Raw genomic sequence first — 122687 nt, forward strand, 5'->3', positions numbered from 1 at the left:
GAAAATAACAACTCACAGAAACAATGAGCAAAGAAATTTTATTGAGAAAGTGGCCAGGGATTTGAACCTCATCTGACAACATTATGAGATGTTAATTTACCCAGAAGTTTAAGTACAGAGCTGTATAGCATGAAGTGTCTGCTTCAAATGACAACATAATATGCTTGGTAATTGACTATCAAACATAGCTCTCTTGGGGAGAAAAGTCATCTTTTAGCTAATGGAAAGCTTTGAATTTGTTCTACTCACCAAAACCAATATTTTGTAGCCTTGTGTGAATTTAATATAAGATGTAAAGATAATGGACAGCAATTGCAAAACCCACTAGCTTTCCACTAGAGTTTTTAGATCAGAAATCCAGAAGTAGATTCCTTCAAAAGCATTTGCTATGCACTCAAAATATGGCCTCCACATGTAGAAAACCACAAATCAAGTATAATTGCTTATTCAATTAACACAAGGTGATAATAAAAGAACAGCAATGCATAACCATCCAAATAGACTGAAATGGACAAACAACTGCAACCTCCTTTGGGAGACAGTATTTCATGTATAGATTTATTGCTTCTGTTTTTGGGGATACAGTGAAATAACAAGGCAGGGGGAAGTATCAGTTATAGCTAAGCCCACCTGCTTGACTACTAAATCCCAACAGGACAATGACTCAACCTTGGACTGCTAAGATGACCAGAAAGCCAATCAAGACCACAGATGAAAAATAAAGAGCTCCCAATGCAATGCAAAGGTAGAAGGTCCCCACAAAGAACAGGACTGATCTGCAACATTCATGGCTTCCAAAGAATGGTAGTCTCAGCAATCATGGAAGTGACAACATAGGGATCCATGTTTGATGCTGGCCTCCGATCCTCAAAATAACCTGAAAACAAGAAAATACTCGCTACTGTGATCCTGTTAAGGTAGTCAATGATATAATGAAGTTGCAGAGCAAGAATGGACGTAGTAAGAATGGTAAATGTAGAAGAATGGGACCTTTGCCATTCTTCTCGGTCTCACGGCCTACTCGGATGGATGCACCACGGTTTGCAACTCCCTGTCAACCATGGAACACAAGTAAAACAAACATGTTCTTTTGAAATTTATTCCCCCACGAACATTATTATGATCGATAGAACTGCACATACCCATACGAAGGTGTTGATATCAGCAGTCTCATGCCGTCCGGTGAGGCGGCGCTCATTTCCTTCTCCATAAGCAGCAATGTGCTCCTTGTGCCTCTTGCCGAGCTTTTCAATGGCCTTCTTTATGACTTCATAGCCTCCATCACTTCTCATGGATTTGGTACTGAAAGCAAAATAAAGAGAAGAAAATTGAAGAATACATTTTAAAAAAAAAAACTTGAAATGCTGAAAAGGTGATTTATAGGATTGGTTTTACTTAAAAGATAAACAAAGCAATTCAATCTGTGAATCATGGCTCAAGGTGAACTGGAATACCTGTAGTTTGTGTGAGCACCAGCACCATTCCAATCCCCCTAATGGCACCAAACATTCAGAAACAATATCACACCAAACATCATGATTATCATTATACATTTTAAGAAACAAATTACAGAATGCCAGAGAACTAAGCGCAGCGAGAGAAAGAAGACGAGAACTAATCCTACCTTGATCGGCTTAGGGTCAAAGGAGAGAACCACACCTGCAATTTCAGTGATCCTCTGCAGACAGCAAAAAGCAAATAGAAATTAGCCAGGAACAAACAGCGAACTTAATCAAATTTATTTCAAAAAGTGGGAGTTATTTATATCATATCCATTTGGTTTTTTGCAACTTACCTCCAGTATGTAGCGAGCAACCCATAATTCATCACCAGCAGATATGCCAACAGCAGGGCCAACTTGGAATTCCCACTGTATAACATTAGCAATGCTAAATGATGTCATATAAGGAAGAAATGTAGCCTTTCCAACAAAGGGGCAAAAATAGAGAATGTCGATGTTACTTGGCCTGGCATAACTTCGCCATTGATACCACTGATGTTGATCCCTGCGTATAGACAAGCTCTGTAGTGGGAATTAACTATGTCCCTCCCAAAAGCTTTGTCTGTGCCTGCAGCACAATAATAGGGACCCTGGTACATAATGCACATTCATTAGATGCGAATGAAAGGTTCAAACATGGCACGATACGAGAAAAAAACATTCTTATTCAGAATCAGCAAAGAATAGCATCAACAAGATCAGCACTGCAGATGAGAAGAAGAAATTCGTCGTCGAGAACTTTTAAAAAAGAAATGCTTGAAAGAATAAAAATCAGGTAGCAGTTGGCACTTTCTAAGCAAATCAATATTGGCATTGTATGATATATAGTGTGCTCTGGAGTAAAGAAAGTCCAAAAGATTGCGAAGAGAACGTATAAATAACAAAAGCTTCAGAGTTTCAGAAAATCAGAAATCAGCACAACAACAGAAGTATGATCTTTTTCTTTTCCTCAAAATAAGCTTCATTGTGTTTTATTGCTACTTTCCTATGTTTCTCTATGATTTACAAAGCAACTCTAGAGGCTAGAGTCAGAATTTTCTTAAAATGAGAAAAAGGTTAGAGAACCATCAAAATGTATCTTCCAGAAAGGATTTTTGACACATTTGCAAGGCACAACTCAATAAAAATTAGAGAAAAAAAAGCCATATATGAACTGACCATGCATAAATCATGTAACAACAATATATAAAACAAGAGAGAAGAAAGAAATCTCCCATACAAACACCTGAAGCTATTTCATAGTTAATACCTGCGGACTGGGGTAGCCACCCACAGGCCACCCAAGTGGCCATTGGACATCCTTCTGCAGGAGAGTGTACTCCTGCTCTATTCCATACCTGTTTTTCATTTAAAAAGAGAGACCAAATCAAAATGAGCAGAAACACAATCATCCCAAATTAATAAAAATGTTGAAATTATCAAACAATACAAATAACAACATAAGCATTTATGGATATATACCAAGGTTCCTCAGAAACAACATGAGGATGGCTAAAAATCTTAGCAGCGTTGAATCTTTTATTTGTAGGGATCGGCTCGCCTGCTGGGGTATAACAGTCACACATGACCTAGATGTCCATTAAAAAGAATAGATATCATTACATAAGTTGAAATACAGTAAGGTGACAAGAAAATTTCAAATAACCTACACTAATCCAAATCAATGATAAGAATGACAGTGGGAATTTAAAATCTGATGAGTAAAATAATTTTTAGAAAATTGTAAAGTAAGAGCTTGGAACAAAGAGAATCATAAAAAGTAATTATAAACCCAAGACTAGAAAGGAAAATATTTCATTAATTTCTACTGAGAGAGAACACCATGATAAATTTCTATTTGCTGCTAAATTATGAGATGCATATTATGTAGCAACATGACAACCAACAGAAAGTAAATATTAACTGTATGCCGCTCCATTTTGCACACCTCAATTTACAAAGAACTAATTCCAGTGCTATTAGTTTTTACAGGAGCCAATAAAATGCACTCACTTAATGATCTTTCATGCATGTAAATTATCAGATATAATTTCTAAAGACTAAGTCTTAACTACAATTGAGAAAAAACAAAAAGCAGCAACCTCGGATTAATCAAAAACTCGTATTGGTAAGTTTAAATGAATTTATAAAAATTGGGCAACTTAAAGAAATTCCAATAAATTTAAACCAAACATCAAAAGACATCAGATGAAGAGTTATGAAGGTTATGGGAAGCAGACTAAGGAAAAAATATACTTACAAGAATATTGTTCCCCCTCCTAAAGGGATCCCTGAAAATGGCTTGAGGACTACACATCCACATCAAAACATTAAGTGCAAATACAAACATGGTATTATAGCTACAGGAATTAAAGACAACTTTGAAAAGACCATCAAATGATAAAAGGTATAGATGGATGGGGGTGCAAGACTTACTATAATATCACTTCACTGTCCTCACCAGGAGCTTGACCTGTGCTCGAACCATCATAATTCCACTTTGGGAGCTTGCTAGCGTCAGTAACAGGCCGGGGCAGAGTCTGTTTAATAAGGAAAGATGAGTGATTTGCCAAAAAGGATGTAATATAGCCCAACAAACTGAACTAATCAAAGCCTCACCTGAAGAGAACACAAGAAAAGTAATAGAGATTTGGATGTAAATGTCTTACCCTTGCCTTGCTTCGGATGTCCATACCAGATCCTCCAATCCTGTTGTACATGGAAAACAGATTATTAAAACAAAATTGAAAAAAAAAAAAAGCAATACAGAATTATTGAACGTTTGGAACAAATAGTGAAGGAAAAAATGTATGGTTTTTCCCACATGGCCAGATAGAAACACAACTAGAAACCAATTGATAATGAAAAGAAACGATCAAACAACCTAAACTAATAAGTGGGAAAAGACACATGAAATGCAATAAAGAAGAAGAAGAAGAAGAAGAAGAAGATACAAATTGCCAACAGAAATAGAAACATTTGTATTGAAGACCAAATGTAAGTTCTTCAACAGGGGAAAAAAACAGGAGAAACTTAAGATGAGGGAAGGATCCAACCAATATGGTAAACTACTACTACAAGAAATAGAGAGCATCAGAGCAGAGACTTACACAAGGAAGTCCAACCAAACTCCAGTACAGCCAAAACCAAAACTAACATGGAAAAGGATTAAAAAAAACAAAAACAGCCCATGCTCATGTCGTAAAAACTCAAAGTAGACCGCAAAGGAGCAATTTTTTCCAGCAATAAATGAATCAGAAAACAGCCACCAAACAACCAAACCGTAGGGAGATTTGACAAATACGAAGCCTCACAAAATCACCACCACAGCATAAACTAAACTAGCATAAAGGACATCAAACAAAAAGAACATTCATAATCATATCATGAAAACCCGAAACAAACAAAAAAGGTGAGATTTTTCCATCAAAACATCAACCAAAGGACAGTTTTTAAGGTAAAACTCGATAAAAAAAACCCAGAAAAGCTAACAAGAAAGCGGGAAAAGTCGAAAAAGATGAAGAGGTGAAGAACGAACCATATGTACTCGGCTATGATCTTCCCCGTGGTTTCAGAGAAGTTCAGGTTGATGAGATCTGTGAGCAGAGACATGGCTGCGAGCCTGCAACGAAGCGAAGAGAACCCAGAAATGGAGAGTGAGAGCACGAGAAAGAGCAAGGAAAAGAGGTGGCGATGGCAGAGCGTTTATATAAGCGGCGTTGGTGGTGAGATCATGGACTCTAGATCCTAGAAGGAAAATAATTAAGGACAAAATAAAAATATCAATTAAATATTTATTTATTATATACTTTTATATTTTTTTTGAAGGAATTATATATACTTCTATTCTTAAAAACCGTAAATTGGTGTTATAAAAGTTTTAGAGAAGAGGGAAGGAGAGAGAGAGAGAGTCATCGGTGACTTGCGAGTCGTCGGGGGGTAACTTGTGAGTCGTCGGGGGAACGGTCGGTGCCACCGGAATTCTTTTTTTTACATGGATTTATGGGAACAGTTTTATAATGAAATGGCCAAATTAGCCTTGACACAAACTATCGCTAATGTAACAAATTGATTGAAATATTTCAAACCGTGGAGGTTCTGATTAATTAACCTTTTAGTTTAATTTTTTTAACATAAATATGTTAGAATAATTTCAAAATATGGGCTTACACTGATTGCGTATTTTTGTTTTATAAAATGGGTTAGACGTATGGCTCAGAATGGTACTATGATTAAGCCCAATATGATGTGTGATCATTTTGTTTTATGGGCTTTGGTGCACCTTGGATGTATAGGATTGAGTCCTATTTATTGTGGTACTTTTGGTATGTAGGCCAGGAAACCCAATTAGGGTTTTGGAGCCTTTAATGGGAAGGCTCCTCTATGTTTCCTATATATAGGCTAGGTCCCCCTCTCCTCTCCATATGGTTGATAGCTTGCCCCATTGATGGCTATCTTTTGTGAGGAGCAAGGAAGGGAAGATCCAGCCGCTATTATTCCAGGTGATTGAGGAACGCATTCAATATGTTTTCCGCAGGTATATCTCTTAAACTTGAATACGGTATTATTTGTGATTCTAAATCTTAGCATGTTATATTATTTATGACTAACAATTGGTATCAGAGCCTCCATGCTAAGATTAGAGTCCTTCATACACAATTATGATTTCATCTAGACTTACGGATTAATTTTATGCATCGGTGAATGGATCTTCTACATAAATCTGCATACACAGATTTTTCATTGATAATCAAATATCAGGTTTGATTTTAATTTAAATCTGCCATTGTATATTATTTTCGGATTAAAAAAAAAAAAAACTCTGTTTTCCTTCTCCCGCATACATCCTTCATCTTCTTCCCGTTCTACAACTCCTCTCTTCATGGGCTAAAAGAAGAAGAAGATGAAGGATGGCAAGGGGCCTTCCTCGCCGCTGGCCGGCGCCTCTGTGCCGTGCGACGGCCGGCGGAAGGAGGCCGAGGCGGCTCGCCCGCCACCACCGCGGGCGGACGGCCGCCCCACGGTGCCACAGCAGGCGGACGCCGCCGCCGCTGCGGGCCGCGGGCGCGTCCCAAGCCACCCCACGGCCGGCCGCAGGCCGTGGGGGCCTCTCGGCGTCGGGGGCTTTCTTTCGGCCACCCCACGGCCGGCCGCAGGCCGTGGGGCCTCGCGGCTTCGGGGGCCTTCTCCCGGCTACCCCACAGCCGGCCGCGCAGCGGCCCGGGGAGCCTCGCCGGCCGCTCGCAGTGGCCGGCGTGGGTGGCAGCCATGGGTGGCAGCCGCGGGCTGCCACCATGGGGCAGCCATGGGTAGCAGCCACGGGCTGCTTCCCAAACAAGGGAACAGCGGCGGCCAGGAAGAAGATAGGCCAAAAAAAAAAAAAAAAAAAAAAAAGTTTTAGGGTTTTGCCCTTTGATTGGGCTTGGGCCTACTAAGCCCAACCTGAATGGGTCCATGGTTGCAGGTTGGGCTCTTTTATATAACCAACCCAATTTTATTTAATGGACCATAATGGGTTTTTAGACCTGGGGCTAAGAGTTAGTAACCTATTTAATTATTATTTAAATATTGAATAAGCTGAATCAAGGCCCTCATGCATATTAATTATTGAGGTGTTAAATTAATAAATTATTAAATTTTGGACATCTCTTGCTGCCATATATGTCTTTTGTAATTAACATTTTTTGTTTAATCAATCACATATGTTGTTTTTGATTATTTTTGTAGCATGTTTAATGGTTATGATTTTGTCACATAACTATCATTTTGTGATTGAAATTGTTGGGCATAAAGACTATCCTTATTTTCCTATTTGAGAATATTTTGAAATTGAAGTGGGTGGTAGCCGCCAAAGTGGCACACTCACTGATATTTATCTGATTTTCTCAAAAAAAAAAAAAAGGGTAGCATTGCATTTTGCCAGATCATTGAATGCAATATCTTGCCCGAAGGTGTTATTGTGTATAATGATTTGGAAAAATGACATGAAGTGATTAATGGGATTACATTAGCCTAGAATCATTCTTCTGCCCAAAGGTGATGGTGTTTTTGACAGCTGATGTGATTTTGTTAATTGGCTTCATGATATGTCTTAAGAGGACCTTATAGCGTGTTGTATTGTTAGCCCAAAGGTGACTTTACAATGATGCACCAAGGCTCTTACCGTAATTAGACTTATATGTTTTTCAAGTTTGATTACGGACTATCTAATTAATAGCCCAAGTTGATTAGATAGATATGTTATCATCCATTGATTGCATGCATCACTTTTAGATGATATTAAATAAAATATGTTGTTTCCGCTTTTTTTTTTGAATGCCTGTTCCCTATCAAGCCAAATGTCTGTCGTTGAAACCTTGACTGGAAATAATATGTGAGATGGAAACGAGGCATAGAAATAGCACTGAGTTTTCTTGGGTTTAGATTTTGCTTTAGAGGAGCAGCACCGAGCTACGACCTCTCTAATGCACTAGTAATTTCAGCACCTCTTCACTAATCTGCAGATCCTCTCAAGTCATGAGCTAGGCTTCGGTTCAATTTTGATAGTCAAGTAATGGTTTAAGTTTTATGTAGGCAAACAGATAGATCCCAAGCTCATCTACTAGGTTTTATTGGGGAATTAAGAATGTGTCGATAAGCATTAGGCTTTTCTAGGCAGAAGTTAATGAGGGTTTTCAAGATAAAAAAAAAAAAATAAATAAATAGCAATGGATGGAGTGATGTGAGCAACAGACCAACTTGCTAATCAAAAATCTGCACTTAGTAGTAGACTGGTCACGGTTAGTAGACAATTAAGAGCTGAGTATTGAGACAGCATGTTTGTAGACAATTAAGAGATTGATTTGAGCATCGGAAAGGGACTATAAGGGGCTGCTTTAAGAGCAGACCGAGCTAGTATAATCAAATCTGAGCTAAGTCGGACCAGAAACCCTTATTCAAGCTGGTGGCTACTTCTGATAGTTGAGGTTATATGCATGTAGAACTTGAAGCAGATTTAGGCTGGTTGGGTGCAGAAAAGGGAAAAGAATAGAAAATATTCTGAAGAAAGAAGACTTGCTCCAGACTCCCCATCTTGGTCAAGCCTTTTACTGAAACAATAAAGCCCCTAAGTTGGTTCAAACTTGAAATTAATTTTTAAGGAATCGAAACATTAGAGAAAGTAATATGTGACCTTTTCATAACCAATACAAAGGTCAACTCATCTCAACATTTTTGTCGAGATTCATCCAACATCTTTAATATGTCCTGAAATCATGGCAGACTCCATGAGGACTACTACAGCTAATTGATATGTCCTAAATATGTGGTAGACTCCACAAGTCCTACTACAGTTTATTGGCATGCCCTATCTCCTTTGGCAACCATGACATTCAATATGAACCTGCTAGCATGGTCGTTTTATGGTCCAATTTCATGATATAGTCACCTGCAATAAGGCATGTACTATACCTACTATTAAAGGCAAAATGCAATTTCCCCAATTGCTTGGAACAAAAGATTTGGTCATCGAGCCTCTGTTGGTTTTGATGCAACTGACATATTTTAAGCCATCAATAAACATCCATTTTCTGTGTTGTGGCATAAGCATTTATGCCACATTTCAAAGGAGCGAATGGAAAGATTGATGAAAGCTGACATTCTGCCCTCTCTGAATTTTTCAGATATTTACACTTACGTAGATTGTATTAGGAAAAAGCTGACTAAAACTATAAGGAAGAGATCCACTAGGAGCGATGGTTCTTTTGGATCTTATTCACATCGATATTAGTGGACCGTTACTTTCTACTATATGTGGGAACAAATATTTCATAACCTTCATTGATGATTTCCCGCATTATAGTTATGTTTACTTGAGTAATGATAAATCTCTCGCTCTTGAGAAATTCAAGATATTTAAAATGGAAGTTGAAAAACAATGTGGGAAAAGTATCAAAGTTGTGAGATCTGACCGTGGTGGTGAATACTATGGTAAGTATGACGAGTCTGGTCAGAACATGGGTGATTTTGCAAGATTTTTACAGCAAAGTGGGATAGTCCCTCAATACACAATGCCAGGAACACCTGAGCAAAATGGTGTTTCTGAAAGGCATGATCGGACTCTGAAGGATAAGGTTAGCAGTATGATTAGTAAAACAAATTTGTCAGAATTCTTATGGGGTGAAGCATTGAAATCTATCGTATACATTCTGAAAAATGTTCCTAGTAAAGATGTTGAGAAAACTTCTTTTGAATTGTAGACATGACGTGAACCCAATTTAGCCCATTTTAGAGTTTGGGGCTGCCCAGTTGAGGTTAAGATTTATAATCCTACTGAAAAGAAATTAGACCCCAAATCTACACCAGAATTTATAGATCAAAGGGCTATAAGTTCTATAGTCCTAATCATGGCACCAAAATTATTGAGTTCATTATGGAGAAATTTCTTTCTTGTACTTGGTACTAGTGGGAGTTCTGTATTAAAGAAAACTTTTACAGAACCGAGTCAAGTTGTGGTTTCAATTTTCGTTGTACAAGAAAGAGTTATTTTTCAGCTGATTGCCACAGTTCATGAAGAACGTAAGCATCAAGAAGAGCCTCACGTTCCTCCTCAAACAGTGGTTGAGTTAGTTTTTTGAACCACAGGTTAGGAGACCACAAAAAAGAAAGAATGTCTGCCCTGCCTAATGACTATATTTTCTATTTACTAGCGAGTGATTTTAATATTGGGCGTAACATTAATTCCGTCCCTTTTAAAGAAGCATTAACAAGACCTGACTCAAATAAATAGCTGAATGCCATAGAAGATGAAATATTTTCTATGAAGAGAAATAGAGTTTGGAAACTTGTTGGGCTTCTACCACATGTTAACACCATAGGTTGCAAATAGGTTTACAAATTCAAGTTAGACTTAAAAGGAAAATTTGGTGTGTAAGTTGAACAAATCTATATATGGGCTCAAGCAAACATTCCGACAATGATATTTGAAATTTGATGAAGTTGTGACTTCTCTTGGTTTTATTGAAAATACAGTGGACCAATGCATTTATCTCAAGATCAGTGGGAGAAAATTCATTTTTCTCGTTTTGTATGTGGATGATATTTTACTTGCTAGTAGTGACTTAGGGTTACTTCATGAGACAAGGAAAATATCATTGCTAATTTTGAAAAGAAAGATCTTGGGGAAGCTTCTTTTGTACTATAAATTGAGATACATCGTGATAGAGATCATGGCTTGTTGGGACTTTCGCAAAAGATATACATACGACGCATCCTAGAGAGGTTCAATATGCAAAACTGTGCACCTGGTGATGTACCTATAGTAAAAGGGGATAAGTTCAGCAAAGCCCAGTGTCCAAGAAATAAACTTGAAAGAGAATCTTTGAAGAACATACTCTATGCAAGAGCTGTAGGGAGCCTGATGTATGCTCAAGTTTGCACTAGAGCAGACATAGCCTATGCAGTGAGTGTCTTTTGTAGATTTTAATCGAATCCAGGACAAGAGCATTAGAAAGCAACTAAGAAATTTTTGAGATTATTGAAAACGACTGAAGGTTATATGCTTACCTTTCAGCGTACAGATCATCTTGAGGTGGTAGGCTACTCAGATTTTGATTTTGTAGGATGTCAAGATAATCTGAAGTCAACTTCAGGTTATATTTTTATAATGACTGGTGGTGCTATTTTTGGGAAAGGTATTAAGCAAACTCTAGTGGCTTCTTCTAACATGCAGGCTGAATTTGTGGCATGTTATGGAGCTACAGTCCAAGCCATTTGGTTGAGAAATTTTATTTCAGGACGAAAAGTTGTTGATTCCATCTCGAGACCAATTACCATCTATTGTGATAATAGTGTAGCGGTATTCTTTTCAAAGAATAACAAGAGTTCTGGTGGCTCTAAGCATATAGACATCAAGTACTTGGTGGTCAAAGATAAAGTTAAAGAAGGGCAGACAAAAATAGAGCATATAAATACAAAAGCAATGATTGCAGATCCATTAACTAAGGGACTCGCAACGAAAGTCTTTAAGACACATATTGCTAATATGGGCATTGTGGAAACCTTTGATGTTTTTGGTTAGTGGGAGTTATTTATGTAAGAGAACTATATTTTGGCTTGATCCTTTTTACAGGGTATGTAGGCAACCCATATGCTTCGGGTACAGCCTCTTCCAATTATAAAAAAAAAAAAAAAAAAATTTATCTTCCTATTTATAATTCTGTATTTTGTGCACAGAAATTATAATTATGTTTGAGCATGCATTGCACATATGTCTTTTATTATGATATCATTTTGATCTCGAGATATAATGCATAAAGACATGATGTGAGTCTCTTTTGAGACATGTGGCTTCTTTTGAAGCATTTATGAGGACTAATATGAATTAGCACACCTTTGATCACATTTTGGTGCTAAGTTCATACTACATACTACCACATTGGTTGGAGGATGGGGATCCATGTCGATAAGGATGTTAGCATTTGTAGCTGTGGAGTGGTCTTACATCGATTAAATGGTGTAACGACTTCCATGTTCAATGTTGATGTTCTTGTTGGACCGGATCATGTATCCAAGGTGATTATCATTTGAGCTATATGTGTGGCCACTTTTGTAGTCTAACCCGAGAGTCGTTTTCAAAACAAAGTTTTTAAATTAATATGACAATCCGTGTTCGCCCAAGTGGGAGAATGTTAGAATAATTTCAAAATATGGGCTTACACTGATTGCGTATTTTTGTTTTATAAAATGGGTTAGACGTATGGCTCAGAATGGTACTATGATTAAGCCCAATATGATGTGTGATCATTTTGTTTTATGGGCTTTGGTGCACCTTGGATGTATAGGATTGAGTCCTATTTATTGTGGTACTTTTGGTATGTAGGCCAGGAAACCCAATTAGGGTTTTGGAGCCTTTAATGGGAAGGCTCCTCTATGTTTCCTATATATAGGCTAGGTCCCCCTCTCCTCTCCATATGGTTGATAGCTTGCCCCATTGATGGCTATCTTTTGTGAGGAGCAAGGAAGGGAAGATCCAGCCGCTATTATTCCAGGTGATTGAGGAACGCATTCAATATGTTTTCCGCAGGTATATCTCTTAAACTTGAATACGGTATTATTTGTGATTCTAAATCTTAGCATGTTATTATTTATGACTAACAAAATATCCTCTTAAATATCAAATTTTGCATTAATATCCTTCCAAAATTGATATTTGTATATATATACCCTCGTAAAATACTTATTTTGCTATTCTACCTTTTTTTTTTTTTGCTATCATTGTTTTTACATACGCACCTGATGAAAGATAAAATGGATCGTCCTACTCCAGCATGGAGCCACCCAATTCCGGCTGAACATGCCAGCCTAGACAGCCCCTTTCTACGAACTATTACTTGCTGGCCACGCCATGACATGCTAACCAAGAATCATGCTTGCTGCCCCAGCCATGCTTGTGCCAAGAGTCATACCAGGGGCGGCTCAATACATTCTGGGGCCTAAGGCGAATCCAATGAAAGAGGCCTTTTTTTTAATAATTTTTTTAATAGATATAAAATACTTAAAAAATATATAAAAACAAGTACACTATTTTAACAAAGATACAAGACAAGAAGCCTTTTTAATTTAATATAATTCTTGAATGGAAACACATAAAAGTAATTATACTAAATGAAGGGCCATGAAACTGATTAAATAACTGAGATAATGCTTGGCAATACTGTTTACCATGTCAAGCAAGAGCCAAATAGGAAAAGGTCATCCCATGGCACTTCATGGTCAAGGTAAAGAAAAAAATTTGTGCATAAAGGAACCACCCTATAAGAGAAAGTAGGGTCATTATGGGAAATTCACCCCATCCCACCATCTCCCCTTCAAGTAAGTACCCAAGCGGCAACTGCAACATCACAGCACAGCAGCCATTCAACCCCCTCCCTCCTTTTCTCTCTCTACCACCCAAGAGGGGAGAAGAAACCGAGAGGAGAAAACTAAAAGAATCTCCACCCTCCAAGAAGTCCATCTCCAATCCCCTTATCTTTCTTCCGGATGGCCAGCTGGATCAGGAGTAATGTGAGGGAAGGAAAACCAAGACCAAAACCAAAAAAGAGAAGGGATGAAAGATAAGAGTGGCTTCAGGCGTCTATCAAGCCAACCAAATCCCTCCTCTCTCTCTCTCTCTCTCTCTCTCTCTCTCTGTCTCTGCAGGCCAGGAAACTCTCCACCTCCCTTCCATCAAAGGGGAAGACTCATAGCCAGCTCCAGATCGGGGCCTTTGCTTCCTTTTGGTCAGCCTCCCGGGGGCCTTCCATTGGCCCGGGGTCTTAGGCGACCGCCTCAGTCGCCTAGGGCTCGGGCCGGCCCTGAGTCATACCTGCCACTCTAGCCAACACCATGCCGTACACAAGGAATGCCCAAACCATGTGCCTCAAGGGAGCCCTAGCCTTGGCCACACGCCATCTGACCAAGATCATCTCCTTCCATGATGAGGATGGACTATACCTCAGCCATCTAGGCACCCTTGTGAGGACTATAAATAAGCCTTATCAAAAATACTCAGGGACCTTTTTTTCCAAAAATGCTAGATCAACTCTAAGTTAGCCATCGGAGGACCTTCGCCGAAATCCCTGACCAAGGCTTTGTACAGGTATCCCGGAGCGCAGGAGATGGCCCTCTTTCTCTGTCCCAGTTGGTGTCTTCTCGACTTCCTCCGGCATGGTCACTCTCAGGCCAAATTTCAACCCCAACAACACCCATGCCATCTAACCTCGTTAAAAAATTAATGATTTCAAATTAAAATGATTAAAATACTCTAAATAGGTAGATGTGTAAAAAAAAATTATAAGATGATCATGATAAAAAATAATAATTTCAAAATTTTATTTTATTTATAATTAAAATAAATATAATTTTTATTAACGGTGTTAGAAAAACTATTAAATTAGGGGCATTTGTGCAAAAACAATATTTTATGAGGATAGAAAAATAAATATAAATTTTAAAAAAATATTTACGTAAATTTGAATTTTTAGAAAAGTATTTATGCAAAAAAAATTAATACAACATATATTTTTTAGCAATACACCGCATTAGATGGAGCTAATATTAAAGCATCAATTATGAGCTTAATTGATCGACTAATGTAAAATACAACATTTGACATTGGCTATACCATTGTCATCCCAAAAAGCTATCCACTTGATAAGAAACAAGTTTTAACAATCATAAAATATTTTGATATACCTAAATTGATTATGCCATATTAAAAAACCGAACTTCTATTTTGCATCTCCTACTTGGTTATAATGGTATTATGTTTACTATAATAACTGCAAAGTATAACATTATCTAGTAAAATTATTACTTGTAAATAAAATGATTTTGTATATATATATATATAATCTTAGTATTTGGTGAATTGTTCATTACGACTGGTAGCTGAGTGTCAACCTATTATAATAATCCATAAGGATGGATATCATGCAATTTTCATTGGCCCATCCTACAAAATTACATTTGTAATAAATATTCTCTTGAAACCACTTCTATAGTATCTATTATTTTAAACCATGTTTTAAAGCACTAGTTGTTGGAGTTTTATCTTAAAAAAAAATTATTTTTTTGTCCTCTAATTTTTAGTTATTTAAAATATTTTAAAATAGTTTTTTTATGAGATGTCTCTTCCATACGAGTTGTGACTCTTTTGAAGAAAACGTTGGCTTCCGAAAAGATACGATGTTTCTGAAATATTATATATCTTTGGAACTATCTTGTCTCTTCGGTCTTTGAATAGAATACTCCTTCAGAATCAATCCTAATCAAATCTAATCTCTCTCTTTTTCTATTTTCTATTTTTTATCTTTTCTAGATATCTAAAGTAGTCGGTCGGGTCATGCCTTCCAGCGATCGTGCTCATTAAAGAAGGATCGGGCTGAATCCGCACATATGAGGCGAATCACATTCTTAAGGCAGTGTATATCACATACCTCAATGGAGGTATGCACTTTTTAATTTTCTAATTTTATTCTTATAAATTATTTCTTTATAATATTTTTATAAAATAAAAATATAGTAATTTATAGTTAAAAAAATATATTTCCGACACAAGCCGCTTCATCATCCATTGTGTCTACATGTCAACATCTCGTAGAAACCACACAAAAAAAATGAACAAAATACTAGGAGTTCTCGTCATCCATAATCCAAGGTGGTCTCATGTGCCCGACGCCTAGTAATTTTCGCTTTATATTTTCAACTAATGAGTTGACGAGAAGAAAGGCTTTCACCGGCTCAGCCGGTAAGGGTGAGCAGGATCCGTACGGCCCACGCTGACTGGGTCGTCGACCTGCGGTTTCGTCGAAACCGCCAGCTGTGGTTCCCACGATCCCATCGAAGATACCAATGAGGTGTGTGGGTCCCACAGCTGGACCTCGGAAGCACCAATGAGATGTCGTGGGGTCCGCAGGAAAACAAATGGGAAACCGATAGACTTTTTCACAAAAATTTTTAACTATCAAAACCATAAATATTTGAACTACTACTACTATTGTTGGTGTTGTTGTTATTGTTGTTATAATTATTATTATTATTATTGTTGTTATTATTATTGTTATTATTATTGTTATTATTATTGTTGTTGTTATTATTATTATATTTATTGTTGTTGTTGTTATTATTATTATTGTTAATAAATAAAAATTGTTTAAAAAAATTGCCAAATCTCTCTCACTTCTCATGTGGAGAGGTTAATGGTGATTTGGTATTTGATGAATGGCCCAAACCAACGTGAAGCGGACCTACTCTCTCATATTGCATCAACCCTCGCTATATTTGATTTAAAAAATTAATATTATGATTAGTAGTAGTATAAAATATTTTATGGAAATATTGTTTTATATGATTAATTTCGATATATGAATACAAGAGTTTTAGGACTTTGTTGCACTACATTCTAGCTAGACTTGGGAAAGATGACTTTGATGGACTTAAATTTGATTCATGATCGAGTTTGAGCACTAAAAACTAAGCCTAACTTATGCTATTAACTTTACCTGTTGAGAAATCAATAGGTGAATGAGATGATCAGGTATAGGGTCAAAAAAAAATTTCAGGCAGAGAAGTATTAGAAGAAACAAAAATCTTCTACTTGCTTGGTTGCTGGCCAACTGCCATCCAATTCTTGTCGCATAACTTGTCCAATTACTACTGCATTAAAATTTAAAAATGTTACTGCTATCAAGGGATAATTAATTGGTCACAGGCCTTGTATGTGCTGTCTCTTCTTTGCTTAGAACTCCAAAGCTATTGAATAATTAATTACCACAGAAAACAAAACTATCTCCAAACTTATAAAACGAATGGGCTTGGACAATGACAGAGACAATCTCATTGCTTGCTGCCCCCCAAATCGGCTCCCTGAGACTTAAATAAGTATTCCCTACCTTATTACTGGCACATTAATGAGTTGACCATATAATTCAAGTCTTGCAGCCGCTGCATTTAAAGAGAAACTGGTTGTTGGCCAGATAAAGGTGCTTGGATCTTCGAGGGCGGCAGAGTGCATCCGAGGTCAGCAACGGAGAGGGCTCTTCTACATATGAAGGAGATTATCCATGGCGCTCCGCCGTCATCCCTAGGGTTGGCTGGAAAAATCTAGAGTTCTCCTCTTACTCATATAGCACTTAGGACCATACAGGTCTCATAGAAGCTCCTACCTCCTGGTTTTCTTCAGGTAAACTTCGACGACAGTGTTGGCGAGGGGGGATGTACTGGTGGTGTGAGCTTTGTTATCAGGGACTACGATGTCCGTCTGATAGCGGCTGGGGGTCGGCTGATTTTCAATGCGTCTGTGCTCAGAGATGCATAGGAAGGAGTCATCTATGTGAAGCGGATGCTGGGTGCAGACCGCATCCTACTAGAGAGAGACTCGGCCTCAATAATTGCGTGGATCCGGAATCCGGAAGTCGATGCAAGGTCCGACCCATTGATCCAAGATGTTCGCAACTCTTGGATGAGGATAGTCTGTCGTGGGCCAGACTATCTATAGGAATACGAACAGTGCGGCTGATTGAGTAGCCTCATTCGCATCCTACCACTCTAGAGCTTTTACTTAGGGGACCACGTGTCGGTGCCTCACCCTCTATATTATCTTTTTTTTCTAATTTTGTTGGTTGCACCCATCTACGACGGGTGTGAACTGCCATTGTATCAAAAAGAAAAAAAAAATAGAAACCAGTTGTGGATTCTAAAAAGGTCTTACACCACATAATTCTAAACATTTGCTGGGCCTTCATCAGCTCCATACATCATCTTGATATAAATACATTTCATAAATTTAATACAAGGGGATTATAATTCTTTATGAACATTGTCTTCTCCATCATTATCAATCAAAACCCCAAGCTCCAACATCAAGCTATAAATTACCCTTCAAAATTCAACTATGAAAATTAGTACTTTGCGCACGTTAAACTAATCATTTCTCAACAGCCGTCGAACCATTTCGCTCTCTGTAGGCTTACTAATTGTACGATAGTGATGCTTATGTTAATTTACAACCAGTTTTTCTTTAAAATATTGATGTTTAAGAATAATCGTGGGAGAATCATGCTAATTATTTTAAGGAAATGATATGAGAATTATCCAAGTCAGATAGGGAGGGCAACCAACTTGCCAATTGGCTAGCTAGTTGGAGTGTCAAATAGACTCATATCTCCTGACATATTATCCCCCAATCTAATCTGCCATGTAATTGCTGATGCTTGTTGCCTTAGTAGAAAATTGAGGGATTAACTATCTCTTCATTAAAAAACATAAGAAATAAAAGTATTAAAAAGGCACTTGGGGAATTCTCTCATGCTTTAAACCTCAAATCTCTTTCAAATGAAGAAAGGTGGTATTACTGCTAGTTTATAATTTAGTTCCTCTCTCTTAGCCATACTTTGTTGCATGGAAAATATGTTCTCCTGCAACTTATCTCTCCATATGGGAATTATTTCTTGCTTCCAATAAATTCCTTGCATCCCCGCAATATATTTAGCTATCTATTATTCCTTTTACGATTTTTCCACCACCTCATATTTACTTCCCTACTTTGGGTAAGGGACCATTGGCTCTGATTTCCCAACTACCACTTGATTTCATGAAAACATACTTCTTTTCTTCAATTCTTTTTTTTTTAATTTATTCTAGATCTGCATCCGATAAATTTTATTTCATAAGTGTCCATATGTAATACCTAAATCATCCTTATAATCATATTGACCAATTTTCTATTTACTCTCTATGAGGACTCATGCAAGCGTGTGTTTAGTCCCACATCAATTATTTGTTAAGTAGATCTTGGGTACTTATACAGGAACAAGGAACCCAAATAATAATACTTTTCGGCTAGCCATGTTGGATGAGGTCCTAGATTGTTACAAATGGTATCGGAGCAGACTCGGTCCATAACCTATGTAGACTAGGGGACACAACAGCACAGATCTATTGAGGCTGACCATAGGTTGATCATAATGTTTGTGATTTGATTTGAATGGATTTGAACTATTAACCTGATGAGGGCATCGGGGCTTGAACGAGGGGAGTATGTGAGGACTCGTGCGAGCGTGTCTTTAGTCCCACATCGGTTATTCGCTGGGTAGATCTTAATACTTTTATAGGATTAAGGTACCCAGATAATACCTTCCAGCTAGTCATGTTGGGTGAGATCCTGGGTTGTTACACTCTCACTGCTCGAAAAATACTTCTCTTGTCTTCCATGCTTAAGCTTGCAATTATGCCACTCCTCCTACATAAATTTGAAATGCTCTTCATCTTGTAGAGCCACTTGCAAATACTTCTCCATTGAGTCTCAAGAATGTTGCCAACCATCCATTTGCCGGTGGCACCGGATCCGACGGGTTCTAGCATAGCCAAATATGGCTCCATCAACCATAATTCATTTGGCTCACAACTGGCCCAACTATATGAACAGTTCACATCAGAGCCAATCCCTCCAACCCTGGCCAGCCTAACATCCCAAATCCCCAATCATCCCTTTGCCAAGAATTTTTCCATAAGCTGAAAAGCTAGCCATAAGGACAGAAGGATTCTTGTTAAGACCAAGGGAAATGCAAGGAGGGCCACTTGTGTCTTGTTGGTCTCATCCTAGAGAACATATGCTTGGAGATTAGAATCCTATTCTCTGAGAGAAGTGTGAAGGCTGCAATTCTCCCTTCAAATATTCACTACATTCTATGGATAATGTGCCGGCCATATAATATGCACTGATTTTTAGGCATATTCCAATTTTTTTAATATTATAAAGATGAAGGTGGTGGCAGCGGCGGCAGTAATGATATGGAGACCATCATTTTGTAGGAAAATATTATGGCCGCCAATGGGCAGAGCCGGCCCAAAGAAGCGAACTTTGGAGAAAAGTTTCTAATTTGATTTAATAAATAAATAAATAAATAAATGCTGGTGAAAATTGCAGGGATCCAAGATGACGAAGAAATTGAAAACGAAGAAAAAGAGGAAATCAAACACATGAATTTTTCGTGATTCGACAATGTGCCTATGTCCACAGGAACCAAACATTTGTAATTTCACTATCTCCAAAAATAACAAGAGTTACAAGATATTTATACTTAAACCCTAGCTCCAGAGTCTCAATCTTTATTAGCATTCCTGATAAAATAAAATACTATATAATTGCTCGAAAAATAAGCAGATGCTGTCGATTCGCTCCGTCCTATTAGAATGCCAGTGTGCTACTCAAATAAGAAGATCAGTGTACCGTTCAATATGAGCCACTTACTCTAACGATGAATATAGGCAAATTAGGTAGAATTATGTAGGCGGGATAAGGCGGATATTTTTGGTACAAAAAATAGCAGATAGATTTTTTTTTTTTGTTTTTGTGATCCTGAAACTGTCATTTTTGTGGTAATCGTGGACCATGGCTGAATTAAAGAATGTCCGCCCGGTAGCATCAGAATCCTTACACGTTTGGACCTATGAATGACATCATTAGGCCCGTGAGTGCCCACATAAACGACAGAAGGACATGGAGAGCAACGAGTGCAATTAGGGATTCGGTATCCTCTTTGCTTTGGTTGGATTCTGAGTCACATGGCCTACTTCTTGCCTATTCCCATTACAGTGAAAGCGTGAATAAGTCATCGACAACGATGAGTGCCTAAAAAGTTACAGTGATGGGGTACTAGTGGCTTTAAGTTTTTTTTTCCATCAAAATATATCTAAAAAACTAAAAAGTAACAAATTATGGAGGTCATCACTTTGTCCGGCCTAAAGGAGTACTGCATTTCGGGACTACCACGCGGCATGCGTTCTATAAAAAGAAGAAAGACCGGAAGCGTTGCATGAGATTTCAGATAGAAATTGCTTCTCAGGAGGCCAAGAAGATAAGCTAATAGATCGGATTGAGTCAATCAACAAGCAGAATCGATATGAACTTTAACGTTGAAACAAGAGATTGGTGAAATGATTGCACAAACGCAGCTCATAGGTCTATTAATCTTTCTATAAATATGCTTAAGTTCTCATACACGTGAATCGCCAAAAATATGGTACATGTATTTAGGTAAGATTTATGAGCACGCTTTGAAGTGATGGAGTGTTGCTTTATGCCAAAGTAGCTCCTTCTACATTGTCTTTGTGACCACTTTGGTGATCGTTGGAGCCTATTAGTGAAAGTTCATGCTCTGATTGGGCTCTTCAGGGAGGAAAAAAAAATACTAGAGAGCAAGGTTATTAAAAAACTTATCAAAATGAACCACGGCCATCGCCCATGTGGGACTAAGGGATACTGCAATATAGTCCTTATAGTTAGCTCCGACTCACCGCTCATGTATGGAGATAATTTTTTACATAATAAGACCAAAAAGCCTAAATAATACTTAGACCAAACTTGTCATCTATACATGGAGATCTTGAGTACTTGTATAGTGCCACAAAACTAGTCTTTTTAAGTAAAATGCTCAATTTTTATAAATGGTATTAAGAGTGGATTGTGCCCATCGTCCATGCATGACTAGAGAAAACTGCAGTATGAGTTCTTTCGACCAAACCTGACTCATTATCTATATGTGGAGATCTTGAGTACCTATACAGGGCCAAAGAGCTAGTATTTTGGATGAGATCTTGAATTTTTACAAATGATATCATAGCAATCTGAACTCATCACTCATATGTGGTTAGGGGACACTGCAAAATAAATCCTTATGGTCAGACCCAGCTAGTCGCCTATGTATAGATATCTTGAGTACTTAAATAGGATCAAAAAATCCAAATAATACATCCGGATTAGCCTTTTGGATAAGATTTTAAGTTGTTACAATTCCAATGCCTATTTCCTTCTTCAGTCAATTCCTTTAATTGTCATTACACAAGCATATGGAGAAGCTAAACAAATTGTGGATAACCTCCCACAGCTACTAAGAGATGGTAATCAGTGATAGCATGATAACTGTGCACCAGGAATGTTCATGTAATGACCCAGCTCAGGCTTTTTGAGCCATTGGAACAAAAAATACAAAAAAAGAAAAGGGTTAAAATAAGTATGCTCTAACTAAATCAACACTTTTCTAATCCTTGGCCTGTCCAAATCCTATTTGAAGTTAGGCCTGGCAAGCACTTGGCCACTTTATCCAACTCCCATTTCAGATGGGTTGGGCTGCTGAATTGGGCTTGGCCCTGCATTTCCTATTCTCACTAATTAGTCAGACTGGACTCATTGACTTCCATGCTGTTCACAGCAAATACCATCTTTCCTGAATCCTTACTATGTTATTGACCTAAGATGCTTAAGGCATTTGGTCTCACTTCATTTTGTGTGGCTTTATCAAAGTGAGCCTATGTCTCCTGTTGTTGAGCCAACAACTATAATATCTGCATCAGATGCCAAGGAACATTTGGTTCTAATGAGCACACGATATATATTGCGAGAAAGTGGAAACAAATCCCTCCCAATTTGATCACATCTAACATGGTGTTAGATAATGGCATTTCTTAATTTATTTCTTTTAAAGATCAAAGATTGAGCAAGAGCTCAACACGATACACAAACGCTATACTGGTTTTCTAAAATGAAATAGAATCGAAATTGGGAGTAGAAGTGGAATTGGAGGGGGAGACTTGGAATCACAATTCCTATTCTATTGTTCGAGCAAAAAATAAAAATATATATATAGAAAAGTAGTAATAATTCAACTTAATCAATTTTATGTTAACATGCTAAAAATATCATTATTTAAGGAATAGAACTGATTTATATTGAAGGGTCCTTTGTTGTACTATATAGCTATGGGATGGACTTTTAAGTGGCAATCATTTTAATGTTATAATGGTTATTATTATATTATAATTATATATATATATATATATATATATATATATATTTTGTGATGTATCACTTATATATTTTTAGTATGAATATATTTAAAAAAAATAAAAAATAATAAGTTTCAGAGTGCTCTGATTCGAGTGATCGGCTGCAAAATAAATCATTTAATCTGTAGCTCCATTAGCCCCTATATAAATATGTTTGACTGTAAAAAAAAACCTACCTTTTAAGTAGGTGAGGAAGGCTATACTGTAAGCTGATAACGGTCTTTAGATCAACTCTGCCCCCCTCGCCGGCCATCCCCGAAAGGAACTCCAATGGCCCCTCTCGCCCCAAGGACCGGCGATGCGGTCTTCGCCAACGTTGAACGCGTCGTAGGAAAACCGACACCAAAACCCTAACCCTAGTCCTCTCAACCTCTCTATGTCCATCTCTTCGCCTCTAACTTCTGTTTCCTTTTGCGAGAATAGAATGCGGAGCTGTTCACCCTTACGTACGGCGCGATCGTGCGGCAGCTCCTCACGGATCTGGAGGAGGTGGAGGAGGTTAATAAGCAGCTCGATCAGATGTAATTTTTTCCTTCATTCCCCCCTCTTGATTCTCTTCAAGTCAATGTTTTTAGACCCAAATTTTGTCTTTTTTGAAATGATTTCGTGATTGAAGTTGGATAGATCGATTAGGTCTCCTATCCCATGAGTTCTAATTTTCAATGTTTAATTTGGAGTTAACGTTAGATTGTAGATGCTGTGAAGAAATACGAAACTGGTTTTGTTACTTTATGGACTCAATTCATAAAAGGATGAGTGTTTCTGTGGTTAATTATAGTTGGAAGGAGGAATTTGTAAGGGTTAGTTATTTTTGAAATTGGATTTTGGGTGTTCTTTGGCTTGCTTTTTGCTGTTATTGGATTTAATTTACAGTTATATTGAGTTTGAAAATAATATGGTGCTTGCGTTGTACTCAAGTGGAAATGATGTTATAAATGCAGAAGATATACAAATTAACCTCTAACACACTAGGCTGATAGAGAATGTAAAATGGATCTGACACCTTATAGAGGTGCGATGACACATTTCCCAACTTCTCTTTCATCCTTCATACTCATGCTACCAAAATTACTAGGATAAATAACTAAATTGTTACTATAACACGTAAGCATCCATCATCTTTCATTTGAGTCATTTGGGCACTACGTCATTCTTGAACTAAGATTGCATGCATTAGTTTGACTAATCAAGAAGTATATGGAGCATTGATTAAGAAAATACCTAGAATGGTATTGAACTAAATCTTCATGAAACTAAGCTTGTTAGATCGGTGTAGTACAAAGCGGTTACTGTTGAATTTTTGCATGTTCTGCAGGGGTTACAATATTGGAGTTAGATTGATTGATGAGTTTCTGGCCAAGTCCGGTGTATCCAGTTGTGTCGACTTCAGGGAGACAGCTGATGTGATTGCCAAGGTATTTTTCAGATTTACTGTCTTTATGTGTGCTCCAAGGTTTTCATGTATAAAGTTTATTTCTATTTGGTTTGGATGCATGTTCACTTTTCTGAAAGAAATTGAGTATGACTTAGTAACCATTTTGCTCATATCAGTGTTTATGTCTTTTACTGGACTGGTTTATTTCTCATATTATTTCTTCCTGTAAGACATACTTACATGTCTGAGGTTTGTGTACCTGGATCAGTCTTTCATTTACGTCTGTTTGTCAATGATAAGCGCTTGTGCTCCAACCATGTTAGGTGTAACTCTCATTCTATTTCTTTTCACAAAAGATGCAAGTTATAATGTTGACTATCAATTAGATCTTGGGCTGGACTTATTCCCAAATTCCTTCCTAGAAGTTATTCATGGTCTGAATCTTACAGTTTGCTCGTTTAAGCTTGCTGATCTTATTGGATCGGTCGAAATAGTTAGTATTGATGTTACTGCTTGTCTGTGCAAATCATGTTGACCTCATTAATACTTGTAACCTCCTTGGGATTTTTATTTGGCACAATGAGAGCTTTTTTTGCATTGATTTGTCTGATGATCATTTGGTAAGCAAACTTTAATAATTCAAACAATACCTGTTCCAGATGATAAATTGTGCTTTGAATGCATTTCAATTTATAATCTCATCATTTGGTTATTTCTATTATTCTGAGCTCATCCTAATATGATCTTCATTTGGGATGCTTTTTATGCTTGTTTAACTTATCACCTTGCATGTTTACGTTGAGGTAACGGAATGTGCAGATGACATTGATCTGATGCCACTTTTAACAATTCCCAGCTTACCTAGATCGGGTGTCCTTTCCTTGGGATTTATAAAAGTTTTTGACCTTGCACCTATTCAACCTGTTTTTTGTTCTTATTTTTTTCCCCTCTCTCCTGGGTGCGGACATCTTACAAGATTTTAGTGTATCCAATTAGGGTGTGTAGGCTTGCAAATTGTGAGACCATGCTAGAAAGGTTGAACATCATGCAATAGTTATTCATTCTCAAGTCTTGACGAATCTTTAAGCCATGAGTCCAGTATGTAATCGTTACCTCAGGTATACTTAAGTGCATGGAGAGTATTATGATTAATTTTAGAACAAGCCACTTTTCATGAGTGGGTAAAGGTTATTCTAATAAAGTCCTACTCCCTTCACCAGTTCTTCATTTGCCTTTTTCTTTACCATCATTGCATATAGTATTGATGTCTGGATGAAACAAACAATATTTTGTATTGCCAATAGCGATGATGAGGGCTTACTGATAGTAATTGTGTAGATGTGTAAGTGTGTACATCGTGCATATAGTTCTGTGTGCCAATATATCTGTCATATGTGAAGCTGTATTGTTCTAGTTAATGAAGCATCTAATTCAGTTCATACCTTTTTCATTAACCTACATGTATATTTTTAATTATTGACCATTAATTGCCTGTGTTGCATATGCTTGGCTAAAACATTTCAATTTCTTTGGAACTTTCAATGCATTTGAGTGAGTTGTCTGTAGTGTAACCAATAAGTAACCATTGCTTTAACAGTTCTATGTTAACAAGTATTCTATTCTACCATTTATTTTTTCATGTGGTTGCAGTCTAGGTAGTTGTAGAATTAATTTGAAGAATATGCATGCAATTCAACATACTCATCATTGTTTTTGTGAGGACCCGTGCAAGCATGTATTTAGTCCTACATCAGTTATTCGCCAAAAAGATCTTGGGTACTTATACAGGACTAAGAAGCCCCAAAAATATACTTTCTAGCTAGATATTTTGGGTGAGGTCCTAGATTGTTACAAATAGTATCAGAGCGAACTTGGCGCATAGCCTATGTAAACTAAGAGACACTGAAACATAGGTTCATGGAGGTTGACCATGAACCGATCGTGGTGCTTGTGATTAGATTTGAATAGATTTGAACCCTTAACCTGATGAGAACGTCACGGTTTGAACGGGAGGAGTATATGAGGACCCATGCGGGCATGTATTTAGTCCCACATTGATTATTCGCTGAAAAGATTTTGGGTACTTATATATGACTAAAGAGCCCAAAAAAAAATCTTCCAGCTAGCCATTTTGGGTGAGGTTCTGGGTTGTTACGGTTTTGTTATAAAAACATAATTACTAATTTAAAGTAGACAAAATAGTAATCAGTTGGCAATCAGCGCATTTTATAATGATAACTTCCTTGAAGACAAATAGCAATGATTTGGGTAGTTTTTGTATTTTATAACGATAATTGCCTTGAAGTTTTGTATATTCTTAATCACTTTTTACATATTAATCAAGTTTTAAATGAATACTTCCTATTTTTAACCATGAAAGGTATGTTGAAATTTGACCCATTTCAATCTGCAACCTTACTATCGCGTGGTAAGAAACACAGCATTGCAACCTTTTTGGATCAAGGTCGGGCAGAAACTTGCTCCTAAAACAAAATGTTAATCTTCTTAGATCCTTTTATCAACTATGTTATTCTGCTTGGTTTTACTTGATTAATGATTATGCCCTTGTTGGCACTGCTTGGATTCTATATAACACTGGTTATCTGTTCCTGTAATTGATCCTTAATTGCTCCCTTACTGTTTGAATGGCAAGAAACCTGCACTTTACTGTCAAGGTGGAGTACCATGCAATAAAATACAACTGTCAAGATTATGTGGCACACCACCTTCTTCCAGAGATAGGCATTGATATTTCCTCTCTTGATCACTTTGTTGGGATGGCCAAAATTCAGTACACTATCTCCTGAATTTTCTAAATTGAAAACTTTTCCTTGGCAAGAAAAGTCTGGAAACTCCTTTCCTTTTCCTATCACCATGCACACCCTATTGAGTAGATTATTGGCCTTTTCCACAAAGTAAAATACATAAGCTTTAGTTTCTGTTTGCCAGTTCACAGTGGTTAAGTTTGTAAGGGTGATTGATTTTTTCTCTCTCTCTCTCTCTAGCCTATGCTTGTTACAAATTTTTCACCATGCCGATGAAATAGATCCATATCAATTAGCTGTCTAATGACAGTGCTAGTCAGTTGAATTAATGTTAATTTTTCTGCATCTTGTTGCATTTGGTGCATCACCATATCTTGCTTTCTAAAACACAAACATTTTTATACCCATGCAACAGAAATGGCACTCATTGGTATTATTGGTACATGCCAAGATTAACTTGATTGTGTCATCCATTCCCACCAAATAGTATGCACATTAAACTCATAAGGAATGAGATTCACCTCATGTGGGGTGGACTACTCTCTTTGGATTTCATTGGGTATGTGTATAACCTTATAGTGGTTATGTATACAAGTAGGTCAAATTGGAAGTCAGAAATAAATTGTTTGTGATTTTAAGCGAAAGGCATTCATCTTCATCATAGTTACCAAATTTCTTATTTCTTTTTTGTTTTTTCCTTGTCCTATTTTTTTTTTACTTCAGCATCCTATATAGATTAGATACTGCCATATATTTTGACAATTCGTGGATAAAATTTTTGATATAAGCTATGGTAAACAGGTTGGTTTCAAAATGTTCTTAGGGGTCACAGCATCTGTGACCAATTGGGATGCTGAGGGGACAAGTTGCAGCCTTGTTTTGGATGATAATCCCCTGGTGGACTTTGTTGAGCTTCCTGATACATGCCAGGGCCTTTACTACTGCAACATCTTGAGTGGAGTTATAAGAGGAGCATTGGAAATGGTTGGTTTCTCAATTCTACTAGTTTGTTTCCCATATTTTTTTAATTCTTGTTATTGCTATTTTAATATCCAATTTTTTTTTGTCAAAACACTCAAATATATATTTAGTTATCCTGAATCTATGTTACCTGGACATTTCATTTTTAAGCTTTCTGGGAGTGTTGACACTTTTGGATACTTGGAGATGGCATGACACGACACGACACAGCTTGGCACTCCATGTAGAAGTATCCTGCAAATGAAAGTAGAAAGTGTTTGATGCTTGGCACCGTTATTTTGGAGTTTCATGTAGGGGATTCTTAGGTGTACTTTAAGTGAAGTATTCTTATTTCTTTACTCTAAAAATTTTGGAAGTTGTATGAACACTTCAACCCAAATGTCCTTATGTTTTTAATGTGAAGTTATCACTCTTATATAGATAGTTTAAACAAGTATAATTATGCTCTTATAAAGCTATCACAATTATTTGAACACTAACAAAATGTATATTGGTTAATTATCGATTTAGTATCTTAACACGCCTTAAATTTAAATGAGCTTAGGAAATAACTTAAACAACTTGCAAACTCATGAGTCATGACTCTTCCATTAATTATATCACACACATAACACACTTGAGGACGTTCGTCACTTGGTAGCCGTGCCAAGCAACTAGGTAATACTGTAATTCAAAATGATGCGTTAGATACTTTTCCCTATATGGTCAACATTTAATCTGTCATGTCACATGCATGCACGGATGCAAGCTTACACTTGAGGACACTTAGCACCTGTGCCAAGTGTCTAGAAACACTAAAATTCAAAATGATATATAGAAATGTTTGCCCTATGGTGAACATTTAATTTATTGTTTTTCTATAGAATAAAGTTCATGAAATTGTCCTGATAGAAGATATAAAGCCCGACATTTGACAACCCATCCCAAATGTCTAGGTAGCACTGCCAGGTTCAAAATAATATATAGATACTTCCCCCAGTGATATACATCTAATCTGTCATTTGTCACGTATAATGGAGTGCGTGAAATTGTCCCGATAGGAGAGATAAAGCCTTGGCTTTGGCTATTGGTGGTATCTTTAAAATAAATTTCAGGCAAAAATTTTTATTAGCTTCCATTTTGAACAAGGGGAAAATCCTCGTTCTATCGACACCTGGTAAGCATGTCATATCTCCTAGAATTGTTGCATAGCATGGGTACGTTAGGATGATATACATATTTTTATGAAAAGTAATTTGTTGTTTCAATCTGCAACACGCATTTTGGGGACAAGGTCAAATATTGGCTGCAAGGCTCAACCCTAACAGCAGGTATTGCTGTAGGACAACAGGAGAGGCCACAGTAAGGAAACCTTGTCGTTGTCATTATATTTGCTATATGTTCTATATTTTCTTTTAACACATATGCTAACAATTTATTGCCTGCAAGGATGCGTAGCATGTGATGAATACATTGCACAATATATGATGTATTTGGATATCACATGGAAGTATATTTTGTATACTTTATTTGTTCACAGAGCAACCTCTTGCTATCGTTTTAGGTGTCAATGAAGACTGAAGTCACCTGGATCCGAGATATGCTACATGGGGATGATGCATATGAGCTGCGAGTGAAACTTCTGAAGCAAGTTCCAGAGGAATACCCATACAAGGATGATGAATGACTTCTGAAGCAAGTAATATCATGTAGATGCAGAACCTCTTTCTTTCCCAGGAATTGGCTGCTCTTTTTATGGTTGCACTAGTTAGTTTTCCAGGCCTTCTTATTTTCTTGAGGTGTTCTATTTGGATCTAAATTAGAAAGCTTTATATTTTCTACTTTGGTCATTTGCTTTCATAAATGTGTAAAGGGTGTTCACATGTTCGTTTAAAATGCTTTTCAGGACTAGAACTTATGGCATACTTGGACTGCAACAGGAAAACACTCGCATCATATCATTTTATATTACGATAGTTTAATTATCAATGCATGCTTAGATTCTGATATAGGTGTAATCTTTTTAATAAGTGGGGTAGCTTATTGTCCCATTCTTGTGGTCATGATTGTGAAATGCTTTGATGGCCAGGGGGCATTCATCATAGTTCATAAACTTCCTGGAAATTTCCTCCTGGCTCCCAAAATCTGTTAGCTTGTCTACTTGGCGCATTTGGGTTTTGTTTATGGGACAGAAGCTAGTGCGCTGCATTTAGATGATCTACATCTATCTCTCATAACATTGATTTGTCACAGGAATTGAACAGTTGCTATAGAGATTCTATAAAACTGAAAATTAGTCTATATTTGCTTTCTAGGTAGAGGAGATCCTGAGTAAAAAAAAGAAAGAAAAAAGATGATGTTCTGCAAGTATGGTAGGGTTCTCTTTAATATTGATTTTAGAATACTCTCCTTCTTATGTTTGTCAGATTTTCTTGATGCTATGTATGAAATATAGTACAATTTTGAGCTTCTGGAAACGTTAGATATAATAGCTTATTTTATCTTATGTATGAAATAGTATAGAACCAGGTCCAACATGTACCCATTCCTATTTGGACTTGTTTACATAGCAAGCAATCTAATTAGAATAATTTGGAGATGGCAACTAAGGTAGAAACCTGAGTTCTGTAAGAAACAATCACAAGCTTATTTGCATATAATAGCCATTGCCTATAAAATTGGGTATTCCAAAATACACACATGCATGCATGCATGCATATAAAAATACAAAATTTGCTACAAAGCAATAGAACAATTACAGGTTTAGTCCATATTTATGGCTTCCTGTCTACCAAAATCTGCTAGGTCTACATGGGAGTAGACCAAAACCTATCCTTGACAACCAGATCATGTAGCATAATACCTAATCTATAGACAATGAATGACATAGAACCTACCTTTTCACATGACTATCAACCAGGAAATCCTTTATGGAAAATTTTTGTTGCAATTTCATCATGGAAAAAACAAGATGATGGAAAGTAATGCATGACATTGAGGCATTACCCATGGGCTTAGTGCTCCCATGGTGGATGATGAGCTAGTGCATCATGTGGCTGCCCACTACTCAACTCATTAGTGATTTGCTTCTACAATTTATCCCCTCCATGTACCTCATCCAATCATACATCAGTAATCCAGTCTCCCTCACCATCATAGTTGTTTTTGTCCTGGTCCCTGCCTATCTCTCCCAATATAGTTCCAATAAGGTTGCAAATTCCAGAGCTTGCCATTGTAATCAGATCCTCTAGAAGTATAGCATCTTTGTTGTGGAGGACCTTGAAAACCATTTCTTCAAAATCTGAAATGTCCTCTTGATGAAATTTTGTCGTTGTGCATGTTGGTGGTTGAAGTGGTCCTTATCATCACCATGGCGATGGGTATGATCTTATTGAAACTAACCAATATGGTCCTTACAACCTTGATGATAGGCTTAAAATTATGTGTGTGCGCGCGCATAGCCCAAATTAATAAATGTTGTGCTAGCCTGTATTGAATTATGAAGGAAGGAAAGAATTATTAAAATAAAATATATTTTAATTTAGATACTGTATAATTCATTGTTTACCTTTAGGAGCTGTGAATTCTTCTTCTTTGGATCTCCATCTTAAAACCCATGTGTTGGCTGCTGACCCTTCTATCTAATGTAGACAAAAGGGAATTTGGTAGTCCAAGGAACATGTACCTATGGCATTCTACTAGGTAAATCCCTTGTGATTGCTATAATTTGGGCTGCTCACTCTTCTTGATCATATAGGTAATGCATCTTGTCAATAGCACCTATAGCATTCTGTTCATGGATGATAGATTATATCACTTCCCAAAAATCCAAACTATGAGCTTACAAATATATGTACAAAAGTTAATGATAATTAGTTACCCTTAATGCTTGTCTATTGTCTCACTTGAGTGTTGAAACATCTCATAAGCAAACAATTCATGGTGCCATGCCCAACACACAACAGAAATAGCACTAACTGGTCCTTGCAACTTATGCCTTTTGAATCAGCATGCAATCCCCCTCCCCATGTGGTATCACAGGATGCAGTGAACATGGTAGTCGTTATCTAGAATTAGTGGATAGATATTTTAATCTTAGACGATGACAGCGTATTTCCCTATTTTCATAATGCAAATGATCAATGAAGCTTGGGCAGAGAGACCTACCAAATATGCAAATGAGACTAATATTGATAAACTAAAGCTATGTGCCAAAAAAAAGGGCATGGGCCTCTTGTAGGTGGCCAATTGGTTGTCATGTTAAAAAACTCATGTGATGGATGAGTTCAAAGCAAGTCAAACCTGCAAACCAACTGATCATTTGATGGTGCTGATAAGTAATATGGATTGTATGAGCTTGAGTTCGGTAAAAAAGATAAGATATAGAAATTATTCCTATGTTCCATGCTTCTCTTCTCCTTTTAGAAGAAATTATTTGCATCCTTTAATCCTAGATATGTGTTGCATGCTCTTGACACTTGATTCTTATGTTTATGTTATCACTTGCAAAATTTTATGTAATTTCAGGCGGTCGAGTAAAAAATTTCATGTTCTTGAGTTCTTTGGCACTTAATTTTTGCTATGGCTTTTACTAAATTGCGATTTTGGTCTCTTCTATCACAATGACATATCGAGACTGGAGCAGCAAAGTAGTTTGGATTAACCAAAGTAATTTGTTGAGCTAATGAACTTACTGAAATCCATAGGCTTATGCTACTATTCTGCATCATCTCATCACAACTAACTTGCTGATGGTTTGTAAAATGATGATCGTAGTAATGAGTAAGAACAAGAAACTAGAGCTACCTGATAATTTTCTAGTTTGATACTTTGTTCAGAAAAATAATCAAACATTCAATAGAAAATTTTACCTGTAGATAAAGCAAGAGAAACTCGACAGTCTGTGATTGCACTTGACTGCAGGCTGGATGCGGCCAAGTAGGCTGTAGTGCAGTAAAATTGACTTATGAGAAATATTGATCGCACTTTATTGTTTTATGATTTCACCACTTCGAGTCTTATGGATGATGCTTATGTGACTTTTAACTTTAGTTAGCTAAGGTTTGGTCATCAGAGATTAGTTGGGATCATTGTCTTATCTTTCAGGCTATTAGTGGTAAGTTCGCTACATAATAAGAAGCTGAATCCAACCATACCTGACCAGAGCCCAATGCACATTGGGTAGATTATGGGTTTTAACATTCCGGAACCCGACCTGAAGATCCGATGTGTCTCATGATGTTTTTAAATTTATGAGGTTTCACCCAATCTAATCCTTCATTGATTTGGTTTAGCGAAACCCGCACTCTGACCGACCTAATAGCAACCCTATATATAATGGAGAATGAAGTTTTTGGCATTGAAGTGAAATGAGCCTTTAATTTCTTCTTCATGACATGGAACACATGCAAGATGCGTCATTTAACCTAGAGTTTAGAATGAAGTTTTGGTTGATCAAATTAATAGTAAACACAGCAGATTGGCTTCAAGAGCTGAGCCTTAGGTCTAAACTATGCTCATTTTTAGTGAGGTTTCAGACGAGCCAATTTAAAATTTGACATTTTCTATGTCCAAGTCCGGCAAATGCTAAGCTCTAATCAAGAGGTGAAATTGAAACAAGGACTCTATGAAACTGCTTTGAAAACTACAAAATCTATTAAAACCCAAAAAGGCCTCCCTACACTACCAGACCCCATGTCTAATGGAAACTTCCAAACCCCTTCTCCAAGTAACCAAACCCCAAGTCTAAACCTCTTCTCCAAGTCACTTTGGAACATGTTCTGGTCAAGGAGAGGTCTCTAATGCGAAGAAAGAAGAAAAACAAACTCACCACCCATTGTCCAGCCACGTGGCAGGTAGATATTGGCATTTCTTTATGGAATTCGTCCATCCCGCATAATTATCTCAGACAAGACAAAACAAACCGAATCGCAACCCTCCACGTTCCGACGACCCTGTGTCTTCTCACACCACCTCTCCAATCACAGCCGTCCGATGGAGATCCAACGCAAACAACCTCCCCACCACCCCGAGAAGAATCAAAGATAAAAAAAAATCCATATGAAATGCCGTTAGCACCGAAAAGATAAAAAAATCCAACGGCCAGTGATCGGCCCCCTCTCCGCCGCTTTCCGCGACCGCCCACCGGGGCACCCATCCCGTTCTCCGCCAAGCCTCCTCCCCACCTTTAAATACTCGCCGCCTCCACCTCCATTCCAGCCCCAAGAAAATAGAATCCAGGGAGCAAGGAAAGAAGAAGAAAGGAGGAATAGTCCGTAGCTTCCTCTCGCTCGCTTTCAGCCGGTATAACCCACCCTCTCTGCCTTCCTTGTTAGGGTTAGTATTAGGGGTTTCCATTCCGAAGGCCACGGAACGGGATCCGAGATCGAGGGTTTGGACGGATCCTCGGACGATGCAGCCGGCCTCCTTCGAGAGCTCCCGCCCCCGAAATGACCGGAGGACCGGTGGCGGCGGCGGACCCCGTCCTCACCACCGCGCCGCTGCTGGTGGAAACCGTCAGGAATGGGTCCCCCGCGTATCCACCTCCTCCGCGGCCTCCATCCACCAGCCGCCGTCTTCCGGCGGTGATTCCATCAACATCCCCGGCCCTAATCTCGGGCACAACCGCCATCGGAACCACTACCCTGCCGGCCCGGCCTACGTGCCCCTCCCTGCGCACCCGGCGGAGGCGCCGCCGGACGGGGCGGATCGGGGCGCCGTGCCGCAGCTGGTCCAGGAGATCCAGGATAAGCTCGCGAAGGGGGTCGTGGAGTGCATGATCTGCTACGATATGGTCCGCCGATCTGCTCCGATTTGGTCCTGCTCCAGCTGCTTCTCGATCTTCCACCTCCCCTGCATCCGGAAGTGGGCCCGCTCCCCCACCTCGGCCGACATCTCCATCCCTGCTGCTGCCCCCGATGGCGGCGGCGGCGGGTGGCGGTGCCCCGGGTGCCAGTCGGTGCAGGCCACCCTGGCCAAGGATCTCACCTACACCTGCTTCTGTGGCTGCCGCCGTGATCCCCCCAATGATTTCTACCTCACCCCTCACTCGTGCGGCGAGTCCTGCGGGAAACCCCTCGACAAGAGTCCGCCGTCGTCTGCCGGGGATGATGACAGCCGGTGCCCCCACGTGTGTGTTCTCCAGTGCCACCCGGGCCCCTGCCCGCCCTGCAAGGCATTCGCCCCCCGCCGGCCGTGCCCGTGTGGCAAGAAGACCATCGTCCGGCGGTGCTCCGATCGCAGGAGCCCATTAACCTGCGGCCAGCTGTGCAACCACCTCCTCTCCTGTGGCCGCCACCGCTGCAATCGTGTCTGCCACACCGGCGCTTGCAGCCCCTGCCATGCCCTCATCTCCGCCTCATGCTTCTGCAAGAAGAAGACCGAGGTTGTGATTTGCGGGGATACGGCGGTGAAGGGTGATCTCAAGGAGATCGACGGGCTTTTCTCGTGTGATTCCATTTGTGGGCGCACTTTCTCTTGTGGGAATCACCACTGCAATGAGAATTGCCATCCGGGCCCGTGTGGGGAGTGTGAGCTCTTGCCCGGAAAGATCAAAACTTGCCACTGTGGAAAAACTGAATTGAAGGAGGAGAGGGAAAGTTGCTTGGATCCGATCCCTACCTGTTCAGGGGTTTGTGAAAAGCTCCTCATTTGTGGGCTTCATCGATGCAAAGAGACTTGCCATGAGGGGAACTGTCCGCCGTGTTTGGTTCAGGTCGATCAGAAATGCCGTTGTGGGTCATCGAGCCGGACTGTGGACTGCTACAAGGTTTCCGAAGAAAGGGGCAATTTTGTGTGTGATAAGCCATGTGGTCGGAAGAAGAACTGCGGGAGGCACCGGTGCAGCGAGCGCTGCTGCCCATTGTCCAAGCCTGGCGCCCAGCTCTCAGGGGATGATTGGGATCCACATCTTTGCTCGATGCCATGCGAGAAGAAGCTTCGATGTGGGCAGCACTCGTGCCAGCTGCTATGCCACAGTGGCCACTGCCCACCATGTCTTGAAACCATTTTTACTGATCTTACCTGTGCTTGTGGGAAGACATCGATCCCTCCGCCACTCCCTTGTGGCACTCCGGCCCCTTCATGCCCCCACCCTTGCTTGTTCCCCCAGCCTTGTGGGCACTCAGCCTCGCACACCTGCCATTTTGGGGATTGTCCACCATGTTCGGTCCCTGTGGCAAAGGAATGCGTTGGAGGGCATGTGCTGCTAAGAAACATACCTTGTGGGTCGAAAGATATTCGTTGCAACCAGCTCTGCGGTAAGACTCGGCAATGTGGATTGCATGCTTGTGCGAGAACCTGCCATCCTCCTCCTTGTGATACTTCAGGTCTCTCTGGCTCTGGCTCTGTCTCTGGGGTGAAGGCTTCATGTGGGCAGGTCTGTGGTGCTCCTAGGAGGGATTGCAAGCACACTTGCACTGCTCCATGTCATCCTTCAACACCCTGCCCCGATCTCAGGTGTGATTTCCCTGTTACCATCACTTGTTCTTGTGGCCGGATAACTGCCAGTGTGCCCTGTGGAGCTGGAGGCAGCACAAGTGGGTTCCTTGTAGACCCAATGTTTGAAGCCTCTATCATTCAGAAGCTCCCTGTTCCCTTACAGCCAGTGGAAGCCAATGGGAAGAAGGTGCCTCTTGGACAGAGGAAGCTCACCTGTGATGAGGAGTGTGCGAAGCTGGAGAGGAAACGGGTCCTTGCGGAGGCATTTGACATAACTCCCCCTAACATGGATGCCTTGCATTTTGGTGAGAACACTACAGCATCAGACTTGCTTGCTGACCTCTTCAGACGAGAGCCGAAGTGGGTGTTGGCTGTGGAAGAGAGGTTCAAGTTCATGGTGCTTGGAAAAGCCAAGGGAGGTGCATCAAGTGGCCTCAGAGTCCATGTCTTCAGTCATATGTCGAAGGAGAAGAGAGATGCTGTTAGGCATATAGCTGAGAGATGGAAACTCTCAGTCCAAGCAGCAGGTTGGGAGCCGAAGCGGTTCCTAGTAGTTCATGTTACACCCAAGTCCAGGCCTCCTGCTCGGATCCTGGGCTCTAAACCCGGCATTCCAGTAACTGCTCCCCATCCACCGGCTTATGATCCCCTGATCGACATGGATCCTAGGCTTGTCGTTGCAATGCTAGACTTGCCAAGGGATGCAGATATAAGTGCATTAGTTCTGAGGTTTGGTGGAGAATGTGAGCTGGTGTGGTTGAATGACAAGAATGCTTTAGCTGTTTTCGGGGATCCAGCAAGGGCGGCGACTGCTCTAAGGCGGTTGGATCATGGGTCTCCTTACCAGGGTGCTGTAGTGGTTCTTCATAATGCTGGGGCATCAGGTCCTTCGGTGAGTAATGCATGGGGAGTGGGATTGAGGGTAGGGGGAGTGACTGCAAAGAGCAGCAATCCATGGAAGAAGGCTCTTGCCTCAGAATCGGATTCATGGGGCGGGGACTGGTCTGGCGGGCCTGATGCAGCAGTGCCTGTGCCTGTGTGGAGAGGGAACGAAGCTGCCCCAATCTCAGCTTCCTCAAACCGGTGGAATGTTCTCAATTCAGATGTGGGTATGAATTTGATGTCATCTGACTCAGTGGAGGATCGTGGTTCACATCCTGGGTTGGAAGGTGGTGTGGTGATGGAATCAAGAGCAGGTGGTTTAAGTTCAGCAGGGCAGGGTGATGGAGTTGGTAAGGTAGAGATGCCTGAAGAGGTGGATGATTGGGAAGAAGCTTATGAGTAAGAGAAAAGCAGGTAAAGTTTGCTTGCTTGCTTTAATCTTTTTGTTTTTTTGGTTTGGCAAGATTGTCCAGAATCGGTGGTTAATGTGAAGAAATATATGGGTGGTTATATACCTATTGTGGATTTAAAGTTATCTTATTCATTACTCTGTGGTTTCCTTTTTGTCAGAGTTCATTGAGGAGAATCGTGCATTTAGTTTTGATTACTATTTTCTTCATACTCTGTATCTATGTGTTACATTTTTTGAATATGATGAATGAGGATTGTGGACAAGGCTCACTGTTGCAGATATTTTTGATGCTGTGAATGCTATGGTTTGGATTCAGTTTTATTCTTCTGAGTGCTACAGGGTTCTAGGAGAGCTGATATCTTGGTCCTCTAATGGTTGTTGGTTTCTGGTGGGAGCAGTGATTTGAAAGTATGAAGGATGAAGTGTTCAGATGGGCTGGGTTAGGTTGTTGTGCGTTGCATAGAACAAGGAATGTCCCAATATTCACACATATCGAATAGTATCCACTTCATAGTTATTGACTTAAATTTAGGGCCAACTGTTGACCTGATATCAACCCTCCACACGTCAAAAAGAAAGATAATCCATCCTTGCTTGGAACCAGCCATACCGGTATTTTACATGGTATTGTGATCATATGACTATTAATATCTTGCTTTACGCATGATTTTGTGTTTGTTGTCATTGAGAAAGTTGTGCCAAGCATCAAATAACGAAACCTGTTGCTTATCAGGGCTGCCAATGAGATACTCAAGAACATCTGGGACACAGCTTTGCAACAAGGTTATTGATACTTGCTTTAACCATGAACTAGCTTGCATTGACCTCGACATGGAGTGTGCGTCTCATGGATGTCATTAAATCTGGTTTCAATTGCAGCATTCTGGTTGATGGATATGCCTGCATTTAGTGAGATCGGTAGGAAAATTTGATGACTTGGAATGCGATTCTCAATGGCCGCGTCCGCTAATCAAGTTATCAAGGAAGCTTGAGAGGCTTTTTTGTAGAAGGGAGATCTTCACTTTTGCTGCTGCTACATGGTCCTGTGGTGCTTTAAGGTCTTCAGACAAAGGGAAGTGCATGCTAGAGCAATGGTTTGTATGGCAATGTTTTTTTGTGGGGAACTCTCCAATCGACATGTATGCAAGCATCTGCATTTTAACAGATGAGAGAAAGGAGTCAAACGAGTTGGCAGTCAATTATTTCTAATTAAGTGCGCCTTGGATGCCACAAGGAGGCTCTGAACATGTTTCTAAGAATGCCAAGAGGTTGGCTTGTAAGTGTGACAAGTTCGATTTAGGGAGTGGCCTCATGGAATGGTGCTGCATTGGCTGATGTTGAGCCAGGACTTTTCACGGCTACTTCGTGAAAAGACTGCTAGATTCCGATGCCGTTCTTGGTAGTGCAGGGATTGATACATATTCAAAAAGCGGCTGCATGAGAGAAACTTGTCAGGCTTTTGATAGGTTGGAGAAGAGGAATGAGGTATCTTGGAGTGCACTGATTAGAGGGTTTGTGCAAGAGGAACAGGCAGATGTTGCTATTAGTGAAATCTGCAAACATCAAGCCAGAAAAATTCAGGCTTGTTAGCCTTCCAATCCGCTCAGTCAACCAACGTTTTGATGTCGATCGAGGTAAAGAGATTCATGCTCACATCATTGACACCGTTGCTCGACCAAATATAGTACGAGAAACTGAGCTGTTTTGTGCGTATCGTAGATAATGGAAGGTTTAGGAGAACACCTGAAAAGAATGACATGGAAGTGCCCGAACTCTGCTATAAAATGCAGCTTCATGTTGTAGTGCCAGATTGTTTTTCTCTGGCCAAAGCACTTTCTGCAAGCACTACCCTTTCAGACCTAAAGAAGGGTAAGCAAATCCATGGCTTTATGATTAAGAACATGGTCGAAGATTACAGAATTTTTTGTTGTGAGCTTCTTGATATGTATACAGGATTAGAGAGTCGAGACTCCACATGCAAGATATATGACTAAGCAACAGAAAAGGTATTGGTCATCCACATTGTTTTATATCCATGGTTGAGGAACATGGGATCAAAGCTAATGCAGAGCACTACACTTGTATGGTGAATCTCCTTGGCTGTGCAGGCCTTTCAGACAATGCAAAGGAAGAAATTGATAGAAAATGCTGGTTGAGCCCGAGGTGTCTACCTGCGGAGACTGCTTGCAGCTTGTAGGATTCACAAGGAGCTTGTAGGATTCCCGGAGGCAGCTGGATTAAGATCGGCAATGAGAACCAAATGTCTGAGGCCGGGACCAGATGCTGCAGCCCCAAGCAGAGGAGATTTATGCTATTCTGAAGTGCTTATCTTTGCAACACACAGGACCTCAAGGTCGAGGAGGACTACTTGCTTCGACACAATGAAAAGATCAATGACTGGCTCAGGCATATGCTTCTCTGAGAGTTCTCCAGCACAAATATAGAAGACCAATTGCCATACTACAATAAAACTTGTCTCGTATACAGCCAACTGCCTCTTATAATCATAAAGGACAATGAACCGGTTTCATCATTTTAAAGATAGCAGCATTTTCTTGTAGGACTACTGGTCTTACAAGCTCCATAGATCAGGAATTATAAAGCAAACATTTACTAAATCATCATGGAGGCGAAAAGCTCAAATTGGCATGAGAGCTGCGCAAGCAAACACAGATTTTCAGGAGAAAAGAAACCAAAAAAATACTGGCCCAAGATTTTTGGAGGAATACACGTAGTTTAAGATTCTATTTAGTATTGCTTTTGGAGGACCAAAAAGCGAGAAGCTCTTTTAGGTGATTCTAAAATATTTGATAAAAAAATTTGAAACAACTTTCTTCGTTCTTTAAAAGTTGAAAAATGTCTACTTAAAAAAAAAACTCCAATTTAAAACTTCAGGGCAAAAGCTCTAATTAGGATGCATTGAAAAGTTATTTTTTCTTTTTGGGGGAGAGGAGAGGGAACAAAAACTCACCTAAAAGACCATGGTTCGAGTCCCACAATAAAACATTTTAAAAACTAATTTAAAATATTTTTATTGCCATAATGATGCAATTAAAGATTTTAAGTTTCAACTTTATGATACTCTTTGTTACTTAATAATCACTCATAAAAATAATCATATTATTTATTATATCATTTAGACTAAAATTTTAAAAAAATTAATTAACAATACTTTATAATAACAACTATTGATAGTAGAATATAATAAAAATATCATCTAATAGAATATAATATAGCAACAAATATAATAATAAATATATTATATTATAAGATTATTATTCTATTACTGTTATTACTATATAGGGGAATTTGCTTCGCGGTCCAAATTTTGACCCCTGTATAACGGATAGTCCCTGTTGACTGTGCATTTAATAAGCGGTCCAAAGACATATCAAATCTCAAAAGGAGACCAAAATACCCCTGACCTGTTTCCTCTTCCGTCGTTCCTCGTATGCATGTCTTCATTTGAACGAGCCCTATTCAAAGTTCACCAATTCCAGCCCTCGTTCGTCCCCAATCTTCGTATCCTAATCCTCTCTTCCGACGGAAAGAATTCCATAAAAATCTCGCCCGATTCCGCTTGATTTGAACGCCTCGGTTTCGAACCCTAGAACTGCAAATCACTTCCCAACGGTACTCGATCTTCCTCTTTTCCCCTGTTTAGCCGTTCCCCTTTTGGAAAAGTAGAACCCTTCCGATCCGATTCTGAGGAGCAAGGAGATTATTTTCTGTCCCCTTCGAACCGACTTCGCCCTGTTCGTTTGTGGCGGAAGCTTAAGCGGAAGCAAGGAGATATTTTCTGCATTCCTTCAACAGGTTTGTCACCGCATACTTTCTCGAATAATGTATTGAACACGGACGTGATATGCAGTATTGTACGGCATTCCAGGTAGTTGTTGGAATGGTCCAGTGGTTTTGTGGGATTAATGGACAGAGAGGTTGTGGTAGCACATTTGAGAAATTTGTTGTGGAAAATTTCTTCCATTCCGTGCTAATTGTTTACTTTGTTTTAGTTTTTAGGATGATTTATTTTTTGTTGATATTATCAAAAACATAATTTGTAACTATATTTGTGATGCAGAAATCTAAGATGGCCCCAAAGCAGAGTATCGGCCAAAAATCTTCTGTTGGCCCGAGTACTATGGTTAATGGAAGATGTTATTTCAACCACTTTGTAAATTTTATGGTCACCCTAATCCCATTCATGTCTGATGAACAGAAGGAAAGAATACGTGGCACTCCATTTGGGCACATGCTAGGTCTACCGTATATAAAACAGAGTAGGCCTGTCTTGGACACATTGCTCTCCCTTTGGGATAATGTTGAGGAGGGTTTTTGGTTTGGTAGGGTTATAGTGCCTTTTGTAGGGACTGATTTCGCACTAATCCTTGGTTTGAGTGCGACGGGTGATGAGGTGCAACTGTATAGGAAGGGGAGGGTTACGTGTGACCTCATCAACCGGTTTTTTGATGGTGACCACCAGAAAGCCAGTAGAGATGCAATTAAAAGTAGATTACAATTCCTTGTCGGTAAGAGCAGTCGACACGATGTGGAGGATTTTACAAAATTATGGGTTCTTTATCTTTTTGGGACCATCCTCTTCCCAACCGTACGCTACTATGTCCCTAAGACATTATGTTCATATGTCGATGATTTAGACCGCTTAGGTTCGTATAGTTGGGGTCTTGCCGTTTTCTCTTTTCTTCGGCAGCAAATACCTAGTCTAGCCGATAGTGTGAAGACTAGGAACGTCACAGGCAAAGGGGTTGGTAGATACATGGATGGCTGCACGGTCGCCTTGGTGGTAAGCATCATAAGATGTTTTTTTTAAATTTCATTGTTACGATATATATATTTAGATGTAATTTGATGTTTACAATAATGAATGGCAGGTATGGGCTGTTGAGCATGCTAACAGCATTGTTGGAAGGCACCGGCCACCGTTCATGTATCCACGTCTCGTACGCTGGAACAACACCCCATTTCCCCGCAGGGTGGACGTGATTGCGGATGTTATGAAAAATTTAAAACGATTTGAGATTTGAATGTTGAATTCTTACATTGGAAATATTTTAACTTGTACGTTAATTTAACTGTTCGAATGCTTTAGGTTATTGAGAAGTTAGAACCAAGAGAGGAGGAGTTGCACCTTCTCTCAGCTGGAAGGCCACAATTACGTGTGCCTGATGAGAGGCGTACGGAGACAGAACATCAACAATCCGTGCACGACGGAACTCAGGTATTAGCAGCTTACTGTGACATAGCATTTACAAACACAAATATATGCACTTTTGAATTGGCATGCACTTTTCACTTGTCGGCACATAGTTCAAGTCTGCACACATTGATGTATGCCTACAGTTTGTTCAATTCATACAAGCTAATTCATTATTGTGTTGTTTTAGATTCCGTCATCCAGCCAAAGTGATCGACATCCACTGCGGGAAATTCACACACGTATCACAGTGCTTGAGACGTGTTTGGTACAACATGGTTTTAGTTTAGCAGACCCTCATCCTATTAGGGATGTTGAGAATACCCGCATAGAACAGCTCGATAAGAGGGTGTCGACAATAGAGAAGGTCCTACGAGATAAGGGCCTTCTGGTTGATGACAAACCTGGTGAGCATGCTACTGTTCCTCCTGAGGTAAGCATGCTTCCTCTGTATAAGGTCTGACAAGTTAACTACCAGTTCTAGTATGAATCGACTTGCTTGATTTAAACAACCTCTTCCTTGGTTACGTGAAGGAGCATACTACAGTTGATCCACCTATTCACGACGATGCTCTTCAGAAAGATCATATGCAGCATAGTGCTGATTCGGTGGAGGTATGTAATTTTTTGGTACGTAGTGTTCGCAGTTTTGAGAATGGTAGTATAAATTGTCTTGAAATGCATTTTCAAATCAGGTTATTTCGTCCACTGATGCTGAAGCTAAGAAGAAACAGAGAGCTCCCAGGTCATATGTGTCCTCCTTATGCAAGCGCGTGAAGCTGGGAGCACGCGAGCGCAAGCCATCGGAGAAAGCTAAGGCCATATCAGACCAGACAAAGACCTATAAAAGGGCTAAAAAAAGGGTCAAAGTTGCCGAAAAAGGTGAGGTTTGTACGGAAATTACTATTGTGTCCGAGGATTCGCCCGCTCGGTCAACCAACATATTCGACCCACCGACAAGTTCATTAATGGAGCTCCAAAAATCGGCTCCAACAAGGGAGGAAACCTCTCCCCCGGGAGCGGTATAGAATTGTTGTCTCGTCCATATGTGTTTATTTATCCATATTGAATTTGCTAAGTCTATACAGTTAAGTTTCCTAACCAAAATATCTGTCGTCAGCATTTATTTAAAGTTAACGATGTTCAGAGAGTGGCACTGAAATGTAGCTTTCATGGGAAGGGGACAAGTATACTCCCTATTAGGTATGAAGAAGCTATTAAATTCTTCCTCGAAGAACATGAGTTTGGGTAAGTTAATTATATTAATTGACCGTTTTTGACAATTATCGCATTTCAAGTTTTTTAAACATAACTGTGTTATGTAGGGATATAATATGGGAGGACGAAGATCGTACCAAACTTGCATGCAGCCCTGATGCCTTAGTGCAGCTCCTGCATGACAAGGCTGTACGGAGTGACGTATGCTCCTACAATGAACTACTACTGCAAATTGTAATTTGGTACTGAGTGCGTACTTCTTTTATTGCGTACAGGTAATCAATGTGTACTTTCGCATTTTGGAGCTTCTGCCTCGTGCCACTAATGAGATTATTGACAATCCATGTTTATATTTGCGCTGCGAGATCCAGGTTTTGAATTACTGCTCATGATGTCTCGTTCTTACATTTTTCCAATTGAAATTCAGCGTGCCATCTAAGCTGTGTTAAATAAATTGTATGCAGGCTGCCGTGCTCCAGCATCTACCATTGGATTACCTCTCAATTACCACTGATGTCACCAAAAGAATCATAGAGTCATTGTTGCCCAGTATTCAAACATGGCTTCGGGAATTCAGATGTGCCGATCTTCGAAAGTGTAGATATCTCTTCATTCCGATGAATACGGGATGGCATTGGTATCTACTTTCTCTGGACTTGAAGGACCAGCGTTTCGAATGCTACAACTCCTTGTGGAGTTTCGACGTTGGGGAGGACGCTGTTAGATATGTTGGTATCACTTGTGAAACCTAATATTACTGAGAACCTTCTTTAGCAGGCGTATGTTCTTAAAATTTTGCATTCTTCACATTATTACAGGCTTCTTTTGTGAGATCGTGGCTAAACGACGTTGTCGGATTTCGTATCCCAGAATTAGCATATTTTGAAATTCGACAATGTGCACAACAACGAAATGATAGTGTTGACAGCGGGGCATACATGCTTATGTTTGCAGAGGGACTTACCCGAGGCAGCACGAGACCATTAAAGGAAGAATTGAAGGATCCATCTTTATACAGGAGCTGGGCTGCAGGGAGTATTCTATTGCATTCCGGGAGCGTTGCCAGCGTTAGGTTTAGGTCAATGTACCCTGGGAAGACTTGTATAGAGAAATCGTAGACTACGTGTTGTATCACATGAATGCAAATTACTTGTAAAACTTGATTGTAAATGTGTTATAAAGGATGTTTGTCCAACTGTAATTTTCTTGTTCTCTGTAATAAAATATTTTCAGACATAATATCATTATTCCGTGCAAAGTCCTTATGTATTGGCAATTTTTCCAACTCCCTGTCATGCTCATCGCTTAAACGAAAAGTCTACGGTGACTTATTAAACTGAGCCACTTAAAAATCGATTTCTACAGTACGAGTTTATCGTAACAATATCATCCAGCACAAAAGTAACAATGATATGCATCAACATTTGTGGTTTCATAAAGCGTGTCGGAGTTTGAGAAACTGTCGCCTAACATTCATGTGGTTGAATCCTAAATTCAGAGGTCGACACTGGCACACCACGAGTCGAGTCTGGCACAGCATCCTAAATTCAGAGGTCGGCATTTGTTCGCGACGAGTCAAGCTAACTCACCAGCCACTCTTAAGGGATGCAAACCTGAATGTCCGGAGGTCGACTCTGGCACCTCTGGCACACCAGCCACTCTCTGTGTTGGCTCTGTGCCACTTAAGGGGTCGACTCGCCATTCACTGGGGTCGACTCCCTTAGACTGGAGTCGACCCCAGCACACCAGGCACTCTTAAGGGTCGACTCCCTTATGTCCAGAGGTCGACTCCAGTCTGCCTGAGGTCGACACTTAGGCTCTGGCTATTTTTGGGTGCTCTCTGTCTTGCCTCTGTGCCACTTAAGGGGTCGACTCGCCATTCACTGGAGTCGACTCCCTTATACTGGAGTCGACCCCAGCACACCAGGCACTCTTAAGGGTCGACTCCCTTATGTCCAGAGGTCGACTCCAGTCTGCCTGAGGTCGACACTTAGGCTCTGGCTGTTTTTGGGTGCTCTCTGTCTTGCCTCTGTGCCACCTAAGGGGTCGACTCGCCATTCACTGGAGTCGACTCCCTTATGTCCAGAGGTCGACTCCAGTATGACTGAGGTCGACACTTATGCGTCGCTGGCTGTTTTTGGGTGCTCTCTGTCTTGGCTCTGTGCCACATAAGGGGTCGACTCGCCATTCACTGGGGTCGACTCCCTTAATCTAGTTAACTTTTATTTCTTTCCCCTTTTTTAGCAATCTTCTGGATGTTACGAATACGCAATTACCATAGAATCAAAATATCATTATACAAGCCATGTTGGTCAAAAATAGAACATTTCATTGCAATTGTTGACATTACATAAATATATTACAATGAGTCTCCTCGAGACCTATTAAACTCTTGCAGACAAAATAACCTTAGTTTCTAGGAAAAGAAGAAATCATGGGGCAGTGAAACTCGAAGAAGCTCTTGGCAGTCTCCCCATTACAAGACCCAGAACTTCTGAAACTTTCTGCAGAATGGCTGCAACTTCAGAGTTGGACTGGAGATAGGACTTGTTCAGGTCAGCTAAAGTCTGATTGATCTTATGAAGTGATTGTAGAAGTTTGTCGCATACATCCTGTGCATTTTCATTCAGATTCTCCATGTCCTTTCTGACAGATTGTTGAAGCTTTTTGGTCTCCTCTTCTATGTCCACAAATCTCTGGTACTGTCCTTGAACAAGACATCGAAGACTGACCATTTCCGCCCTCATTTTAGCGACCATTTCACACACGGTTGCGTTGGAAGGTACCAAGTCTGTACAAGCGACATCTCTAGAATTTTTTAGCTCTTGCATGATATCATCCCTTAGTGCTCTGAACTGCTCAGCAATAAGTCTAACTTCAGTGGGCCGCTGAGTTTGGGCAATTGGTTCTTCAGTGGGAGGATGAAATGATTCTTCATTTTCGACAGGTCGCTGCTCTTCTCTATGGCACGCACTGCTCTTCCCTTCATCTTTTCTTATCCACTGACCATCTTTCTTACGAAAACCCATTCGATGTAGCGACCGGTCATTGTAAGTATCCCAATGACCAAGAGTTGTAGATGGTTCCCCTTCAGTATTTACACCGAACTCCTCGAAGATTAAGGTTAAGAGCTTTCCATATGGCAAGGATGCCCTAGCTCTAGAGGCAGACTCTACCATGTGTCTAATCATCAGGTGAGGTAAACTAAGGGGGCTACCGTTCAGAATGTGGAACATAACAAGAATATCTCTTTCGGACACAAAATCAAACCTACCTGTTTTCGGAAAGAGGATTCGGCTAACAATATGATGTAATAGTCGATTTTCCACACTAAGTCGGTTGGCCGAAATTTGCTCAAGTGGACTAACATTTTCTGTGCCAAGAAGATATTGAATGCCCAACACTCTATTTTCTAAAAAATCTTCAGTTGAACCAGAGGTTGGGATGTTCACAAGACTCCCTAGGGTTTCCGGGTTTAGCAGAATTGGGGTTTTGTTTACCACACTTTCAATGCTAGCACTTCCGGTTTTGAGATTGGCATAGAATTAGCGAACAAGATTCGGGTACGTCGGAATGTCAAGGGAACATAGGGTTTCCCAACCCATGGCTTTCAGCTTCAGACCTATGGTAAAACCCTGGGCTTCTAAGAAGTCGAAATCTATTTTCCTACCGAGAGAAACACGACGAGTCACCAAGGGTACTTGCCTAGGAGGAGATGGAGCATGCGGACGAGGAGGAGGAACGTCGTTTCTTGCCTTGGACCTTCGCTCGGTTGCTTCCTGAACATTACTTCTCTTCTTTGAAGGCCGCACGACCTGCTTCCTCGGCATGGCGACGGATGGATGATAGATAGAGAGGAGGGAAGTAAGGAATTGGACGAACGAAGAGACGCAAGGAGCACAGGAAGGGAACTTAGGTCGACTCCATGAAAATCGAAGGGAAGAGGGAGTCGATTGACCTCAGGTTTTATTTCTTTATTGGAGTTACGGGTCGACCTCAGGCAGCCCGAGTCGACTCCTACGAAATGGAGTCGACTCCCTCTTGATGAGAGGTCGACTCGTAGCTTGGCTGCGTACACAGGCGCTATTTGGAATACTCTGAGAGAGTTATGGGGTCGACTCCAAATATCAGTCGGGTCGACTCAATCGTAATAACTGTGTTCCCAGAGAAGCTAACTGTGTTCCCAGACAAGCTAACTGTGTTCCCAGACAGCATGCTAACTGTGTTCCCAGACAAGCTAACTGTGTTCCCAGAGAAGCTAACTGTGTTCCCAGACACTCCATAACTGTGTTCCCAGAGAAGCTAACTGTGTTCCCAGACAAGCTAACTGTGTTCCCAGAAACAAGCTAACTGTACAAGCTAACTGTGTTCCCATAGAAGCTAACTGTGTTCCCAGAGAAGCTAACTGTGTTCCCAGACAGCATGCTAACTGTGTTCCCAGATAAGCTAACTGTGTTCCCAGACAAGCTAACTGTGTTCCCAGACACTCCATAACTGTGTTCCCAGAGAAGCTAACTGTGTTCCCAGACAAGCTAACTGTGTTCCCAGACAAGCTAACTGTATTTCCAGGCAAGCTAACTGTGTTCCCAGAAACAAGCTAAACTGTACAAGCTAACTGTGTTCCCAGAGAAGCTAACTGTGTTCCCAGACAAGCTAACTGTGTTCCCAGACAGCATGCTAACTGTGTTCCCAGACAAGCTAACTGTGTTCCCAGAGAAGCTAACTGTGTTCCCAGACACTCCATAACTGTGTTCCCAGAGAAGCTAACTGTGTTCCCAGACAAGCTAACTGTGTTCCCAGAAACAAGCTAACTGTACAAGCTAACTGTGTTCCCAGAGAAGCTAACTGTGTTCCCAGACAGCATGCTAACTGTGTTCCCAAAGAAGCTAACTGTGTTCCCAGACAAGCTAACTGTGTTCCCAGACACTCCATAACTGTGTTCCCAGAGAAGCTAACTGTGTTCCCAGACAAGCTAACTGTGTTCCCAGACAGCATGCTAACTGTGTTCCCAGACAAGCTAACTGTGTTCCCAGAGAAGCTAACTGTGTTCCCAGGCAAGCTAACTGTGTTCCCAGAAACAAGCTAAACTGTACAAGCTAACTGCGTTCCCAGAGAAGCTAACTGTGTTCCCAGACAAGCTAACTGTGTTCCCAGACAGCATGCTAACTGTGTTCCCAGACAAGCTAACTGTGTTTCCAGACAAGCTAACTGTGTTTCCAGACACTCCATAACTGTGTTCCCAGAGAAGCTAACTGTGTTCCCAGACAAGCTAACTGTGTTCCCAGAAACAAGCTAACTGTACAAGCTAACTGTGTTCCCAGAGAAGCTAACTGTGTTCCCAGACAAGCTAACTGTGTTTCCAGACAGCATGCTAACTGTGTTCCCAGAGAAGCTAACTGTGTTTCCAGACAAGCTAACTGTGTTCCCAGACACTCCATAACTGTATTCCCAGAGAAGCTAACTGTGTTTCCAGACAAGCTAACTGTGTTCCCAGAAACAAGCTAACTGTACAAGCTAACTGTGTTTCCAGAGAAGCTAACTGTGTTCCCAGACAAGCTAACTGTGTTCCCAGACAGCATGCTAACTGTGTTCCCAGAGAAGCTAACTGTGTTCCCAGACAAGCTAACTGTGTTCCCAGACACTCCATAACTGTGTTCCCAGAGAAGCTAACTGTGTTCCCAGAAACAAGCTAACAGTGTTCCCAAAGAAGCTAACTGTGTTCCCAGGCAAGCTAACTGTGTTCCCAGAAACAAGCTAAACTGTACAAGCTAACTGCGTTCCCAGAGAAGCTAACTGTGTTCCCAGACAAGCTAACTGTGTTCCCAGACAGCATGCTAACTGTGTTCCCAGACAAGCTAACTGTGTTTCCAGACAAGCTAACTGTGTTTCCAGACACTCCATAACTGTGTTCCCAGAGAAGCTAACTGTGTTCCCAGACAAGCTAACTGTGTTCCCAGAAACAAGCTAACTGTACAAGCTAACTGTGTTCCCAGAGAAGCTAACTGTGTTCCCAGACAAGCTAACTGTGTTTCCAGACAGCATGCTAACTGTGTTCCCAGAGAAGCTAACTGTGTTTCCAGACAAGCTAACTGTGTTCCCAGACACTCCATAACTGTATTCCCAGAGAAGCTAACTGTGTTCCCAGACAAGCTAACTGTGTTCCCAGAAACAAGCTAACTGTACAAGCTAACTGTGTTCCCAGAGAAGCTAACTGTGTTCCCAGACAAGCTAACTGTGTTCCCAGACAGCATGCTAACTGTGTTCCCAGAGAAGCTAACTGTGTTTCCAGACAAGCTAACTGTGTTCTCAGACAGCATGCTAACTGTGTTCCCAGAGAAGCTAACTGTGTTCCCAGACAAGCTAACTGTGTTCCCAGAAACAAGCTAACTGTACAAGCTAACTGTGTTCCCAGAGAAGTTAACTGTGTTCCCAGACAAGCTAACTGTGTTCCCAGACAAGCTAACTGTGTTCCCAGACAGCATGCTAACTGTGTTCCCGGACAAGCTAACTGTGTTCCCAGAGAAGCTAACTGTGTTCCCAGGCAAGCTAACTGTGTTCCCAGAAACAAGCTAAACTGTACAAGCTAACTGTGTTCCCAGAGAAGCTAACTGTGTTCCCAGACAAGCTAACTGTGTTCCCAGACAGCATGCTAACTGTGTTCCCAGAGAAGCTAACTGTGTTCCCAGACAAGCTAACTGTGTTCCCAGACACTCCATAACTGTATTCCCAGAGAAGCTAACTGTGTTCCCAGGCAAGCTAACTGTGTTCCCAGAACCAAGCTAACTGTGTTCCCAGACAAGCTAACTGTGTTCCCAGACAAGCTAACTGTGTTCTCAAAGTTTTGAGTCGACCTCACCGAGTTTTGAGTCGACCTCCGTGCAATGGGAGTCGACTCCGGTGAAAGACGAGTCGACTCCTTAGGTGGCACAGAGCAAAGAGAGAGAGCAGCCGAAATAAGGGAAGCCTAAGTGTCGTGAAAACCGAGTTTTGAGTCGACCTCCTTGCAGTGGGAGTCGACTCCGGTGACGGACGAGTCGACTCCTTAGGTGGCACAGAGCAAAGACAGAGAGCAGCCGAAATAAGCGAAGCCTAAGTGTCGACCTCACCGAGTTTTGAGTCGACCTCCTTGCAGTGGGAGTCGACTCCGGTGACGGACGAGTCGACTCCTTAGCTGGCACAGAGCAAAGACAGAGAGCAGCCGAATTAAGGGAAGCCTAAGTGTCGACCTCACCGAGTTTTGACTCGACCTCCTTGCAGTGGGAGTCGACTCCGTGCAGTGGGAGTCGACTCCTTAGCTGGCACAGAGCAAAGACAGAGAGCAGCCAAAATAAGCGAAGCCTAAGTGTCGACCTCACGGAGTTCTGAGTCAACCCCTGGGCAGTTCGAGTCGACCCCAGTGAAAGGCGAGTCGCCCCGTTAAGTGGGACAGAACAAAGACAGAGAGTGGACCTTAGCTCAGCCAAGCCTAAGAGTCGACCTCTTTTCCTACCGAGTCGACATCGGGACAGATCGAGTCGACTCCAATATTTTCGGAGTCGACTCGTTAAGAGTCTCAGATTAGGCAAAGTCGAAGGGAAGCCGGGAAACGGGATTTTAGGTGTAAATGTAATTTTTCCACGCCATATTCAACTATTGTAATTGTCAGAGCTGACGTCGAATGCTATGCCAACTGTTGATTAACTGTGTATCATTACGTGTTTGTAACAATTTTTTAACTGCATTCCGGTTTGAAGTAACTGAATTAAAATCTAACAAAAAATCAACATATACAATTCAGTTTGCACTTCATTAACATCAATACAAGAGTTTTGTTCTTAATATGCTGTGACTAACATGAAAATACATTGCAGGTATCTCGATACATTCTTCATAATGTCCATATTCTTTACTTGATGACCTCATTACAAGTCCTTCTATTGTGCCCAACCTTCCCGCATCGTCCACATCTCATTTCACGTACTGACTCCACTTGCGAAGGTCTTCTCTTCTTTTTAGGCCTGCCAGGACGTGTCTTTCTTATAGGGGGTAGAATGTGAATCTCTTCAGAGGCACTTTGGGGTTTCTCCATGTCAGGAATTGGACTGATTGCTTCGGCATATGTTACTCTATACAATTCAGCTTGGAAGCAATTGTCGGTGAATTGGTATAGTGATCTGCCGTCCTTCTCGATGCATGCACAAGCATGCTTACATGGCATGCGGAAGATTCGCCACTCGCCACAAGAGCAGCTACACATATGCAGGTCAACTTTGCATGAGTAGTTGGTATCCTTTACATCATATATCATTATGTTGGACGTAAATACAGCTAATCTCCGACCATCTTCCGCATTTTTTTGCAACACTTTCTCCGCATCAGGACAAAGTTGAGATTGAATGCTATATCCTCGATTACGCCGTTGATGCATCATCTGCATTATTTGGATCCTTATATGGTCAACCATCTGAGGCACAGGGAGATGACGAGCCTCCAGGACCCAACTATTAAAAGACTCTGCCACATTCGATGTCATGATGCCCCAGCGTGGACCTGGAAATACAGCATTCGCCCAATGCTCCGGCTTTGCATGTAGGAGAAAGGTGGTAGCACCAGGGGCTTCTGATGTAAGCTTTGCAATTAGCTTTCGGAATACAGTAAGCCTTGGTGTATAGGCAGCAGCATTTAGTAAATCAATGAGCCTCTTTCTCTCAGCTGCACGATAATGGACAAGGACCTGCATTGATAATTAAAATCAAATATACCACATGCTACATTACTTAGATACTTTGTAGTTTAAATTATTCATAATATGACGATGCAAACCTGATTCTTGAAGTTTTCTTTCACATGACGTATACAATATGAGTGGTAAGAATCAGGAAAGTACTTCGGCACGGATTTAATAATGCCCTGATGTCTATCCGTCATAAATGTGAACTGTTGACCACTATACTCAGTACAACTATGAATAGCTTCTTTCAGAAACCGGCAAAACCATTCCCAATTTTCATCACATTCTATATCTACAACACCATAAGCTATAGGAAACATATCATCATTTCCATCTTTGGAAGTGGCTCCAAGCAATACACCTCCATCCTTATGCTTTATAAATGTGGCATCCATAAAAATCAGAGGACGACATCCTTTTATGAAACCCATTAGTGAAGCATGAAAACAAATGAATAGACGTCTGAATCGACCATCAATTGTTTCGTACTCTGCAATGCTGCCGGGGTTGGTCTGACGAATGGCATCGCAATACCAGCGAATCCGTTCATAAGATAGCCGGCTGTTACCATAAAGATCCATCATGGCCACCTCCTTACCACGCCAAGCTTGATGATACGGCAATTCAACACCATATTGTCGTCGAATATCCTTTACAATATCACTCGGCTTATATAACGGCATATCTTGAAGTTGATCTTTAACAATTTTGGAAACCCAACGTTTTGAAGCCTTTGGATGAGACCGCACTTGCAATCCTCCTCCACATGTGTGGTTACAGTGCATTTTTTTAATTGCAAACTTTTCACCATTCCCAAGGCGAGAAGCATGAATACGCCATTCGCAACCTTCATAAACACATTATACAGTAACTCGATCACGATCGTTCTTCACGAAGACAAAATCCCTGCAAATTGCAATGCAATAGTTGCGAATGGTGTCACGTAGAGTTTCCACATTCATGAACTCCTGACCAACACCCTCTATACTATTTTTCCAATCATCCAACGAATTTTTTTGACTTGCTTCCTCTTCAATTGCGGCTCTTGTTTCTTCAACAACTTGACCAAAATTACTTGAGCTACCCTTCGAAAAATTTTTCCCTCTCGAACTGATTTCAGCACAATGCGATGAGCCACTGTTCATACAATAGGATAAACATTATTTTAGCAAACTTACTAAAATCCGTTGCACAAAACAATATTTAAAAAAGGGAATACCTCTCAATTACCACAGCAGCACCTTCGATCAAGGTTGGAGAATGAGTAACAACCATCTCGATCACCTTGGCATTTAAGTTGACGTGTATTTCATGCATGTTACGAACATCCTTATCGCTCATGAGCGTAACAAGCATTTTAGACTTGTTTGGAATATAAAACTTAACTTCTATCATTGTAGAAGATAAATGTCTCCACCTTTCAACTATTTCCTTAAAAATTTGATCAAGAATTGTGTCTTTTGAGATGGAAATAATCACAGCTTCGCTACCATAAGAACAAATGGCCATAAAAACATAGCTACCAGTGTCTTCCGAAGCCATGACAATGGAAAAAAGAGGAGGCAATGAACAGATAATTCCGAATTGCAAACAGACTTAGGAATATAGTGGAGCAGAGTCTCACTACACAGAGAAAGAGGGACTATCAGCGTTCTCTCAAACAGGGAACCGGTAAAGAGTAAGATGTAGTCTCAACGTTTTTAGGTCAACACAAAGGCTCGACATGCTCTCTCCCTATCCATCTAGCATCCATCCTAATGGGTGCTTGTCTCTTCCCAGACCAAACAATCTCCATTGGCAAAGACAAAACAGAGAAGAACGGAGACAAAACGCATACCCTATTGCGGCCTATTTTTACACCTTTTTCCCGTCTCAAAATCTTCCTCGAAAGCCATCTTCGGTAAACACCTTCCGTGGGATCACCAGGGGCATCCACGCTTAAGGGCTGCAAGTGGGATTTTTACTTCGGAGCATCTTCGGTAGACAAAAACAGAGTGTTTCCGGTTCCAAAACAGAACGCGGTACCTATTTTTTTCCCGCTTCCGGTAGCCTGGGGGGTACTTAAGTAACCTGGGGGCACTTTGGATACTATATTTTAAAGCAAACAGTAACTTAGGGACCGGAAATTAAAGATCCATGAAGCGGTGGACCGGAAGTTTGTTTTTGGGTCAACCGGGACCTCTTGTTACAGCGGGGTCTTTTGAGGGACGGGAAAGTAATTTCCCGTACTATATATTTATAATTATGATATAGTAATAATAATATAATACTATTATAATATTATTTTTAAATAATGATATCATATTATTTTAAATTAATATTATAAAGATTATTATATTTTATGATGAACAAAAATAACAATTTATTATATTATTTATATTAAATATCAAAATCGATAATTTACAAAATTAAGAATACTTTATGATAATAGTTTTTAATATACAAATAGGCAATTGAATGTGCTTTACAATGTCCTTTTTCATTTCTTGATACTCAAAGTATTTTTTTAGTTTCGTTACCAAATAAATATTAAAATTTCACGGCACGCTAGAACTGCAAGCTTTCCATTACAAGCTCTACCAGCTAAAACTGTACTGCCCAAAGCTCTACAGATAAAAGCTCGGCCACTTAAAGTAATACCAAACATGATCTAAGAGATCTATAAAGTGATGCATTTTGCCTATGTTTCTGTATTATATTTTTAGTGTAGTCACATCCTATTGCATTTTATGTTAGTAAAATGGTAGGCATTCATCCGGGAGATATAGAAATAGCACTATCACTGTTGTAACTTGAACACGTAAATACTAACATATAATTATGACATCTGAAGGTTCTGCTTGATCATTCTTTGGGGAAGAGGGGAAAAAAACTCTCTAATTCATGTATAATTAGTGTAACCATAGTCCACATTTTTATGGCATGTGGGACGCCAGCCTTGTTGGGCAAAATCTGGCTAGTTCCCTGGGGATTCCCTTTATAAGTCGCATTTACTAGGATTCCACAATCTCATTGTTAGATATGGGCAAACCAAGACATCCCAGTGATAACTTTTTTATCATCTTTTGTATGGTTCATCTGGTAGCCAACACAACTTTCTAGTGAAGAGATTCCCAAGAAGCTATCATGGATTGCTAGACAACATTGCAAAACAACATTTTGGATTGTAATGTTTGATTTCAATGATGTTACTCACTAAGATATCAGAACTATTACCCAGTGTCTTTTTGTCTTCAGCTTCTACATTTATTAATAAAGTTCGCTTCTACATTTATTAATAAAGTTCAAAAATTCAACTGCACTGCCAAGCACTGATCATAATCAATATCTTAGAGACTTAAACCCTTCTTTTAACATCAGAACCACAGACTTAGTAGGCATTTGATTGGAGCAAATGAAATTAATGAGTTCCCAAAAAGTCGCATCTCATTAGTGGGGCCAAACTTGGATACCAACAGTTACTGTTTATCCTTAAACATGTTCACATAAGCAAATGATTATAGATTTATCAAAAAAATCTAAATTTAACTACAGCACCAAATATCAATCAGTATCTTCTACATTTTTTTCAAGTATAAACTACAAAATTCTGTATATGATCTTGAGGCCAGATATCACACATTATATTAATTGATATATTCTAATAAAATGACTATTTTTTCTGTGGTGGCAGAATGCAAAAACGAGCTGATTAGCCAGGTTAAGTTCAATGGAATATGAACAGAAATGTCAGTATGGTTCCAAGGAAGCAAAAGACAGCAGTTTGTCTTCCAATTCTCGAAAACCTTGGTAGACAGCCGCAGTCCGACTTTGTGGAAGGGCCAACCTCCACACTTCGGTCATGTACCTGTTTTCATGTATGCAAAATTAACCTTGTTACATCCAAAAAGTCACCTTGCTTATGGAAAACATCACAAAATGAAACAAGAGTGACTTCTGAGGTAGCAATAATACCCCTGATGTATAAAAGCATGGAATATTGGAACTGAGTAAAAAAGAAAATAAGTATCACAAGTTGCACAAATGTCTGGTGTGAGAAGAGAGGAATAATAGACCACTTCCAAATAAAAACAAGATTACTGCTTGTGAGCATAACATGATTTTGAGAATTACTAAACCCATCAGATGATTGCTTATTTATTGGAAGAAAGCAGCCATAAAACCATTATATCATACAGAGAAAAAGAAGAAACTGACCTGTTTGCTGCTGTAGTGATTTTGTCCCGAATTCTTTGATTTGTTACTGTTGTCTGCTCTAACACTGATGTTCCACCAAATATAACGGAAGCACTGGCTGTTGTAGTACCCATTCTATAAGCAAGTGCAGATGCAGCCCACTCACGAAGGATCCCAAGAACCGATCGGAGAAGCCGCAGTCTCAGAGTTAGTGAAGGCAAAACAGCTCTGTTTGACAGCAATTGATCATAGATGCTTAATACAGGCTCTTGTGCACCTTTACAGGCTGCAAGAAGGGCTCCCGCAACATCCTCATCACCCACAAGTTCAACTCCTGATTCTAACCGCTCCTGCTAAAGAAGATGCTCACTTTTGAGATATGTCTTGACGCAGAAGCTCAACTAAAAGAATCAGCATTTGCTTCAAAATAGAGCTAATTGACTTTAAAATCAGAACAGCATAAACTGAATGCATGTTTCCAATTGTGCCAATGCAGTAATGAGTGACGCTAACATGTTTGTTTGCAAGCTTAGTTTACTCAGCACTGCCTCTAGCTTAAAATTGATTTGTTCATTATTACACAAATAGTTAGGTCTGAGCTGAGAATAAAACTAGAGTTAAGAACCTGAGCCTGCGTGTGTTGCAGACTCAGGGAAACATCAACAAACAGTTAATATGCACACAAGAGCAATGAACCAAGTCAAGAGTCAAATGATGGAGATACAGCCATATTACCAGAGCAGCCTTCTCAAGATGAAGACATAGTGTCTCTAAAGGCAAGCAAGCCCCATTTCCAGGATAAAGATTCGACCCAACCCTCTTCAACACGGAGCAGGCTTCAGCAACACCTCCTCTTAAAAGAGCTTGATCAAGAAGTCTAGCCCAGATATCTCTAACAATTTTACTGTCAGCATCTCCAGAATAGTTTGCAAAGTTAAGCATTTCCAGGCATATCTGATCAAAATAGCAACAGGAAGAAAGCTTTTGTTACTAGAAATAATCTCAAAACTAAAATTTGTTAAGTGATGAAAAAGTACTATAGTACCGAAGCATAGACATAACACATACATGAAGATACTAAAGATCAGAAAGATCTAGAATATAGTTTCTAACAATATGACAAATGTTAAAGCCATTTCGCAATTTTCATGTTCTAGACAATAATTCCCTAGACACTCATTTTGAACCCAGTATTTTTTTTGGATGGAAACCTACTACCAATTAAGCAATTTTAAGTCATCCAGCCTCTATTTTTTTTAATAACTTCCATTATCCTGCAGAAATAATGGAGAATATGCAGTTGCTGGGAGAGTATCCTTCATTAGAGATGGGTGGAGGGAGAAAACCAGCCCATAGCAAGCCCCTAGACTTAGCAAGACTCCCTTCAAACCTAAGAAATTATTCCCTAGCTTACGCAACAAATTAGAGCCACCCCTTTGGCGAGGTTGATGTAGACGCTTTAAACACTAGACTTTCTGGATCTTGTGTCTTGAGGAGACCATGAACCATTTCCTTGGCGGTGATTTCGTGGGAGCGGTCTGACATTATTTTGGCCTTTTGGTGAACCTCAATACCTTTCCCCTTAATCTCTGTGAATTTTGGACTTCTTGGAGGAAGAACTCTATTGGTCGTGATTTGACGAAAGGATGGAATTTTGTTTCCAGTAGTTTGCTGGTGTCTTTGGTTGGAAAGAAACAGGCACTTCTTCAAGAATAAGAACTGTTTCGTGCTTTGGGTGATCAAGCAAATGAGGTTTCTTGTCAAAGACTGCACTAAAGGCACGCTGAAGAAGAAGTATCGAGCTCTGCATCCTGATTTTAGATTGATTAAAGTAGCATAATCTTCTGTTTCTGTTTTCTCCCTCCTCCCTGGAGTGGTCTTTGTACTGTTGTTCATTAGCTTAAGGAATTGGATTGGCCTCCATCGAATTTTTATCATATTTTTTTAAAAAAAGGAAAGAAATCCGGAGCTTTTCATAAGCCTAAAGATAAGGAATGCAAAGAGTTTGGCCTTTCACACTTTAGAGGAGCTGGCTGACGATACAGAGGCCTGGGTAAAACTTGTATGGGATATATCATTGAAAGGAAGCTAGCTTTGACTGCTAAAGAGATTCCGCAAGAAAAAGTGGAATACAAAGGAAAGCTTTGTATATAAATTTGGGCTTACATCTTCTGAAGTAGTCAATGGAGGAACATGGTTCATGGACAGGCACATTATTTTCCCCAGAAAAATGGAATGAAGACATGGAATTTAAGTAAAACTTCCTTTGGACTGCAGCATGGTTGAGATACCTTCACTGCAACTTCACATTCATCAGTTGATTCTCTATGCAAGAATGCAAGTTTCTCTAGAACCCTATTTTTATGGACTCAAAAAAGTAGAGGAGAAATTAAGATTTGCAAGGGTGTGTACTTAAATTGAGACAGAAAAGAGTTCGCCTATAATAGAAGTGATTGATGCAAATGAGCAGGAGTTGAAGTCAATATAGATGATTTATATATGGATGTATAATTTTTGTAATGACTGTTCGCTCTTCGGTCATGTATACTACAACCATCCTCCTATGAAGTTCTGATGGAATGATTAACCTTAATATATGATAAATCATACGTTGAGTCGCTATATCCATCTTGGATTGAACTCTGAGATGCGTGCGCAGCTTTGATCAACTGAGATTGTTCTGATCTGAACAGAGATTAGCGAGAGATCTTCTGGAGAGAGAGCTCTTAATACATACTTAGAGAAGGGGTCTAACAGGCTATTTATAGCCCTCTCCAGGGACCAAACGCTGCAGGTGGTTACACCCGTGAAGAGTCACCCCCCATCAAGGTAACCCTTCACTGCTGTAAAAATACCTCAATACCCTTGTGATTATCAGGATTTACGAAATTCAAGGGACACTTGTCAAATGTGGGTTCTAATTAAACGGGATCAGGGTTTAATTAATACGGGATCCAACATTCTCCCACTTGGACCATATTGACGCCATTTGTCAATGTGGGCCACAACTTGACGAGATCCCAACATTCTCCCACTTGGACCATATTGACAAGTGAAATATCCTTAGCACTTGAATTTTATAATCTCTATACGCGTGTTCTTTCTATTTTGATATCAATTTGGGCAAACTTTATGTTTGATTACTTTAAGAATAATAATACGAACCATGGCGGAAATAACACCTATTTGATCGGCGTATAACCTTCCATGATCACTATATTACTAAACCATCATAACCAAACCCTTATGAATGAACTTATCATAAAATCCATTCTTTGGTCACAATTTCTGCTACCATAATATGCATAAACCACATGAATTCATTAAAGCAGAAAATATAATAAATGTGATTTACAACCATCTGAAATGTGCACAATAATACATCAATTAATTTATACAGAAAAAGCCCATTTGACCGACATGCTCCTTATGCAATCCCGGGGCTATTGCTTTGGTCAAAGGATCTGCCAACATAAGCACAGTATTGATGTATTGAACTGAAACTTTATGGTCATCACATTTTTCTTTTATAACAAGATATTTCACCTCCATGTGCTTATTTCCATTGGATATCTTGTTATTCTTTATTGAGGAAACTGCTGCTAAATTATCACAATATAACTTTATGGGCCTTGAAATAGTGTCCACAATCTGTAGGCCTGTGATAAAATTCCTCAACCAAATAGCCTGTGTAACTACATCATAGCATGCTAATAACTCAGCTTCCATTGTTGAAGCAGCTGTCATCTTTTGCTTCGAACTCTTCCACGAGACTGCACCACCAGCTAGTAGAAAGATATAACCTGATGTTGACTTTCTACTATTTGGACATCCCGCAAAGTCTGAGTCAGAGTATCCAACTATCTCCAAAAGATCGGATTTGTTGTATGTGAGCATATGATCTTGAGTTCCTTGAAGATATCTCAATACTTTCTTTGCAGCTCTCCAATGTTCCATTCCTGGATTAGCTTGAAATCTCCCCAGTAATCCCACAACATATGTTATATCAGGTCTGGTACAGACTTGAGCATACATTAAAGTCCCAATTAGTGAAGCATATGGAAATGCTTTCATATGCTCCCTTTCAATTTCATTCCTTGGAGATTGTGATTGGCTCAACTTTTCACCTTTAGTAATAGGCACTGGGCTTAGTTTGGAATTTTCCATACCAAATCTCTCCAACATTTTCTTAATGTAGGCTTTTTGAGATAGACAAACTTTTTCCTTAGATCTATCTCTATGAACCTCAATGCCGATGACATATGAGGCTTCACCCATATCCTTCGTATCAAAATTACTGGAGAGAAATTGCTTAGTCTCTCTAAGCAATGCCAAATCACTACTAGCAAGCAAAATGTCATCTACATATAGGACTAGAAAAATAAATCGACTCCCACTGATCTTAAGATAAATACATCTATCAACAACGTTTTCTACAAAACCAAATGTAGAAATCATGTTATTGAACTTAAGATACCACTGTTGGGATGATTGCTTGAGTCCATATATAGACTTATTTAGCCTGCAAACTTTTTGACTCTGACCTTCTGAAACAAAACCTTCAGGTTGTTTCATGTAAACTTCTTCCTCTAAATCTCCATTAAGAAATGCAGTTCTCACATCCATTTGGTGCAGCTCTAAGTCAAAATGAGCCACCAAAGCCATAATTATCCTTAAAGAGTCCTTTAAAACTGGAGAAAAGGTCTCATGATAATCAATACCCTCCTTTTGAGTAAATCCTTTGGCAACAAGTCTGGCCTTATGTCGCTCTACCTTGCCCTTGGAGTCTCTTTTGGTTTTAAAAACCCATTTGCAACGTACTGCAGTAGCCCCAGGAGGTAATTCAACTGGATTCCAAACATTGTTTTTAGCCATAGAATCTATCTCATCTTTCATAGCATCTAGCCATTTGGAGGAATTTACTGAATTTATGGCTTGTGAGAAATTTATTGGATCATCTATATTCCCTATGTCATAATCGCTTTCTTGAAGGTACACTATATAATCTGGTGGAATTGGAGATCTCCTTACCCTTGATAACCTTCTTAAAGTTGCTTCTTGATTCACTGGTTCTATAGGTGGAGGAGCAACATTCTCAGTGATAATTGGCACAGATTCAAGTGGAACATTAATAGTAGACTCATCCTCCTCTAAATCATTATCAATGATAGGTAAAGAAATCATTGGCTGCTTATTTGAATCTTGCACACCATACGGAGTTTGCTTTTCCTTAAAATTAATTTCTTGAGGTTTTATACTCCCACTGATTTGATCATTTTCAAGAAATCTAGCATTTCTTGTCTCCACAATCCTCAAAGTATGATTAGGACAGTAAAATCTGTATCCCTTGGACTTTTTTGTATAACCAATAAAATAACAACTAATGGTTCTAAAGTCCAACTTTTTCTCTTGTGGGTTGTACACCCTTGCCTCAGCTTGACACCCCCAAATGTGTAGATGTCCAAACTTCATAGGGTGTTTTTGGGACAGCTTTAGTAGGAACCCTGTTTAAAATATACGCAGCGGTTTTTAAGGCATCACCCCACAGAGAAATTGGAAGTGTCGAGTAACTAATCATACTTCTTACCATCTCCATTAATGTTCGGTTTCTTCTTTCCGCAATTCCATTTTGATCAGGAGTACCAGGCATATTGTATTGTGCAACTATACCTTGCTCTTGAAGAAATCGAGCAAATGGACCTAAATGTTGTCCAGTTTCAGTATACCTACCGTAGTATTCACCACCTCTATCTGATCTCACAACTTTAATCTTTTTATTAAGTTGTAACTCTACCTCTGTTTTGAAAAGCTTAAAGGCATTTAATGCCTCAGCCTTGTCATACAATAAGTAGAGATACCCATAGCGAGAGTAATCATCAATAAAGATGATAAAATACTTATGACCAGTAAAACATGGGGTCGAAAAGGGCCCACATATATCTGTATGTATGACATCCAACAAATTTGTGCTTCTTATAGCACCTTTCTTAAACTTGTTAGTCTGCTTTCCTTTGATGCAGTCTAAACAAGTTTCAAAATTACCATAGTCAAGAGTTGGTAAAATTCCATCATTTACTAATCTCTTGATTCTTTTTATGGAGATATGACCTAATCTTCGGTGCCATAACATAGAAGAATTTTCATTTATCATGCTACGTTTTAATCCATAATGATCTTTATTTTGCAGGGATAAAAGGGATAGCTCAAAGGATGTATCAAGGTCTAATTTGAATAAACCATCCTCTAACAAGCAATTACCAACAATAATATTATTCAAGGAAAGGTTTACAAATGACTGTCCAAATGAAATGGTATATCCAAAGAAAGTAAGTTTAGAAACAGATATCAAGTTTCTTGAAAATCCAGGTACATAGAAGGTATTTTCGAGATACAAAATATGGCCAGTCTTTAAGGTCAATTTGAACGTTCCAACAGCTTCCACATGTGAACGCATCTTATTTCCCATTATGATGCTTCGCTCACTTTCCGTTGGAATTCTTTTGTTCAATAATCCCTGCAAAGTTTTACATATATGGATAGTAGCACCAGAGTCAATCCACCATGTGTTATGAGGTACATCAATAAAATTTGATTCATAACACACTAAGGAAAGAGAAGTACCTTTCTTTTCGAGCCATTTCTTGTACTTGGTGCGGTCCTTTTTCAAATGTCCCTGTTTCCTACAGAATAAGCACTTTATTTGCCTTTTGTCAGTCACTTTGGCTGACACTTTCATTTTCTTCTTCTTAACAGGAATATGATGACTGGTACCGCCGACCTCTTTATGTCCTTTTCCCTTATGAGAGGTGAGATAAACACTCTCTTGCCTCTCTTGTTTTATTCTCTGCTCCTCATCAACACACATGGCTAGAAGTTGATTCATAGTCCATTTTTCTGTATGTGTGTTGTATGAGATCTTTAATGGTGCATATTCCATAGGCAGAGAATTAAGAACAAAGTGTACAAGAAAAGTCTCTGACATGTCTACTTCCAATGATTTTAATTGGGCAGCGATGTCACGTAATTCCATAATGTGCTCGCGTATGCCACCATTATCATTATACTTTAAGGAAGCAAACCTTGATATTAAGGTTCTGGCTAGGGCTTTCTTCGAACTCACAAATTGCTCTTCTACTGCTGTTAAGAATTCTTTTGCAGTTTTGCAATCAGGAATTGAGCCCCTTATCTTTCTGGAGATATGATTTTGTATGAGTAAAAGACTTAAGCGGTTTGACCGCTCCCACCTCTCATACAACTTTTTCTACTCTGGCGTAGTTTCCTCCGTGGGGACAGGTGGCATGTCCTCACGAAGTGCCAGATCAATATCCATGCACCCTAAAGTAAATGTCAGCCTTTCTTTCCATTCCGAGAAATTTGAACCATTAAGTATTGGGATGCATGTTGTGGATTGTGAAAAAACTGTCGGAAACAAAGCTGCAAAACATATGCTCACTATCAATATGCATGCTATAATTACGCTAAAACCTTATCTAAATCACTAACCCATATTAGCAATTTAGTGAGTAAATCAAAATTAACTTTATATGATTTACCCCTTTATAATAAAACTAATGCATTAAGTATGATATTTAATGAACTTTATATATCTAGTTGGAAAAATCCAAAGAATAACAGCCAGATCAGCTCCAGATCGGTGGTGGAGCACTAGGCCCTTAAGTACCAGCCTTTCTTAGGCACGTATGCCTTTTTGACAAGCTTTTCTTAGACACCATTATTCAATGGATAAAATTTTACTAGACACTGTTCAATATTAATGAAGAATTCAAGGCCTTTGGGCAACAAGATTTCATCATAAATATCATACTAATAACATTATTTCATCCCATCATTAACTTTGTATAATGACTTCCCTTTGGGGCCAGTTCATTATATATGATGCAACTATTCAATTTCATGAGATGGTGATAAAAGACTCTTTATTGATTAAATTAAATTAAAGCATTCTAAAATTTATGGGATGCTTTGGCTCGTCACCACAAATATGCAAAATTTAATCATTTTTTTACGTCTTTTCCTACATAAGATGCTTTGGCTCGTCTCATGCATACATCACCCTTGACTCATGAAAATATGAATAATATAAACAATCATGTATCATCATAAGAAAGCATATAAATTGTTCATTTATGCAATAAATTTATTACATGGAGTAATACATAATTGTCAAAGTACTGTTCTGTAATGAAACTTTAGCAAAGGGACCACATAAAAATATTTTAGGACCCTTTTGATAATTAAACTTTCGGCTGGGGACCATATATGAATTTCAAAAGCCCCTTTTTTAGAATAACATATTGTCAGGGGTTTAACCGCAAAATGCACAGTTTAGTCAAAAGGATTCGGGTTTCGGGTTGCGGGCCGAGACCCAATAACCCGAAACCTGTTAATCCCTTCACCGCTTTATATATATATATATATATATATATATATATATATATATATATATATATATATATATATATATCTTTAAATGGATTAGGATTTCGGGTTGGAACCCAAAACCCGAAACCCGATCCACTTACTTCATCTTCCCCAAACGAGATGATCGAAAGAAGAGGAGGCGGCCAAAACCGGTGATCTCCTCCCATCCTTTCGGTGGTGCAACCGCCGCCGCCGGCCGCACGGAGGCCGGGAACACGGTCGCAGGGACGGCCGCAGGGTGAGGCCGGAGGCCGGTCGGCCGCGAGGTTCAGCCGCAGGGTGCAGCCGCAGCCCGCGGTTGCGGGTCGTAGGGGCGTCGGCCGCTAGCCGGCTCTCTCGCGACCGGTGGCCTTTCCGGCCAACCATGGGAGGAGGGTACGGCGGCGGAAGCCTGAGCGCCGCCACCCTTCCTCCTTTTTCCCCTCCACCCGGCTCGGCCATGGTGGCCACGGCGAGTCGCAGCCGCTGCCGGCTCGCCGAGGGGCGGGTCGCAGCGGCAGTCAGGGAGGCGGCGGCCATGGCGGCCGTGGGCAGCGGTGGCCATGGTTGCCCCTTCTCCCTTCTTCTGTTCTTAAACAGGGGTGGAAGGAGGTGTGGAAAGGGTGAAGGAGTTTAGGCTTTTAGTCCCACATCGGCCAGCCAAAAAAACGTTCATATGTTTAAATAACATCGGGGTCTCCAGCTTTCTCCATCCAGCAGATTAAGTAGATATGGTTTATTTTAAATTTCATCTGCTCTGATACCATTGATGGAATGATTAACCTTAATATATGATAAATCATACCTTGAGTCGCTATATCCATCTTGGATTGAACTCTGAGATGCGTGCGCATCTTTGATCAACTGAGATTGTTCTGATCTGAACAGAGATTAGCGAGAGATCTTCTGGAGAGAGCTCTTAATACATACTTAGAGAAGGGGTCTAACAGGCTATTTATAGCCCTCTCCAGGGACCAAACGCTGCAGGTGGTTACGCCCGTGAAGAGTCACCCCCCATCAAGATAACCCTTCACTGCTGTGAAAATACCTCAATACCCTTGTGATTATCAGGATTTATGAAATTCAAGGGACACTTGTCAAATGTGGGTTCTAATTAAACGGGATCAGGGTTTAATTAATACGGGATCCAACAAGTTCTAGATCGAAAAAGCAAATTTATGGAAGATTATATCCATCAATGTGCAGGTACATGGGTGGTGGGGAAGTATTTTACTAGAAAAGGCTGAGAGATGCCAAAAAGTACATGTACAGGGAATTGCATAAGTGCGATATGAGAAGGCGCAACATTCAAGTTAGTAGGCCCCGACTAATACTACTTTTTGCAAGTCTGCAGATCCTGTCATGGAAGCTTTTATCAATTTTGAAGCTCCCATCTTTGGTTCCAACATTCACCTTCTAAAAGCTAGATGAAAGTAATAGCAGGAGCAAATGAAAGCAGAAACATGTTGCAAATCCTAAAATTTGTACCATTACATAGAGTGGGTTCATGTGTTGGGTGCAGTACATGTCTAAGCATCAAATCTTTTCATTATCTAAGAATTTCTTCTTACAGAGCCCTTCCAAGTGTCAAACCTGTGTCCATGTTTAAATGTCATGTGCTGGTACTTTAGGCTAAATTGAAGGGTCCGGGTAACATAGACTTTACTACAAACTGCAGGATCAGAAGATCTCGAATAAGCTTGAATTTGCCTTTCAAGAAAGGGAACAAGATTAAAAAAATAGGGCACAAGGGGATACAAACATATTTGTTTAATCGTGTAGTTGATGGTTTAGAATAGGGTCTGCTGAACCGGGCCAAACCGCCCATTCGGTTCCGGCCGGAACCGGTCGATTCGGTGCCGACTCGGTGCGAACCAGCCGATTCGCACCGAGTCAACCTGGTTTCGAATTGGGTTGGGTATGGCATTATTGCCACTTAAAGGCATCAAGTGGCGTTGGGAAGGCTTTCTTGGGCCTTTCCAATGCAATTTGAAAGCGGCTTCGGCGCTTCTCCTTCCCCAAAAATTCATAAACAAAACCGATTCAAACTATCACAAGAAAGATCCGAATGGAGGGGTAGACTGTTGTGCCTTCTGACTATGCTAATGATCTAGATATCTATGAGAGGCATCGCCACTCGACCTGATTTTAGATATCGGCATGTATATTGGACTTTAAATGTATGTAATTGATTGTATTATTTTTTAATTTTCATGTCACTACTTAATTTGAGGATATTTTATGTTGTTCATTTTATTGTTTGGATCATTTTAAAGCAATAAGATGCATCATTTAGGTTAAACTGAGATCATAGAAACATTAAAAAACATCAAGAAAATATCAAATTAGACTTAAATTCATTGAAAAAGTTTAAAAAGAGTGGTTGCCAATTAAATTTTTTTGAGAACTCCAAAAATAAAAAAAAATGGCCGTGTTGGTCCATCAACCGGCACGCCCTACCAGTTCGGTATGGTACTGAACCGTACCAGGCACTAACCAGTATGGGTCCCGGTTCCGCTTTGGCGGACCTTGGTTTAGAATGTTCGGCCCTTCAATGGCCCTACTAAATGACAAATTTCTCAAGCACCTAAAGTTCTATAAGCTCTGTTAGGCCTTCGGACACATAAAATTACTCAATCTTTAACTGTAAATAGATTTTGGAAACATTATTACCTCTCAGCAAATTTTGAGGACAGCATTGAAGGTAGGACATGTATCTTTTGGAACCTACCACTCACCAATCTTCAAACAAAGGGAGTCTGAATAACATTTGGCTACACATTGCACTGCAATGAGCTGCAGCTTCTACGCTTCTATTATCTACTTTCCAACTTTGCTAATGAAAGATACTCATCAGAAATTGGAGGCACATTTTGGCTGACTTTTAGCTAAAAGTACTTTATACTGACATGTGTGGCAAGGTATTTATTCTGACTTTTAGCTGACTTTAACATCATCAGATGCTCAACAGAAATAGGAGGCACATTTTCTTTTCCGATTCCAATGCTTTCATTGATACCCATGGTTTTATTACCTTAAAATCAACTGCTCCAGTTTCATCTTGGGACAATAGCTCTGTGGGCCTTACAAGAATCGCTAAATGATTTAGTAGTACTTCCTAGACAAGAATATGTTAGTTCCTTCCTTGAGTATCTTCCAAATAGCTTTGGAGACCATAGTGGCCTCCTGATTACAACTGACTCTTAAAAACCATGAGGGACAAAAACATTCAAATTTCTTAGTTCATTGGTCAAAGATTCAAACTTTCTTCTCCTTGATGAGTTTATTTGGCCAAAATATTTCTGAAGTGCCCATCTACAGGAGGGAGAACTTAAAATTTCATATTTGGAGAAAGAAAAGTTCTATGGACTATAAGGTGACTGAAGTAGGAACTCTCTTCTTCATTGTCAGTAATTGTTAAACTCCAACAATTAAAGCAGAACTACTGCCACTGGGCAAATGCAAAAGCACATGACATTTTAACTCTAATTTATTAATGATTAAGATTAATACCAAAAATTGTAGGCCTTACATTTTGAGGATCAGAGAAGGTTTCTAATAAGTACACTTATAACACCTCATTTTTAAGTAAAACAATTATCTTTTCTCTCATTTATAATTTAAAAAGGCATGGAACAAAGGGAAGTGTTTTTATAAAAAGAAATAGGTTTCCCCCCTTACCCAGCTTCAAAGTTGGTCAGCAATAAAGATTTTGCAGTTATAAAAAGTACAGATAACTAATAACTTGGTAGAAGCATGTTTGAACAGATACCCACTTGGTTGAAGTATAGTCATACTATCACCTCTTTTTCTAATGCCACAATCTTATGCAGATTATCTGAAAGCATTACTATTAGATCAAAGGACCAGTCCAGGAATCTGATTTCTGATACAGAAGCAAAGAAAACCAATTCAGCAATTACTTCTTCTAGTCTTTGGGAACATAACCAATTCACATTGAAAGCTAACCAACCAATCTTAAAGGCTGTTTCCAGAGAGGCAAATGAGAGGATAACACGAGAGACTACAGGAGATGAAATGGGGTAAACTTTGACTGCTTTTGACCCAGAGCAGTTGACTATTTTGTATGGGTTGTCCAATTCCTTTCCAGACGTCCTGAGTTATAGTCAAGAAGCAAGTGAGCTGGGCCACCCATGGTTCTTTTTGAGATGGAAATTCTTTGACGAAAATTAACCAGATTCCTTTAAACCTCATCCAAAAAAGCCTTGAAGCTAAATAATTCAAAAGTCATAGTCCCATTTTGTCTCAAAAAGGTCTTGTATAAAATTTTCACTGCAGTGCTAGCTAATAGATCTCTAATATCTGAAGATTCTGAACTAATTGCAAAAGTTAGAATGTCTTCTGTAGAAATGTTAATGTGCTCAAAACAAGGTTTGGCTTCTCGGTAACTCCATATCAGTACCATTCTATTACAGTGTCGGTACACGGTTTGGTATGATAGAGCTTGGTGTACCGAGTATCAGTATAGTACGGTATGGCATACCAATTTGGTACCGGTTAGGTACAGTACGCTCGGTATGATACGGTACCGACCGATGCGGCAAACCTTGGCTCAAAATCTGTGTTTTTTTGGAAAAGAAAATAAAATATGAATCTAAGGGCACTCCACTAAAATCTGTGCATAGTAAGTGCAAATTATTAACGTAAAAAAACACAAGTTAAATGCACATCCACCTCCGTCAGTCCTACATGTTTCATCTAGTTTAATTGTTGTGATGTGCTTTGACCTGGTCCTAAGCCAACTGCAACATTTCTTGTGGCAGCAAAGTTGTATAGCTAGCAAATATAAACATGACGTGCACACTATCAAGTTGAATTTCAGGTTAGGAGCATTTTGTTGAATAGAGCCATTTGATAGTCAAGATCCCTATAATTCTGAAAGTAAAAGAGAAATTTCCATAAAGAATGGTAATTTAAAAGGACATACCTCCCAAAGGTTAAAGGGAACAGCATAGTTATTGTATAATTGAGTGATGCTCTTTAATTCTAGCGTTAACTCTTTTGCCTTGTCTTTGGCATCCTTCGCAATATTACAGTCAACCACCAGGTTAGTATGTAAAGGATCACTAGGAGGGGATCCACTGGTGCTTGGCAAATCTTCTAACCTTGATGCTATTGCAAGTTCTTCTTTAATTTTCATTTGGAATTGAAGAACAGTAAGCTTTGCTTCAAGCATATCTAGCAATCCATCATCAATAGTCTTTCTGGTTGAACTTACTAAACTATCATTGTTAATTGCCCTTTTAGCCTGTAAAACTGCATTGCTGAGATATTGATGCCTGTTTGCAAAAGAAAACAGAAACGTGCCAGAATAGATCATCAACTTGTCAGTGGAAACAGAAGCCCATTTTTCAAGAAAAAGACATCATGCAACATAACTAGGTAATTTAAGAACCTCTGTTCTAGAGTAGGAGCTTCTCCTGAATCATTGCATTGCCTTTCTGCCAACCTGTACAGTATATGAGCAGCAAGAATATGTTGCCGCTTCAAGACATAATATTTTGCTAGAAGGTCAAGATACTTGGTGTCACTAGAAGGAATAGGTCCCTCCAAATCACGCATTGCAGAAGCCATTGGTGTTATTGCAGTGACAACTTGAACCTAAAGAACAGAAGGAAGTTAAACAAAATGACATGAACCTACATCTCACAAACCCAGCTGCTAATCTGATTCATCAAACTAACAATAAATGTTAAATTCTCAAAGAAATCTTCTATATATCTGCTGCAAAAAAATAAAAAGAAATCCTCGACATGAGAATACTCATTTTAAAATATTACTGCTGTTGAAAAAAGATAGGTTTCAAAGAACATACCAAAAAGGAATTCTTGTTAACTTAAATTTTCACTTTTACAGATATTTTTCCATGATGTAAAGCTATAGAATTACATATGTAAGTTAAAAAAAAAAAAACGTAATTTACCTAAAGAGGGAAAAAGAAATGTACAATAGTTTTCCCTGTGGACGCATTGTAAGGTAGAGAACAAAATGTTTAGCTCTATTTCCATACAAATGACATGCAAATTTTAAAAAAAACATGAATGTGCAAACCCAGTAGAAAGTTTAAAAATACTTAAAAAGTAAGAACGAATATCCGTACTTATTAATTACCCATCATGCATTTTATCAAAAATACCGAAATTGATTAGAAGTGAAAGTTTTCATCTTAGTTAAAAAAAAAAATAGGCTAATTCAATTCCAACCAGAACAAACCTCTTCTGCTGGCTTTCTGCCCGCATTCTGTAGAAATGGAACCAAATCAGAACCCCCATACTCCAGTAACTCATTTTCAAGGCCCAAGGTAATTAGTGTCCCGTACAAACACTCATGAAAGGCTGTGTCGGGCCATTGAACGCTAAGCTGAATAACTTGGTGTATGTACTTGTCCCGTGAAGCCTGGTCAAGTACAGACCCCATGCCCGAAAATCTAACAGAAGCACTGAACTCCGTCTGTGTCCCTTTTCGTGCCAGAGAACCAAGGGCATTTATAATTATGTTATAACATTGTTCACGTTGAGCAAGTGCATAATCTCGATTGCCTGGATCAATTTTATCATTGAATGCATCACCTTTAGGGTCAAGAGCCTGAGCTTTTTGCAGAGGCAGTCGTACCACAGCTTCATAAAATCTACAATACAAGAAGCATATAGTTTGTGCTTTAATGAATAATACTTTTCTGTTAGGATAGATTAAAGCTGTAAATACAGCTGAGCAAGCAGCCATTGAAAATAAAAACATATATTTTCCAAGAAGGAAACTGACCGCAAGTCTTCAAATCGTTTGCATACAGTGCTCAAGTCTGCAGATTGGGGAATTTTGCTCAAAAGGCTGAAAGCATCTCTGGCAAGATTTTCTCGTTCCTCAGAGTTAGTGGCGACAGCAGCTTTCTCAAGATAGTCTACTGCTAGGAAATATTTATAGTCAGACTCATTGTAGTAACTTGGACAACCCTTCTGTAGTTTCATGCTAATCTCATCTACTGTGCCCCGGCTATCTGGACCAATGTAGTACTGGAACAAAATTAAAAAAAGAATAAGGGGATATGCCCAAAAATCAAATTATGGATATGTATCCTAACATCAGGTAGATACCACTATCAATCATCCTTACTAATTCAATGTTAGAAGGAGCATTTATATGGATAACATCAATTTGAGATTAAAGTTACAATACATGCATCCATGAGCCACGTAAATATTTACCTTCATGAGTCTCGAAATAAGCTGCATGGCAAGCTGGTCTCCCTCCTGAGAACATACCAACTGATGGAATGTCATATGAACAAGTTCCTGGCGTAGATCACTATCTAAATTTTGTACCAAGCGAGTAACATGGTGCTTTGAAATAAGTTGAAGTAGGAATAATGCTTCACTAGATCTTCGAAGCAACCTCCTAAGACATTCAATTGCTCTCACCTGAATGGCTCAAAAAGTCAAGCTATTTATATACCAAGTAAATGTATGGGGTCCAAGTAATATCTATTTACCTCCATGGCAGCCAGTTCAGCAGAACTGCAAGGAAGTCGCTGCCTTTTATTTGGTGCCACAGCATCTCCTGGTTCAGCATTTTGAGAGTGTGGTACTAATAAATTTCTGCCTGTACTTCGACTGTTGGCTCCTGATTCTGAGAAAACAATAGAACTGGTTAGATCTCCTAGACCAGCAACATAACCGTAAAGCCCCCTTCTCTGGTTTCTTCTAGACCTCATAAACTGCTCTAAGGAACGAATTTTGCTTTCAAGGACTTGCATTGCCTCAACAGATAGTCTGCACACTATCACCCCTTCATTAAAGCGAGCATCAGAGCCTACTTCCCTACGGACAATCATAAAAGGTAGTTCCCATATGGGAAAGAGCAGCCTAGATGAGCACAAGCAAAGTCCTTCATGTGCACCAGAAAACACAGGTTCAGCCTCCTGCACAACCTGGCCCATGCTGAAGCCTTCAACTGAAGTTCTAGTGTTCAACAAACCAGTGCTACCATCAAGTCGTGGCATTCCAATGAGTCTTGGGTCCTCAAATACTTCTGCAGCTTTCTCAGCAACTGGATTGTTTATTAGATTTTCTTCCATGTAAACCAACTTGGCTGCTATCATTAAACACATAGAGGCAGCCTCTCCAGCTCCAAAACGCTTAAAAAATTCCTCTATCTGTGGTCTTGGTGAATTGGTCTCCAACAACCTTCTCAGAATATCCACTGGCCTGTTAAAAACTACCTCCATCATACCCATGGTACTGAATACAACAATCCTCCTCCGAGGTAAGATATGTTGAGTTGACAGGTCTCCTCTAGCCCAAAGTTTCCTTGATGCCTTCTCACATGATTCTCTAGATCCTGTAAAAGAGAAGTCTTCTGTATCTGAGTACAATGACTGCACAGCTACTGCTGTATCTGGCATGGGTAAAACATCAGCTGCAAAAAGCATTCGACCCTCCAGAGGCAAGGATGATACTATCTCACGTAATGCACAAGGACTTGGTGCAGTCATTCCAAAGCTACCAGAAAAAAGTGATTGCATGCTTGAATCTCTGTTAACAAGCAAAAGAGAGGACAAAGCTGGGGCTGGTAAATCTGAAAGTATAAGTGTGCCAGCTGAATAAAAAGCTGTTTCCACCTTCAGAGCAAGATCATCAGCCTGAGTTCTGCTAGTTGCAGACATAGTGCCAAAAGTGAGTCCACCACCAACTCCTAAAGGAGGTGATGGCCTACTTGCTAAAACTTTTAAGCAGCGTGGCCTTTGATGAGCACTATTTTGTCCTGTTAAACCGCCATTCCCACCAGAAGTAGTAAGGTACAATCTTGTGCCATCTGATAAAACAGCAACAGTGTGCAGCCATCTTGATTCCATAATCGATAAAGGAGCAACACAAACTATAGATGGTTTTGCTGCCTGGGTATTTGCTCTTGATCCTGCAGACCTTCTACTTCCATATTGTGTCTCTTGAGGATCAATCAAATTTTTCTCTTCAGCAATTCTCTTAACGGGACCATCACCATTTGCTCCCAAGTCGAAGACCTGTAGTTTCATATCTTCTGTTCGAGAATACAAAATATGCCTTTCATTATCAACAACCATATCCACAACTGGATCAATAGATCCAAATTTAAGAGCATTTGACAAGACCCATCTGGACGTCAGCACAGAACAATTGAGGTATGTTACGCAAGAATGTAAAATAGCAGCAAGATTTGCTTGGTGATATCCAATATTATAAATGCAACACATACCTTGAAACAAGACTGCCCAAACCTGCTGTGAGGCAAACCTTGCGGCAACACTTATGCCAGCCTGAACCAGTTGAATATTGCATTTCATATATGTGACCATCACGCCCAGCTAGAAAAATTCGACCTCTATCCGTACATGTAATGCAGGTCATGATAACACCATCAGATGCTATTGTGTATTCAGGTAAAGGCTGTAAGGAAAGCTCAGCATATCGATCTGTTCCATCCTCATTTCCAGTGCAAAATACTCCTACAAGAATCAGCTAACAATACATAGGAATAGGATGAATTAATAAACAACAAACCCTGAAAGATCATCCTTTATGAAAAATCATGAGGAGAATAATGATATCTGCAGGAATTTCTAAGCTTGAAGTGATGAAAGCAGAACTACATCTTCCAGTGAGAATGTTTACTAGTTATACAAACTCAATAAACATTTACTCAGGCCTGAGCTGCCAGGCACACCAAAAAAGGTTACATTTTTTGGAAGATCTGATAGACAGGACAAAGATCAGGTGCAAAGGGTAGACTTGAGACCCTTTATTTCTCAATATCCCTCCTTTAAAATTCAGCAGGAAAAAGCTGATGAATAGGTGAAATCAGAGGCCATCATAATTATAACTTAACAAAAATGTCAGATAGCCTTTTTGTTACCCAGACCCTTCAATTTAGTCTGAAGTACCTGACATCTGGACATGCCTCTACAAGAAAAAGTTTATTAAATTTTGAAAGGTTACAACACTCATACGCATACACAAACCTAAGTCCATAGGATATTCCCGAAGACCATATTCTCCTACAGAAGGTTTTTCTATGCAATGCTGCAAGGATAAACTCTTTGATCTAGAACAGGATACTTTAGCAGAAAGATAGTTGGAAAAGTTTTAGAGCAAAAAACTACTTGCATGTGAGAAGAGTTAAAAGTAGTCGGCTACGCATTTAATTCTTATTAAGGTTTGACTATGAGAAAAGCTCATTCAGGGTAGGCTTTTACTATGTCGATAGGTTTCTTGAGAAAACAATTTGATATCTAACACCTATCATATGCCCATTTTATGTTTTCTTGCATTAACAAAAAATTACTTATTTGCGGTCAAACTAATATTTCATCAGCTAAGTAGATAAAGATGATAACCTTAAAAGGGTTGTTAACGTTGGCTGTTGAAACACATATTGAGAACTGCACTCCTCTTAGCTCTTTTCAATTGTATGATGCTTTAAGGCATGTTCCAAAGAGGGGCTTGTAATTATAAAAACACAAGTAACTTTTTTCAGCTACTCATCCCAAAGTCTCCTGACATCTCCCTTCTCCATCAGAAATACTTTGGCCCATAGAGATCAAGAACTCGATGAGTACACTGACAATCCCCCACTAGTTCGCTGCCCATTGAAAGCTCTCTACCAGCCTGCACATCCATCGGCAAACTACCTGAAACCCACCAGCAGCCCTCCAACCACTTAAACAGGTGCATAATGCCCCCCAACAACCTCATATTTTTTCGTCTTATATTCTTCCAATTCTCCCTCTTCTATTTTCTACTTTTCTTCCTCATCTGTTCAATCTTCTCCTCTTCTTCTTATCACAACCTCATATTTTTTTTGTCTCATATTCTTCCAATTCTCCCTCTTCTATTTTCTACTTTTCTTCCTCATATGTTCTATCTTCTCCTCTTCTTCTTATTATTTTTTTGTTATTTTTTGATTCTGTTACTTTCATTTCTTCATTTATTCTTTCGTCGAACTTCTCTTTTCTCATACTCTTCCTATTTTTTGCTGAGTTTCACTTTCCTTTTTATTCAAATTCTTTTGCTCTGTTTTTTATTTCCAAATCTTCTTAGCCTTTTCTAATGCTCTTAACGTCATCTTCTGTGTCTCATTTCTTTGTTAGATTTCATCATCCTACTCCAATTTCTGATGATTTTTTTTGCTTTTGTTGTTTTTGGATTTCAAAATGAATAAATGATGAATCAATGACAATGATGATTCTTGTTCATTGAGTAAAATTGCCTATTTATATGAATGAAATAAGATTGTTACGTGTCATGTTGGACAGGTTATCGAATTAAAGTCAGCACACTACACATATACTTTCAAGTGAAATCAACCATCCAAGATCTCCAAGGAAAATTTAAAATTAAGTCTGGGAGCAATTTGTGATGCCAACTTATGAGCAGGCCGCCCATGATCAGACACATTACAAATAACCACATCAAATTACCACTTAGAACCAAAAAAAACTAATTGCACGTTGTCAAACAACTCCTAATCTCATAATTGAATGTAATACCTTCTTTTGAATAAATAAGTACATGGCATTCATCCCCATAATGATGACCTATCTTTAAGTATAAAGTGCACAGATGATGCAATTTCAATGTCATACCTTTTTTTGAACAAAATAAGCACATGACATTCCACCCCCATAATCATGACATTGTCTTCAGTTTCAAGGATAACTTGCACAAAAGATGCAATTGCCTCAGGATTTCTAGTCTTAGTTGCTTTGATGACAAGAAAATTGATCTTCCTTTCTCTGCCTCCCATACATAGGAATAAATGGGTTGGTATCATGAAACTTCCACACTCACAGGATATTAAGATGACAATGTGAAAAAAACATGCCTTCTTATCATGGGAACTCCAAGGAACGAGATAGATAGATGAATCTGAAAAATTAGGACCTGTATGATGCACGTTGCATGAGCGAGCAATGTCCATTTCGTCAGTTCCAGCATGAAAGACACAATTGCCACCAAAATTGAGATCTTCCTGCTCAGCATATCCACACTCTCAAACAAAACATCAATTTTGTCCGATCCTTGACTAAATTGTTGCTGTCCCTCCATCAATTCCCACTCAAGTGCCTTCATCATTCATAAATTATTGTTCATTGTTCCCCAGATCTCCAGTGATGTAGGTATAAAATTAATTTTGTACTGACCATACATGCTTATTTTATTCAAAAAGAGTATAAAATTAAGATTCATTGATGATGGGCATGTAGTTCATTTAGTTCGATGTAGTTAAGTGGCTGGTTAGGGCATTTATTTGGCAGTGGGTCAGATCATGGGTGAAAGAGTTCAAAACTAATTTTGTTCTTCTAATTCTGCCTCAAAGCAGAATTTGGTAGGTCTATTCCCCTAAAAGCGAACCTTGTTGTCTTCCTCTAAAATTTACATTTCGTTTCAAATCAAGCACACTACAATAAAGCATTTGAGGTCAGCTAAAAGGAGATATATCTAATTTGTCATAGACTTGTAGTTTGAACTCATATTAGTATAGAGGAGATGAATAAGAAGATATTGAAAAGGATGAACTTGCTACCTTGCTTCTAGCATCCTAACATATCATCGTGAATATGTTACACAATCTCCTGATCTGTTCTGACACAAATTAGCACAAGTTGCACTAAAACAGAGGATCCTTTATTTATAATAATGTGTTCGACCATATCGATCCTTGTGGATGTGATGTTTGTAGAATAGAATAATATTTTAAGAAATAATTAATCAGATGGAAGTATGATGACATCTGCAAAGTAAATAGCTTGAACCTATGCCTAGGTTTTCGGTGAAATGCAATGCTTCACTTAATGTTCAAATAGATATCCATCTATTCTTTTAGTTATTTAATCTGAAAAATATAGGCATGAATTATTTCATTCTTACCTCGACAGGAGTTGCAAGCACTAAAAGATATTGGATTGCTTCCACAAAAATTCCAGGCTTTGGTCTGACAAGTCCTACAGCACAAATTGCATGATCCTCACCACTGTATTCAGAGCACTGGCCATCCCTAACATAGACAAGACACTTTAAGTAAGAGATATTCTGATGATAAAGCACTTTTAGCATGAAATTCCTGGAATATAAGTCAGTGACCATGAACAAAGATACTGAGTCAAAAGGGTTAAACTATTTTACCGATGAAAATTTTAAATTGATAATGCAGTCTGTTTTTTAAGGAGATAAACTAAAAATGCAGTCAAAATTATGAAGCAATGGGAATCTACAAGATGTAAATCTTTTCTATGGTTGTAAACTGCAAACCAGATTATAAAATATCTTTAAAAGTCTAGGTTCAAATTTTTTTAGTGAAATTTAATTTGAATGTTTGCAGTGGTGCTTTTCGAAAGGAAGTATCGCAATGACCACAAGGAAATTCTCAAACTGCAGTAAAATTGAACATATAAAAGCTATCTGATTTATTATAAGAAAATGGTAGTCACTCTGGAATCTAGTTTGAAAATGAATTACAGAGTAGTTGATATGATAGGATAGGATTAAAATCCTTCATGATGTAACCTCACCAGCTATCAAAGCGCCAGAGAAACAAAGAATTGTCAACTGATGCCCAAGCACGGCGTATCTCTGGAAAAATTCCACATAATGCTGTTCCTTCACCACCACCAGCATTGTATCTCTCAATTAGCACAGGAGGTAATTCCCGAGTCTCCACAACTTCTAATAGAGGAGGCCACTACAGCACAATCATCAAACAATTATTTAAAATAAGTTACAAGAATATGGGGAAGGCTGTTTAGCATGGGAAAAAACTGGCGAGCAACAAAGTACATATTATATACATATAAATTAAGGACAAAAATTTCCTACCTTTTAGGTCCAATTGAGCAGTTTCAAATTTCAAGAATGTAATCATGAGTCATAATGCAAGCAATCAAACCGTAAAAATAGACATTACTACCCCCCTCCCCACAAAAAAAAGGACCGGAAAGGCAATGAATTAGAGGCACAATCTCCTCTGGTAATAATTCAACACAATGATGTATAGTTTACACTTCCTCTCAAAAAGCTGCCTGTGCTAAATTTAGTAGGATGTTTGCAACTTATGCTGTGTAATTATTCAAGGTCAATACAATAGGTAAAGAAAAATCAAGACCCGAGAGGTTGCTAATTATCATGATTGAATATTAATATAACCAGGGATATGAACTATATGGAATTGAAGCCCAGGAGACAAGATAACCCTTGTAACAACCCAGGACCTCACCCAAAATAGCTAGCCGAAAGGTATTATTTGGGTTTCTTGATCCTATATAAGTACCCAAGATCTACCCAGCGAATAACCGATGTGGGACTAAACACACGCCTGCACGAGCCCTCACATACTCCCCTCGTTCAAGCCCTGACGTCCTCGTTAAGTTAAGGGTTCAAATCCATTCAAATCTAATCACAAACACCACGATCGGCCCGTGGTCAACCTCAATAGATCCGTGCTGCAATGTCTCCTAGTACACATAGGTTATGGGTCGGTTCCACTCTGATACCATTTGTAACCACCCAAAACCTCATCCAAAATGGCTAGCCGAAAGGTATTATTTGGGTTCCTTGATCCTATATAAGTACCCAAGATCTACCCAGCAAATAACCGATGTGGGACAACATACGCCCACATGGGTCCTCATAACCCAGAACCCCAAATGTCTGCAAATGCTTTCACCTCAAAAACATGAATTATACTAATTATATTTCTAGTCTTATATTTCAAACAGGTGAAGAATTTTCCAGATCCAAAGATCAATCATGTTAATTTTTTATATAATATGTGGTTATGATTTAGCTTTGGCATTATATTTGCAATTAAGGAACTCAATAAAACACTATCTGTATCATGTCCATTTATCAAACAGTTTTCACATAATCAACCTTGACAACAGCCTTAAAAATTTGATTAATAAATATATTTCTATGCAATCTTCAAAGTCTAACAGTTAGTACAACCTATCTAACAACAAACATGAACTGATGATAGAATACTTTCTTTTTTATTCTTGGAAGCAGTAAGATGTTATAGTGAAAGAAGAATAAGGTAGTGCACTAGCTATTAGAATGATAGCTCAAGGACTTATGGCAAAGAAGACTGCATGACTCACAAAAACACGGGAAGGGTGAAAAGATAGATCTACAGAAAGAGTTCTCTTGGAGCAGGATCCCCACGAGAACAAGAAAGAGTATGTGTAGCTGGGATAATTCTAAATGGTGCAAGCAACCCATGTTTAACCAAATAAGTTGGTCTAAGAGCTGATGTTTAACAATGGACAGCACCAAGAACTGTCCAATATGATTAATATTATTAAAATATATGATTTGCAGCTTCTGTACCTGTACCTCCCACCAAACAAGATGTGTGACCATGCTTCAAATTCTGTAATCATCATTATCAGAGATTCTAAGGGGAGAATAATCTCTCTATACCTAATAACTAAGAAAGACCAAGCATCTCTAGCATGCAAGACCACATACACCAAAAAAAATCATAATGTGGCTAAACAAGAGTATATTTTTCTTCATTTTCATTTATCATCTATGATAGGCCCGTGCCCTGCTGTCGATATTGTCACAATCATGATTGAAATACTGCTACCAAGGGTGGTACCGGTTTTTCCCAAGAACCATATGGTACCAATCCGTACCATCCGACTCTAAAGATGGTGGTGGGTATTGGTACCATATCAATACTCAACTTTGAGGCATTTTTTGTTTCTTTTTGTTTTTTCCAATTTTTCAGGGGTTCCAATATGCTATATGGATATTAAACCAATTTCTTTTTTTATGTGCAATATCAATATGAATTGAATTGAAGTTCATTTAATTGCCTATTGTATCAATCTAATTGGCATTTTTTTCTTATTACTATGAAAGTGAATTGTCTATAGCATAAGGAATAAAATTTGCTCCCCAATCCCTATCTCTCATGGCCAAAACTTATAAGTATTTAGATAGATGGATGCAAAGTTCTATGGATATTCCAGTAAAATCGGCATTAGTTTTCATCGGACTTCCATATTTCTATGGTTGAATAATTTTAGCATGTTTCATCTCATTATTGAGTCAAACAATTCTATTTCCCAATTGATTTGTCTTTCACATTTCACTCTAGGTCAACCAACATGGCTCTTCATTTTTTTAAAAAAAAAATGCCATCCCAACCAACACGGCTTGGTATCAACTAAATCGGAGTTCATACCAGTTCGTACCGATAGAAACCAATCAGCACAATCAGTTGATCCCGTTCTCATGCTTTGAAAAAAAATAAAATAATTGTCATCATCAAGATTAGGATGGGCCAGTCAGTACCGGTTGGGATGGCCAGTACATCTCAATTTTTTCTATTTTGGCGACCTAGCACCCATCCCAGTGTTGTTTTCATGATGGAATAGTATAGTATCAATAGTATCATCCCGTTTTCCTGATATTTAATCCATAGTCACAATTTAGAAATCATTTTTATACTAATCAAATGACTAAGATGTCGAATTTAAGCAATGCTTACTCTGTGTGGGTCCTTTCATTCTCAGGGGTCAAACAACTTCACCCTTTTCCCATTCCTCACCAACTATTCAACAACTCATACCCCACTCTTACTTTCCTCCATCACCCCATTGCACAACCCAGCACCTAATTGCCCATTTAACTTCATGTCCCACTAAAACAACTACCCCATGTCCTCCCTCAATCCTTCCTACATCATGTTATTTTATCTCCATGGATGGGAAAGAGAAAACTGTCTTGCTGCCCCTGTGATGAAGGGATTCAGGACCCTCTTAGGACATCTATAACTCATTTCACCCATTTTGTTTGCTGAAAACATGCCCATCTCTCCATCTCACTCTCCACAACCAAAGGTGAGCCCCCTCCATTATATATGTATGCATGTATGTAGACACACACATGCATGCATCATGGCCTGTGAAGCTAGGTTGAGGGCTTACGGTTAGGTTTCCGGACACTTCAATAAGAGAAAAATGAAGCAGTGATCGGAGAAGGGAGAGACATAATGGGTAATAAAAAGGAGGAGGTGGTGATAGGCAACTAGTGATTGGGATGGAAGACATCCATTTCAGGCGTTCACCATGGGGACCAACACACCAGAAAATGGTAGATTTTGTCCCAAAAAACTTAATTTATACATATGCTTGACTAGTTGACTAGGTGACGAACCAATACACTTAGACCAATCAATTAGAACAGGTTAGTTAAAGGCGTTAATTGGTTTGGTGGTGCACCAAGTCCTCAATTGTATCCTTAGTGGCTTTCAAACGTACACAGAGATGGAGAGATGGAGAGCGAGAAAGAGAGGGGAAAAGCTAGGAAGCTGGGCAAAGGGGTCAGAGAGGTCGGGAGAAGAGAGGTACTATCCGCTCCACTTTCAAACAAGCATGATAACTTCTTCATGTGGCATCCAAGGTATGCAGAAACAGATCCATCCACTGATATGACACTTTGTCACAGATTTGATTGAATGGGGACTGCCTCTCGGTTCGTATTTATTTTTATGTCTTCGTGAATTATAATACACCCAACTTCCCCCATAGGCATCGAGTGGTCGCCAAGTTGCCTCCATACAACAAGCGCCTTCCAAAAACATTGAAAAGCTCAACCTTTGGAAGCGATTCGCCTATACAAGTGAAAACTAAACGGCAACCATATGATAACCGGAAAAGAAAACACCCCGACCACAGACCATCCGTTAAAACCCACGACTCTTAGGTGAGACTTTAATTTGACATGCCTACTTTCCCGAAAAACATTGCAGATTTTCTTTTTCATCATCTATATATAGTAAATTTTCAAGATTCTGAGTTTAGGTCCTATCAACTTCTTGGATTACTCTAGCAAAGAAAACATTTTGTTACTTTACAAGGGAAAAATTCCTCGATTGGGGAAATGATAAAGAAACGATAGTAGTGCGATGCTTCTGGATTTCTTTGTAATTGCGCAAGGAGGCGAGAAGAGAGTACCTCTTTGGGATGGGAAGAGTAGGGATGGGTGGCGAGTTTCGAAGCTTCGAGAGCCTCTCGCAGGTCGACCTGGCCGGCGGCTTCCTTCTCGATGCGCTCGCTCACAACGACGCCGGCGGAAGCCACGTCCAATCCGACGATCTCGTCCTCCCACGCCATTGATTCCCCTCGGAGAGAGAGAGAGAGAGAGAGAGAGAGAGAGAGAATGGTGGGGAAGAAGGGAGAAGGAAGAGCTTTGGGTGATCTACCGGGAGGGAAGAGAGCGGAAGAGAGAGAGGCGCGAAGAGGGTTTTCGAGGGGGTCTTGGCGGGATCAATTTGGATACGATTACGGGATTAGGGCACAACCCCAGGACTGGGTTTTGGAACCAACGACGGATATATTGTCCGTAATGCGGAGTGTTAATGTTAACTTGAATCGATCGTATTCATAGGTCACTTGGGTCTCTTGGTTCACTTGGGTCAATTATACTTTTTCTAATTTTCTCATGGTGGATCATATAATTATTTATCAGTCCAATCACCCACTAGAGCCCTCCATTTGGAAAACATGGAGATGAATATCTTTTTACTTGTAGTACATATCAACCACTCACAACTTATCTATTGGACACTTAATCTCTCTCTCTCTCTCCTTTTCTAATTTTCTCATGGTGGATCATATAATTATTTATAATATATTTATATGCATAAATTATATATATAATTTAAATGTTGGAGAGTGATGAGGGCGCTTTTTGGAGGGATATTTCCAATTGCAATGAATCTTCTAATTGGAAATATGGCCAACTTTGGTTGCATTTCAGTTACAAAATGTAGTTCTAATTACAAGATTTGGACCATGCTTTTACACTCATAATTCAACTGTGACAACAACAATCGTAGCATGCCCAATTTCAAACAAATAAAGAGCCTAACGTAACCACTTTCTTAGAGTCTCAAAGTAAAAGTCTACTAGATGAGTTAATATTGCAAAATTTGTTGCATTAATTAGATCTTCGAAAACCCTACGCATCTGATATTATAGAATCAAGTCTCTAAAAGCCTCTTACTTAGGGTTTGAAACTATACGAGTTGTAATTTTATAAGCAATTTTGACCCATTTAAGTCTTTGGTTCCACAAGCGATACACTTGGTATATTTGGAAAGTTTGGCTGAGGCCTACGAGGGCCAGGCTTGGTAGGGGTAAGGTGGCTTCGGCCTCCTCCATTCAATAAAAAAAAAAATTGCCAACAGGACAGTATCTTAAAGATCCAAGATCCTTTGTGGTGTACCATTCGCACAGTAAAATGTTAGTGTTATGCAGTACTTGATGGCCGCTATCAAAAAAAAAAAAGGACGATCATCTAATAATGTGCACTGTGTTTGACAAGTAAGGCCATTTTGTTTGATGGCCATCTATCTTTTGGTGGTGGCCTCAAGTGATACACTTTTAAGGTGCAAACTGAGCACCACAAAAGATCTGTGCTCGTTATGATAAGTATTGGAAAGTATCATGCAGAGCTGAGCAAGACTCGCTTCTTGGGGCAAGACCAATGAGTATTTGGGTGCACTTGCCACTCATAGTAGCTTACAAGCTTCTTCATTTCGTTGCCATCGAGCACAAAATCCCCCGGGCTCAGGCTCGGGTCCCATTGAAATCCATCCAGCTTACATCGGCAGTACAGGAGACCACATGATGCACCAAAGAAAAAAACTGGTGAGGCTCACCAAGACATAACCAAGGGAAACTTTCTTGAATGTCAGGGCAACTAGCATGTTGATGAAGATCCACTGAGACAGCAAGGATCATCAACAGTTCCATTCCACTTCTAACCAAGAAGATGTCCCTTTCTGAGAAATTTCATGCTATAAACAACTGGAGTGAAGCCAGCAAAGTATGAATGATTAAAGCTGGTACAGGAAAAGTTGCTGCATGAAAATCTTTCTGATCTTCACTTGGGGACGACAGAAAAGGCAAAAGCTGTTACAAGATCGATACTTTTCAATGTAAAACCAAACCACATTTATACAAGACTTGATCTTCGAATCAAGCCAACTGCACCAAACATTCATCCGCATTTCGAAGGAAAATATCAGCTCACCATGCCAATAGAATATGAAGTCCCAACGAGTCAATTTTTCGCATCAATGACCTCATCTACAAAGAACTGCACCTCTTCATTCTTTTTGCATTCTTATATACAGACAAGGAGAAAGAGATCATGTTGATTCTAGTTCTTCAGAGAATATCATTGCCCTTGAGAATGTTGTACTTGCAAAGAGGGCAGGTTGCATTCATCCGGAGCCATTTCACAATGCATGCGGAGTGGAAATGATGGTTGCATGGAAGTGCATGGAGTTCGGTTCCATCTTCATATGGCGTCAGACAAATACAACACTCCTGAAAAGGAGGGGAAAGGTCAGATACAGCAAAAATCTACCTGAAATCACACTGTTTTGAGTATATCAGAGAATAATAGGACAACCCATCCTCCAGAAGGACTGCAACATTCTGCACCAGACTGGTGATGGTGATCCAAACCCATTCAAGTAAAGCTATATTGCAATTAGTAGAATTTGGGCACACAAGCTGATAGGATTTATGGTCCACACATGATTATCTGTCAGACATAAGCCCTAACAGCTCCTGTAGTGCACAAGATGCAATTATAGATGCAGGAGGAAACGGGGTAGCAAGTTAATGCAAAGTCCAAGATGCTACCAAATATGCTCCAATACAAGAAAAATTGTCTGAAGGGGACAAGATTCAGAATGTTTTGTAGTACACACAGTCGACTGAAAATGCAGGTTAGTAAAATAAAAACTGCCGCACATGATCAGTATAAGAAACTCAAACATGAAATGCAATTTGTGGCATATAATCAATATTCAAATAATGGTAATAATCCAGAAGTTTACTGAATGGACATAAATACTCTGGTTTAGTTACAAGAAAACTGTAGAAGTGTAGATTCACAAATAATCAGTTAAGATACCATGAATGATAAGTCATAATTGACAAGACAAACAAGCTTTAGGGCCAATTCACAACTATTAGTGTTCTCAATCAAACATTTAAGTAGCAGTGCCAAGTGGTCCACACCATCCATACCGCATCACACTAGTAAAGTACTGCTAAATATATTGCACACCACCTTGTTTTCACTGTACCAGCACTGAGAGGCATATTGTTTTCACAAACTACTATACCATACCAACAAGGTACCGCACGGGTACGGATACTTCAATTCTTTCTTTATTGCACATTCTCCCTTGAGAAATAGAGAAAGTGCTGCTTCTTTAGAAACCTTCCCCTGCCCCACAAAAAGAAGTCACTCTGACAGATCATCTTCTTAGTCACTTATTTCAGAATTTTAATATTTCATACAAACAAAAAAAAAAAACAAATCCAAAAGTTGGAAGAAAAGATTGGGATTAAGTGCCCTGTATTTCCAATCTAATCTATGCCTACACGATCAACCTCTGATTGTCAACTTCTGAGAGAATGAATAAGAAATGTTTAATTGGCAAAATGGGAATTAAGTGACCTGACATAAAAATTCATTGAAGTCCATCATTATCTACATTTGCACCATCACTAATTCGATAGATATTAAAGTGAAACTATAAGCCCTGGACAAAGTTCAAGAGGAAACTTGAGATTTAATACTAGTAGGATCAAGATCACATACAGCTAAATCCCTAATAAGACAGCACCTTCACTAGCCAGAATGAACATTTTACAAGATGATCCTGCTAGACATAATGCCAATCATATTGGACTTCAGCACTTTCCTGTCACAAGCTCTTATATCAAGCTTGATCTTAATTGACTTAATTGGTGTTTTTCAGCCTCTGAAAGAGAGGAATGCCTGAATTCTAGATTCAAGTTACAAAGCTAATCACATGATTTACAAACTAAAATGGTTAAACAAAGGCTGGGTTGACTGCCCAAGCCCATATAGTCTAAGACAGACCCAGGCCTAACCCCACCAGACACCATGTTGAACCTACCAGAACTTGGCTCCTTGCCGCCACAAGCTCTCAGACAAAGTCTGACCTTCATTGGTGTTTTGCAGCCTTCGAAAATGAAATCCTTGACTACAGGTTTAAAGTTGTAAAGACAATTAAACTTCATCAGAGTCACTCGAGTTAGCTAATAGAAATGCACAATTAAAACTAAGAATCTCTATTAGTTCATGCTAGATTAACTAATATCTCATACACAAATATGTCAAAATTTAAAGATTCAACATTCTATGTTTTATGAATCAGATATGGAAAACTTGATGGACCCAACTATAAACCTCATCTAACCTGAACCAAATTGAATATGAATATTGGCTGAGGTCTGGGTGCTTAATTTAACAAATTGAATTATTGGATCTTTTTCATCTGGTAGCACAGCTTGACGAAAGCAGCAAATGTGACAGACCCATCCAAACTCTTAACCTGGATACAAAATGTCAAAGTCCAAGTTATGCCTGTACTAATCCCAACCTAGCCTCTTTCTAGCCTAATCTTGGTACTCATTTGCTATATTAAGATCTGCAAAATCCATGTATATGTTCTTCTACTTCAATATTTTTACATTAATTGATTATCTACAGAAAACCTACATGGTTAACAACTTCGTGTTTCTTGCATTAAAACAATCATTATTACCTGTGATGGCCATTATTTAATTCTAGCTAATGGGTGTGATTTTATTCACTATTTTAAGAGTTTGAATGATTTAGTTGTTCAAGCATGATGTGTAGATTTTTAAGTGATTCTCTAATTATTCCACCACTAGATCGAGCAAGAAAAAAGCCATCATGGCGAACTTAGTTTTCATTACTCTTATTACTCATGTCAATCTTTGTTTAGCATTTGGTAGGCTTGCAATGATACCATCTTTACTTACGAGATGATTAGAAACATAATCTCTACATACTTTGATTACATTTTTACAGGTTTTGTTCCTTAAAGAGCGAAGCAAGAAACCTCATCCATCTTCATCATTTGCTTGATTACTTAAACCTTGTGGAAGAAAGCATGTACAGACTTAAAATTCGAAGAAACCCAATGAAATTAATTTTTCGTACTGGCAATGTAAAATGCAATGCTAAGATGGGTACTGCCTGTTTTGACCTCCTCTAACCCTAGTTTGGGTAAAACCATTCAGCTAAACAAGATGAACAAAATAATAGATGACAATCAGTTAGAATTTAAGTTGAAAAATAGGAAAAAGATCTATAAGTAATTGTAAATATGATTCAATTAGGTGAGTCTCATCACAACTAAATCTAGCTTTATGGAAATTCTCTGTTTTACGCAAGTAACACACAGGTATGGATTTCATATATGCTATGGTACCTTATGAAGACACATACATTAATTTCAAGTCTAAGTAAATAGTAACATAATTGGCACAAATAATAAAATCACTTAATTAATCAAATAACCTTGTATCTGCATTTCCCTATTGAGGATTTTCTTAATAATTTGACTTTTCCTAGTTTTGTAACTTTAGCACTTTAAGGTACGGATAATTTCATATGATAAAATGGAAAGCAAAATAAGATACCATGATGATGCGCACCAAAATGATCCAGAAACAAAAGGCTAGACCTTGCATATGAGGCTGAGTGCTGAGGAATTATCCCCTTCTCTCATGAAAATAGTTAAAAATGGAGATGCATTAAGCAGCAATCAAGAGGCTAATTTTCAAGCATCCTGTTCATGTCCTTTTCTAGGAAAGGTAGCTGAAAATAAAATTACAAGCCCCTGAGACCTTAGAATTTTTAATTGATGAGCATGTTGGCCAGTTATTGGTTTGCAGTTGCCTGATAAAAGAACAGAACATGCTTTAAAAAAAAGGAAGGAAAACTTTAAACATCGCTGACAATATCAAACTGTAAACCCTCTTGTTAGCTCAATAGCTTCCCAAGCATATAAAAATTTCTTTTATATTATGTTCAGGTAGAAAAATTGCAGGTTTCCCTCTTCTTCTGGAAAAACATGACCTTGCGGAAAGCAAACACACCCAACTATAGTAAACACATCATTACTTTTTGAACATCTTATCACTCACCTTTTGGTAAAATTATTGGTTGAACATCTATCCTGAAGGATAGACACTAGAGTATGGAGCTAGCAGGTTAGTAGATACCCATTGTACAGAGATTGATGACTACTGATCCATTTATGTCTTCAAGACTTATCCATCTGGGTTTTTTCTTCTTTTAAGTGGCTAGTCTCCTCTATGTTTGTATGAGTTTCCATTTTTCTGCAGCAGATATTAATTCTTTGCCCATTGTCTTCTATCCTGTTATTGAATGGGATGGTTCCTGTTCCTTGAAAATAGCTCTTAATTTCTGGCCCCTTTTTACATTTTTCCTTAAGCAGTTTGTCTGTTGTGGACAGTAACTAGTAGGGCTCACTGATCCCCATCTTCTAGTGTTCTACACCTTAATCTTATGGAAAATAAAGGTAGTCTGATGTCAACTTGTAAATATAGACTCTGCACTATGACCCGAATGTTCAATTTCAAATCAACTAACTCAAATTAATGTTTCATTATTATGTTGAAAGGATTTCCTCAAAATAGGAAAGATGGAGACAGCATAAGCAGGGAACACCACCATGATGCAAATGATGTAACCATTGAAAAAAGCCAAAAAGGAAGAAAGCTAATCACAGGACATTCAGCAGGCTATGTATCTAAATATAGTATAAAGAGTATCTGTGCAGCCAGCTAAACATGGAGACTTAGCAAAGACTGACAAATAATGATGCCAAGTGTATCAATTTACTAGGATTCTAATGTGAAGAAATTGAAGAGGAAAATACGAAATTAAGGTCAATATAAGTAGAGGATACTTTACATAAAACTGATGCAGGCAAGGCTTGAAGGTCATGTGCTCAATTATAGGAATACCTCGGGTGATCTAGTAAATAACTACAACATCATCTTTAGAACTTATTTTATAAATAAGAAATTTTTCATATAACCCCCTCATGCTTTTAGGACTTTTAGAAACTCCTTACATTTTCCTCTCCTACAAATCTGCCTCGCAATTAGTCATGGGATTATTATTTTTTACTCTACTTTATCATCCATCACAACTAATGACTGAAAACATCCAGTTGCCATGTGATTCCTGATTTTGCCCTCTGATTTTGCAACAATAGTAGACCCTGACTTCTCTCAACACACCCAACCTCACTTCTTTTGTCTAACTGAAAGAGACAGCACCAAAACTTAGAGATCCCACCCATTCCCTAACCCTTCTTAGCTCATTCTCATATCCCTATTCTGCACATGTCTACATAATCAGAGAGAGAGAGAAAAGGGTACAGGAGCTGGATTGATCAAAAAAGCTCTAGACTTTTTACCCCTTTCTTTCCGCCACCCTTTTTCACTCTAAGTACATCAGGCCATCAACTATCATGATGAACTCTTCCAGTAGCACCAAAACTGCTTCATCGACTGATCTCTTTACTGACTCCATCTTTCCATAGTGGTGGAAGCAATCATGTATACAACAAAAATATGAACTTGAGGTTACTTCAATTTCTTTTAGAGCTAAGCTCTGATCCTTCTTATAGAAGTGACACCTTAATTATGCAGTTGAAGTTGAGTTTCAAGTTCAACATGGTAGATATCAATTCATATCATTGATCAATGGTAACCATACATGCTGGTATATAGAAGGGAGAGATAATGAAAGCTTGCCAGGTTAATATAAAACAGTTCTCATCTAGGACATGGGATTGGAAGGGAAAAGCATGAAACTGCAAAAGACTAAATAAAACATTGAAACAATCTATAGGATCTTGGGCAGTTCATTCTTTGAACTATATCTTCAACAGCATGTCCATGCCTTTGATTAATACCCTTTCCCTTTATTCTAAAATAAAAAAGAAAAATAAAAATGAAGAAGCAATGCCTTTTTTCCTACCAATCTCCTTTCTTCTGATCTGCATATATGACCTCGGATTATGGTTTCAGTCACAGAGTAGGTAAGGAGGGGAAGGGAAGGGGGGAGGGAAGAAGTGGGATGATTTGGTCCCCTCACCAATTGGTTAGAGCAAAGAAGAGCAGGTAGGAGAAAATGCAGAGCATAAGTTGTGGCAAAATCATTATAGTAGGAAAGCAGTCCTTAACCAGTAATTGGGTGGATTCTGTTAATGAGTTATCACTGAAGCATTTCGTTGGAGATGACATAATAGGGAGTTTATAGTAAATCATGAAAGCATAGGGTTTATATGAGAAATCCCATGTCAACACAATAAGATGCAAAGCATAGGAATGACCAACCTTGTCAATGTCTTGTCCATGTCTAGGTTAAAAACCTAACACTATGTTTTTCAAAGTTTGGAAAATATATAAAAGTTTAAAGATGCTGCCAACATCAGCCTTTGTACCATAAGTAACAAATTGAGCTTCAAGAACATATTAAACAAATGCATGCTTCTTTTTATGTTCCTGAGACGTGGTAGATGGTATCTGGTATCACCTCAATTGCCCAGTAGGAAAAAGTGGTTCATGTTGTAGTGATTGTTAAGCTTCAATACCAAGAAATACTTTTAAAGGTCTTCAAATGAGGTACAAACAAGAATATTGGTAGAAACATGCCAAATGAGAGTTTTACTCAAAACTTTCGAAGGCAGAACAAAGAAATATCATGAGAGATATGAATCCTTACCGCATCCTCACGTAATAAAACACGTTCACTTGTTGAAATTCCACTGTTATTTACAATGGGAACCATCAATCCTTCTTGAGTTGTCTTTTGCCCATTGTCAAAAGGCTCAGCATATCTGTATCTCGGAAGAATGCTAATATCTGCATCCGATGCACCTTCCTGTTGATTCACAAAAAAATGAATGAAAATAAGTAGCCATAGTGAGCTCTTTTGAATCAATTCTTTCTTGGTTGACTATCGAATCCTCCCACTCTTCTTACCTGGCCTGCCACAGCATAAAGAATTGCAATAATGCAAGGCAAGCAACAGCAAAGTGCAATCCCAATAATGCAGGCCAAAGCCACACAAAAGATCGCAAAGAAGACATCAAATGCTAGGAAAACTACAGTCAACCTGTAAAAGTCATGATGAAGAAAGATACAATGTTAGAAAGTAATTGCATATACAAAGAAACTAATTGTTTTTGGCAGGCGATCAGACCCTATTGACCACATTCAAAAGCCAGAAAATTCATTGACTAAAACTGAAGGGGGAGGGGGGAAGACGGAAAAGAGGAAGGAGAAGTGAAAGTGATTGACTGGTGGTATTGAGTTGCCTTTTTATTATATGTGAAAGATTAAAAATCTTCAAGTCAATCAAAATGAATTATTATAGGAGGTATTGCGAGCAAAGTGGATAAAACTTATTTCAACAGATGGAAATTTAATACATGTCATCTACATGCCGACATCCAAGATAAATTGAAAGAGAGAAAATATGTTGGATCTTTGTTTTCAGAAAGTCATCAAAAATGTGACCCCCATAAAGGTCATTCTGAGAAAAGAATGAAAAAAATGGTCCTTATCATATAAAAAGTTCAAAACATATCTTAACTAGCATCTCAAATAAAATTTGTAAGAGTCACTGAGAAACTTTAAACCTTTAAGAAACCTAGAGCACTATAGGCAAAGGTTCAATATTTATGATGGAATAAACTATAATCAGCAGTGTAAAACAATTTTGAGCACATGGTCTTTCAATAATAGCTGCCAGGAGGTGTCAATTTCTTCAGTCACCAGGCCGTAGGGCTCAGGACCAGGGTCCTAGCAGCTCTCAATTAACATCCTAAAAGCTTAAAACATTGATGGTAATCGGTGCATCTGCCAGACTATATAATCTATACCCCTACTTGGTATCTTCAAAAAGAAAACAAGAAGTATTTTTCAAGACAAACATTAAGCTTACCAGTAAAGCCTTGGAGCATTTTGTGAGAGAGTTTCACCACCAGAAATCACCCAATAGAAGCCAACAATCCACCACAGAAAGGATGCCATGGTATTGAGAGATTCACATCGTTTTGCAGCACTAGCACCAATCACCGTCGCACATTAGAATCGTAATTTCTAAAATGCAAAGAACCAGTACATATTTTAAGCACGTGAAACCTAAAATGTTTTGCCCAACCAAGAGGGGCAAATGAAATGAGAATAGGTGACTGAGATCACAAAGAGGTACATCATTCTCTTCCAAGGGAAAGAACTAAACGGATCATGAAATTACAACATCATACATATTAACATTTTCTTTTACTCCTCAGATTATAAATGCCACATGGACAGTGTTAAGTTTATCAAGTGAAAACACATATTGCAGCATATCAATAATTAATGGACACACTTTAGATTCCTTAATTTCATTCTTAGGAAAGAGTCTATGCAATAACTATTCGCCGGAATGGAATGAAGCGTTCAAGGAGTTCAAGTTTTGAGTCTGTTTCCTTAAAAGAAAAGTTCCAGTGAGTTCATAGGTTAACTTTTTTTTATTATGTAAAATTTTAGCATTATGTTATAATTTTATAAAATTTTCATATTTTTAATAGTAGTGGTGGAAGTAGAAATAGTTCAAATGCTTTAGCTTTGTTTAATGTTTTGGTCTGGCTAGTGGATGCCCATATATTAGAAGAATATCTTTATAAAAATATGTTTTTCAAGAGTTCATTAATAGATGCCCTTAGATCATAGACATCATCAATCAATTTTTCTTAAATAGATCACATGCACCAGTAATATTTCTCCAAACCCAAAGTTCCATCATACAACTAACCACTGAAATAGAACCAAATGCCCACAATACGATACATCTTTGTTCGAACTTGACGTCCTTAGTGTGATTGATCTACCCTTTGCTAAGCCTCAAGTACCCATTTTCTCATAAAGGAAGCTTTTTCTGTTTCAACAAACCAGAAGCAGGATCCCTGCATTTGTAATATCAGGAAACTTGTAGTTAGGTTGCACAGCATCTTTGTAATATCTCAAGAAACTCACTCTCACATGAGCTTCTCAAGTGTTTCCTATTTATTTTTTCCCTAAGAGATCCCCTTACCTGCATCCGCACCAACTCTGCTCCCACACCTGCTTCAGCTTCAGGTACTAAGATTTGGATAAACTCATTGTAAAATACTAATCAACAGAAAAGAGCAGAAAAATGGGGACATAAAATATTCAGTCATTTGGGATCAACCTTCTGCACGGCCATCTCAGCAAGCTCTGAACAAGAGCAATCTAACAGGCATAATTAGACACAATTTAACTGAAGATTAGACAGCATTTCAGGTTGAAGTATATTGCGAGCATATAATAAGTTTTGGAGGCATTATTTTCTTATCAAAATTTAATGTACATTCAGTCAACTACTGCTAGTTTCAAGATTTTTCTAGGTTCTTCTAGTCATACTTATAGATCATAGACAAATCTTGAGCTTTCGGCAGAAATTCTATTATACAGACTTGAGTGGTTTAAGGAAACTCCCCTGACATGCTAAGTGGCCTCCATATTATCTTTTTGCCCTTTCATTCATTCTTACCTCTGCATATTTCTCTCGTACATTTATCGTAATCCCCCAACATTTGGACCATGGAAATGGATCCAGTTTGTGAAAGTATATCAGAAATCCCAAAACATATAATCTCCATAATATTGATGCGAAATAAAAATATTACTTTATGAGATAGCACTATAAGGAAACTCAAACTCCAATTCATAACTGGTACACTTACATCGAATAAGACACTGTCCCTTAATTGGGCACAGGTTGCAGTCCTTGAATCCAAATATAGATATTTCTCTCCTATGCCACCTAACATTCTATCCTAACAAAATTGTTCTCTTCCTCCATAAGAAACTCAAGGGCAACTACAAATAAGTCCCGTTCTTTCTAATATCAAGCACTTGACTGTTGAGCTGCTGAAGAACTCCTTACATACTCCTATCAAAAACCTCCCCATTAGTGCATCATAGTTCATCAAACCATCTCCCCCAAATTTCTAACCCTAAAAACCCAATCCCTACTAAGGAATTTGCTTATTCAAAATTCTAATGCCACGCTTTCATATCATCATGCTTCCCTCTCTCCTACAAACTCACATATTGCTCATGGCTCCAGACTGTTAGCAGAACAATATCATTTAAAAACTAATAAATAAACAGCACAGGAGAGCACAAAATTCAAACTCTCCTCCCCATTTAAGCCCTTTCTTACTTTGGAATAGGTTAGGGCGGAACACTAGAATCTAACAACATAGCTCTTTATCTCAATAAAAAAATGGAAAACAAAAAACTCAAGAGAAATCGCTCAGACTTTCACATAAATCAAGCAAACCTAGGCACTTTGAGCTAACAATAATTATCATATAATTGAACTTTAAAACAAAACCCTATAAACCCTAACCCTAAGTATAAAGAACAAAATGAAAAGAAACCCAACTTTCATGAAAATTCATTAAATTTTGGTGAAATATCGAACCTCACATACCTGGACTGCTGACCTCTCCCCGCTCCGCCCTCCTCCCCATCCTCCTCGCTGTCGCCGGCATCGGAGTCCGACCGCGCCCTCTCCCCGCCGCTGCCGCCGGCCCCTTCCTCCAACCTGCGCGGCCGTGCCCTCCGCCGCCGGTACTCCGCCCAGACCAGCGCCACGTGGACAACGCACTGGACCGCGTACCCGGCGATCCAGACCCGGACCGGCGTGTTGGGCCGCTCGCTGGTTGTGGCCCCCAGCACAGCGACGGACACCGCGGCGAAGGCCAGGTTCCAGGCGATGTCGAGCGCCACCACCGGCCGGGAGTAGGCCCAGTCGGCGCGCCGCTCCTCCAGCTGCCGCGCCGCCGTCTCGCGCACCAGCATCGACGGGCCCCGCCGGCCCGCCGCCCGGCCCAAGATGGCCGCCACCCGGCTCGGCCTAGCCGTCTGGGCCGGCGCTCGGGCCGGCCCGAGCAGTGGCTCCGGGGAGACCGTCGCGGTCGAAGCCCCTTCTTCCATTCCCCTCCCCCTCTCTCTCCTCTCTCGGGACTTTCCTTCTTTGCCTCACTAATAATAAGCATAAAAGCGTGACATTCCTAACCGAAAGAACAGAACCAAACCCATAAAACGAAGTCTTATCTTTCCATATATATATATATATAGGATTCTTTCCTCTCTTTTTTTTTGTTGGTGAGAGGAGAGCTCTGGAACTTGCCTCTCTCTGGTATTTCCCTTGGCTTTCTGGTGGCATGTGGGAAGAACGGTAGCTGGGAATTGGGTTAGAGAGTGATCAGATTTTCGTTTGAGATTGGGTTAGAGTTTGCTGTTACTAAGATATTCGACCAATGGAACAGTTGAATTGGGCTACTCTTGGGCCCACATGAACTAAGACATTCCAGCTGGAGATAAGTAGTGAGTGGAAGAAGCTGTTTGCTGCATGTAAGAGGTTGGGGATCTAGGTCTGTTGACATAAATAATAATAATGTTTTTTTTTTCTCTTCTGATTGGTAGGTGATGTATAAATGTATTAACTACTAGCTTACATTTGTCAGGCTCCGACCGCTCGGTAGGCGTTAACGAGGCCGGCGGGTATCGAGACTTACGGAGCGCCAGGGGCCAAGAAAACCTCGGCTACTGCAAGGACCGTTGGAAAGCTCGTTAAGCCAGCCAAAGCAGTTGCCCCATCGATAAAAAAAAGGTCAGCCGGGTGTTTGCTAGTAGTCCTGTTCATGGGCCGGGCCATCCGGGTTACAGACCCAGGCTCGGCCCGGCCTGGCCTTCGGGCCTCCCTACCATGCCCACAAGGCCACGCCCAACCCTTTATGAGGCTTCAGGCTTTAGGTTCACTATCGGCTTCCTGACTTTTTTTTTTTAGTTTCTAAAAATGTTTGGAAAGATGCTAAATTTGAATAATATATCTTGCTAACAACCTACAAGACGTTTGTTGATGCCCAGATCCTGCTCGACGATGGTGGATCTCACTAAAGATCTGAAGATGAGGAGAGCACTGATCGATCTGTTGTAGTGGAGGGCGTTGATCGGTCCGCTGTGGTGGAAGACAAAATATCGACCTGCTGTAGAGAGCTGCGGATGCACATATGAAAAAGAGAAAAGCTCGCTGGATTTGTTCTACTCGGACTCTAGCTAGATAGATGATGGGAACAATAGGAGAAAGGAAGGAGAAGAATATGGTGTAGAAGAACCTGTATCCTCTCTTGCATACTTTCTTTATAGATATAAATAAAGAGGCTCTGTCCCATCGTAGTTGGACTTTTTAGAGTCCAAATTTCAGTACAAAACTACCACTTGGCCAGTCTTATCTAGATCAGCATAGAATAAGAGTTCTATCGAAATTGGTCTTTTGGTGTCTAGGCACTTTTTTTTAGAACAATTTGATAATCTTAGTTTGGCCCTAGATGGTCGATCTTCTTCTGGTCGGCCTAGTTACGGTCGGTCTTCTAGTCGGCCTGGTTCTGGTCAGCCTGCAACAGGCTAGCCCCTCCGATCTAATAGGTCCTTTGGTCTTTATATATTCTAGGATGAGCCATAACCATCCTTCCTTATGAGCCATAACCTCTTTTTTTATGTGAATTTTTTTAATTGTGGAGTTGTAACTAGAATATCTATTTAAAATTGCTTGCTATGTATCGACCGTTGATAGGTAAGTTGAACATAGGCCATATCGATGTCCATTATCCTATCAAGTTAAAATATCAATAACAACCATATAGGAAAAGTAAACAAAATATAAACAAATAATATAAGAATAAAAGAGACAGACCAGGCCTTCCCAAACCTAAGATAGGACCTGATCCGTACACTATGGACCTATTTTGGGGCTTTCTATTAGTCAGTCAGCCCAATATGGCCTTACATGAACTGACTCAGAACAAAATATTCCAAGTCATTTCTTCCTTTTTCCCAGTCAAAAGAGTAATGCTCAAACATGCTCGATGGGTGCTACAAGCTAAAGTTGTACTGCTTGTGGGTGATTCAACAACAGTCATCAGTTGGATCCAGCAGAACGTTGGTGGGATGGGCAACTACCACTTGCTGCTTCGGGACATTAGAGCTATGGTCTGTGGTAGGATGGCAAAGCATGTGTATAGAGAGGCCAATGGGGCGACAGATTGGTTGGCTTCCTATGTGGCCAACCATTCGGGGATACTCTTTGGGTGGGAGAGGAGGGGTACCTGATGCACTCCAAAAATTGTTATTTTTCGACTTTTTTGGCTGTATCCATACTCATAATGTATGATACATCCATTTTAGCCACACAAAAAAAAACAATGCTCGAACGAATCTCACTACATTAAGAAAAGCTAGCTGTTGAGGTTATTAGCATTGCAGTTCTAGATAAACATTAATTCATGGAGTTTTGACCATGTTAGATAATAACTTTGTAATAGTCAAAAATTAGTTTAGTTCAGAAGTGAGCATAAATTTTTTTTTATATAAAATCTTGTTAGTAAACAAATATAGATCTAGACCCAACTCGAACCCAAATATTTGTAGGTTGGGTATGGTTCAAATGACCTACAAGGTTTAAAACATTTTCTATGGATCAAATCGACCCGACATGATCATCTTCTGAATTGGGTCTAGTCTAATATCAAGATCCATACACGAAACTAGATTGGGTCGAGGCCGAGCATGCTCCAGTCCAATATGTCCCTTTTGCAGCACTATTGTTAGGCTAGCTAATATGATTGCCCCATCTAACAAGTCAGTCAGGTGTTTACTATTAGACCTATTCATAGGCTGGGCTAGTTTGGGTTTAGGTCACAGTTTGTCCAAAAGTCAAAACGATTTACTTGGACTCAAGATCAACCCAGCCTGGCCTTCAAGCCTCCCTTCCAAGCCTAAGCCTAGCCCTTAATTATGTTTCGGGCTTTAGACCAAGTCTCAAGCTTCCTGACCTTTTTTTCTTTCTTTTAGTACTAAAAAAATAAAAAATACTTAAAATGCAAATTTAAATAATTAAATTTTAGCAACAACTTAAAACATGTCTATTATCTCATTTCATTCAGATATCAACAATAACTATCAATGAAGTCTACAAATACATCAAACATAAAAAAAAAAAAAAAACAACATCGGGAAAAAAGCGTCGAGCTGGGCTTCGGTTGAGCCTTAGTCCTCAAACTGAGCTTGACCCCCTTATTAAAGGGGCCGATTTGCAGGCTCGGGCCTAAGACCTTTGCCCGAGCCATCCAAAAGGCTGCAAGCATGAGCAAGCTGCCTAGTTGGTGAACAAATCTATTTGCTAGTTTGCCCTAGGATGCAGTTGTGCATCAAATGTAGATGGTCTATCTCGTTTGTTACTAAGTTATATCGCTTGATAAAAGAATTTTTACCAAATTAAGAGAGACATAAATACTAACAAACTAAAATATTTTACCAACGGAATGAAAGTTCTTAGATATTGAAGTGTAATTCTTTTTTCTTTTTTCCTTCTGTTGTAAGGAGAGAGTTTCTTTTCTTCCCTTTACTTATATCATAAACAGTCAAAATAGCCTCCAAGAGTAGGTCTTCTTTTATTGTCTTAACCTATTAGCTAGGTCACTAGAGAAGAACGAGATAAAACATGACCCCTAAAAAGCACTAATCAAGGCACACAACCATCTCTATATCTCTTAAAAACTATGGTACCATATCAAGCGGAATGAAGAAAAAGAATTCATGAAACCTAGCCCAACTATTTCGAGATTAAGACATAGTTGAGTTGAGAATACAAGGTATATAGTCCCAATCCTGTGCATAGAGGACCACACAATTCAAGTTTCTCTTTCCTTGAAAAAAACCAAGTTTCCCTGGTAATAGATGAGCAAGGGTGGTGAGATGAACAAAACAAGCAAATACAAAATAAGAAAATATTTTCTACTAAGAAAAATTTTGTAATTTAAACTACCAAATTTAGTTGATGTTTCTAAGGACCCCAAAATCTCAATCACGGATTTCTTTTGGTTCTTCCAGTCCCAATAACTTCTAGAAAAAATAAGCTAGTATTTGACACTGCCTTTACTTTTTCAAAAGTCAAGTTTTGGTAGAATTAAAAATTATTTTAAAAGATATTTTCTTATAGGTTCCTAAATAAAAGTACTTTCTTATATATTTCATATTAGGTAATCGTATATTATAAAACTAGTTTTATTTTTGAACTTTATATCTTCAAAGTACAAGAAGCGGAATACCATAATTTTCTTGAAAAAGTATAGAAAATGAAGATTTGTTAGAGCAACAAGTTACTTACAAACAAAAGGCCCATGCGATGCACCTAAAGCAAATAAAATATGATATAATTGATTTTTATTGAGAAAAGACTCAGATATACTTTAATTTTAATTTTATCAAATGATTCTACATTATAGTCTCAAAAAGTAGTTAATAGTTTGCTAAAATTTGATAGATCTTTCTATAAGTTGATTAACTTAATAATCAAAAAGAGGAAAGAAAGCTAAGGTTGACCACTGGTTAAATAGCATCATACCTGAATAATGGTTTGTGAACTAATGGAGAGGACTGTGAAGAATTAACCTTGATGAAAAATGCAAGATCTTTTGTGTACTTACTATATTATAAAAGAATGAGCAAAATCATAAATTGATTTTCTATAAATAAGGAATAAGCGATAATAATTGGTATCATTTAATGTAATATAAACCTTTAAATTTTTTAACCTGATTGGTGATCTTTAGGATCAAATCTTAGATACATCACCATAATTTTTTTAGCTAATCAATTTGAAGTTTACTCTTTATAAGTGATTGTTTGATTAAAATTATGCCAAATACTCAGAGAACGTTAATATATAAAACTTTAGAAATACGCCATTCCATCAATAGTATATTTCTTTGATAAGATGTCCATTAAAACATTATTAGAGTTTGGGTTTATACTTTTTGTAGGGACATGTCTAAAAATCTTATGCTCGAATTGGTAATTGTTAGAGAATTGAAGAGGGTCACCAAACTGAGCAAATTAATACCTAATTTGAGAGGATTACTAAACCTAAAATAAACCACTTGGACTACTACAAGAAGGGCCGGTAAGTTTTAACAGCAATATTCATCACATTGGGAAGCCCTAATTTATTTGTATGGCATCCAATTATGGTGCTTTGTTTTTTTGAAATTAAATAACTTTTTGAACTCTATGACATAGTACTATCTCTTAAAGGTATAGCACATCAAATGATTAGGGACAAATTCTAGCTTTTCAGCCTCGAAAAGGCCTGATCAATGCAAATATTTTCTTTTTGAAAAAAAATGATACCTTCCAATTCGGAAAGAATTAGTTAAAGCAATTGAAGGCAAATCTGATGTAAAAATCAAATTCTACATATTGTAAAATTTTAATTTTTTATAATTATTATTATTAACTATATTTGTTTTACAAAAGATGCCTTCTCTTTTAAATAGAAGAGGAATCTAGCCCCAACTATGTAAGGGCAGATCTCTCTTATTATAAATAAAGGCTATATAACTTAATTCATCATTATTAATGAAATAAAAGAGCACCTAGACACCATCTGCACCATTTTTTTTATTATTTTTTTAAAGAATTTCAAGTTGAGTAGGTTGAAGAAATTACTTTTTTTTCCAGATCGAATCAATACCATCGTCATTAATACATATATCGTCATACAAATAGAGAATCTGCACAAGTAGAGCTTATATTTTAGATATATAGTAATAAATAACAAAATAAATTTTTATTGCACGTTGAGCAATGAACTTTAATGATAGCCAACCACATTAATGCCAATACCATTAATACTGACACCTATATGGTGAATAAGAATATTTGTACAAGTTGAGCCTCTATTTTAAATATATATATAATTGGTAACTAATTAAAGTTGAAATATATGACATATATAAAAAACATAGGGCAAATCTCTCTTATTATAAATAAGAGCTATATAACTTAATTCATCATTATTGATGAAAGAAAAGAGCACCTAGACACCATCTTCACCAATTTTTTTATTTTTAATTTTTTTAAGAAATTTAAATTGAGTAGGTTGAAGAAATTACTTTCTTCTTGCAGATCGAATCAATACCGTCATCATTAATACCTGTATCCACATACAAATAGAGAATTTGCACAAGTAGAGTTTATATTTTAGATATATATAGTAATAAATAATAAATTAAATTTTTATTGCATGTTAAGCAATGAATTTTAATGATAGTCAAGCACATTAATATCAATATCATTAATACTGACACCTACATGGTGAATAAAAATATCTGTACAAGTTGAGCCTCTATTATATATATATATAATAGGTAATTAATTAAGGTTGAAATATATGACATATATAGAAAGCATAGTCTGTCTTTTTTTTGAAAAGAGTACAATTGTCAAATATGGGTGTTTATAGTATCTATCCATTGAGAATAATTGGATAAGGACAACTTAAATGTTTTACTATATCTTGTTATGAATTATTCTTATAAATTCCCCAACCCAAGTGCTTCACCATAAACAAAAAATTTTTTATGCTAAACCAGCAAACATGAAGGCATCTTCTGTTGTTCTCCTGATTATGGTTGTTTTTCTTATTTCTAGTGGTAAGAAATTTCTCCCTTATTTGCTCTATCTCTTTTCATTTTATATGGTTAACTAATATAAACTCCTTCCCCCCATACCATGCGTTCCCTAAGTTTTTTTATTTCATTTTTTGAGCAAGTAAGTGGGGAAATTATTGGTTGAGAATGTTACATTTTTTTATACATCATCCATCTCAGTCACCCCTCAATTCACTGGTTCTGTGGAGGCAATGAACTGAGCGGTGACAAAATGCTAAACTTTAGCATTTTTTTTTTTAAAGGCTTGGGCCAAGTATAGTAGCAATATTAACATAGGATTTGACACAAGGATGCATAATTCAAATATATATCCAACAACTGAATTAAATCTATCAAACCTAAGTTCTTTTGTAAATCTTGTTGCGAATTAAGCTCCACTCATCTCATTGATATGTTTCCTTATGCACCTATTGAAATATATACAACAAAATCTTCTTTCTCCTTACGAATATATGAACTACAATAATCTTGTAATTAGGAGGTAAGCTTGTTTAGAAATACACAACTCATGCAAAAGTCAAGTATTGTGTTTAGCATTTCATCAATTCCATATTTTAGCCCAAACACCAACTCACAGGACAAATATTCTTGTCAAATAAAAAAAAACCAAATGGCTTTGTCAATTAGAACAAACAAAGCTAGACTAATGAGTAACTTTTTGGCAGGTTTCGTGACAAAAGCGGATGAGCAATATTCATGTTATCGGCAAGAGAAGCTCCAAGATTGCTCCAATGCAAAATGCATGAGTCATTGTATTAAAAAGTATGGCAAAGATGTTGATGCATTTTGCGAAGCTGCTAACCTTTGTCATTGTGACATACCTTGTTGAATGTGCAACAATGAACAAGAATAAGTGGGATTGGAGATTTAATAATATTTGGTGATGTTGTTTTGCCAATAATGCAGTTCACTATTTAACCTCTCTCTCTCTCTCTCTCTCTCAAAAGATCATACTTATATCAATCTAGAACCCTTTAATGAGAACATGATAATTTTATTAAATCCTAATGCAACATTTAATTTATTATTATAAAGGAGAAGGCATCGTCCACACATACTAATCAAATGAACATTTTTGGTTGACAGATTTGTAAAGTGATTCTCTCCCCTATTTATATGTTGAATGTTAAGCTCGAAAATCTTATTTATTGAGCTTAATATTTTTTGTGATTGCTTTTATCGATGAGAGATTGACTTAATACTTTTCATTTATAGTTAGTATTTTTTTTGAGAAAAATTACAGTCATACTTCTTAGGCTATATGCCCATATCATTAACATCCATATGCTGCACAAAATGAAAAGACTTTATGCTCTCTAGTGCTTCATTATACGTACTCAATAGAGTAATTCTCATTCTCTTTGAAATGCCCATGATGAACTTTTGCTTGTAATTTTAAATAATAATTTCTAGGTTTACAAAATCTCCTACATGAAAAGATGGCCCGGAGAGAGCCCGCCATGTCAAAATGAGATAGTAGCATTTGTGACGAGATAAGTCAAATTCCATCAAAGGAATAAATGATGATGACGATGGTGATACTTAGAAGGAAGAAAAATAGAAAGATTGGTTGAGAGGGTGTCCGCCTATCCCTTATTCTCCATAAAATGTGTTTCTCTTGCATTTGGGCTATAAGCATTCTTACCTATTTACTAAAGAAAAATTATCAAAAAAAAAATCTTTTATTTCACTTATTCTCCTCTATTAAAAATTTTTCAACTAGCTCCATTAACTTCATTAAATGATACCATGTGATGCTAAGACATCTTCTAAAATAACAAAAATATACTTATGATTATTTTAAAATTATTAATAAATTAACCAGGGTTGGGATAAGTTAACTGGGATTACAAATAATATCTCATGAACTCTTTTTTACACCCCAAAATTCACCTCGAGTCCAACAACACTGCAATGGTGAAGCTTGCTCTGAATATCCTTATACAATGATGATCATGTCTTTCCATGGATCGTCATAACATGCCTTAAATGCGGCCATTTGTCACGGAATCTAAAAGTTGTAGTGGATTATAAAGAATGATAGCAACAATATATCAAAAATGAAAAGACCTTGTTAATTTAGTTATATATTGGTTTTCTTCATCGCTCATCTTCCGAAAAGCGGATCGCGATAGAAGGTAGCTATATTTACTAATATCAATATTGAAATAATGCAGTAGAAACACAGGATGATGTGCGATAAAAAGTTAGTGTTGGTAAATTGATTGCTAAATTTATATGAAATTTGAAATTTATGGTAGGTAGCCTTATACGTGAATTAGAAATATCTTCTGACTATTATTTTCTATATCTTAATATCTTTTCTTAGTTCTCATGATGACTATTTGATCCCAATAAGTTTTTCTTTTATTGAAATTATAAATTTAAAAGTTTTTATAAAATAAGATATTACTATTGGGCTTTACATATGTTTGTTTCAATTTGCCTATATATTACATTGATATAAAGAGTGCTAGGTTTCTTACCTTTTGAGGTGAAGAGATCATCTTGTATTTCTTTAAGTTGTTCCAATTTTCTATACTAAATTGTAATATATAATTTGACCCTTAAATTTCTAAAATTGTACATTTTTATAAATACTTGACATATGTTATATATATTTTCAAATTATATAAACATAAATTTAAATTCAATTTTATCAAAAACACATCTTTTCATATATAAATTATAAAAAATTTACTATTAAATAATATTTGATGATACAAGTTTGATTATTATGAGAGAGAAAGACTTGAAAATGGAAACATTCTTGTATAGGTATGTAGATTCTAAATTGATAACTCTTAACAATCAAAATTTTAATTAGACATTAGATAATGATAAATAATTTAATTGGTTTGCTATCGAAAGTGGTAAGGAATCAAATGATTAAATTAGGAAAGTAAAATAAAGGTAAAATTAATTTATTTCCATTTATTGTCTTGAAAAATAAAAGTTTTTGTTGATTGAGTGGATTTTTGTTTTTGTTCAGCTACTTGAAAAAAGACTAATAATTTTGAAAGTGAATAAACACGTTTTTAAAAAATTAATAAATAAAATTAGAAGGGAATAGTCCAAAATTTAAAGTTCCTCTTTTATAATTCAGCATGATTCACCCTTGCTAAGATTTGCTTTATTAAGCTGAAGGATGGTCAATAGCCTTTATTTATCATATTTTAAATTAGTTTCAGAAGTAATTGTAAAATCAGAGGCTTTGCCTTCAAAATTTTGAGTTTCTTTCTTTTTGTCCTCCCATATTTTCTTAGATTGAGGGATGGAGCCTTGGATCAAATTATATCTGGAACTTGGAATTTTGTTTGGTAGATATTGGTTCAAAAATCATGTAGTATAAATTGTAAATTTGCCTAGCATTTTTTTTGGTAGATATCGGTTCAAAAATCAGATAGTATAAGTTGTAAGTTTGTCTAGCCATGATTTAGACACAAAACGAATTAGCTAAAGCAATATAACAAGATAAATATCCTGAATTTAGTCATTTAGAATTAATGAAATGTATCAAACTATGAAATATAAAACTACAACATATAATTATGTGTTCATGCCTTGCAATAAATAAACATGCATGAGATGTAAACTTTTAATAGGATCTGAATGTGGTTAGAACATATAATACAAAACATCACCATCAAATGCATGTGTCATGCATTGCCAACAAATCATAGAAAATGAATTTTAATAATTTGAATGCATAAATTGGATTTGGTCATAACATCATTTGATCATCATCTAAAAAAGATAGTCTTACCTCAAACAGAGAGATTTCTTTCAATCTAAACATACCCTCTATATTTTTGCTGCTCATTCTTAGTTGTAAACACTCCATTCCTTATTGTTTCTTCTCCTCTCTTTTTAGATGATTAATTGATGTTAATTTCATTTTATTCAAAAGGTTAAAAAGAAAACAATGACGATATGGTCTATTCTTTATGTTCTTTCTACATACTGTGTCTTAAGCTTTTTTTTTTTTGATATGTTTAAAGCACTTGAATAGGCAAATAACTAGTTGACAATATTTATTTTAGTTTATTTCATTTTTGTAATGGCCTTGATATAAATGTAGCTTGGCCATTAGCATTGCAAGATATATAAAAATATGTCATATAGACATAGTCAAGTTAAAATACTTTAAACTTAATATCTTTTATAAAATATTTTATTCTATCTTAAGATCGATTAATCTTAAATTTTCTCATTGGAATCTCTAATATAGTATGAATTGAGGGTCATGCACCTTGAAACATCCACTAGAACAAATGTGCAATAGAGCATGGTATTGAGGATACTTAAACTAGATCAATTTGATTCGGTGTAATATACTTTTGTATATATTGGATCAGTGTTGAGTGTTTTTTTTTCTCCAAACAAAAATTTGTTGCTTAGGTTCTTTAATTATCAATCCCATGATTAAAAGGTGAGGCTCAAACTTAATAGTCTCTACCACCAACTCATATTTCTAGTGCTACAAAAACTTTCCATTATTTATTTATAAAATTTTATTATTTATGAAACATACTAATAAGAAACTCCGGTAGGTTTGCTAGCTGAGGTGGATTCTAAATTATGTAATACATATGCAAGGGTTCCAGGATGCCATGATAAAAATTGTCATAGTACATAAGAGATCCAATAGAACTTGCAATAATTTTGGCACTTGCATCGCTCTTATATTTACTAAAGCAAAGAAAGTTTGGTGCATCGGTGTAAAAGAATAAACTATATTAAAGCTTCAATAAAATATTATTTTTTATGATGATGGGTTACGAATATAATGCAAGTTGATTATATGTACGTCAATGTGATAAAAGCTTGTCAGTATCATTTATCTTTAGGAAGTGAATTGGGTAATACCTCATTTGTCACCTCTCTCCTCTTGTTGAGGTAGTTTTTGAGTTCAAGTCTCAAGTGGTGCATTTCCAAATATCCAAACCTTGATAATTTGTATTGGGTGGATATTCCCTTAATTTTTCTTACTAAAAAAATGTTAAGAAAATATGAATAGCAAATGACAATTTTTGGATTAATAAAAAAGTTTATATGTGGATTGAGCATTCTCTAATCTTTACTCTTTGTCAACAACTAAAGTGGTCCGCTCCATCTCTTAAATATCAACTCTTTTTTTTTTGTTTACATTTGAAGCTAGCCCTTCTAAATTTGCGATATACTTTGTTATGTTTTATCTTTTTTCTCACATAATGCAACTCAATATCTATGCGGATCCCTCATTTACTAATGTCTTCTTATTGGCAAGTATTTTTTATAACTAAGCCATTTCAATTAAGATAAAATTATTTTTTATGATAATATTTTAATATCATTGGATGCTAGATGGAATTCAGAATCATATTGGATTATTTAATATTTTAATTTTAAAACTTATTTTAAATTTTTTTTAAGCTCGAAAGATGCAAAATAAAATAAACTGGATATCTAAATAAATTTCTCTATTATATGTTTAATTAATTCTGAAATTTTATTTTTTTCACGAGTGCACGCTATTAATCAAATCAAATCAGATCAACCAACTCCCGGGCAAAGCCATGCGCCGTGGAGCAAGGAGGCCTCGCCCCCGCTTCCCACCTTGGCTCTCCCTTCCTCGCTTCCACTCGAAGCCTCTCTCCCCTCTTCCTCCACGCCTTCCCCATGGTTCTCCCCTCCCTCTCCCCCACCCTCCGACCCCCTCCTCATCACCATCTCCCGCGCCATCGCCGACGCGACAAGACCCCCTTCGATTCCTCCCTCAAATCCCTCCTCCCCTCCCTCACCCCCGCCCTCTTCGTCTCCCTCCTCACACTTAACCCCCTCTCCCTCCCGCCCTCCTCCCTCCTCTCCTTCTTCCACTGGCTCTCCTCCCGCCCCACCTTTCGCCACACCCCCCTCTCCTATCTCGCCATGGCCCACCTCCTCCACCGACGCCGCCTCCCCTCCCTCGCCCGGCCCCTCCTCCGCCTCCTCGTCGCACGCCGCGGCCGCCACTCTGCCCCCGCCCTCTTCTCCGCCGCCCTCCAGGCCGCCGCCCCCCGCCCCCCTCACCCTTCCCTCCTCGACACCCTCGCCCTCGAGTACGCCGACGCCGGCCTCGTCTCCGACGCCATCCACTGCCTCCGCCTTGCCCTCCGGCACCGCCTCCCCCTCCCCTTCCGCTCCTCTGCCCACCTCCTCCACCAGCTCATGAGGTCCGACTCCCCCGCCGCTGCCTGGGTCTTCTACTCGGAGATCCTCGCCGCTGGATTCCCTCCCAAGCTGCAAACTTTCAACGTGCTAATGCACTCTCTCTGCAAGGAGGGTAAGGTCAGGGAGGCCCATTCTGTTTTCGATAAGATTCGGAGGTTTAAAACTGAGCCCAGTGCCGTCAGCTTCAACACTCTCATCAATGGGTACTGTAAAGTTGGCGACTTGGACGCTGGATTTGATTTGAAGAGACGGATGATGGAAGCTGGGGTCCATCCTGATGTTTTTACCTACAGTGCTTTGATCGGGGGGTTGTGTAAAGCCAGCAGATTGGAGGATGCCAACCAGTTGTTCGATGAAATGTGCTCTAGAGGGTTGGTTCCCAATGCCGTTACATTCACCACGCTGATTGATGGGCACTGTAAAGACGGGAAGGTTGTGGCTGGGTTGGAGATTTATCGAGAGATGTGTAGGAAAGGTACTCAACCGGATTTGGTTACTTTTAATGCTCTTGTGAATGGCCTCTGCAAGGCCGGGGATTTGAGGGAGGCGAAGCGGGTTGTGGAGGAAATGAGGGGAAGAGGTCTGAAGCCTGACAAAGTGACTTACACTACTTTAATTGATGGGTGTTGCAAGGAGGGACATCTGGAGTTGGCAATTGAGGTTAAAAGGAGAATGGTGGCTGAAGGGGTTGAGTTAGATGACGTGACCTACACAGCGCTTATTTCGGGGTTGAGTAGAGAAGGGTGGGTGGTGGATGCAGAGAGGACACTACATGAGATGGTGAGGGCTGGTATGGTCCCCGACGAGGCGACATATACTATGGTAATTGATGCATTTTGTAAGAAAGGGGAAGTTAAGACAGGTTTTAAGTTGCTCAAGGAGATGCAGAGTAAGGGTCATAAGCCAGGGGTCATCACATATAATGTGATCATGAATGGGCTTTGCAAGCTTGGACAGATGAAGAATGCTAACATGCTCTTGAATGCCATGCTTAATCTAGGAGTTGTCCCAGACGATGTCACTTACAATATTCTTTTAGAGGGGCATTGCAAGCATGGAGAAGTTGAGAATCATGAGGAGTTAAGGGGTGAAAAGGGAATGGTTTCGGATTTTGCAGTTTATACATCCTTGATCAACGAATTAGTTAGAAAACCTAGGAGCCACCAAAGTAAATAGAGACATGATGGAATATTAGGTACCATCCTTCTTAAAGGTGTTTTTACTCTAGAAGATTTTCATTTGTTACCTCTTCAAGGCTTTTGAAGTTGCATATGAATTGGAGTCTCTTTATAACTTTTGGACGGCAATTTATCATTTCTGTCGTGTCCATATATAAGAGACCGGACAGTCTAGACTTCCATCTGGCAGATTTTCTTGTGATCTTCCCTCACCATTCCGTTCATTTAGTTCCAAGCTCTGCGTCCATGATTCTATGTAAGTCCTTTTATCTTTTGATTGCTTAATGAACAATTCTATCAATATGTTGACTGACTGCATTTGTTTCTCCATCATTATTAGTTGATTAACACATTTAATCCATATATTGCCTTTTTATAGAATATCTGGGCTAATATTGTGTACTAACCATTCTTTCAGAATACTTGAGCTTAGAATTTGTACCTATACTTAGATTTTTCTTCTTGTTAACTGGTCTTTTCCTTGCAGACCACCTCCTTTACTTTGGCTTGAAATTTGGAAGCAATGTAGGGAGGGTTGACACTAATCGGAAAATATCCTCAGCTGTGGATCATACCTTTTCCCATAAAGCTAACACCTAATTGATAGGATAAATCTTGCAACTTGCAACACAAGGTTAAGGTAATGGATTCACCCTGCACATTTTGAAATCTTTTCCATGGATGATTATGGTTATGTTCTCTTAACTTTTGACCTTTCAATACCACTATGTCATGTATAAAGAGTGTGTCATCATTTTATGAGAGAGAAATTTTCTAAATTTTAAGTTATCAAGATTCTCATGCAATATGTGGAACGTTGAGCTGTAAACATCATGTTTGCACGTTTTTGTTCATCTCTGAAATAACTTTTGGGAGATATTGCCTGTTTTGTCACAAAAAAGATGTAGAGGATAACATTTGCTGGTGCATAAAAAATATCTTCTTCCATGTAAACTCATCATTTTGATCCAGTACGATAAAGCATTATTTTAAGGAAATAATGAGTTAGCAAATTATCAACTACACCTCTGGGATTTTGGGCATGCTTTTGTATCAGATATGATAGATATTGAAATGTAATATACAGTAAAACAAACCATTGATGAAGTGCACTAATTTGGAGATCAAAGTTAGGGATGATGGAACCATCCACTCATTTTAGAGGATCTATTTATGTCCAAAGTGTTTGACGAATGGAAATCAAAGTTTATGTCACTTGGTCGGTTTTGTAAATTTAATATGTGCAATATTTTGTGTTGTGTATGACTTTTTGTGTAAAGCATAGGTTGCTCTGAGTCATTTTAAAAATACATGGTTATTGAGTCGAAGATTGATCATCAATCTTAAATTCATTTGAGATAAAATATGAAAAATTTAAGTTCACTGAAAATTGTGATAAAACATTTTGAACTTTATTAGATTTAGAAATTTATGGTGTTTTTTTGATATCTTAGTTTGAAATTTTCTAGATTGAAGTCATCTGGACTCTGTTTTATACAACTATAGGTATTTTCACTGTCGAAACCAGATATTTTCACCAGGAAATTATTGGCATCCCCAGTGATCATTATCTGATTGTTTCTTGCATATTTTTTGTATTTCACTAAAATCTGGAACTTGCTTGGTGTTCTTAGTCTTATATACTGTAAATATTTCTTTCTGCAGTCATTGCCTACATGAAGATGGAAATGAAGTGAATGGCATGTCTTCCATGTCTTCCCCAAATATGAAAATGGTAACTATGAACTACATCTAAAGTTGGTCATTTGCTCATGATCATGTGAAAAATCTAGGTTGTTTCTGTATGAAATGTTTGATTTACTTTTTTTTGTCCTCTACATTCACTTCAGGTTTTTAGAATTGGTGCTTTTTTTCTGTGGATTAAATAAACTTTAGTAAGATGATTCTTTGAAGTTGGAGATCCGTGTGTTGTATTGTCAAGAATGGCACTTGGTGCTTTTATTTTATTTCTGAATATAAGTACTGTTCATTTCAAATATGCTAAAATTGAGATCATGATTGCCGCCTGCCTACATTATCCAAAATAAACTTCATCAGTCATCAGACCATATTACTAGCATGTTGCTATCTTTTTCCATCACATGGATGGGATGGTTCAGTCAATATGTTTGGACTTGTTCTAGTCTCTAGTTATATATATATATATATATATATATATATATATATATATATATATATATATATATATATATTCTTTTCATTAACCTACATGCCATTTAGTGAACAAACAAAATCACTCTTTATGTTTTATACTTGTACAAAACCATCATCACATAGAATACAAGAATGCAGGATTTTCTTTTTTCTTTTCTATTGTTGACATGAGAAATTTACAAGCTATCTATATACCAGACAACTGTTTATAATCAATTCCTGGTGGTTGTTTCTTCGAGCAGATTCTAAACAACAATTTATGCTGCCTTCCAACATTTATTGCGCATTGCATCTCCTTTCTCTCCTCTTATATGCGATGCCTTTTCCCTCTACCAGCAATCATTTTGCAATAGGAATCATTAGGTATGCACAAACAAACTTGTTTCTTTTGAATACAGAATCTCTCTCTTTCTAGCCATGTATATTGCATGTCTATCATGGCAATAATACATTAATGAACAAACCTGAAACTGTAAGGTTGAACTAGAACAAATGCCAAATTCTTTGATTAATATCCAACATCAAAATTTTGATAGCATATTAGAGTATCCTCAGTTAACAAGAAGAAAAATTTGACCCTCTTTTCTAGGCTACAGGCATCCCTGCCTTCTAACTTCAGGATCTTATCTTTGTTGTGAAGCTACTTTTTTTATAAATATTTTTGCTTGCTATTCTCCCAGCATGTCTCAATTAAATTTAACATTTATTTCTGTCCTCTTCTCATCAATCAACACTTTCATATGCTGGTAACATACCACTATACATCTCTTTGAATTTTAACACAAATATGTCAATGGTTAGTGCAAGAATTTGGATGGATCTCTCAAATGAATAAAATCTTCCAGCATTTTAATCCTCGTTCCCGCAAGTTCCAATTATGAAAAGCATTTAGAATTATACAACTCATTTGTGCGAAGGTTCCTTGCTTCCTTGATGCTATCATCATGGATGAGAGTGCATATTTACCATCTGGTATCATCTATTTCTGAGTGCAATATAGTTGTAATTATTCTTTAACTTGATACAACCACAGACCATTTCACTGTGAAAGGATAATTTTTTGGTGCATAAAAAAACAGTAAGAATCAGCAACTAGAAATTCCAAAATAGTTACTTTCCCAATGCCATCAGAGAAGATACACACACACACACATGTATATATATTCCATTTTTTACATCAGGAAATGTCATCAACTGCATGCTTGTGCACAGTTAAAAGTCTATGTGAAGGAACTGAAAGATTGGCCCAGCCTAGCAGCATGTTTAGCCGCATTTCATTTGGAAATCATCACGCATCTACTTTCTGATACCTGCTGCAGTTAATCTTCCATTTGAATCAAACATCCATGCAGAATTCTCCCATAATTGAGTAGATGAGAAAGCAAGAAATTCAAACTTCGTATCACCATTGAGGAACATGAAAATAATTATCTATATCTGCAGGAAAAATGGCCGAGCATAGCATCTGTACACCTGCATTGCATGTTTGGCAAGAACTAATAAAAATAAAAATATAATTGAAGTTACTTAATTATGTTAAACATAAATAGATATAAAATAAAAATAAGTCTAAAAATATAAGATTAATAAATAAAAAAATTCAGGCATGCGAAATACATGTCTTCAAAAAAAATAATAAACAAAATAAGAATAATATTTCAAGCTCTTGAATTATTGCAAATAAAAATAAATAAACTAAATACACAAGACAAGGGGTGGGAGGGGGAGGAGGAGAGAGGGGAGAGAGAGAGAGCGGGCAGGGTTGGGTAGTTTTTTGTTATTATTATAGGAGTTAGAGAGAGAGAAAGAGCATATCAAGCATTGTTTTCTCGAGCATGGTTTCCTTTGGAGAAGGTGAGAAGGAGAGAGCAAGTGCGAGGGAGCATACAATTTAGTCGATCAAGAGATTTTTAAAGATCCTCGAGAGTTGCAGTAAAGGAAGTTGAGACATTCAGTTAAATTTTTCTCTCTTTTTTTTGGGGGGGGCGGTGAAAGACTTTAATTAACTTAAGCCTCTGATTTGATAAATACTCTTAAGCGAAGATAAATAATTCAAAACTAATTATGGTTTTTGAACTACACATGTAAGAAATATAAATATTATCGAATCTAAGTGTAATTTACTCGATGATGAGTATATTGGTCATGAAATTTAATAGATAGAATCTGTCAAAGAATACAAAATATGGAACGCTATTTTATATGCGGTATAGATAATTCAGTGTGATAGATAAACAACACTTTTCTTCAAAATCCAATTATACAAGGATTCTAGCTACATATACGTATATATGTATATATGTATATATATATATATATGCACACACACACTGGCCACTAAAGCCTTTTGACATTCAAATATTAGAAGATGAAAAGAAACCGTTGCATCTCCTTGACTTCCAGCAGTGGAGCTTGGTTTCAGAATTCCTTGGTAGGATTTGCTCTATTCATAATCTAACATGCAAGGCTTAAAGGTTTTGCTTCATTGGTACAATGGAGTTTTTCTTCACAAATAAAATATCTCCTCTTTTGCTAGATAGAAGTTGCTTGTAGTGCTTGGTCTTGGTGTCCAAGCTCACTGTGCGATCTTTGCTCTCATCTTAACAAGTGCGAAGGGAGCTCATTACCTTGCACAATATCTTGTAATTGGTCTCTTCAGCATAGTCAATTTAAATGGACATGTTGGTGTAGATTATACATGAGATGTTCACTTATGCAAAATACAAACCTCTTATCTCTTGGAACCTTCATTTTTCGAATGAATGAACAATGGAGAGGCTAAAGCGATTAGGAGAAAACTAAGAACTCCATCTGAAGCTGGACAAATCTTCTCTACTTTATTAAGATGAAATGCTGCATAAAATATTTTTAGAAGTTAATCATGAGGATATCTACTCGTAATGAAAGCTATTGAGAAATGAGAGATAAAAACAACACCAAAACAACAAAAAAGGTAGAAAATTAGATATCTTATGTCTTAGAAGATATAGTGGAAAGCCTATGTTTCCACAAGGCAAAGCATGCTAGACTTGGAGGCTTTCGCAAGGTAAATTTATAGTTATGTTTGTGATTGCAAAAAAGAAATTATTAATGATTCCCACATAGCCTAACTTTACGGAGATTTAATTAAAAAAAACAAAAAATAGATAATTGTTATTGAGCATGGCATAACCTTCATGAGAACTCTGTAGTTATCCTTGAGAGCCGGTGGAAAAGGTGGCCAACATTTCTCAACAAATGACTTTGCACTAACCAAGCAAAAGCTCGTAAACCTAGCTGCTTATTATTTTTCTCTTTTTCGTTCAAAATCAATACCAACTTTTTATTTTTATCAGCTCCTCAACAAACATCATTAACTTGGTTAAGAAGCCTTCTTACAGATAAAACCATTATTTAGTTGTAAAGAGAATATGTTTAAGGACATACCATTCCAAAACTTGGTGATCAGGAACTTTGTTTGAGTTGATACTCTTCTTAAGATATTACGAAACCATGATTAATTTTTAGATTGGCAACCTAAGGTCTTACCACAGATCACTTATTTCCATAATTTTATAAAAATTTTGGTTAATTAGACTTCTTACCATGGTATGCCATACCGTATCGAATGGTACTGGGCGTACTGTACTAGTTTGATACCGGTATTGGTATGGATGGTGTATCGATCTTTAGTACGCCAAAAAAAATTTCATACCGTACCGACACTATGCTAGTGTAGTACCGGTACGGGATCCAGTACCGGTACGGTGAGCCTTGCTTCTTACAAAAGAATAACTCTACTTGAAATGTTGCCTTTGATTGTCTATCATCAAATAGAGATTAATTATTTGATAAAATATAAATGTTTAAAAGAAAATAAAATTAAAGAAATCTTCTTATTCTTATTATTATTTGTATGTCGAAGGCACCCTCTGAAAACTTAAAACCTGGAACCTAATATATAAAACGGGGATAGAACTTTTTAGAGTATAATTAGGTTCTTTGTTTTTTTCAAAATGAAGGTTATCATTATTAACTATTTTTAATTGTTAAATTAGAAAATAGTACAAGGGATGAGTAGTAGAAAGTAGACACCATAGTCACAAGTTTGGTGTTTAGGAACATTGTAATTAGATTTGGAAGTCAGGAAAAAAAAATCAAACAACCAAAAGTTAGTATCAAAATAAAAATCTTTTTTTTGAAATATACTTATTTACTTTAAAATAAGTTTAGGAGGGACATAAATAATAGGCGTTAGGAAAAAAACATTAACAACAATATATGATTTCTTACTTTATAACACAAAAAAACATTTCTATTAAATTAGTGATTAACAACTTCTGATTATATTATAAAATCCATGTATTATTCAAGACTAATTGAGCAGTTTTGAATTTGTTTGCTTAGGGTGAATAATTTGAAAAATCATTAGTCCAAGAGAATATCTGAGAATAGTTTTAAATTTTTCAACAATTCAGGGAATATTGATAATATGCTAGGAACCTAGCCATATCATATACGGGCCATGGGTTATGCAAGAATCTTGGAAAATAAAATATTAATACAATACTTTCTTTTTCCTCTTTGATAGTAATGCTGAGAGATCATTCAATTATTTCTTTAAAAATGCAAAGTACTACTACCCATGTCCCACCCTCAGGGAAACACTCTCCTGAGGTTCAAATATGCAGTATAAGGTGTGAGTTGCAAATCCAAGTCTAACGTTTCACCTAATTTGCCATATTCGAATAACATCATCGTATAACCTATTCAAGAAACTATTTTTTGAGTAAAACTTTCGTGTACTAATATACATATTTGCATAGAAAATTATGGCTCATCATAAAAATGGTTGAAAAGATCAAATAACAGTTGCTGTTCAGTGGCTGTTGAAACCAGATAAAAGAGAAATACAGATGATCTTCAGACAACTCCTTATAGATACATAGCATGCATGAGGACTGTAAAATTATTGTAATCATAACAGTTTAACGGTATGTTATTTTAACTCATGTCGTAAAGTAGGATATTAAGAGAAAATCTGGAATATACATGGTTTATTTTGTTCCTGAAAATAAAAGCATATGTGAAAACAAAAAGAAAGCTATATAAATTTAATCAACACACTTGTAGCAACTTGATGAATATGAGAAAGGTAAAACTTAACAGTAAAAACAGCAACAAATAACTCATCACTGCAAAAGTTCAAACCTTAATTAGTTCTTCAAACCAGGCCGCTCCATGTTGTATTGTTTTAACTTAAATCCACTTATCCAACTAAGAATTGCTGAGTTCCACCACCTTTGTTGCACTCCAATTTATAGCAGCAGTTCCAGTTATAGCAATGAATGCCATAATCATATCATGGCATGTGATAGCAATGAATTTAGTAACGGTTATAGCAACGAATGCCATCATCATCATAGCAGGTTATTTTGCAATGAATTTAGTAACGGTTATAACAATGACCGTCACAATAATTATACTTTTGCAGGCTGAGATAAGTCATAGCAATAAATTTAATAACATATCATTCTTAATATGTAAGTTAGAAATCTCGAAATATATGAACTAATTCAGTCAATAAATCATTCGAGGTTGGTTACTAGTGATCTAGGCTAGAGTAGAGGCGGCAATCATTAAGGTCAGATTGGATTCAAGCTGGATTGGGGCATAGGCATTAGGAAAGGCCGTTAGCCCAAAGCTAACCTATTTATTTAACAGACGAAATCCAAACTTGAGCCTAGCTTGTTTATCAAACATATAATGCGACCATATATAAACAATCTAATTAACAAACAAATTGGATTGGGTCAAGCCTGAGATTACAGGTTAAACAAGTCTTAGAAGATTTAGACAGGTCAGCCTATAACTTTGTTGACTTTACCCAATTCTTAAACAGGTTGAAATAGGTAAGATAGGTCAGAATTCTAAACCTATACTTCATATATTTAATAAATAGTTACCTTCGTACACTCCAAACTCATTTATACCAACTCAAACTCAAATCCACATACCTCGAGTCATAAATTACCACCCTTTGGGCTCTGAGTCCAACTTTGCTTCCTATCATTCTAGTTCCAAATTCAAAATATACGACATGCTCTTCTCTACAAATTTTTACGTGTAGATCAAACACAACGTCGTCAACTTTTGCTTCAAGTATGCAAGTATGCATGAAGCTAGGCTCATTCTAAGACATTGAGTCAATAGCCTGCAGCTTCATTTCAGAAAATGGGGGAGCTGACATGCTGCACAATAGAATTGTTAAAAATCATGGCATGAGGAATTAAGACATTAGCACCATTAGCACAAGGGGGCGATAAATACGGCTAGCTGGCCAACCATCCTTTTTTATGTCTGTTTTCACACCACATTTGCCATTTTCCCCCCTTGCAAACCAATTCTCCTTCTGGTTTTTAACTTTGGGGAATATATATATATATATATATATATTGAAAAGAAAGAAACTAAAGAAAACTATTGGGAGAATTGCTGCGCCCAGAATATCTTTATACATCAGTGGAATAAAATAGTTAGAATCAGCCCATCATTCAGCTAAACCATTCAAACGAGGGCTAATCATAATCAAATGTATACATATATCAACCGAGTCCATGTGTCTCCTATTTCAACATGAATATATTAGTTTGCCCACACTTGCCATGGTACAAAACAGATGTTTTCCTCCAACCACACCAACAACACCAACCCACCACCAAAAGAGAGAGAGAGAGAGAGAGAGAGAGAGGGGGGTGTCATTATACTTCCATCCACAGAATTCGCACTCCACAAGGTGAACAAAATCTGGAACCTCAACATTGTCACTTGATGGCATTCCAACAGAACTAAAAGTTATATTAAATTCATAAAAGGCAAAACAGAAATTTACCTCAATTGGCTCCCTCGGCTTAGTAAAAGCTTCAGTCATAAATCATTCCACCTTTTCGTAACAATTAGTATCAGTGTAACATGGCTTGGTTGATATAAAAGGTTTCACTGCAGAGACCAATCATTTCTATGCAGCTTATGTGCCAAGTGAGTCGACTCGAGACACTCAAATCCATGTCTCATGATTGAGATCTCTGACCAGCTTTTCATCAACTAGTGAGTGGTGCCCAAGTACAGAAGAGTTATATTGCTAATCTACCTGAACTGTTTTTCCCCCTTTCTGGTCATGTAAGAAAATATTCATTAGAACAAGTACATAATCTAGCTCGAGAGAGTCAGAAGCATAGCTGGTATGTTTGCAATTGACACGGTTTCTCCTTTTAGCCAGTAATAAGTGAAGCAGAATGTGGCTCACTCAATGTATCATTTGCTATTGAATGCTGTAGTCTAGCACGTCTCTGAAAAGTTCCCATCGGACGGTGGCGGTCCGCTGTTTGATTGACAGGATACTTGCTCCCTGCACTTTTCTGCAGGGCAAGAGTATTCAAACTGAACTTTGTGTTCCTCCACATGCAATGTCTGCAGAAACTCGTCTTCACAGACAATCTTTGCAGTTTTGGTTTTCTCCATCACTAGGATGCCTTCAACAACCTTTTCATTTCTCACCAAATTTGAGGCTTCACTGTCTCCGAAACTAGAATCGGAGAGGCAAGGTAGGCTGTTCTTTACACTATGGAAGTCAGCATGAGAACAGCTTCGCATAAACATCTTAGTGGCATTAATTTTGACATTCTGGGTTGTAGGAATAAGCACTGTCTCGTTGTTTGCTGGATCATTACACTGAATTCCCCAATTCAGATTGAATTCTTCCCTTTAGTGTGGCCATTTTAGGCTTCTCCCCATGCACTAGAATAACATGTTTTGGGGAAAGAAATTCAACAAGATCCATTATCCCTTTGGCATCCGTTATGGGGACTAAAAGACAGCTGGTGGATCTGGTGTGTACAGAAAATTAATATGAGTGACTTGAAGAGAATATAAGGAGAAAATAAAGGGTTAAGTAACTAAATTTTTGGAATTAAACCAAATAAATTACGAATAGGTCCTCTTAGTAGAAATGGTTGATACATGCTATAGCTTTCTAAGTTGAACCAAATTGTCTTTCACAAGAACTGCCCAGGAAAAAATAAAAAATCAAAATGGTAGCTCTTTCAAACCCTAAAATAATACTTTGTTTGCATTATCCTAATAAAGCTTTCACTAGGAGATTAACTCAACAGAGATAAATAACAAAAAGAGAAAATATATGAAAAGCAAAATGAGATCTGGAAGCTATATTTAAACAGAGGGAAAAATACATTTTCTTCTTCTTGCAGTTACATACAAGTATGTGGGGTTTTTTTTTGTGTGTGTGTGTGTGTTTTGGCGCGGCGGGGGGGGGGAGGATGGGGGGGGGGGGGGGGGGCGGAGGATGAATCCAAAGTCTGGAATATGAACCCTTTACACATTTTGTTTGAGAGGGGGAAAAATACAGTTTTTTATATGAACAAAGGTAAGCTTTAAACACAAGAATAACCGGTCATGAACTGACAGTCTGCCTTTTGTTTACCCAGCGAATGACATTAAGGGAAACAGGAGGCTTTTCCTCAGGCAAGGCAATCATGTAGGAATTTAAAGAAGCCTGTCGGAAAATCAAAATGTTTTGAACTTTGAAGTTCTCCATAGCAAATCCAAAAGGTTTAGGAGTACTCAAGAACAAATGGCGGGAAATCAAAATATTTGCTTGTTATGCTGTTGATTAGAATTCCTATAAACAACTTCTTATCGAGACTATTTTATTTTATTGTTTTAAACATCTAATTTAACCTTGTTGACTGCCGTTCTTCTTAAACCACTTGAAAATTTAGCATGATGTGCGTCACTGAACCTATAAATTTATCTCAAGCATATAACTGACTGCCTGATCAGATCTGGTATTTCGATCACGTATTGTTTCCTTACTTGGGTTGAATTGCTTGTTTTTCTCTCTACTCCATCAAGTTACTAGATCGGATGTGGGTAAGACTTTTTACTTAGGGTTTGGATCACCAACCCATAGAAAAAAAAACTATCCACATCTGACCTGTATAACTTTTTAGACATGAGCGACAAAGGCCCGAATAGTATACTTTTGGCCTTACATTCAAGTTACCCCATGACTATACTGCTTTTTGGTACAGCTATTTATCATCACCACAACTTTCAGAAAGTGGCCACTTTACATTTTAATTGTCTCATAACACACACTTGCACTCAAGCAGGAGCATACGTCTCTCATGCTTGGATTGGACTATATAAGGGTTGAGGTCAAGAAGTCACCTTGCTTTCCTGTTAATGAAAATAGGGTAGGGAAAGCGCTTCTGGCTATTGTTAAAAGGCTCAAGAAATTTCGATTTTAGCCTTTTAGAGGAGATATGGACTTAAAAACTGGTTTCTAAAGATAATCTAAAATTTTATGGAAAAAAGTCAGAAGCCAGAAATTACCTTACGAAAAAATAATAGGAAAAGTGGGTTTCAAAGAGTGAAGGAATGCACAACATTTCTACAGACTAGAAAGAATAAAAGTGGTTGAGAAAGAGATTAACGAAGAGAAGAATAAGAAGGGCTAAACATGGCCAAAGAAATTATTTATTTGTTATTAAAATAAACCATACCATACCCTGATGACTAGCACAAAGCACTTCAACAACCTTTTTCACAACTAATGTTACAAGTAAACTATCTTAAAACTAGGGATGGCAATGGGCTAGGTCGGGCAAGATCAGATCAGGACAATCTCCAATATTAAGGCTAACTCAGCCTAACCCAGCCCAACTTGGCTTGCTAACAGATCAGACTTGGCTAACCTAAATTTTGTAGTAGATTAGACCGATTGACCTAAACTCAACCTAGATGAAAAAGATTAGATAATAGATAGAAGAGTGAAATTTTGGAAGGGGAAACAACGATTTGGGCCATCGGAAATGGGGAAATAGCAGGTCGCAACAAGCTAAGATAGGTGATCAAGATGGAGTTAATCAAAGTTGGATGGGATGAGGAGAGATCGTACCAGGATGGTACACCGAACCGACCCCCATACCATGCATATCAACATTGTATCGGCATGATATCAGTACATGACCCAGTCCCAAGACGTCAAAACTTAGTTCTTACATGTTATTGTCAAAACTAAGGTCGGCGGAACTGTCCTGAACCGAGCGGTTCCTGCCGTTTTGAGTCGTACCAGTGGCTCACCAGTATGGTTCCGGCAACGGAAA

General features: G+C 38.3%; 8 protein-coding genes and 2 long non-coding RNA genes across 15 annotated transcripts; 5 read left to right on the forward strand and 5 right to left on the reverse strand.

The window, feature by feature from the left end:
• Window positions 1-465: 465 nt before the first annotated feature.
• Window positions 466-5145, reverse strand: LOC120108238 (glutamine synthetase nodule isozyme-like). Its single transcript, XM_039121814.1, has 13 exons — window positions 5019-5145; window positions 4150-4189; window positions 3917-4020; window positions 3741-3789; window positions 2963-3069; window positions 2751-2838; window positions 1963-2091; window positions 1796-1870; window positions 1625-1678; window positions 1455-1492; window positions 1143-1302; window positions 991-1051; window positions 466-877 (listed from the first exon to the last, which is right to left on the reverse strand). The coding sequence occupies exons 1-13, from the start codon at window positions 5090-5092 to the stop codon at window positions 786-788; spliced, it is 1071 nt and encodes a 356-aa protein (XP_038977742.1). The 5' UTR covers window positions 5093-5145; the 3' UTR covers window positions 466-785.
• Window positions 5146-23025: 17880 nt separating this feature from the next.
• Window positions 23026-29888, forward strand: LOC120108236 (trafficking protein particle complex subunit 3-like). The gene is made up of 5 exons (XM_039121810.1): window positions 23026-23170; window positions 23267-23364; window positions 24159-24258; window positions 27785-27967; window positions 29508-29888. The coding sequence occupies exons 1-5, from the start codon at window positions 23114-23116 to the stop codon at window positions 29628-29630; spliced, it is 561 nt and encodes a 186-aa protein (XP_038977738.1). The 5' UTR covers window positions 23026-23113; the 3' UTR covers window positions 29631-29888.
• Window positions 29889-34006: 4118 nt separating this feature from the next.
• LOC120108242 (NF-X1-type zinc finger protein NFXL1-like) lies at window positions 34007-37957 on the forward strand. The gene has a single exon (XM_039121822.1). The coding sequence runs from the start codon at window positions 34356-34358 to the stop codon at window positions 37665-37667; it is 3312 nt and encodes a 1103-aa protein (XP_038977750.1). The 5' UTR covers window positions 34007-34355; the 3' UTR covers window positions 37668-37957.
• A 968-nt stretch (window positions 37958-38925) lies between these two features.
• Window positions 38926-40236, forward strand: LOC120108243. Its single transcript, XR_005509688.1, has 2 exons — window positions 38926-39682; window positions 39785-40236. It is a non-coding gene; the product is annotated as an uncharacterized LOC120108243 (long non-coding RNA).
• A 4031-nt stretch (window positions 40237-44267) lies between these two features.
• LOC120108241 lies at window positions 44268-45654 on the forward strand. The gene is made up of 2 exons (XM_039121821.1): window positions 44268-44837; window positions 44928-45654. Exons 1-2 carry the CDS (start codon window positions 44568-44570, stop codon window positions 45225-45227), a joined length of 570 nt encoding a protein of 189 aa, XP_038977749.1. The 5' UTR covers window positions 44268-44567; the 3' UTR covers window positions 45228-45654.
• Window positions 45655-51994: 6340 nt separating this feature from the next.
• On the reverse strand, window positions 51995-53502 carry LOC120108235. The gene is made up of 2 exons (XM_039121809.1): window positions 52912-53502; window positions 51995-52822 (listed from the first exon to the last, which is right to left on the reverse strand). The coding sequence occupies exons 1-2, from the start codon at window positions 53500-53502 to the stop codon at window positions 51995-51997; spliced, it is 1419 nt and encodes a 472-aa protein (XP_038977737.1).
• Window positions 53503-56356: 2854 nt separating this feature from the next.
• LOC120108237 (nuclear pore complex protein NUP155-like) lies at window positions 56357-83652 on the reverse strand. Of its 2 annotated transcripts, none has more exons than XM_039121811.1 (13): window positions 83430-83652; window positions 78978-79147; window positions 78337-78463; window positions 74666-74928; window positions 72924-74565; window positions 72640-72852; window positions 72200-72447; window positions 71651-72065; window positions 70833-71038; window positions 70365-70716; window positions 57731-57949; window positions 57017-57348; window positions 56357-56666 (listed from the first exon to the last, which is right to left on the reverse strand). In XM_039121811.1, the coding sequence occupies exons 1-13, from the start codon at window positions 83586-83588 to the stop codon at window positions 56549-56551; spliced, it is 4464 nt and encodes a 1487-aa protein (XP_038977739.1). In that variant the 5' UTR covers window positions 83589-83652; the 3' UTR covers window positions 56357-56548. The 2 variants fall into 2 exon arrangements, with proteins under 2 accessions (XP_038977739.1, XP_038977740.1); XM_039121812.1 differs by having other exon boundaries at window positions 57017-57345; window positions 83430-83647.
• A 1558-nt stretch (window positions 83653-85210) lies between these two features.
• Window positions 85211-96578, reverse strand: LOC120108239 (E3 ubiquitin protein ligase RIE1-like). Of its 2 annotated transcripts, none has more exons than XM_039121819.1 (5): window positions 95884-96578; window positions 93328-93447; window positions 92364-92496; window positions 92104-92262; window positions 85211-85811 (listed from the first exon to the last, which is right to left on the reverse strand). In XM_039121819.1, the coding sequence occupies exons 1-5, from the start codon at window positions 96396-96398 to the stop codon at window positions 85650-85652; spliced, it is 1089 nt and encodes a 362-aa protein (XP_038977747.1). In that variant the 5' UTR covers window positions 96399-96578; the 3' UTR covers window positions 85211-85649. The 2 variants fall into 2 exon arrangements, with proteins under 2 accessions (XP_038977747.1, XP_038977748.1); XM_039121820.1 differs by having other exon boundaries at window positions 95893-96577.
• Window positions 96579-108778: 12200 nt separating this feature from the next.
• Window positions 108779-113240, forward strand: LOC120103726 (putative pentatricopeptide repeat-containing protein At1g09680). Of its 4 annotated transcripts, none has more exons than XM_039121815.1 (4): window positions 108799-110602; window positions 110834-110986; window positions 112012-112081; window positions 112764-113240. In XM_039121815.1, exon 1 carries the CDS (start codon window positions 108887-108889, stop codon window positions 110342-110344), a length of 1458 nt encoding a protein of 485 aa, XP_038977743.1. In that variant the 5' UTR covers window positions 108799-108886; the 3' UTR covers window positions 110345-110602; window positions 110834-110986; window positions 112012-112081; window positions 112764-113240. The 4 variants fall into 4 exon arrangements, with proteins under 4 accessions (XP_038977746.1, XP_038977743.1, XP_038977744.1 ...); XM_039121816.1 differs by lacking the exon at window positions 112764-113240 and having other exon boundaries at window positions 108799-110363; window positions 110473-110602; window positions 112012-112343; XM_039121818.1 differs by lacking the exon at window positions 112764-113240 and having other exon boundaries at window positions 108779-110602; window positions 112012-112343.
• Window positions 113241-118981: 5741 nt separating this feature from the next.
• Window positions 118982-120235, reverse strand: LOC120108240. Its single transcript, XR_005509687.1, has 2 exons — window positions 119393-120235; window positions 118982-119307 (listed from the first exon to the last, which is right to left on the reverse strand). It is a non-coding gene; the product is annotated as an uncharacterized LOC120108240 (long non-coding RNA).
• Window positions 120236-122687: the final 2452 nt, after the last annotated feature.

Source organism: Phoenix dactylifera, unplaced genomic scaffold (assembly GCF_009389715.1).
Source record: "Phoenix dactylifera cultivar Barhee BC4 unplaced genomic scaffold, palm_55x_up_171113_PBpolish2nd_filt_p 001234F, whole genome shotgun sequence".
NCBI lineage: Eukaryota > Viridiplantae > Streptophyta > Magnoliopsida > Arecales > Arecaceae > Phoenix > Phoenix dactylifera.

What these genes read in the sequence shown, in the direction of transcription:
- LOC120108236 (XM_039121810.1), top strand. Translation starts at nt 23,114, where the DNA reads ATGGCCCCTCTCGCCCCAAGGACCGGCGATGCGGTCTTCGCCAACGTT. An exon ending in TCGCCAACGTTGAACGCGTC is followed by an intron (nt 23,171 to 23,266) that starts GTAGGAAAACCG and finishes TTGCGAGAATAG; the next exon opens with AATGCGGAGCTGTTCACCCT. An exon ending in AATAAGCAGCTCGATCAGAT is followed by an intron (nt 23,365 to 24,158) that starts GTAATTTTTTCC and finishes CATGTTCTGCAG; the next exon opens with GGGTTACAATATTGGAGTTA.
- LOC120108238 (XM_039121814.1), bottom strand. Translation starts at nt 5,092, where the DNA reads ATGTCTCTGCTCACAGATCTCATCAACCTGAACTTCTCTGAAACCACG. An exon ending in ATCATAGCCGAGTACATATG is followed by an intron (nt 4,190 to 5,018) that starts GTTCGTTCTTCA and finishes CATGTACAACAG; the next exon opens with GATTGGAGGATCTGGTATGG. An exon ending in GGAGGGGGAACAATATTCTT is followed by an intron (nt 3,070 to 3,740) that starts GTAAGTATATTT and finishes ATGGACATCTAG; the next exon opens with GTCATGTGTGACTGTTATAC.
- LOC120103726 (XM_039121818.1), top strand. Translation starts at nt 108,887, where the DNA reads ATGGCCCACCTCCTCCACCGACGCCGCCTCCCCTCCCTCGCCCGGCCC.
- LOC120108235 (XM_039121809.1), bottom strand. Translation starts at nt 53,502, where the DNA reads ATGCCGTTATATAAGCCGAGTGATATTGTAAAGGATATTCGACGACAA. An exon ending in AAGAAAACTTCAAGAATCAG is followed by an intron (nt 52,823 to 52,911) that starts GTTTGCATCGTC and finishes TTATCAATGCAG; the next exon opens with GTCCTTGTCCATTATCGTGC.
- LOC120108239 (XM_039121819.1), bottom strand. Translation starts at nt 96,398, where the DNA reads ATGGAAGAAGGGGCTTCGACCGCGACGGTCTCCCCGGAGCCACTGCTC. An exon ending in CAGCAGTCCAGGTATGTGAG is followed by an intron (nt 93,448 to 95,883) that starts GTTCGATATTTC and finishes GATTGGTGCTAG; the next exon opens with TGCTGCAAAACGATGTGAAT. An exon ending in TTTTATTACGTGAGGATGCG is followed by an intron (nt 85,812 to 92,103) that starts GTAAGGATTCAT and finishes CCTCCTTTTCAG; the next exon opens with GAGTGTTGTATTTGTCTGAC.
- LOC120108237 (XM_039121811.1), bottom strand. Translation starts at nt 83,588, where the DNA reads ATGGCGTGGGAGGACGAGATCGTCGGATTGGACGTGGCTTCCGCCGGC. An exon ending in CTGAACTGGCTGCCATGGAG is followed by an intron (nt 72,853 to 72,923) that starts GTAAATAGATAT and finishes TGAGCCATTCAG; the next exon opens with GTGAGAGCAATTGAATGTCT. An exon ending in TTATTTCGAGACTCATGAAG is followed by an intron (nt 72,448 to 72,639) that starts GTAAATATTTAC and finishes ATTTTGTTCCAG; the next exon opens with TACTACATTGGTCCAGATAG.
- LOC120108241 (XM_039121821.1), top strand. Translation starts at nt 44,568, where the DNA reads ATGCAGGCTGCCGTGCTCCAGCATCTACCATTGGATTACCTCTCAATT. An exon ending in GGGAGGACGCTGTTAGATAT is followed by an intron (nt 44,838 to 44,927) that starts GTTGGTATCACT and finishes ACATTATTACAG; the next exon opens with GCTTCTTTTGTGAGATCGTG.
- LOC120108242 (XM_039121822.1), top strand. Translation starts at nt 34,356, where the DNA reads ATGCAGCCGGCCTCCTTCGAGAGCTCCCGCCCCCGAAATGACCGGAGG.